The sequence below is a fragment of the Phocoena phocoena genome, chromosome 11 (assembly GCF_963924675.1).
Source record: "Phocoena phocoena chromosome 11, mPhoPho1.1, whole genome shotgun sequence".
Classification (NCBI taxonomy): Eukaryota; Metazoa; Chordata; class Mammalia; order Artiodactyla; family Phocoenidae; genus Phocoena; species Phocoena phocoena.
Genome location: NC_089229.1, coordinates 92,767,800 through 92,889,897, shown reverse-complemented (window position 1 = coordinate 92,889,897; position 122,098 = coordinate 92,767,800). Strand labels below are relative to the sequence as shown.

The 122,098-nt window shown below is 43.1% G+C and overlaps 4 protein-coding genes across 4 annotated transcripts; 3 read left to right on the top strand and 1 right to left on the bottom strand.

Moving 5' to 3' along the window:
• Positions 1-8,779: 8,779 nt before the first annotated feature.
• Positions 8,780-26,170, bottom strand: GPR19 (G protein-coupled receptor 19). The gene is made up of 2 exons (XM_065887719.1): positions 26,001-26,170; positions 8,780-10,300 (listed from the first exon to the last, which is right to left on the bottom strand). Exon 2 carries the CDS (start codon positions 10,282-10,284, stop codon positions 9,031-9,033), a length of 1,254 nt encoding a protein of 417 aa, XP_065743791.1. The 5' UTR covers positions 10,285-10,300; positions 26,001-26,170; the 3' UTR covers positions 8,780-9,030.
• A 13,471-nt stretch (positions 26,171-39,641) lies between these two features.
• On the top strand, positions 39,642-57,670 carry PANO1 (proapoptotic nucleolar protein 1). The gene is made up of 2 exons (XM_065888211.1): positions 39,642-39,660; positions 57,120-57,670. The coding sequence occupies exons 1-2, from the start codon at positions 39,642-39,644 to the stop codon at positions 57,668-57,670; spliced, it is 570 nt and encodes a 189-aa protein (XP_065744283.1).
• A 49-nt stretch (positions 57,671-57,719) lies between these two features.
• Positions 57,720-62,820, top strand: CDKN1B (cyclin dependent kinase inhibitor 1B). Its single transcript, XM_065887240.1, has 3 exons — positions 57,720-58,658; positions 59,200-59,329; positions 61,467-62,820. Exons 1-2 carry the CDS (start codon positions 58,184-58,186, stop codon positions 59,319-59,321), a joined length of 597 nt encoding a protein of 198 aa, XP_065743312.1. The 5' UTR covers positions 57,720-58,183; the 3' UTR covers positions 59,322-59,329; positions 61,467-62,820.
• A 51,283-nt stretch (positions 62,821-114,103) lies between these two features.
• APOLD1 (apolipoprotein L domain containing 1) lies at positions 114,104-114,844 on the top strand. The gene has a single exon (XM_065888116.1). The coding sequence runs from the start codon at positions 114,104-114,106 to the stop codon at positions 114,842-114,844; it is 741 nt and encodes a 246-aa protein (XP_065744188.1).
• Positions 114,845-122,098: the final 7,254 nt, after the last annotated feature.

The window sequence follows — 122,098 nt, the reverse complement described above, 5'->3', positions numbered from 1 at the left end:
TATCCCTGGAATGGTGTATAGTTGGGGGCTCTTCTTAGCAATAATAGCCTTCTATTAACTAGATTAACTTTAAGAAGTTAATGTTCCACCTGGCAGTAATCGTATCATCTGCATAAAGCAGGTGTTCAGGCCGCTAGGTAACCTGGCTCACTTCTCCCTTATTCCATCCCTTTTACTTAATCACACCGTATCATGAATCGAAGCGGGACTGCTGTGTGAGGTTGTGCTGAATGTGCACTGCACAAAGGCACCCAGTTGAGGAGGCCTAAAATCGACCTCACGTTCCTTTCAACAAGTCACGTGAGGAGGAAAGGGTGCCTGCCATTGCTCACCAGGTCACGCGTGTGGTGCAGGTCTGCCCGGAGAGGAGCCTTTCTTAATCCCTCTACCTGGAGGGTGCCTTTCACAAAACGTGCAAAACGACAGTGTGCTGCAGCTGGTGTATTGCTGGCCCCAGAGGAAAGCCAATCATGTGCATCTATCCCAGCTCCATGCTGAGTGACATCAGATTGGTAGCTTTTAATCAGCAGTGATGGGAATACTGACACCACAGAAATCAGTAAATGCTACCAATCAGGGATTTCCCTCCCCTGCCAGAGAGTTGGTTTCCAGCCGACCACTGTAAAGGCCTGGTGTAGGCCAGCATGGCCCTGACCCGAGCAGCCACATTTGAGGCCCCACGTATCTGACTGGAGGACACATGGAGCTGGAAGGACTCTTTGTAAGTCTCTAGGAAGTTTGGAGGCATCCATGTCATTCAGATTACTTCACAAGACAGATGGTGGTCGTGACTCAGAAACGGTTATGGGTTGCAGAGAACTACCCAGGTGAACTCTAGAAATGACCGGGAGGCAGATCAGCTGAATTCTTAAAGCAAGCCTTGGGGTCAGAGTGGGTACAACTAACTTACCTATTGCCTTGTGACACAGTGCCCCCAACACTCCCGGGCTGGGGGTTGGGCTGCAGTTGGACAGTCAGCTTTGGCTTACAGGCCATTTTGACTCTGCAGTTAGATAAGTATTTGAGCAGGAAAAATCTCCTGAGATCCAACAGAACCCAGTTCAATCCTGCCATGCCTCAGTGCCCCTTTCCTGAGAGGCAAACAGTGCCTGACAAGCCCCGAACTTTACAGCCCCGAACCTGGTCAAGTCAGCAGGCTAGAAATGACGACTCCTGTGCCTCCACTAGGTAGCCTTGGATAACCCAGAACCGGCAGGCCAAAAGCCCACACTGAGTTCTGTGTTTTCCCACTTCAGTGGAATGAACACCATGCTTGCCGATACCACAGGAAAAGAAGGTATAGGGTTAATGACAAAAAGTAAGTAATAATGCCCCTCAAACCTCAGGCCCCTAAGGAAATGAATTCCAACAACAACCACGTGATCCTGGAAGCAGATGCTACCTCCACTGAACCTTCAGATGAGACCCTGACCCTAACCCTGTGATTGCAGCCTTGTGAATCAGAGGACACAGTTAAGCTGTATCCAGATTCCTGCTCACAGAAGTTAATGAGATTTTTTAAAATGTGGGTTATTATAATCTGTCAAATTTGGGGGTAATATGCAATAATAGATAACGAATACAATTGTTCCATTTTTTTTCCATGTGAAATATAGATTTCATATTCAACTTATAAAAAGAAACTAGTTTAAAATATCTTCCAAATAGTAACAAACAAAAAAATAACCATACTCCTTTTTGTCAGATCCCATGTTCACCAAGCAACTTCCAGATTATACTTCCAGATTCCCAATTATTCCAAAATCAGTAAGAATGTGCCCTGAATAAGTCATCTAAGCATTCTGGTCATTGGAAAGGAATATACCCCCTTGAAAATCAATACACTGGCCTCTGGTTAATATACTTCAGTCTCCTGAATAAACGTGAGGGTGACTAGGGAGTGGAGAGTCAACCTTAGTCTGTGGGGTCAGTTCTGGGACAGGTGGAGCCAGGTTGGGATAATACCACTAAGATCACTAGCAGTTTCCTGAGGCCAGGTGATGAATGCCGCTCCACCCAGCCTGCGTGCATCCAGCCTGCGGGTGATCTTAGCTGCCAAAGGGCAAGGTCTCACTTTCACCTTCCACAAGGTGTGACAGCTCATATAAACCAAAAAACGGAAGCAGGTGCTATTGGAGACCTCTACCTAGTCTATGAAATTACATTGAGTTTTAATATGTGGCCTGTTTTAGTTGAGGGTTTCTTTAAACCACAAAACCGATAAATATAGGCAGTGTTTTTCCCCCTTTGTCCTCCAAACAGTATACTCACATATCTTTTCTTAAAAAAACAAAAAAGCCATAAACCATTTAGCTGGTTTAAGTTTTTCTTCAAAATAAACTTAAAAGTTCCTTACAATATTTGTGTTTGTAAGTTTGAGTCTGGATTTTCATTGTTTCTTTGCCCTTTCACTCCAATTATCAAATAGCTTTAAAAAAAACAACAAAAAAAAACCTATCTTGACTTCAGTTTCACTTTTCACTTAGATTTGTTTCGAGTTACAGTACAATTCACTTATGGTTCAACTGAAAATATATAATGGTTACATGTTTTTAGCTACAGAGTTGCCTACAATTAACTATGGCCAAGAGTGACTTAAGTCCCGTTTCACTGGTTTTTCTTATATTTGACTAGAATGGTTAAATTAACAGTTGAAACTGATTTTCCTCCATCAGTTCTTTCTATTGTATATGTGGAAATCGCAACACAAGAATGACGGTAAAAGGCTGCATTCTCAAGTGTTTTCATATCCTGAATTTAGACCATGCCTTCTTAATAGTTCAAAAAAATCCCCTTTGGAGTGAGTGAATAGAAGTAGCTCTGTCACCTACCTCCCATTCAAGTTCCTGTTCCCAGTTGTTCCTTCCCCCTGAGTCTGCAAAATATTAGCAGAACTAAAAAAGAAAGAAAAGAAAAAGAAAAAAAGCTAAAGAAGGAAAACGATGCCACAATTTGAGAATGGTATTAAAAAACTGTTTCTACTAGTTAGCACATAGCAATAGGTGCTGAAGAACTTGAAAGTGGAAAAATCCATTGGGTTAGCAACAACTAAATTTAAATAACAACAATAGAAAACCTTTTTTGAGGGCTTCCCATGTGTTTGGTAATGCACTGAATGAATGATTTACATGGGTCTGGGCTCATTTTATTACAATCCTATACGGTGGTACGATAGTCTTACATGTCAGCTACGGTAGAATACCAAGTTATTTAATCAACACTAACCTAGGTGTTGCAGTGAAGGTATTTTGTAGATGTGCTCAACAGCTACAACCAACTGACTTTAAGATTATCCTTGATAATGCGGTTATCTAATCGGTTAAAGGCCTTAAGAGCAAACAAAAATGAGGTTTCCCTAAGAAGAAATTCTGCCTCAAGACTAGCATCAAATCCTGCCTGCTGGCCTGCCCTAGATTTCAAACTGAAGACTGCAGCAACTACCTGAGTTTCCAGCCTGCCACCCACCCTACAAACTTCAAGCTGGCTGACCCCCTTAATTGCAAGAACCAATTTCTTAAAATACTGCCATCTATCCACCTATCTATCTGTCATCTATGTCCTATTGGTTCTGCTCTTCCTGGAGAACCCTAATACAGGTAGGCATGTTATTTTCCCCATTTTAAAAATAGAGAAGCTGGGGTTTGAGAAGTTGCTGGTTAAACAGGTAGTAAGCAGAACCTGAGCTTCAACGCAGAAGTTGATTCCAGAGCCCTTGAAAACAACCATCATACTTGTGATTAAAGAAAACTTTGTTGGCTGGAGGTGTCACTGGAGTCTTGTGCCCAGTTTTCGCTAATTTTTGAAGGGTCATTCAAGTATATATAGTCCATCTACCTGGAGAATCAGCCCAGAATTTTAATGAGTCTGGACTGATGAATAGAGTATAAATCCATTCTTCTCAGACACTGTGCTCCCCACCCTCTCCACCATAAAACTCTTCACAGATCTTTTGCTGCCCAGGTATCCATGCCATGGTCCGCGTAGCACATTCAGGGTCCTACTAGCAGAATATAGTCTCCTAAAACAGAGCACTCTTTGGAAGGTATTGCAGGGAAGCAGAACAGAGAGGATTCATTCAGAATTCCCTTATAGTTTTCATTCCCCATATCTAGCTGTTGTGGGCAAACAGCTGAAACTGCTATATTGACTGTCTGCCACTGAAAACCAGATGATGTTCTCAAGCTTCCAGACCTGCATCATAACCCTGAAACCAGATACACACACCCAGCATTTCTGGGGGTCATTTTCCTGCAGAGTTAAAATCACACATTCTTCAAATTATAGGTGAATCCTAATTGTATAACTCAATTAGGGTTGATGAGAGTTTTTAAAAAGCAACACTTTTAAAGAGGCTTCTTCTAGTAAGTCAGACAGAAAAAGACAAATATCATATGATATCACCTACATGTGGAATCTAAAAAAATGATACAAATGAACTCATTTACAAAACAGAAACAGACTCACAGACATAGAAAACAAATTTATGCTTACCAAAGGGGAAATGTGGGGAGGGATAAATTAGGAGTTTGGGATTAGCAGATACAAACTACTATGTACAAAATAGATAAACAACAAGGTCCTACTGTATAGCACAGGGAACTCTACTCAGTATTCTGTAATAACCTATATGGGAAAAGAATCTGAAAAAGAGTAGATATTTGTATATGTATAACTGTTTCACTCTGCTGTACAGCAGAAACACAACATTGTAAATCAACTATACTCCAATATAAAATAAAAAAATTAAAAAAAAACAGAAACAGATTAACAGACATAGAAAACAAACTCATGGTTACCAAAGGGGAAAGGAGGGGGAGGGATAAATTAGGACTTTGGAATTAACAGATACACACTACTACATATAAAATAAATAAACAACAAGGACGTACTGTATAGCACAGGGAACTATATTCAACATCCTGTAATAACCTATCCGATAATGGAAAAGAATCTAAAAAAGAATATATACTTTTACCTTCAGGTGTCCAGTTTACACCTGAAACTAACACAACATTATAAATCAACTATGCTTCAATTAAAAAAAATAGTAAGGAGGCTTCTCCTGAGAAAGAAGACAGAGCTTTTGAACAGAAGTGTTCAGTTGAGCAAACAATTCAGAATGGCCCAGATTGTAGGTAGGGGCTCAAAAAATTACAGAGGGTCTGAGGGAAATGAGACGGGCCAAAAATAAATTTAACCTAAAATAAATTTAACTGCCTATCTACCAGGAACACAGGAACATTCACTTTTAGGGAAAGTCTAGATTACACTGCTATGGAATCCATAAATTCTGAGAGTCAAATAATAAAAGGAGAAAAGAGAGAGGCCCTGGTAAGTGTGGGTGGCACAACCGTGTGTTTGGTGAGATGGGGTTTTTCGAAAATGCTACCATTTGTAAAATGGGTTTAAAAGAATATTTTGACTAGTGATTTCATGTCTGTAAAGGGTATTAATTATTTTGGAATTCCCTCCCATGTTGAGATGCTTTGTGTTTTGAACACACTGATTAGTTAATCCGCAGCTGCTGCTCTGGGTGCTCAGCAGTTTTCACTGTCTTGTTGCTACGCAACGAGGACTTTCCCCCAAATCGCCGGTGTGCCGGGCCCTGTGAAGAGCTGGTGGGGTCTGCCTACTGGCCACAGTGCCACCAAGCGGTCGTTCTGCAAAACAGTGGCACCAAGCTGGTTCGTTTCCACGGCTGTCTAATCACGGCCCCCTAAGGTCGTCTCTGCTCCAGATGAATTAGCAGGTTCACTAAGCAATGGGGAATTGTTTATTCTTTTCATATTCTTCCCAACACAGTGAGGATTTTTTCACTCCAGTGAATGCATCATGCCAGCAGCACGGCAAACTTGAAGAATGTTGGACTGGTTGGCAGAAGGCATTTTTGTTTACCCCTACATTGACCTCTCTTGGACATAATTTGCTCTTCTAAACAGTGAGGGGCTTGGGTTAGGTCTCCCAACGTCCCATTCCTTCTACTCTAAAAGTCGAATTCTTTGCTTCTGTTACGTGTGGTTTTTATAAGGAGCATAACCTTGAAGCTGATCCTGGTCCAGCAGCTCCAACAGATCTTGCTTCTGTTGCTTCAAAGCAAGTTTGGCAGGTAGCAGCAAGGCTGGAGGGAGAAGGGAAGCACTGCGCCCACCAGGAGAGCCAAGAGTGCCAACCTTATCTGGCAAATGACCCTGCTCTCCACATGCTTGGTGGAGGTCCCCCTGGATGAAACTGCCCTTGCTGAGAACTCTGGCCCAGGGCATTCACTGGTCCCAGGCACCCTGGGGAAACCTGTGACGGCAGGTCCACAGGGAAGTGTACCTGAGCAGGATGTGCTGATGGACTTTGGGCAGCAGGCTGGTGGCACTAATGATTCCACTGAAGATTAGAAGGAAAGGAGAAATTTGAATTCCACCTCAAAGGATGCGACCCTGCCCCTTCCTCTGATGGTCTGTGGGCACCTGGAGCCAGGGAGGGGAATTGCTCTCCTCAGAACCCTGCTCCCCGTTAGCTTTCCTGAACTCCTGTTTGGAGGCTACATGAATCCACATTTGTGATGCACCTCGTCACGTGCCTGATAAGGAGACTGGAGTCGTTTTCCTATTCCCCCCAACAGCCTGCCTCCCTGTGCTTGGCAGGTAAACGTGAGGTAGGGTGAATGTTGTTCCCGTACTGCTGGGACTTATGCAAATCTTCATCAGTCTGTGCGTTACATCCAGTTTCTTCCAAATTCAGGATCAAGTGAGACAACAGGAATCCTAAATATTAAACTAAAAAAATAAAATAAAATGAATTATCCACATGCTGAGAAAATGTAGCTGAATTATCATGGGTCATGAGACTTCAGAGCTCTCTCCATTGTGATTTGATTAACACTCTTAATTTGTCATTATTTGGGGGGATTTAAAAAAAAAACTAATCTCGATAACAAGAGTTTGTAAGAGGTCGTCTCACTGAATTTCCACCCACTGGGGTAAACTCACAGAACATTAAGGACAGAATGGAGCTTTGTAATCATCTAGTCTTTTCTGGTTTAAACTGAGACCTAAAATACATATATAAATAAAATTAAAGTAAATGAAATTTTACTTGTTACAATCCGACTTTAAAAAATAAATTAAAAAAAAAAAGTACTGCAGGGTCTCTTCTATTTTTTAACAACTCTGAACCACAAAATACCAGGGCCATGGGACATAAACATCTGGCTCATTTTGTCTGCTCAGCCATTGGCTGATAGGATAAGGAAGAGTATGTGGAGGGGAAAGAAAAGGAAGAAAATACAAGACACTTTTTATCTTTTGACTTTGAGTAAAGAAAGCACCTCCACTTAAATGCATCAGCTCTGTAGACGTTTTGTGGATGGAATACTTTATTGTTCTCATTCTTTGCCCCAAATCCCAAGCCTAATCTTGTTTCCCTGTGTCTGAGAGGTGGGATGTACAGCTTCTTTCCCATTTCAGACGTTTAGCACCACCAGCCCAGGAACCTAGCCACAGCCAAGGAAAAGGTGAGGGCCAGCTCACTAAATTTCCAGACTCTCCTGTTAAGAATGCCACGTTCTCCCAGACCTCAAGATTTCCACGCAGGCAGCAGCCATTAGGCCCACAGAGGTCTGGATGGGTTTGGCTACTCATGTATTCCCTAGAGAGAAACCTGTCTTGTCAAGGAAGGAGCAACAGACTTGCAGTTAGGGGGCCTGAGTGTGAAAAACAGCTCGGTCACACTCCGACTTGGGCAAGTCACGTAGAGATGATAATATGAACATCACAGAATACTTGAGAGGATAAAGTGAGATAATACAGGTAAAATCACTGAACAACTGATATTATTATTTGCAATTCTCGTTAACTTGGGTGTGAAAATGCACACCGGTCTTGTCTGTAAACCCGTTATTGTTTGAATAAGTACATCTTTAAAATGTGCTAGTCCTAGATTTGAAATAATGGAGACCTGGCAACCAGAGAAGAAAATCTCGAGTTACCACAGCCAAAGAAGAGTCTGAGCTTGCTGAGGGTATGATGATACATCCTGGAGAGAGATGAGGGGTAGGAAGTGCTGGCTGGAGAAACGGCCTCATGTCTGAGTGTCCAGGAGAAAGAAGAAAGCGCTCCTTGCCCTTGCTGTCCTAGTGTATAGGGGCAGCGCCGGGCAGCCAAAGGTGTCTGCCTGAACTGCAGAGCGCAGGGAGATCCCATCTGCACTTCTCCCTTTGGCATTTTCTGGGCTTGCCCAGGCAGGGTCCCTGCTCATTTTCTTGAGTTTAACTCAGAAGAGACGTAAACATCCTGGACACAGCCTAGATGGGACACAGATGTGAGGAAAACAGCACGGCCACTTCAAATGTTTCAAGGCATCATCAGCTGGTTAGGTTAAGGGAGAACGAAAGAGAGACAGAAAAAGAGACAGAGACCAAAATTAGGCAACTCTGTAAGCTTTCTTTCCCTAAGAATCCTGATTATAATTCGATCACAGAAGACTACCCAGCAAGTTCCAATATATTCCAGTATACGGAGCGCTCTCCAGAACAGATCCGGACAGAAGGTAATGTAGAAACATATACAATATTAAGCCTTTCTAAATGTTGCTTAGTAGAGAAATTCAAGTCTCTGAAATGTGTCACACAGGAGATTTCATTTGGAACAGAAGCCCATAGTTAACAAAATTTCAGTAGGGAGGAGAAAAAGGAAACAGAATAAAACCAGGTTGAATCATTAATCAAAGACTGTGTGTATGGCTTATGCTTTTTGGACCTACTGGTAAATTAAAAAGTAGGAAAGCATTCTTTTTTTTAATGTATGTAACTAATAGAGGAAAGGGACCGTTGACCATAAGCTCAAGGTGAAAGCTTCCTCGAAAACAAAAAGCAACTAAAATAAAAAACGCAGAAACTAAAATCAATAGTGAGTGCATTTTACAAGATCAAACATTTCCCTCAGAAAGTTGACTGAAAAAATATACATAAATAGCTTCTGTTTTTACAGTTAAAGTTTTTAATCTCTGGTGCATAGCAGTAATTGAAAGAATTCTGAGAAATCAGACAAAAGTATTGGGCGGATTTGAATTAATGGGCCAAGCAAGCTTCTTCTCCTTGGCTTCCCTGTCAAATGAACCATAGCTTGAGTCTCTGGCTACAGCTTTGGCCGTGGGGAGGATTTCTGAGACGCCGACATAGTTTTTTTTGGCCATCCGTGAACTGGTTGTGATAGTGTAGGCATTGCTTCGGTAACACTTCATCGAGGACATGCAGAAAGTCTCTTTCATTCCTCTCCTAAAATTGGCATTGTAAATGGAATACAGAGTAGGTTTAGAGGCTGAGGAACTAAAGGATATCCACGTGATAGCTGTAAAAACAAGGGAACTTTTCTTATAGTCTCGTTCATGGGGGTGCCACAGCTGAGCAACATGAAAAGGCAGCCAGGAGAGCAAAAACAGAAGATTTAAAATGAGGAACATCTTGACAGTTTTCACTTTTGTCCTTGGGACGATGTTCGTTGTCCTCCTCACTGTTCGACCATCGGTGCCGATTCTCCAAATGTATTTTATGACCTTCTGGTAAAATAAGATTATGAGGACGGATGGAATCACAAAGCTCACCAAGAAATGGATGACGGTATAGGCAGTTCCTTCCCAAGAGGAGGGGAGGAAATAGTTACAATGACTGTCCCAGTTGGAGCCATAGAAAAAGAACACGGGGGTCACAAAGGCCACCTCAAAGATCCAGGACGCTGCAATCATCTTCTTGGCTTTTTCTCTGGACACCTTGAAGCTCAGAGGGTAGACGATGGTGTAGAACCGGTCTATGCAGATGGAGAGGAGAACGTAGACCTGGACGCCCGGGGTGAGATACTGAAGGTAGCGCACGGCCTTGCACATGGCGCTGCCCAGGGCCCACCGGCCGGTGGCAAACTGCAGCAGGACGAAAGGCATGCTGGCCACGCTGACGAGCAGGTCGGCACACGCCAGGGACACCACAAAGTAGTTGGTGGTGGACTGAGTCCTCCTGCTCCGGTGGATGACCAAACACACCAGGGAATTGCCAAAGACAGAAAACAGCCACAGGGCCCCAAAGAAAATGCTGGCTGTGGCCACTTCCCCGGGGTTTGGTCTGTAGTGCAGGTCTGTTCCGTTGCTCCTCCAGCCGTGCTCCTCGTAAAGCTCCGTCAGGTCTTGGCTCAGCAGAGGGGAGGCCATTTCCGTGCAGCTGTGGTTTTGGAGGGGCACCAGAAGTGTAGGAACAACCAAAGGCGGCTTGCTGTTATCCATTCTGTGAGCAAAAACCATATTCATTTATTCCCTCTTAGTTCTGGATAAGAAAAGAAGAATGAGGCCTCCTGTTAAAACGGTGTTACACGGATTGATTCCTAAGACTAACAATCTTACTCGACGCTTAGATCGGTTGTCATCTGTCAATGAGTAGGGCTTGTGTGTTGGCAGGAAAACATGACTACTAGCCGGAAAGAGCTCTGGCCCCGTTTCTCTTTCATTTTAGGATGCTTTCAGCTGATCCCAGCTCAGGCTTTCCCTGGCCTCCCCATCTCCTGACCCTTAGTCAAATGTGGTGGAACTCATAGCAAGCCCCACTCCTACACTGAACCTTGTTCCCTTCATACGCTGGGGATCACGGAGGGTTAGAGAGCTCAAATCTGGCTCATGGTTAGGGTGTTACCCCCAAATGAAGTGCTGCTGGAATCCCGGTAGGTACGTGAGAAGTTCCCGAATATCGTACCACTAAAGTAACGAGGCTGCAAGGGAGGAAAACTTGGGCAGATGGAAACACACAGGCGTCGGCTATGGAAAAAGCTAACAGAAATCTGTGAATACAGACTGACTGGCCACTGGGAACGACCCTGTCGTTACTTACTTTAGAATTTCCATTACAAAAGCATTATGGGAGCACATGGAGCAAACATAACACTTTCGCATGAGCCAGAAGTAGCGCATTTAATGACACATAAACATAGCCTGTTTTTTTCCAAAAGATGATAGGCCACCTATCAGTGACATATTTTGATGCTATTCTGTCGTTAGTATCTCACCAAATGACCCTGACTGAGGAATATACAAGATGTCCCCTAATGAACGTGTAACCAGGTTACTAGAAACCTTATGGCATTCAGATGATTATAAGCAAGCAACTCTAACTTTACCCAGCCTTTATTTTAACTTTTTTTTCCCTACTATTCAGTGAGGGGGAAAAAAAAAAAGGTATACTTTTTAATAGGGAAAAAACCTGTATCATTGTGGGCCATTCAATTAAAATTGAGGTGACTGGTTGCAGTCTGATCATTAGGGTTTAATTTGGTCTGAATTTATTAAGCAGAAAGAGGAAGCACAGCGATTGAATCCATAATAACCAGAGCGACCCCACCTGGCCGGTGGTGCAGGGGAGGGCACACCAGCAGCAGGCTCAGCAGGGCCTCCCGGCCCTCTCCGGGGCTCCCGTCACTACACCTCACAGAGAAACGTTTCTGGGGTTTAGAGGGGAGATGAAAGAACAGTTCTTAACGACCCATTTTTCCTTGAAGGGTTTTCCCAATGACTTGTGGTAGGGAGAGGGTGTTAATAGATATTGTCCTCACCAAGAAACCACATTCAACAAAAGTCTGGGGCTCAGGGCAATGCACTGAAGGCCAGGTCCAGGTTCCCTTCAAGGCTTTTTTTTGATCCATGAAACAGCCCTACTTGATTTCTCAAAGAGAAATGTAAGGAAATTAGCCATTTTAATAAAAGACCTTTAAGCACGGCTGACTGGTTGATAGTAAATTGTAAGACTAGCTACCATACTTTCCATATAAAAAATTAGGATACACGGTCTGAAGACAGGACATAAGATCTAAAATTAGCACTGTCCTAGAAAATCTGGAATGCATGACTGTTATCCTTACAAAATTGAAATAATCTTTTCACCTTTATATGTGTAAAACCTACAAAATTCCAAAAAAAAAAACCCAAAGCCCAAAAAAAAACCCTACAATTTTTAAAAAAGATTTAAAGTTTAAAAATAAAACAGACGAGCTATTTTCCCAGACAGAAGGAGCTGCTCTAAACTCTTGGGGGATGCCTGTGGCCTAAATACAACAGGAGCTGGGAGCACAGGCACTTTCCCATGGCTCCACACACACTTTGAAACCTGTGAACTTCCTTCTGTTTCTTCCTCTCACAGCAAAAGTCTGCAGGTGAAACTCAAGATCACCACTAACACCAAAGCGCTGCGAGGCCTTCGTCCATCCTTTCCTCCAGCTGCTTTACATCAACTAGTGTGTCCACCAATTTCTCTGACGCCCCGCCCCCGCCCCCGCCCCACACACTCCTGCCTGGAAGCGCGGGATCCCTCTGCTCAGAAATGGAACGAGGCAGCCTGAGGAGTTCTCCAGTCTAGGTCGCCCCTGCTTGATGGCATGACTTTTCGGACTGGACCTAAAAGTGCTGCAGCTCTGTTTACTTATTCAATACACCAAGAAACTATGCTAGGTACTAGGAGAACAACGAAAAGTAAGGCTCATAAAAGGGTAAATGTATAAATGAGCTGTCTGCCATAGTATAACTAAATTCTATAATAAGTATAATTAGTAGATAAGGAGTTAAGTGACAGAGAAAAATAGGGACCCGATTCTTCTTGGGAGAGGGGGAAGGAAAGGAAAGGCTTCACAAAGGAGGTGAGGTGTAAGCCGGGGACCTGGAGGATGAAGGTCCCTTCTTCAGGAACACAAGGGGTTTTTTAAAAAGCCCCAAACATTACAAGGGAGGGAGAAAGCATGTGGAATGATTTGGGGGTCATCCTTCTAGGGCTGATCTTTTGGGGGCCCTTTTCCCCTTAGAGGTATAGTCTTCTGCAGACCATACCTCCCAGACTATACAGTCTCTAAGTGCCCTACAGTCAAACTGACCTACATTTTCCCCATGGCTATAATGAGAGGTTACATTTTCCACATTCATGGGCTGAAATGTGGTCACACAGTGGATAAGAATATACAGAATGGCTGTGGATTCCTTCTTCACAGAGCATGTTGTTACTCCTCTTCCCAGTTTGTTTTGCTTTAGAGCCATGGCTCTCTAGCTTAGCAACACACTGAACTCTCCCAGGGAGCTTTGAAAAAAAATACAGATGCCTGGGTCCTACCCTTAGGGATTCTTTTTTTTTAAATTAATTATTTATTTTTGGCTGTGTTGGGTCTTCGTTTCTGTGCCAGGGCTTTCTCTAGTTGCGGTGAGCGGGGGCCACTCTTCATCGCGGTGCGCGGGCCTCTCACTGTCGCGGCCTCTCTTGTTGCGGAGCACAGGCTCCAGACGCGCAGGCTCAGTAGTTGTGGCACATGGGCCTACTTGCTCCGCGGCACGCGGGATCTTCCCAGATCAGGGCTCGAACCCGTGTCCCCTGCATTGGCAGGCAGATTCTCAACCACTGCGCCACCAGGGAAGCCCCCCTCAGGGATTCTGATTTAATTGCTCTGGAGTGCAGCCTGGGCATCGGGATGTTTCAGAGTTCCCCAGGTGATCCCAACGCACAGCCCAGACTAACAATCACTGCTTTAGAATGGCTTCCATGTTTCTGTCTTCTCTCATTAACTATGGGGTCCTGGGAAAAGGGCATTATTCATTGTCTGTGCTCTACAGCTTCCACTGAAGTTCTTTACATTAATAATCGCTTGTTAGCTATTTACTGAATTGACTCCATAAGTACAGAGAACTGAAATACAGGCCTCCTACTCTAGGTGGCTCTGCTAGGAGAATTAAATGCAGAGACAGAAAATCACCGTGTGTTCTCAGAGAGCCGAAACGCTGGTGACCATGAAGACAGGGGAAAACATGGCTCCAGAGCAGGGCAGGTGAAACTGAAGTCACCCAGGTCAACACTCACTTAAGGGACAGTCAAGGTAGTTTAGGTGACCGCAGACAGCCTCCTGCACCCCCCTCCCAGAAAACATGGTCTGCCATATTATAACTAAATTCTAGGGTCCCAAAGTAAAAGTTCAGAAAGGTCTCCCCTGCTCCATTAATTTGGAAATAAATACATCTTCAAGGGGGTGTTTCTGAAACACAAGGGCTGCGGAATTCATAATTATGTCTGGGTCATCCATATTCAGTAATTATAGCAGCAACAAGAAAGACTTCTTCACCTCTTTCCTGCTCAACCTGTTTGTTCCCAACCAACTCGGAGACTGCCACATGACACACTCCATTGGGTTGATATTGAGGGCCCCTATTTTAAAATATATCTCTATCTATATATTATCTAAGAGAGGAATTATTCATCTATTGGGATCTAAGAGATGGGTTTTAATATATAGGTGGGGAAAATGGTGGATGGGTTGACATGGTGTAGAGCTAGGGACTGGGGGACCTCTGAAATAATGGGACCCTGGAGAGTCCCATCATTACAGAGGTCTGGGTCTATATATAAAATGATATGTCTATCATTTTATACTGTAATTTTTATTTTGAACGTTGTCTCCCCTGTTGCATTATGAGTTCCTTAAGGACAGTGACTGTGTCCTTATATCACTGGGGCATACAGATATTAATAAAGGTTTACTGAATAAAAAAATGGACAGAGGTGTTAAGAAAAATTATCCAATACTTGAAAATAAGGCACAGAGAGCACAGCGTAAGTGTTTTTTTTTTTTGGCTGTACCCTGTCCAGGGATCGAACGCAAGCCCCTGCATTGGAAGCGTGGAGTCTTAACCACTGGACCGTCAGGGAGGTCCCCATAGCATAACATTTTAATGTCATGCTACGACACTGTTAAATGGGCTTCCCCAAGGATTATTTAATTCTCTGGAAGAATGTATCTGTGCTTGATTTTGCTATTACTATATGACTAGCGCCCAGACATTACACGCTAACATGCAAATTTCTGTCTAGTAGATAAAATAACCCCAAAGGTTATAGACTTATTGCCCTGTATGACAGTAACCAGCTCTGTGCCTCCTAGCAATCTTATGCTCACATTATTTAAGGAAACAAACAACAGCAATGACAAAAAAAAACCCTATAAATATCCATTTATTCAAATGCTCTTGGAAGCAACCTGATTATCTGATCAGTTCCTTCAGTAATAAGTTAATAAATCTTTGATATGGTGTTCATTCTATATTTGAATGAGTCATGATGAATGACAGTCATTTTAACTTCTTTTTGAAAATCGTGACAGTCATGATTTTGACTTTTTGAAAATCGTATTTTGATGGATGGCTGAATGTATGAATGATTAGAAACTAACGAAAGGACCACAATAGAGGGGCACAGATGAGAAGCTGTGTTTACTTCACAGTTTGCCGGCGGCTATTCCTGGATAAGCACATCCTTGCTGGTTAGGTTTCTTCTAGACTCAAAAAAACCCTAACAACAGATTTCTTTTTCCCTCCTGAAATTATAAAGATCCACAGATGTTCTCATAATATAGGAAGACCATTTTTTTCTGACATTTGTTTAAAAATTTAATGGCAAATTAGAATTTTATAATGTTGAATATTTATATGGTTTGGTTGGAAAAAAAAAATGAACGGAAACATTTTCTGTAGAATGGAAAGTATCTGCTGCACCTAAGCAGATACATTGGCTGTTTACTAATGAGACTAATTACAACGATGACAGTATTTATAACATTACTACTACCAAGAGTTAGGATTTATTTTGTGCTTACTATGTGTCTGGTACTTCATACGCGTAGCCCTTCGAGGTAGGTAACATGATTAGTCCTGTTTTACAATTGAGAAAAACTGAAGTTCTTCCCCAAGGTCATACTGTTGGAAAGCCACAATGGGCTGGATGTGAATTCAGACAGTCAAACTGGCTGTACACGGACTTCTCAATCAAACATAGGAATATAAAGTTATCCCCCACAGCCTCTTGCTACCCACAGATACATCTGTTCAATATGCTAGCTGAGAAATATGTGACACAGTGAACATTTGGGGGAAAAAAAATCCCTCCCACTATATACTGCACAGAGGCTTAGTATCAAAAGTGCGGTAGAAATGTTGGTCTAGAAATACAGCCTTTCTTCAGAATAAAGAATGTGAGAATATTGGAAATTCATTATCGCAGATGATTAACTTGTTGCCTTTTAAATGCGGAATGAAAGCAGAACTCTAGACTTCAGTTTGATTAAAATGCAGAAAAAGTTTGATCAATAGTATTTCCCTGAGTAGGAAATTCTCTTTTAAATTTTAATTGTTGTAATTTAGGAAATATAATGGTGGTAGATATTTTCCTTAAATCTTTCACTGTTATATAGGCCTGATTTACCTATATATGAAATAAGAATGGAACAGAGGTGGACTGGGACCGGCTTGCATGGGGCTCCTCAGAGACAGCTGTGCACATTCCTTCCCAACTCCAAGTTCAGTGACATCATGTTGGTATCATGAATCAGCCATGGTAGGAATATTCACACCATGAAACTGACAAACATCACAAATAGGTTTTTCCCCTGAAGAGCCAGTTGTTAAACGTTGACCAGCCCGCCGCTTCCAGTCGGGCAGAGTTTGCGGGGCAGCCTATCCCGAAGTCCTGAACTTATACACCTCCCTGAATTTACAAATGGCTAAGGAGGCCCCATACGCTCTTCAGAAGCTTCCTGAGTTCCTATCTTGCTTTTGGCTCTGAGCTATGGCTCTGGTGCGGACACTGAGCTATGTGCTTTACAGAACTACGTTAAGGCTCAGGTAGCCACCAGCATGACTGTGGTGGGGAAGAGGAAAACCAGAGAGACAGAGACATGTTCTCATAATGTGCCACTCAGATAGGGTTGCCAGATAAAATACAGGATGCCCAGTTAAATGTGAATTTCAGATAAATAACACATAATTTTTTAGCATAAGTATGTCCCATGTAATATCTCCTACAATATTTAAATGGTGTCCTGTATTTTTATTAGCTAAATCTGACAAACCTACACACCCAGAACATAATCCTCTGCTGAAAAACATTTATTTTTCATCTCACAATACAGGAATATTGCAAAGTGGTTATGTGTGCATGCTTTGAAGCAGACAGCTGAAGTGTGCGTCCTTCCTCTGTCACTCACTAACTAGTTGTGTGATCCAAAACAAGTTATCTAACCCTCTTGATTCCAGTGTTCTCATCTGTAAAATGGGGACAATTAGTCCCTATCTCATTTGATTATTATGAGGATTAAATGAGATAACAGATGCACAGGAGTTAAATGAGTTATTACAAGTCAATCTGCCTGGTATGAGAAAAACATTCAATCAGTGTTATCCTACTGTAGTTCTAAAACACACCTAGCTTGGTGTCTGGCACATAGCGAGTGCTGAAAAAATTAGCACTCTTACTACTGTCAGCCCATAAAAGTCTTCTAAGCCATGTGACAAGCAAATTTTAGTAACCACATCACATACTATAGCGATAATACTAACATTAGTCACATAATTTAGCACTGTTAAGGATGAATGGCTTTTGTGAAGGGGCCTGGGGACCTAATCATCATTCACAACATTGTTTTTAAGGGGAAAGTCATTGGGGTCCAAATAAATAAACATAACATTTCTCCAAGTTGGGGATGATTTTATAGTGACATGTTAGCCAGATAAAACCTTTTTCTATACCCTAAACCAAAAGATGTAAATATAACTGGATTGACTATGTCTTTCTCAAAAGCATATAGAGTCTATCCTGCTTAAATTATTTCCTTTATATAATTTTGAATAATTGCAAAAGAACCTCATACTTTCAATGAAAACAAAGTTTCTTCTCCACCATCTGAGACCACTAGCATCACGATTTATAAGCCTGGAATTTTCCCTAATGCCCTTTTCCCTTTCCTCCTGTTATATAAGATATATAAATATTCCTCCGTAATATTTCCAGGTCTATGCCTTTCAGTTTGTTTCCAAACTGGGATCAAGCAGTTTCCTGAGACCAGACTTGGCACATTTTCTTTTTGTTTGAATATTGGTTATGCTTTCAAGGAGAACATGATTTTTTGAACAGAGAAGGATTTTCAGAACAGCCTCTTCTAACATCACAAAATAACCCACAACGACATTTCTGGGTGAGAAATTTCTAGATATCTAGATTTAAGGAACTATTCCTCTTCTATCACCTTTACCTTTCTTTGTTCTTTACACGAATTCTAAAATATTAGAAATAAACACAGTCAGCATCCTTGGCGTGATTTCCAGAAACCAGGAAGGCTTCTATCACCATCAGAGCATCATTCTTTTAAAGTCAAAGTCCGATTTTAGTATATGTGCTGCCAAAGTGAGCACCAAAGTTCCATTTAAAATTTAACTACTACTTAAAGAGTAAATTTTTTTACATATTATCAGTAGAGCAGTGACCTCTGAGACTCCGTCTCTCTCTGAGATCTATGATCTCAGAAAGGAGCCCGAGCTTCACCCCATGTGGAGGTTTATGTTGACCACAAGCTGCAATCCTCCCCAAATTCTCTGCAAACCAAGTTGCAGGAGAAAATGTTAGGTCATACTGGCTCCTCTTTGGGGGAATATATAAAGGACACTATCCAGTATTTCCCACCCTAACTGCCACTTAGTAGGGTTCTGTGTGGAATGGTTTAATAACACAGAACTTCCCTCCCTACTGTTCTCACAAAGTCGGTGGTCAGATAAAATGGGAAAAGGAAAAAGAAACACCAAGCAACTTCACCGTAAGAAATGACTAATGTGTTAGGATGGTATATGCAAAGTGGTCCTCAATCACACAAAGTATCCAAATCTTTTCCACTTAGTGTGAGTCAGGATTGTGCTAAATGCTGGAGATACAGAAGTTAACTAGACAGACAAGGTCTCTGCTTTTATGGAGCTTTCCTCTAGTGGGAGAAACAATATTACACAGCTAAATAAGAAAAACAACACAATTAATAAAGAAATGGTTAGTGCTATGGAGAAAAATATAGCAGAATAGGGAACCAAAATGGATGGGAAATGGATGGCAGATGGTTGGTTGGTTACCCAATGGCCATTCCCAACTCCTTCCTTGCCTTCCTCTCTCCAGAGGCTGAAAAGGAAAGATAATCACTTTGGGCCCCCAAAGATGCCCATGCCCCAATCCTGGAACCTGTGAATATGTTACATTATATAGTAAAAGGGACTCGGCATATACAATTAAGGTTATGGAACTTAAAATGGGAAGATTATCCTGGTTTATCCAGGGGGACCCAAACTAATGAGCCCTTACAAAGAGAGAACTTTCTCGGCTAGTAACAGAGAGATGCGGCAGAAGCCAGAGAGAGATTCCAAGCGTGAGAAGGAATCAACGTGCTGTTCTGGCTCTGAGATGCCGGGGCCCACGTGCAAGAACCAGGGAGAGGCCTCTGGGAGTTACTGGTGGCCCCCAACTGAGAGCCATCAAAGAAACGTGACCTTGGTCCTAAAGCACAAGGCACTGGATTCTGCCAACCACCGAAATGAGCTTGGAAGGGGAATCGTCCCTGGAGCCTCTAAAAAGGAGCATGGTCCTGCCAACACCTTGAAGCCTTGTGAGACTCTAAGCAGAGAAACTGGCCAAGCCCACGCAGACTCCTGACCCGCAGAACTGTGATGTAATAAATGGCCATTATTGTAAGCCACTAAGTTTGTGTTAATTTGTGACAGCAGCAATAGAAACTAATTCAATATAGCATTTGTTATATAACTGAGTGTGAAAACTGAAACTCATACCAGCCATTCTATCACTTTCCACTACCCCCCCATCATCCAGAATATTAGAAACCCCCAAAAGCTTAAAGAATGTAGCACTTTCTACTTCACCTTAAATGTTAGACTGGAGACTAAGAAACCTAAGTTATAATTATGACTATAAGCACTGAACAGCAAGTCAAGAGGCCCAGGTCTTATTTTTACATCGGTGTAAGGACCTTAAGTAAATTAATCTCCCTGAATCTCTATTTCCATATCTACAACATGAATGAGTTGGTCTAGATGATTTCTAGGATCATTTTTGCTCTATGAACTACAACTGATAGGTAGACATTGTGACAAGCAACACACTTTCATTTCACTTATAATCCACCACTTTCACCTGGCGGAGAGTGCATCCTGAAAGTGCATTGTGATGGGAGGACCGGGAAGCTGTTTAGGGCTGCTGGGGCCCAGTTCTTGAGCCTTTGCTGTCCAAGATTGGTAGTCTGGGTCTCCAAAGGAGAGATGAATTGTACAGAGGGGCCAGCCAAGCCCTCCCCACTAATTATCCTGGATGTGCCAATAATCTCTTACTGAAGATTCCTTGCAAGAAGCAGTCTGGTCTAAGAAGACCTGCCACCTGTGTTTGCTTCCCATCCCATGTAACACCAAACTTCTCAGCAGGAAGAAACACTTGCTAGAACCCCTGACTGTCCTCGACCAACGTTCCACACCTCTCCTCCTCATAAGGGATCTTCCAAATTTTGAAGAAAACAATTTGGCCCCAGAATTTGCACCTTGCCAAATTCAATTCAATTTATTACAACAAACATTTTTTGAATAGTTGCCGTGTGCTCATTGAGTCCAAGTTTGGGAGGGAAATGGTCAGTTTTATGTCCAATCTCTGATTTCAGTATCAACATCTTTAGTTGTATGACTGAAACAGGAAAGGGGGGGGAGGCAAAGAGCAGACTCATTACACTCAAAGCAAAGAGCTGTACAGTAGATATGATTTATAGCTATTTGAAAAGAAGGTGAAGGATTTGTTAAGAACCGAGTGTAAGCACCAAACAGGAAGTTACTAAGAACTTCCGTTTTTCAGAAGCATTTACATTCTGTCTCACGTCAAGTTCACATCAACACTCTGGGGAAATTTTGATCTGCACCACTGTCTTCAATCAGGGTTTTCCAAGAAAGCAACCTTCAAATTCATGGAGCAGAAGTTAGATTTGAATTTGCAGTAACATGTATTTTTCATGGACAAATTATGCAACTATATATGTGGTCAGATGTGACTGAAAATATGGCTGAACATGTATCTGCATATGTTTCACATGGTTAATATATTTTTTAGTGCCATATATTTTTAGACATTTTATAAGTTAAAATGCTACTGCTATCACTTCTCAGTGCTTCTTATTTTAATCCTCTCTGCATATCAGCAATGATTGACCAAAATCACCAACACCAGCAATTTTCAACCTCTTCTTCGGAGGCAGATGTGACAAATGTGTCCATACATGTGATACACTCTTACGGACACATCCAGAATTACATGTAACACCCGGAGCTCAGCCTACAATCTTCAACCTAGAAGTCATGTTGAAAAGAAAATAATTATGTAGATATCCTTACCTTTATTCTAATTAGTTTTTTAAAAAATGAATCACCAGCAAACTTTGGTATTTTATCAGCTAGAAATTATTTGCAACAGACATTTTTTGTTTGGGACACATTTTGACACTTTGGTTGATAAGCGCTGCCCTGCTATACCATAAGTGTACACCTGAAATCTGAATTCTTGAAGGCTAAGGGTGCCTGACACATAGAACCAGGAAAAGGTAATAAGAGAAAGAAACATGGCTATTCTCCACACTGGGCAACGGTGGGATATGACAAACCTGTTACAAAAGTCTAGCATTTCCCTGGAAATAATTAATTTCCTGCCTATGCTCTTTAAAGCCACTGACATCCCAGGGAGTCTTCATAGCCTGCCTCCAAATTCAAAGGTGTATTCCCTTCTTTAGATGTAGAAGAAAATAACTCTGAACACATTTAAAATGTGAAGAGGCTACGTTATCTCAACCATAATGCATGGTTGACAGCACGGGCTCTTAGACTAGTGGTTCAGAGGTCATTTTGCCTCCCAGGCGACATTTGGCAATATCAGGAGACATTCTTGGTTGTCACAACTCGGGGAGGAAAGTGTTGGCGTCTGGTAGGTGGAGGTCAGGGATGCTGCTAAACATTCCACAACGAAGAGGACAGCTTCCCCCCGACCCCCAACAGAGAATTATCTGATCCAAGAGGCCAACAGTGCGGAGATTGAGAAACCCTGTTCTCAAGCCAACCTGCCTGGGTTTCAAATCACCTGTTACCTATATAAGTTACTAAACATCTATGTGCTTATTGAGTGTCTTCACCAGTAAAATTAGGATAAAAACAGTGTCCACCTTCTTGATTTGTTGTGAGAATAAAATAAGTGACACAGACAGGAGCTAAGAACAATGTCTGGAAAAAAGCTAGTGTTTAACAAATGTTTACTTTCATTACCATTAGATGCATCGAAAAAGACTGAGAAGAAAAACACCAAAATTTTAAAATAAGTTGTTTCTAGGTGGCCAGACCATGACTGATTTTTATTTTCATTACACTTTTATATTTCTTTATATTTTCCAAATTTTCTAGAACTGTATTTGTATTACCCTAATATCCAAAAACACTTTTTTTAAAAGAATGTAGAGGAAAGAACTTTATTTTGTGACATAGTGGAAAGAGCACAGAATCAGAAAGATCTGGATTCAGATCCTGGCTTTATTTGTTGTATGTGACTTTGGGCAGATTAGTTACTCTGAGCTTCAGTTTCCTGATCAGAAACTGGGGCTAATAATGCATATCAGAGAGCTTCCATCAGGATTAAACATGACAGACATCCAGTGTCTTGGAAATATGCTGAATGACAGGCTCCAAGAGATGGGTGCTTTCAAAGTTTGGCCCAGGAAAAGTGACTCTATAAACAGGGAAATATAGTCATGATGGTAACTCCCCTGTTGCTTTTTAAACTGTCCTCTTGGAGAAGCCACCTCCCATCTCAACCCACTGTTCGCCTGGGTTCAGAGGAGAAATTGCATCCACACTTTGGTCCTTCTCTCTATTCTTTCCACCTCCCCACATATACATCCTAGGAAAGGACCTGATAATTCAGCAGGCAGGGCTTACCAGCAGCGGGAAGTTACTAAGAGTGAAAAGCAGAATCCAGGCATCACTTCCACATGCCCACTGAGGGACAAGTCCATTGTCCTTCTTCTTGTTTCTTCTTTCATCCCTAGCCTCCAAGCTGAAAGCACTCTTGGCAAGCCCTCTCCTCCAGAGGAACCGCTCCACTTTCTCTCTATTCTACTTCTCCTGTTCAGCTGGTAGAGAGGACTGCCCCCTTTCAGTTTTGAGAAGGATGAGTAGGAAGCCCAGAGAGGCTTCCAGATCTAAGACTCTTGTGTGCACTAGCCTGGCTCATCTGAGAAGGCCGGCAAGCGTGCGGTGGGCAGGCAGCACTGGCCTGGCTGTACCTTGCTTCCAGCAGGGCTGTTTCTTTTCCACCCCTCATTCACTCCAGGTCACACTAAAGACCAGGAGGATGAGTAGACAGGATTCAAAGACCCAAACGGTAACCACAAACCCCACTCTTAATGCTCTTTAATGACTTAATCAGATGGAAAAAGAACAGAATAGGTTATATGTGTGTATATTATCAGGAGGGGTGACTATTTTAAGCCAGGTTAGACTGCTAACTTAAATTCAAATCCTAAGCAACCTTTCAAGATGCCTGAGACAATCTTTCGTACTCAGGTCCTAATTGCCACGGTGTGGAAAAGGCAGTCTGGCTCAACCCACTCTGACTCTGAAGATCCCATGGTTCTCCAGGGAGGAGTCTTGTAGTCCTACCGGGTGGGCTCTTGGTGAAGTGTTCTAGCAACCAGAAGGCACAGCTGATTAGGGCAGGATTGCCTGGGGCAGGAACTGACCTTCTCACTACATTCACTCTCAACCCAAGGTGAACTATTTCAACACAGGGAGACGGTGCCAGGCAAAACATCAAAGGAAAATGAGACTATTTGGGGTGCCCCCATCTACATGTAAAAAAAAATATCAGGAGAACTTCATTCTAAATATAAATAAAATGTCAGGGGGATTGGTAATAACCAGGAAATCATTTATGGATCCTTCTGGAACTCTAGTCTGCTATTGCTCCAGGGTCTGACTAGCATATGTACATTTCAGACATAATATTGACTGTTGCCAAGTTCTCTCCTACTACACTTTTACCTCCTCACTATCCTCCGCATAAAAGCATGCAAAACAAAATAGGCATGGGCCCCCAGAATGCTGTCAGTCTTGAGTCTTCCCATTCTTCATTCACAAGGGAACACTGAGATGATATCATAAACGGGCTGGGTGCTAAGTGCTAGAAAGCCAGAGATGGAAGGAGATGGTCCCTTCTGTCTAGAAGCTGACTTCGGATGACTATAGTAGCTAGCGTCAAGTGTACTTGTTCCAGGGAAATGCTGATTTCAGCAGGGATCAAATCTAAGAACTAAAGTTCAATAAAGTTTAAGGTGTCAAGGGGACTCCTTCCTCTCAAAGTATTCTCTTCAATTGAAACCGTGAAGGAAACACTTTATATAGTGAGGAATTTCACAAATTTTGGATTCCTACCCCCTTTTCTTCCTCTTTGTATCTCTGACCTAGTAACTTCTCTAAGTTTTCCCACAGCATATAAGAATGAGATCAGTCATCTTTTCTTGTCAAGGGCCAAAAGGGAAACTACACAGACCAAAAGGAGGTAACCCTTCTATTTCAGATATTTCCAGAAGTTAAAAAAAATTCCTCTTTTCCCCTTAAAAACCTAAATTAATTTGCAAAAAGAGAGAAATCTATTCCCTATTTTAAAGTATGATAATACTATTTTAAAGCAATAAATCTACTCAGTTTGATAACATAGTTTGTGTTTATAATTTCAGAAGTTTTTAATCTATTTATTTTATTTTGAAAACCAGGTAAGTACTGTTAATATGCCTAGGCTGGTCTTATTACTAGGTCCTGAGGATGGAAGAATGTTTCTAGGTTTGATTTAAAAAAAAAATGAACCATGATGTAATTTTAGATTTCTTTTTTTCCTTTAGACATCATTTGGTCACCATTGCAATACAGTGTTTTACCACCAGATATCTATACAGCACAAGGGGAAGAGAAGAACAGGTAATTACTTACTGGGTTATCTGGGGGTACAGAATGTGACTACTGGGATAATTCAAGATTACTATAGATTTCACTGGGGGTCTGTTTTAGCCAGGAAAGCTGATTCAATGTTCTAGTAGCATCAGCTGAACAAAATTTGTAGCCAAATCAACTGTTGACATCATTTGAAATAATAGGAGCAGGGAAGCAGCATAGTTAAGTGGTTAAGATCATGGATTCTAGGGTCAAGTTTCTTGGGTCCAAACCCTGTTTCTCCTATTTGCTAGCTGTGTGACCTTGGGAAAATTCCCTAACTCCTCTGTGCCTTAGTTTCTTCGTCTCCAAAATGTGGGTACTAATAATAACTCCCCCAGAGGGTTATATAAGGATTAAATAACTGACTGTGCTTAGAATGATGCTTTACACATAACAAGAACTTTACAAGTATTCGTTAAATAAAGACAAAATAAAATGTAAATCTGCTAGCTCGTCTCTTTGTGCTGGATAGAAATAGTCAAAGATATCAAGATTTGAGTGCATGGCAGATTCTTTTAGCCTGTAACTTTGGAAGATCCCTTTGAGAACTTCCTGGAAGCCTTCTTGGTAGCTATTCTGAAAGATATGGAATTTGGTGACAGTCTGCTGTCCCTAAGAGAGCTGGAAACAATCACAAGCACTCCTGGTATCAGGAACATCAGAAGGAAGACGATCACTCAGCACAAAGAAACAGCACGCCAGCTCACTCAGGCTCCCTAAGCCACTGCCAATAACCTCGGGGAACATGGGCACAGAATAAGCAGCTGAAAAAGGATGAAACAGGATTTTATTGCAGTGACAATGAAATCTGGCTGGTGTCAGTAATATTATCTTTTTCCCTCTTTCCAGGATTCAATGAAAAAAATGCTTTTCAGCAATGAGTGCTTTGTTTTATTAATTATCACTATATACAATTCCCATCTCGTTTTTCTTCAACAGGCAGTGACTGTGGTGAATTGTTCATTTTACAGAACTACCTAGGCATCTTTTCTGGACCTGTGACAAATCTAAAGCCCCAAACCAGCGTCTAAGCCGGGACAAAATCTCGAAATTGTCTGGAAAACAGAAGGTATTATGTCCTTTGAGCCAAATTTCAGCCACAAAACCGCGGGATCTCTAGCACATACCTTCATCCGGACTTTATTTCAGAGACGGTCTCCTTGGGTCTTCTTGGTCAGGAACAGCCCTTGCAGAGGAGTTTGGAGAATGCCATAAACCACCAGGGAAGCTTGGGAACACATCCATATCTGTCCTCTGCCTTCCCCTTGGCTCAGAGCCTGCTTCCTGGTAGGAAGACAAGATGACGCTGTGCAGGGTTGACTGTTAAACCATCTTCCCGCCCCCAGCCCCACTCCCTTGGTGCCCCTCCCTTCTCCTTTCCAGGGCTCTGGAATGTGTCACATGGGAAATGGATCATGTGGCTCCAGGGGAGAATGTGGCCGGCTTCTCTCTCCCTTCCCCCACTTTTCCTTTCAGGAGCATAGCAGCAGAAATCTCCGACCTGATTGGCTCGGACCAAAAATCTCCACACGAAAAGAGGAAGATTCAACCATCCAAACCTCCAGGCTTCTCCGCTTTCTTTTTTGTTTTATTTTTCATCTGAACATTTTTCCTGGGCATTCAGAATTGCTTGGAAGGGAAGGAAAGAATGCTTTCTCCCCAGGCCGTCTCTTTCTTTCTTATCATCAGTACCCTAACATGGCAAGGTGTTCCCTAACCTCCCTCCAGAGCCCCCTTGGCACATCTAAGACAATCAAGTGTTCAGCACCACGGACAGCATTACACCCTCCTTCAGAGCTCCTTAAAGCCATTTGTCTATTTCACTCTCAGGTAAATAAAAATATTTTAAAAATATTTCCCCTGAGGTCTTGTGTCTAAATATACATCAGGCTATATATATGTAAGGCTCCAACCTCCCCTACTATCAACTTACTGTAACCTTATAAACACAAATATAATTTGTACATACCATTAAACCTAAAAAGACTATCCCATGTCTACCTCCCCGGCCCCATCCCACCACCCATCCCCACCCTTTAAACATGCTCCATGTTTTTTGGGGGGAGGGGAAATTCTCATTACACAGTTTAGCATATGCCCATATATCTACGCTCACAGGCACAATGACAGGCAAACGTAAGATTTCTTGAATGTGCACGTCCAGATGTCTTTAGTCCCATCCCTAGGCCTCAGGCAGGGCCGAGCTCTCCAACTCAGAGAGGGAGCCCGGCAGGAGCAGTTTTGTGCAGGGTCTTTCCTGCTTCACTGACATCCCGGTTGCCATGGTAACTGTTGAAGGGGATGATTTCGTTCAGAACCAGTCACCATGGGACCCTGCTGACTAAAGAAAGGAAGAGGGAACAGGACTGAACTGCAGAGGAGGACTTTCAATTAGCATTTGCAGAGCCAAATTTACCTAATGGGCCCTTTCTTTACTGAATTGTTGTTGACCCTAAATCTTGAAAGGCTTCTAGGAATTAGTATGGACACTGCAATGGTAACTCCCCCCATCCTCCACTGCTGCTTTCCTTAAAAATCTATTTAGGTGCCACTAAATGAAAATGCCACCTTCACAGAACAACTGTGGCATATGCCACCACAGAGCACAGGGAAGAACACAGGAAACGTATTTCTTCTCAGGCTGAGGCTTCTGGCTTTCATGAGGCCATTTATCTAAGTCTAACAGTCTTAATTTTAGGGAGATGCTTTAGAACCACACCTGAACCAGGAACAATTTGTGAATGCTTTACAATTTTATAGCAGAAAAGATAAATATGGTTTAACGTGCCTTGCTGGATTATTTTGAATAAAAATAAATTTGAATAATAAGGTCAATCCCTTGGATAGCATTTGGACTATCCCAAGTCAGGAACTTAAGCTAGCTATGCACTTGTCTCTTTAGGCATGCATGTAGCTGATGGTTTCTAACTCAGAATCCTAAGCATGGCAATTCTGAATATTTATTTTGAGGGATAGAAATGCTGACTTTCAATGTGCAATAATGCAAACTCTATAAGAAAAGAGGTAGCATACAGGAGCTGGAGTATAATTTCAGGAAACTGAAGCGCCTTCCTGGTCCAACATCCACAGCTTAAGACATGTTTACATCTTTTATTTTAGGATAAGAATCAAGCTAATTCTAGTTTTTCTATGTAAGACTCACAGAGAAATTCAACTCTGTTAATTCTAATATTTGCCACTTTCAGAAAATTCATTTATCAGGAAAGCTGGATATGTGTCTGAAGAAAGTTTTAGAGAGCCAGCCAGACAGTTACTTAAGATATCACCTCTCTTCTTTTAGTGAATGATAACAGCAACAACAAAACCAGCTAATATTTATCATGCACCAGGTGTTCAGTACATGATGTCATTTAATCCTATCAAACCATGAAACAGGTACTATTATTAACATTCCTGTTTTACAGACGAGGAAACTTACAGAAGATAAGTAACGTGCCCAAAACCACACCACCAGTTAGTGTGGGAGCTAGGATTGAGGAGTATTTAGTATGACTCCAGAGCAGGCATATTATATGATACGAATCAAAATAACTTGTCAGTTTAATGTGACTGATGTGATTCATTACTACGGGCCTCTGACAGAAGAAATCAAAAAGATTTCTTTGGGCTTCCCTGGTGGCGCAGTGGTTGAGAGTCTGCCTGCCGATGCAGGGGACACGGGTTCATGCCCTGGTCCGGGAAGATCCCACATGCCGCGGAGCGGCTGGGCCCGTGAGCCATGGCTGCTGAGCCTGCGCGTCTGGAGCCTGTGCTCCGCAACGGGAGAGGCCACGACAGTGAGAGGCCCGCGTACCGCAAAAAAAACAAAAACACAAAAGATTTCTTTAAATCATTTGAGATGCAAAAAAAAAAAAGACGAAATTATTCATTCTTTTTAGGATGATTGCATGTGTACATCACAGCTTAGTGATAAAATAATAAAAACGATTTTATAAGGAATCATAATCTGAAATATTATTAAGGATGGCTATAAAACATGTTATGTAATATACTAATTCTGTTAAAAATATTAAATTTATAATCACCAAACTTATTCCCAGCCATTGGGAAGAAAATAGACAGCTGTCTTCTATTCAAACCCATAAAAATCCCATAATACTGTGTAGCTACGGTAATATTTTGAAAATAATTTATGTGATTCTTTTCCCCTCTGCCTGCCTGGGGAATCGATTTGCCTTGGGGATAGGGAATGTGGCACTGTTCAGAAATTATAAAAGTAATGGAAAGAAAGAAGGAAATAATATTCAGCTTCTGAAATTCAAAATAGGAGTGTACAGCAAGACAATAGGCTTGAAATCCAAGCTACCGTTTTGAAAGCCATTCTCAAAATTCCTTTATTTGTCATCAACCAAATATAGAAGACTTTGCTCAGACTGTTTGGTACCATAGAGCAGGCCTTCACACTGGGGCAGGCAAAAACTTTCCAAGGGGTTCCAGAGCCTGCAGGCAGTTCTATCGGAATTTCTAGATTCTCAACTTCCACAAGCTGACTTTCCTGAGAACTGGTGCAGTCAAGATGCCATGCTCGTTCTTGGTTCCCATCTAGTAGTTTTTCTTCCCTTTTACCATAGATTGGTGAACCTCTCACCCACCTCTACCTCAAATCCTACAATGGTGAACTGCCTGGATTTTAAAAAGCCCTGGGAAACAAGCAAAGAAACAACTGGAAATATTGAGGATGCTATTGAGATATTAGTGAACTCAATAATTGAGTTAACGCATCCTTTTAAGAAACAAGAGCTTTCCAATTGCTTTAAACAAAACTGAAAGCAAACCACTATCCAGTTGTCCACTGAGAGAGTCATTACAACAGTTCTCTTAAAAGAAAGCTCTTTTTACAAAAGAATGACAGCTAATAAAGGCAGAATATAATAGTTAGAACACCATTTCTACAGGCCGCAGTGAAATAACTGATTCAGGCAAGGACCACAGCAGGTATTCAAACTATGAGAGGAAAAGTTGTTGGGAACAGGTTGTTTGTACGTTACTTACAAACTGCAAAGGGAAATGTGTACTTTTTCAAGGGTGAGACTGGCAGGGGCTCACCATCTTAACCAAGTGACCAAATTTAGCATCACTAACCTAACAGTGGGACAACCTGAAATTAGTGCCTAACATAAAGCAAGGTGACCTACCCAACATTACTAATGAAATAGTCTTTCTAAAAGCATTTAACCTGAATCTAATCAAACCTCTAGACAGAGTGCCCAGTTTGGGGGGAGAAAAAAAAAAAGGCAGGGGTTGGAGAAACAGATTAAAGACATCATGAGAAAATAATTGACCAAAATGAGAAAACAAAATATTCTACAAGAGAACTAGTCTGGACTTATCAGAAAGTCAATGTTGTGAAATAATAAGGGTGAGCTATTAAAGAGACTAAAGAAAACCAATTGCAAAGCATGTAATTTGATGAGATGCTGACTGGGGAGGGAGGGAGAGTTGGTATAAAAAAGCTCTAAAATATTTTGTGGAAATTAGGGAAATTTGTCTTGTGAACTGGATATTAGATGGTGTCATGGAATTATTATTTCTATTAGGTGTGAGAAATGAATTGTGGTTAATAAGTGGATTTCCTTATTCTTAGGAGATGCTGAAGTATTAAGGATAAAGGGTCGAGACGAATGCAAGTTACCCACAAATGGTTCAACAACAACAAAAAATATGTACGCACATAATCAGAAAGGGAAAGTAAATATGGCAAAACGTTAACTGGCGAAATCTGGGTGAAGAGTGTATGGGTGTTTACTGTACTTACTTTCAATTTGTTGTCTGAATGAAAATAAAAAAGTAATAAATTCTGCTCTGTGGTGAACAAGGACATGCCACATGGAAAGTAAGAGTCTCTCCCTCGGGCTTCCCTGGTGGCGCAGTGGTTGAGAGTCCGCCTGCCGACGCAGGGGACACGGGTTCGTGCCCCGGTCCAGGAAGATCCCACATGCCGCGGAGAGGCTGGGTCTGTGAGCCATGGCCGCTGAGCCTGCGCGTCCGGAGCCTGTGCTCCGCAACGGGAGAGGCCACAACAGTGAGAGGCTGGCGTACCGCAAAAACAAAACAAAACAAAAAGTCTCTCCCTCTAGGTCTCAGGTTCAGAGAGAAATAGAAGAGAATAAAGCAGCCAGTCACTGGGCCTGACCTCTTTCTAGACCAAAGGCGGATATGAGTGCATTCATTTTCTCTTGTAGTTGTTTCAAATTACCACAAACAGTAGCTTAAAACAACACAAATCTATTATCTTACAGTACTATAGGTCAGAAATCTAACATGGGTCTTACTGGGCTAAGATTATGGTGACAGCAGGGCTGTGTTCTTTTCTGAAGGCTACACAGGGAGAATCTGTTTCCTTACCACCCACATTCCTTGGCTCGTAGCCCCCTAACTCCTAACTTCAAAACCAACAACCTTGTATCTCTCTAACCATTATTCCACAGTCACATCTCCCTTTGTCTGACCTCAGACTGGGAAGTCACTTGATTGGGCCCACCCAGATAATCCAGGATAATCTCCCCTCTCAAGGCCCTTAACTTAGTCCCATCTACAAAGTCCCATTTGCCCTGTAAGGTAACACAGTCACAGGTTCCGGGTGTTAGGGTGAATATCTTCAGGGGTCCTTACTCTGCGTACCACAGTAAGTTACCTCCATGCCGAGAGGGGCGCCCAGGGCAAGAGCTCTCTGCCTTTGCTCCCCTCTGGGGACCACTGCCTAGGCCCCTCATACCTCATCCTCTGCACTCTGCATGGCCGTTCGGGCCAATGGCAAGTTTCTCACAGTGTACGTAGGCATACAGAACAGTCAACTGTCCCAAGTGTTTCCGGTTCCCTTGAAGCATGGATGTTCAACTAACAGCCAGGGGGCCTGCCGTGGTCAGGTGAGGTGACTCCACAGCCGGGGCCAAGGGGAAAAGAGTCCCCAAGGGGAGGAGGCCGATTCTCCCTGTGGAGATTTGCCTGAAGCCAAAAATGGGCCATGAATTTCACCAGCTGCAGGCTTCAGCATCGCAGGTCAGCAGGTTCCCCAGCGCTCAGGCCAGCGAGGGGCATCATGCCGGAGCCCTGCCAGTGCACACTCTAGGTCCAGAATGAAGTCGGGGATACCCCCCTTCAGCAATTCCACAAGGATGTGTATGTTACCCCTCCCCACCCTCCATTCAAATGGATGTTATCTTCAGAGAGGATGACAGGACCTCCTTGGGAGGCATTATGAAAAAGAAAACATTTTTACCCAAAGGAGACTTATACTATTTAAAGAAACCACTTAAGAAATGAAATTGAACTATACCTGAGACTGAATTGGACACTTTGCCTGGTTTTTTTTCTCTCTAACCTAACAGTTGTGATGGTTTTAAAATATGTCCACAAATTTTTGATATGCCTCCCTTCAAATGGTGACATCTAATACTACTTCCCTTGAACATGGGCCAGACTAATAACCTGCTTCCAGTGAAGACAATGTGGCAGGAGTGGTTCTCTGTAATGTCCGAGGCAATATTATCACAAGGACAGTTTCTGCCTGGCTCTCTGCCTCTTGGATTGCTCAGCCCCCGTGTCGTAGGGACACTAAAGCTGTCTTGTGAAGAGGCCCACGCAGGGAAAACTGAGGCCTCTCACCAACCAGCACCAACTAGCAACAGGGCAGTGAGCCACCTGGCAACAGATCCTCCGGCCCTATCAAGCGTCTGCAGTCCAGACATCTTGACCTCTACTTTGTGAGGCCCCAGGCCAGAACTGCCCAGCTAAGCTGCTCCCAAATTCCTGACCCACAGAAATTAGGAGATAATGTTTATTATTAAGTTCCTAAGTTTGGGGGGATTTTGTTATGCAGGTAACTTATAGATAACTTATACACAGGTGAAAACTACAGAAAACAATGACGAGAACTACCTTTTCTTGGCACATTCGAGCTGCAGTGAGTTACATGTGTCCATGCCGTGTATTTGTGTTCCTCTTGTGGAAAGCATGTGGTTTTATTAGGCCAAGAACAGGAGGAGGGGGAGAGCGCAACTAGCCACATTAGAGTGCTGTCTAAGGGGAAAAAAGAAAGCCACTGAGGTGGAGGTGGATTTATTATAAAGACTCAGAAGAAGTGCAGGGAACTCAAGAACAGGAAGTGGCAGTTAGACCACAGATGGGACTGAAGGAAGGGACAGAAAGCTGTCAGAGCCAAGAGACACTGACTCCATCTCTTTCTCTCAGGCTACGGGACCGATTGTCCCCTATTTTCTCTCTCTTAATTAGCTGCATTCACCTGCTTCTCTTTTGCAATCAGCTGGTTCTGATTACTGGCCCCCAAATGGTGACCTCGGCTCTGAAAGTTACATGACCTTACAAGTTCAATGCTCCAATTTAAATGGCCCAGTCTCAATTAAAAATAGAACCACCGTATGATCTAGCAATCTAACCTCTGGGTATATACCTAAAGGAAATAAAATCACTGTCTTGAAGAGATATCTGCATTCCCATGTTCATCGAAGCATCATTCACAATAGCCAAGATACGGAAACAATCTAAGTGTCTGTCGACAGATGAACAAATAAAGACAATGTGATATACAAATACACTTCACACGCACGCACACACATAATGGAGTATTATTCAGCCTTAAAAAAGAAGGAAATCCTGCCATTTGTGACAGGGTGGATGAACCTGGAGGACATTATATTAAGTGAAATAAGCCAGACACAGAGAGACAGATACTGCATGGTCTCACTTATATGTGGAATCTAAAAAAGTTGAATTCACAGTAACAGTGAGTAGAATGGTGGTTACCAGGGCTGGGGGATTGCGGGAAATGGGGAGATACTGGTGAAAGGGTACAAACTTTCAATGATAAGGTAAATACGTTTTGGAGACCTAATATACATACAGCATGGTGACTATAGTTAATAATAGTTGTATACTCAATATTTACTGAGAGATTTCAAGTGTTCTCACCACACATACAAAAATGTTAACTATGTGAGATGGGGTGTTAGCTTGATTGTGGTCATTTCACAATGTGTATGTATATCAAAACATCATATACTTTAAATATACACAATTTTTATTTGTCAATCATATTTCAGTAAAGCTGGGGAGAAAACATATGACCCAGGCTCTCAATGTTCTGATCTAAATTCTTAGGAGGCAGAGTCTGTTTGACTCAGCTTAAGTCGGATACAGAGCGGATCCAACCAGCTGCAGGCACTGGGATGGAGCGGAGTTCCTGGGCTACCCCTCAACACTCTCTAACAAATTTGGCAAGTTTTATAAAGGGGAAGGACAAGGAGAGGGAGGAAGGGACCGATGGAGGAAATGACTGGCATCTTAGTATGTGTATGTGTGTTTTTAAAATTCCATGACCTCTCCACTGGTGAGCCTGCCAAGGCACAACACCTCTGGTCTCCATGTCACCTCCGTTTGAATCACCCACCTGAATACGCATACCCTTCACACCGCCTGGGTTTTCCCACATGGACACCATGCTGTGTCACACATGGTTAGACCTGAGGCAGTTTCCTCTGCTGTGTCCACCTGCAGAACACCTATTCCCATCTCAAACCCTGCTGCCTTTCATCTTCTCTGAGGTTCTAGGTCCCTCTTAGCCCCACCCCCTACAAAATAAGTTACTCACACCTTCTTTCTTACTATAGTACTTCTTTAATTTTCACATATATTACTTCTTTTATTGTATACATTATACTGCATTGTGTTCGTAGATTCCTATAGGGAGCAATGTCATTTAATTCATCTTTAGACCTCTAGGATATCAAGAACAAAGTAGGTTCTCAACAACAGTGTTCCAGCACACTCAACAAGCATGATTTCAGGGACTAACTTAAAGCAACTTTATTTTTATTTCCCACTGTCCCAGTGAAAACACTCTGTAGTGCCTGGTACTCCCATCCCTGAATGAAAACCTGAGCTGCCCCATTCCTTTTTATGGTCACTTTTAGGTAAGAAAAGTTAGTAATTAAAATTTCCAGTCCAGTATCATCGTCGAAATTTGCCCCCTGACTTACAGGAAAGGCTTTCCCCTTCCCACCAGTTTGCAGCCGCTGTACCCGGGAAAGCTGACGTTCAGGCAAAGAGTGGAGCCACGTCCCTCTCTCCCTGCTTTGCCTGTCTACCGGCACTCCAACAACTCCACTCAAGTATCCTCTGCAGAAGCCTTTCCCAGTCTTCCTCGTGACTCCTTTATGCCCCTGACATGGGTGAGAGTTTAAGAGCAGTTGAATCAGTTCTCAGCCTCCTACATCTTGCAGAGTCCTACAGAGCAGTCTGTCTCTGGTATTTGTCACAGGGTCTCGGGAAGCACTCCTGTTCTGACATACTTTTATAACCGTTTAACTAAACCGTCAGCACTTGGGATTTTTCTACTTCGAACTTTCAATAGGTCTCCCTCCTCACCCCAAGTCTCCTATCCTTCTACCCCATTCCACTCCTCACTTCTGCATCCACCCACTTCCATAACCTCTAGTTATTGACCCCTGCAGAGTCTCTGAATCCTGTCTTCTTACCTAGGCAACAATGTCTGGCCATTTCACCAACGCTCTTGCTAGGGATTAAACTCATGTGCTTCTCAAGAAAAGGGACCGAGTGAAAGACAGATTACCCCCTCCCCTTTTGGCAGAAGATACTCCTGGCCATTACTGCTACGTTTGGGTCTTGGCATCAGTGACTGAAGTAGTATGGTGGTTTCAACTTCTAAATTACTTGTATCTCTAGAAACCAGAGTCGTCCTAAAGGAAAGTACCTTGTCTCTTAGAACCTCACATTCTTGACCCAGACACGCCGTCCCTCCTATTCTAACTGATTCTCTACTCACTGAAAGTTCACCTGTTAGTACTGACAGGACCACTTGTGTAGTCAGAGCAGCCACATCAACCCTATGAGGCTCCGGGAAGAGGCTTCCTCATCAATGGCCTCTCCGCTGGAGAACACCCCCGTACATACATGTCAACGATGACTCGATGTCCCTCCCCAACCAGTGGAGCAACTGTAAAAGGTCCCCGCACCCCACTACTGCAGTCCGCCATGCTCATGGCCCAAGATCCACAACGCGGTAAAGCAATAAAGACATCCCCGTCTGTCACCGCTGTTAAATCAGCACCACGCTCTAACCCACTGAGCTAACCAGCCAGAATTGTGTCACCTGTGCTAATCAAAGGCCCAACTTAGGAGGCCAAAGTCCTCCATCTCTGCAGTAAATCCTGTGTATTCCTGGGGCCTGTATTAACGACCTCATCACTGACCTTTCCCAAATCACGATGCTTACCACCTTCTTATCATAGTGCCCTCTCTCCTGAATAGAGCTCACTATGCCCTACTCATCGGCCCATCTCAAGCTCTAGCCCTTATACCTCTAGAAAATTTTCAAATATATAGCTATCCAGACAAGTGGTCTTAAACCACAGGCCTAACTTCTTTTCTCCTCCTGCTTAAAGCAGTGGTTCTCAACTTTAGCAGCAAAATGAAGAGCTTTAAAAAATACTGATGCCCAGTTTCCACTCCCAGAGATTCTGATTGAATTGGTCTAGGGTGAAGCCTGGGCATTAGGACTTTCTAAAGCTCCCCAGCTGAGTCTACTGTGGCGGCAAGGTGAAGAATCTGTCTTAAGGCTCTCTGAATACGGATGCATCCATGCTACACAGAACATCCACATTTTGGTGAGGAGATGGCACGCGAAAACGTGGTGGGAGGCTCAAGGCAGAAACTATTTGTTGATCATACACTACATATCAAGTTCTACGCTAGTAACTCATGCAGTCTTTTCAACTGTACCTCATTTCCTCTTTACAGTCATCCTATGAGGTAGGCACTATTGTCCTTATTTGACATACAGGGAAACCGAGGCCCAGAGAGGGCACACAGACTGACTGGTATGCTCAAGGGTCAAACCCTTTCTGTGACACCATCCTGAAGAGGTCACGCCTCTTACAGCTGGATGACCCTGTAACGGAGCGCCGCAGGGCGCAGCCCTTAGCCCTCCGCCGTTGCTGCCCACCCTCACCCTGCACCCCGTTACCAGGCAACGGTTACCGGGAGATCATTAACGCCGGGGGATGGAGCCTCAGCGAGAGGTCTTGCTCAGCCATTGGTCGGCACCACGGACGGCCCCATTCAGCCATTGGTCGGCGCTGCCGTGGGCCCCGCCCCCAAGCGAGCAACTGTCAAGGAGCCACCGTTTGAGGGGCGTTTTGGAGCCCACGGTCGGCGGAGCGGTGGTCGTCCACTTGGAGAGTGAGGTAAGAGGCCGATCCCAGCCCTCTCCCCGGGGCCCTCCAGCTCACCCGGCCTCGGGCTGGCAGACGAGCTGGGGGGCCCAGGGAACAGGCTGGGGGTGTGCCCTGCAGGGCTCCAGAGCCTCGCCAGGACCGCGCACGGGCCGGGCCCAGGCCCTGAGGCTGCGGTGACCCTCTCCCCCATCCCCGCCTCTGCGACCGAATGGCAGCGGCAGTCTGCATGGGACACAGTCCAAGGAACCTGGCCCCCACTGTTTACGCGGCCTGAGGAGCCTGAGGGCCAGCTGGGCCCTGGGCGCCTGGCTGCCTCAGCCATGACAGCTGGGCAGGGTCTGGGGACCTGGCCCGGAGGGAGCCACCGTCTGAGATCTGCCTCTTCAGCCTGGGCACTGGTGGGAGGAGCCAGACTGGGTGCTGGACTGACGCTCCGAGGTTAGGGTGACTGCCCCCCTTCTCTCCACCAGGCCTGGACCTCGGAGGGCGAAAGTCGTGCCTTGGGACCTTCCCCTTTTCTTGTCAGAACAGAGAGTAACATTTGTTTTGGTGGAGATTTACAGGAACATCGTGACCTGACCATGACCTGACCACAAGGACAAAGGCTCTGACACCAAGAAGTGTGCACCAACTAACCACACCCCTCCCTCGCCTTTCCTATAAAAGGGCTTTGCTGATTGCTTTCAGGGAGTTTGGGGTTTTTTAAGGCGTAAGCCACCCATCTCCTTGCATGGCCCTGCAATAAACCTTTCAGTGTTCCAGACTCCAGCATTTTGGTATCGTGTGGCCTCACTGTGCGTCGGGCACACAGGATTTGCGTTTCGGTAACAAGCCCACTCCCCCCAAAAACAGGCGCCAGCGCAGAAACCCTAGTCTATTGCATCCATGGATCTTTTTTTTTTTTTTCCTGGAACATTCTCCCATGAACTCCACACATACAGCCCAGTTACTAGGCTATACTTTAGGCTGCCAAAATGAGGCGAAGTGCTCCAGGCAGAACTTCTTGATAGGGGACTACTAGGTCTGGGCCTTTATTAAAGTACTTCCACTCTATTGACCGATGCCTGGATCCTTCTCCCTCACTGCTAACTTAAACCCTGCGGCTTTCTATACTGAGTTTTTCTTACAGATGAAGCTATACTGCTTACCTACAAGCCATTCCTTTGCTGGTCTACTAAAACCATGTATTCCACCGTTCCTCTGCCTTGTACTACAGACAGGACACAGAGCATCCAAATATACTGGCTAAGCTGCATACGACTGCTGCTAACATCAAGATGGGGCTCTCGGGGCTTCCCTGGTGGCGCAGTGGTTGAGAGTCCTCCTGCCGATGCAGGGGACACGGGTTCGTGCCCCGGTCCGGGAAGATCCCACATGCCGCGGAGCGACTGGGCCCGTGAGCCACGGCCGCTGAGCCTGCGCGTCCGGAGCCTGTGCTCCGCAACGGAAGAGGCCAGAACAGCGAGAGGCCCGCGTACCGCCAAAAAAAAAAAAAAAAAAAAAAAAAGGTGGGGCTCTCTTACCTAGTGACCTGGGAGGCTAGCGGCGACAAGTCGGTACTTTTGTTGCGCGCCAGTGTCTTGGTAGCTCAATTCCACCACTTCACTCCATGCAATCCACATTGCATTCCGCCTGAGGTATGCTTCGAGGGGCCAGGGGACCCACTGGGAGAGGACACTGTGGGTGGTACCTTTCAGGCGCTGCAGGGCAAACTCCAGTGCTTGCGCAGGTGTCCCACATACCCTGAGAGAGAAAGAGGTCAGATGGGTCAGTTCTCTCAAAACACTTGCAGAATTCTTGACTCCCGTTACCTTAACTGTCCTTCCTCATCCCAACCTCAGCCCAACCTCAGCCCCCGCTCACGACTCTGGCTTTTAGAATCCTCCTTGTCCCACTCACTTAGGGACTCCCCTATTTCCACCTCACCCACGAGGAACTAGATGTGGAGCATTTCTGCCTTTCTGTTTACAAACACGCACTATTTGAAGGAAGACGTGCTCTACTGCCCAGAGTTCTGTTTTCCTAGTTCCCGCTCTCCACTGTGCTGCATGGCTACTGCCTTCATGCACCGCTTCAATTTTCCCACCTTCTCCCTCCCACTGCACTACCTTATTTACATTCACATCTTCTCTTGGTCTCCAGAAAAAAAAATACAAAGAAAACGTAAGGTTTTCTTTCTTGGCCCCTCAGATTTGTTCCTCTATGTCGCTCCCAGGGTTATCTTTCCAAACACAGAAAGCTCACCACTCTGGTTTAAAGCCTGGACGGCTCTCCCACGCCCACGCCTTTACTACTCGATTCGCTGAAACCTCCTCACAGAGTTCACGGCCGAAACAGAGCAACGGAAAGGAGTGACGACCGTATAAGCATGTGGAGTTGTGACTGCAAAATCTCGAAGAATGTAGTGTTGTGTGCTCGAATCCATCGCGTCCACGTGAATTAACCTCCGACCTTTCTCGAGGGTCAAATTTGGTTGACTATTACCAGCCAAAACGTTTCTAAATGTTTTCGCGCTAAAAATGATCGGTCAAGCGCATGAGCAAACGCCCGGAGGGTGAGGGGGCGTCCGCTGTTCGCGCAGGCAGATCTCGCGATGTTTGAGCCAGCCCGGGGAGTAGTAATGTTTTCGGGGTGCTTTGAGGCCTATTTACGACACCCCCCTCCTCCAGCCCCGATGGATTAATGCTGTCGTCAAATAAAAAAAATCAAGACTCCGCGGCGAGAAGAAACGAGGCTAGAAGTAGGCGACACGCCAGCGGCAGGTCTCCGGGGCCGAGGAAGGGCTTTTCTCTACGAGGCCCCGAAGGCCGCACAAGTTCTTCAGAAACAAAAGCCAGAAGTCTGTAAAAAATGGAAAAAAGCCAACCAGTTTATCACCTTAGAATGCGGTGTGGGGATTTTTGTTGTTGTTTTTCCACTTTTCACTGTAGGAAAAATCCCATTGGCTGACAACACACCAAGTTTCCCCCTTCTGCTGCTACTGCGCCTGCGCGGGGCTTTGTTTACTACCTCGGGCGGCCGCTGGGTACCCACTTCAGAGTCCGGAGTCTAAAGTCTTGGTGTGTAGTTCATGATGAAAGTCGCGTTTTCAGCCGGGAACACGGGTGGGAGGTTAATAACAGGACAGGTTAAGTGTAAACCTGAAACCAGTGAAAATACGAGCCGTAATGAAAACACGAGCCGTAATGAAAACCAATCTTGATCACTTAGAAATCGTTGCCTTTTCAGATCTGTCATGGAAGAGCTTCATTGTGAACGTAATGAAGGTGATAGCACAACTCTAACCATAACTAAGAAGTGGTAAGCAGCAACAGTACTAAACCCAAAAGCGAAGGTCGTATTCAGGTACCTGTTAAAAATATGGACTCCTGTAATGGAAAATATGCAAATAACACTAACCCTAAGCCCATCTTGCTCAAATTTCGAGCAATACCTGCATCATTAAGAATGACTATTGAAAAAAAAAAAAAAAGACTCGAAGCAGAGTCAAAAAGGGAGCCATGCAAATTTTGAAACTAAAAACAGAGATGATGACTCTAGAAGCAATAGCCAGAAAAAGCACAAACCAACAAGCAAATTTTCGAAAATGGTTTTAAGTTCCCTTCAGAATCAGTTTCAGGTGGCTTAGAAGACTATGATACTTACAAAATGAGAAGATCTGGTGAAACTTTGTGTTATAGATATGACTGGATCTGTTTGAAAACAAAGAAAACGCAGGCAAGCTGATTTTTTAAAACTATCCTTATGGAAGAATTTCCAGTGATGCGTTTTAATGTGCTCAAAACAGCCTTAAGTAACTGGTAGATTCAGCTAAACCTAGATGTTTATCTTAGAGTTGGATAATAGCATAGATGTTAACAATTGGGAAATTTTGTTGGACTCTGTTAGGTTTTAAATGATGGATTTGAAGACTTTAATTTGTAATAGAAGAAACTTTCTACAAAAGGAAGGTGAAATTTTTAGGTAGCATGAAATTAAGTAGAGGAAAAGTATGGACATGTGTGCAGATGGGGCCAGATTTTGAAGGCTCTGGACACCTCCAGCATGGTTCACAGAGCCTTCACCTTAAAAAATCAGCCTCTGGGTTTTTCTTATTACGTTCGATATGATAGTAAAATTTAGTAAATGTAGCAATTTGGATACTTACCCTTTAAGGCAACAATTTGTACCAAAGTCACAAGGAACTTTAAAATCCTGCTCCGTTATCTAGAGGTACACTCATTTGGTTGAAGTAAGGTGATAGCCAGTTTTCTAAGCCAGGACTGAATTGACATTTTCTTCCTGAAGGAAAAGAAACGTAGATAAGCTGAATTGATTCTTTGTTCGCCTATTAAGGTGATTAAGACTGACTCATAAACACTGCTTACTTTGTCAAGGCAATCAACAACTGTAAAAGAAACTGAATGCTTTTATTGCACATGATGAGATGGTTCTAATGGAAATAGAGAAAGGGAACTGGATGAAGAGTTGATATGGAACTATGAATCCTTTGAGACTACTGGTTCATTTACATGTGATGAAAATGTTAGTGTAAGACTGGTAAGTGGTCAAATAAAACTTCGTCTTTGTTCACTGGAAAAAAAAATCCTTTGATGAGTAAAAGAAACTCACTACTGAATTGGTTATCCATTCAGTCTGTCATACGACTCAGGAAATAGACCTCCAGAATTTCCACAATCAGTAATTACCCTGACGTTGTAAAGCAGTGAAAAAAACTGCTACCATATGTGTCCACATATTTATGTAAACCTGGGTTCTTGAATTATTGTGACCCCAAGATAAGAAATTGCTGATCAGTGAATCTTGTATGCATTCCCAATTACCCAAAATTGGTTGAATCAACACAATATAATCTTACTTATTAACTGAGTGATAGGACTTTTTTCAAGATAGATAATTTTAAACATTTTTTGAAGTATTAAACATGTGATAGCCAAATTGCAGTGTTTGTGCATGAATCCTTAAAGATAAACAAGGGACTTCAAGAAAACTGTGCTCCTGCTTCTAGCTCTGCTCTCTTGCAAGTGTTGGGAGTAATTCCAGCACTCTTGTCACACCTGAAGAAAGAATGTTCCAGTCAGTTAGAAGGGAATCATTAGCAAGGGGGTGGGGGCATATGGGAGAAGAAAGGGTGACTTTGATTGTGAATATTAAGCAATGCCCATTAAGGACATATCTGCTGAAGCACTCTTCCTACTGTTAGGGAACTCCTCTCCCGCCTCCCTCCTACCCCCATCTTTGCCTGGCTGGCTTCTTCATTGCATTTACATCTCTGTAAGGAAAGATGCCTTTCTGTTCTGCCATCTTCAACATACCAGAGTCTTCTGTCATAGTCACAGAATGGCTGCCACAGCACCAAAAATCATGTTCTCATGTGAAATGTTCAAACAGAAAGGCAGGGATAGAGGGAGAAGAAAAAGAAAAATGCTTTCTCTTTGTGGCCTCCCTTCTTATCAGGGTGAAAAATCTTTCCCATATGATTTAACAGACTTCCCTTCACATTTCATTGCTCAGAACCTTGTCACATGACTACCTCTAGCTGGGAGGAAGGGTAGGAAAATACGTACAGAAGAAACAAGTAGTTTTTTAAAAGTGGTGCACTAAAAATAATAGGACTTATAGAAAATAGAAGCTTAGGAGCAGAACACTGAAAGCCTATGCAGTTTTGTTACCCTAGGACCATAAAAGTTACTAGGCTAATAAAAAAATACTAACACAATTAAACCTCCACTGGCATTTGTACTCAACATTACAGTCATCTTTTAGAGCTATGCTGTCCAATATGGTAGCCACTAGCCAAGTGTGGCTCTTGAGCATTTCAATGTACCAATCCAAATTGAGATGTGATGTAAATGTAAAATACACAGCAGATTTCAAAGACTTAGTATGAAAAAAAATGGAAATATCTCATTAATAGTTTTTATATTGAAATATTTCACCTGTTTCTTTTTACTTTTTAAAAATATAGCTATTAGAAAGCTTAAAATTGCATGTTTCTTGTATTTCTTTTCCCAGACCGGGGCACGAACCCGTGTCCCCTGCATCGGCAGGCGGACTCTCAACCACTGCGCCACCAGGGAAGCCCTGTTTCTCATATTTCTATCAGACAGTGCTGCTTTAGAACCTTTAAACCTGGGACATGTGCTTTCTCCTTGGACATATAGGTCCTTGAGGGCATTTGATTCCAATTGAAAGCAGTTTTGTCAAAATTAAAAATCTGATCTAGTATCTCGTGCCCTTGGATTGAAAGAATTAATATTGTTAGAATGGCCATACTACCTAAAGCCATCTACAGATTTAATGTGATCCCTATCAAGTTACCCATGACATTGTTCACAGAACTAGAACAAATAATCCTAAAACTTACATGGAACCATAAAAGATGCAGAATTGCTAAAGCAATCCTGAGGAAAAAGAAAAAATCTTGAAGCATAACCCTCCCAGATTTCAGGCACTACTACAAAGCTACAGTAATCAAAAAGTATAGTATTGGCACAAAAACAGACATACAGATCAATGAAACAGAATACAGAGGCCAGAAATAAACCCACACACCTATGGTCAATTAATCTTTGCCAAGGAGGCAAGAATATACAAAGGAGAAAAGACAGTCTCTTCAGCAAGTGGTGCTGGGAAAGCTGGACAGCCACATGTAAATCAGTGAAGTTAGAACACACCCTCACACCATACACAAAAATAAACTCAAAATGACTTAAAGACTTAAATATAAGACATGATACCATAAAACTCCTAGAAGAGAACATAGGCAAAACATTCTCTGACATAAATTGTACTAATGTTTTCTTAGGTCAGTCTTCCAAGGCAATAGAAATAAAAGCAAAAATAAACAAATGGAACCTATTCAAACTTACAAGCTTTTGCACAGCAAAGGAAACCATAACAAAACGGAAAGACAACCTACGGACTGGGAGAAAATATTTGCAAATGATGCTACCGACGAGGGCTTAATTTCCAAAATATAGAAACAGTTCATACAACTCAATAACAAAAAACCAAACAGCCCAATCAAGAAATGGGCAGAAGACCTAAATAGACATTTCACCAAAGAAGACATAAAGATGGCCAATAGGCACATGAAAAGATGTTCAACATCGCTAAATATTAGAGAAATGCAAATCAAAACTACAATGAGGTACCACCTCACAGCAGTTCAGAATGGCCCTCATTAAAAAGTCTACAAATAACACATGTTGGAGAGGGTGTGGAGAAAAGGGAACTATCTTACACTGTTGCTGGAAATGTAAATTGGTGCAGCCACTGTGGAAAACAGTATGGAGGTTCCTTAAAAAACTAAAAATAGAGTTGCTATATGATTCAGCAATCCCACTCCTGGGCATATACCCAGACAAAGCTATAATTCAAAAAGATACATGCACCCAAATGTTCAGAGCAGCACTATTCACAATAACCAAGACATGGAAACAACCTAAATGTCCATCGACAGATGAATGGATAAAGAAGATGTGGTATGTATATATATATATATATATATATATATATATATATATATAATGGAATATTACTCAGCCATAAAAAAGAATGAAATAATGACATTTTCAGCAACATGGATGGACCTAGAGATTATCACACTAAGTGAAGTAAATCAGAAAGAGAAAGACAAGTACCATATGATATCACTTATATGTGGAATCTAAAATATGACAAAAATTAACTTATTTGCAAAACAGAAACAGACAGACATAGAAAATAAACTTATGATTACCAAAGGGGAAAGGGGGTGGGGGAGGGATAAAGTAGGAGTTTGGGATTAGCAGATACAAGCTACTGTATATAAAATAGATAAACAAGGGCCTACTGTATGACACAGGGAACTATATTCAATATCCTGTAATAAACCATAATGGAAAAGAATATGTATATCTATCTACAACTGAATCACTTTGCTGTACACCAGAAACTAACACTTCGTTGTAAATCAACTATACTTCAATTTTTAAAAAATCCACTAGAATTACCATAATGACAGTCTCTCTTTAAAAACAAAAAACTAAGCTAATGAAAAAGAAGAGTCTGATCCAGTATTTAGCCTTATTGATCAATCAGTCCCCCAACCCCCAACCCCACACACAGGACAAAACAGTTTCGCACCTTCGTTTACACTGTGTAGCTTTACCACATAACAATGTAATAAAAATCTTAAAGGTTTTTTTTTTTTTTTTGCAGTACGCGGGCCTCTCACTGTCGCGGCCTCTCCCATTGCGGAGCACAGGCTCCGGACGCGCAGGCTCAGTGGCCATGGCTCACGGGCGCAGCCGCTCCGCGGCATGCGGGATCCTCTCGGACCGGGGCACGAACCCGTGTCCCCTGCATCGGCAGGCGGACCCTCAACCACTGCACCTCCAGGGAAGCCCTCTTAAAGGTTTTTGAAGCCACAAATAAGCCTCTATTTGTACTAAAGGAAGGCATTCCTGAAGAATTTCCTGTTTTTTTCTTAAAGTGTTTATATTGCTAAGGTTTTATATTTAATTGTAAGAAGACCTGCCCCTGATCACTTCAAAATGTAAGTGTGCTGGGAAAAATAATGAAAGAACCAATGTGATTTCTGAATTATGTTGACATTATTTCCCCTTGTATCAATTGCATATGAGCTAAAAATGACTCTATCTGGCATACAGAGCTCGTATTGTGGGAGATAGGACTGCCAGTAGGCAAAAGGGAGAGAGAATTCCAATCCTATATTTTCAGAGGGATGGTATACATTTATGAGCTATCTCGGACAGTGTCAGTGAACAATAACAGGGAAATAAGATGATTCTTCTCATTACCAAGTTTATATTTAGTAAAATTTCCCATTTAATTAATGCAGTTCTCTGCCTCTCTCAACTTAACTCCACTGAATTCTCAAGACCCTTTCAAAAGCAACCTCTGAAGCCTTCCCTCTAGAAACTTCAGAGCACTTTGCTTGTACCGTCTTTTTAAAGCACATATATTTGGCCATACATTAATGTTATTGTCTCTTTGTTTAACTTTTATATCTAGAATAAAGCTCCTGCCATGGAAGAAGGTAATTGTATCTTACTTTTCAAATTTTCTCTAGTGATTGGTCTTATGGTTCATACAAATGAGACACACTTAAGTATTTGTCGAATTTAATTGTACTGTATCTATCCTAAAATGACTTATTTAATACATCTATTTTTAATTTAATAGAATATTTCTAAAATTTAAAGTATGAGTTGGTATTTGACTTACATCTCTAGTGCTTAAAAAAACTACAAGAGAACCCTCTGCATATTAGAAAATCAAACCAAACATATTAGAGTATGTACTGGTGGATTTTTTTTTTAATATTTTAAGTGATTAAGACTGAATCCACAGTTAACATAGACCTATGATAAATCTGGATCCACATATTGATGACATGTCTTAAAAGATTGGTATTTTAGAGCTTCCCGGGTGGCGCAGTGGTTGAGAGTCCGCCTGCCGATGCAGGCGGACGTGGGTTCGTGCCCAGGTCCAGGAGGATCCCACGTGCCGCGGAGCGGCTGCGCCCGTGGGCCATGGCCGCTGGGCCTGCGCGTCCGGAGCCTGTTGCTTCGCGGCGTGAGAGGCCCGCATGCTGCAAAAAAAAAAAAAAAAAAAAAAAGATTGGTATTTTAGATCTCCCTCCTTCTCCCTTTTCTCAGGGCCTTTCCCCTTTTCTCTTCTACTTTAAACTCCTTATGTTTTATTTAATTATTTGTCTTGATAATCGCTCAAATCAAGAAATTAGTAAGTAATGTCTAACTTTTAAGTCTAAAACATCATAACCACATTTAAAGTCCTGAGAAGCCAGCATGAAGCAATGGTCAAGATGAATGTGGTAATTATTAACCCTGTCCATCTAATTACACCATTGTACATCCCAGTCATCAGGGCACTCAAGAATGGTGATATGATTCTGTTCTCATCTTTTCACTTGGGTATACAGTATACTGACACAAATCTCATGTTGACTGATAAACTGGACTTGACTAGAAGGGCTCTTTTAGAATGAATTACCAGCAAAAAAGGATCTACCATTTACGCAATCAGTATACAGTTTCCCTAAATTTTCTCACTTTGTTTCCATTCTTGTATGATGCCTTTCCCACTGAGGTGGGAACCCCTCAAATACAGAGACCTTGTCTTATTTGTCTCTTGCTTATTTGTATCTATAACTCCAGCTCTCACCTAATGCCTGACACATAGGTAATCAATAGATACATAATGAGTGAATGAAGTACAGCTTTGATCAAACAATCATATGTTCCATGTGAGCTTGGTTGTGATTAAATATTGCTTATTTTGGTTATGGAGCATTATCTATGGGTGGCGGTTGGCTAAGTTCTTTTGGTTGTAAGGAACAGTCTCATTTGTTCCCTTGAGTAGTGTGTGAATGTGTGTTCACATGTGTGACGGGAATCTTAGCCATACTGCCAAATCCTTAGAACATGAAAACCCAAACTACAGGGCCTTGAAAGAGTCACATGTAAACAGGAATTATAAGTTCATTTGGAATGTTGAGAGCTCTAGACATCTTTGCCATGGAAGTCCATGGCCTATGAGTCCAGCACATAGTGACTCTATGTCCCTACATGTCTTCTCTCTGCATCAGTCTATGCTCTTTTCACTGTGACCTTCTGGTTTTTACTATACTTCCCAGTTCTAATTCTTGAGTGAGAGTATAAGATTTGAGTAGCTAATAACCATCTTCCTTTTGGGCAGAGGTGTCTGTGCCAGGCCCCATCATAAAACACAGTTTTTGGTCAGGAGCCCATGCCGTGGCCCGTGCTAGGGGTGGGGCATTTGCTCTTCGAAGGAGCTGTAGATTTGATGGATTCCATGACTGCCATATCGAGGATCTAACAGAATTCACTAGGGGATATCTCTTTGAGCTTCACTGCAACTGTGTATATTTGCCAGTAATATCTATTAGGTGCTACCTACTCTGTATTTATGTTGTTTAGAGGATGGAAATTGGCCTCACTGGAGGATACAGAAAAGGTTAAAGACTGTAGATTTATGGTGACCATAGGCAAATCACCTTTTATCTTTATTTCTACTTCCTCACTTGTTAAGGGTTATAACAGCTACCTCGACTGCACAGACAATTATTAAAACACTCTGCTACAGTAAAATACATAAATGTTAAATTCAGATTATTATGTGAATAATGTACGAAAATGATCTGAAAATGTTTAATAGGTAGCGTCTATGCAGATTTAAAGTTCAGTGAAATTTGGTGGGGATTAAAACTCTTGTGTATGCATTCAGAAAAGTAGACCATAAGTATGGTTGTGGTTTGGAATATTTGCCGGATTGGGGCCAACAGTTCTGGCCTTGTGCTGCCCTCCTGTGCTGTTTAAACAGCTCAGCAGGTCGATTACATTCTTGCTTCATGAATGCTCCGCGGGGGAATTCTATCTTATTACTTACCCTCTTCTGTCCTCATGTGGCCACAGAGGGCCTAACTATTCTGGATGTTTCTGTTTCTTCAGTAAAGGAAGAGATGGAAAAACTACTCTGAAACATTCTAGGTCAGAAAATCAAATCCCAAGTTAAGGCAAAAGGCAACAAATTTCAAATTGCATTAGACACGTTGTATAATTGGTCTGCTGATACAGGAAGATCTTAAGCAGATTATTGAGGTTCGGAGAAGAATACCATTATGACAACGTCAGGAAAGGCTTTTTGTCAAGAATAAATAGAAATGCTACTCAATGTCCTTTTATTATGCTAAGAATTTACGATAAAGCCTTACACTCTTGATTTTCTATTTCTTAGCTGCGTGAAGTATGAGACTCACAAGCAAAGCTCATTCTGTGCTAACTCTCTTAGCATCGTCTCCAAAAGGGATTCCTTTCAAAGAGCTTTAAGGTAATTTGTCAACATGACAATTCTTAGGAAAGTTAAGAAAAGATATTGAAGGAACCATAGAATGTGACAGCATACAATGAAACAAGTTAAGGTAGTGAATGGGTGGCACCTTCTTCCCGTGCTTACTTCCTCATCTGCCAGTACACAGACCCCACCCCAGGCCTGCTTCCAGACTGGCTCCCTGATATTAGAACCTAGCCACCCTCCGCGTAGACAAGGTTTATGTGTGCATATTTTGTTCATGTGGGTTTACAGCATGTATGTACATGACTTTCCTTTTAGTCCACTCCAGTCAGGCTTTCATATCCTCTACTTGGCCAATACTACTCTTATCAAGATCACCCATGACCTTCATGGCCAAATCCAATGGTCAGTTTTCAGTCCTCATCTTACTTGACTTAGCAGCAGCATTTGAACCATCTGATCTCTTCTTGTCCTTGAAATATTTTCTCTTACTTGGCCTCTGAGTCACCTCTCCTTGGCTCTCCTCTACTCCATCAGCGGCGCCTTTGTCTAGAGCCTTTCCATCTTTTGGTTTCTGAAAGTTGTAATACTCATGCCTCTTCCCTGTCTAAACTCATTCCCTTTGTGATCTTATCTAGTCCCATGGCTTTAATATCATCTAAATGCTGAAAATTTACAAATTTGTATCTCCAGCACAAGCCTCTCTCCCCTAAGAGAGACTCATGTATACAACTGCTCACTCAGCAACTCCACTTGGATGTCCATGGATGTCTCAAACTTAACACATTCAAAGCAAAATTTGTTCCTCCCTCAGTCAGCCCCATTTCAGTAAATGGCTAAACCTTCTTCAGTCGCTTAGGTGAAAAAGCCTTGGAATCACTACGGACTCCTCTCTCCCATACACACGTTCCATTTCCAATCCTTCAGCAAATCTATGAATAACTCTACTCCTTTTTCTACGTACATTGCTACCACCCTGGTCTGAACCAGTATGACCTCTTTCTGGATTACTGCAGTGGTCTGCTAACTGGTCTCCCTACTTCTCTCTTGCTTTTCTGAAGTACCTCCCACTCTGGAAAGTGACCAAAGTTAGCTGATCAAAACTCTCTGCTCAAAGGCGGCTTACCTCATTTGGAATAAAATCAAACGTCTTTATCATGTCTTATATAGTATACATGATCCGGGCCTCTACTTTCTCTCTGATCTCATCTCCTACTCCCAGTCCCTACGCACTGTGTCTGGCTTACTAGTTCCCTTATTACTCTTTAGCCACCCTAGGCACATTCCTCAGGGCTCTTGGATTTGCTATTCCCTCTGCCTGGAACACAGAAAATGACATAGTCCAATGCCCTCATTTCATTCAGGTCTCTATTCAAATGTCAGTTAATCAAAGAGTCCTTCCTTGTTAATACAGCATCTGCCTTCATTACTCTCATAAGCCTCAACTACACTAGTTTTTTTTCTTTTAGCACCAATAACAACATGACATACTATGCTTATTTATTTGTGTCTTGTCTGCCTTCCACACTTGAGTGTAAACCCCATTCCATAAAGCAGGACTTTGACTATCTTTTTTTCCCGCTGTGTCCCCAGAGTGTCTGGCATCTGCTAAGAGCTCATTAAAAATTTAGTGAATGAAGGAATGAACAAATATTCATGTGAACAGTTATTCAGAGAGTGGTCAGCAGCAATAAATGAGCACTTTCCAGTTATTTTTTTTTTTAGGTATAAGTTTGCATAAACTGAAGACAGATAATTGAGGGAGGTTTTCTCCTTTGTATCTTCTCAATGACTGTAGTTGAAAATGGTGAGTTGGTGAGTTGGAAAAATATGTTTTTTTGTTCCAAATTCCATATTCTACTCACAGAGGTGTCCACTTATGTTTCAGTCACGGAAATTAAAGTCATGGATCCAGGGTTTGCCATTTATTTCACATTCTTATGAAACCAGCAATACTGTATTTGCTTACTACATTTTACTTGAAAATGAAGATTTTTCTCTAATTAAAATTGCCTGATGCATTTTTTCTTTAAAGTCTGACCCCACTGGATCAGTTTCAAACCCTTTCTGAGTCCAGGTTCTTTCGAAGATGCTATTTTTCTTTTTAGGAACTTGAATCTCATTTTCCCCAGAACCTTCTTTTGATGAATAGTGCACTATAGGTAATTTAAGCCAATGAGCCTCAGTGATAAAATTTACAAACCCACCAAGTCATTACATCTTCAAGAGTCATCACAGTGGACTCTGGACTCAGCTTCGGAAGAGCAGGCATACTGGTCCTAGCTTTGGAGCACTCAGCCTTCCCTATCTCAGGACCTCATCTGCAAGAGGGGATAATAGCGTTCGTCTCGAAACGGTGGTCTTATGAGGGTCCAATGTGATGACACCAGAGAAGCTGCTTTCAAGTATGTAAAGTATTGTGTTAATCAGGGATGTCTTGTGTTCTAATAGAAACCAGTAACAAACTAGCTTGGAGCAAAATGAGAGGAGTTGTTTTACAAACACAGGCTGTCCCACAGAACTGAAATCCAGGGAGTTGGACCTCCTGAGCTGCAGGATCCAGAAACTGGGGAGTTTGGGGGTGCTAAGTGTTATCTGTCTTTCTAAAACCCGTGGTCTCTCTTCTCTGCCCCTCTTTGAATGTCCCTTTCTTTCTTCTGACGCTGCAGGCGATCTTAATCTGCACCTCCATCACACATGTGCCAAAGACAGCTTTCTTAAAACTGCTCTTTGAATTCCAAATCTACATTACCTTATTAATCTCTAATTTACAGTTTACTAATTGAAGTTTCTGAGACTTGGTTTCAAATTTTCAGGAGAGAGAATTTGGTTGGCCAAATTCGGGTCAGATAGATACAGCCTCTCCCCTCCTCTGGTCACCTTCAGAAAGAGAATCGGGGGAGTTCCCTGGTGGCCTAGTGGTTAGGATTCTGGGTTTTCACTGCCGTGGCCCGGGTTCAATCCCTGGTCTGAGAACTGAGATCCTGCAAGCCACGTGGCTTGGCAAAAAAAAAAAAATCTAGAGAATGGGAACAATGGGATATAATCTCTCAGCAGAAGAGCCTAAGGGAGCAGACTTTCTGAGAAGGGAGGATGGGACAATGAAGAAACAATGAGTGTTACACAGCTCAAATGTGATGAAGAATATTGAGGACACCACACACATCCTTATTTCCACACTTTTGAAAGCTTTAATCTACTCAGGATCTGCTCTGGCCATATGATTACTGGCACATTTGTAAATATGGACAGGTCTCAGAGAGCCCCGCCAACCATAGCATCCTTTCACATTATGTGTCAGATTCATGTCTCCAATATTGTCTCAGTTGCCCTCTTAAGGAACATAACCTCTTATACTTTTTTCCCACAGGGATCCAGTTAATTTCAATGCACATACTGTCTGCATCAAATCAAATTCTTAATCTTCCCTATTCCCTATCTCCCAAACGTTTCCCTCTGTATTAGCTCGGATTGACTATAAAATGTTATAACAAATGGACCTCCAAAATATCACAGTTTAACAAAATAGAAATTCATTTTTTCTCTTGGGTCAGATCAGGGACTCAGGTTGATGGTGGCCCTATCACCTTCAACATGTGGCTTCCAAGGTTACAGCAATATTCACCTTTACAGCCCATGGGAGGGGGAAGAGAGAAGCAGAAGGGAAGGAGTCATGTGATAGGTTTTATGCACTAGGCCTGAAAGACACATATCACTTTGGCTTACATTCTGTTGGAAAACACCTAGCACCAGGCCACATCCAACAGTAAAGGAGGCTGGGAAATTTAGAGTAGCTGCGCAGCTGTATGCCCAGTTACAATTCCGATACTGAGGAAGAAGGTGAGGATGGAATTTGGTGGACAACTAACATTCTCTATTACATCATCTCTCTGTGTTACTTCGCTTAATTAATGGCATTATTCTCTCAAATACCCAAGCGTGAGTCCTTAAAGCCATCCTCCATTTCTTCATCTTTCTCCAGCCCCTGTATCTGTTCTGACTACCTAAGCAAGCACACATTCATTCCTAGTTTTCCATTCCCTCCTCTGCAGTACAGCTTAAGGCCATTGTATCTCTTGCTCGAGCAACTGCAATCAGCCTGCAAAGTCACCTGCCTGTGTCAGCCCCTCCAGGCTCATCACACCCATCCTCTACTCTGCTGTCAGATGCCACTACTGAACACAAACATCTGATTGTCCAAGACGGCGTGGGCTTCTTAACGGTTGCCTCCGCTTCCCGTCAAGGCTGTGCGCACCACATACAAAGCACCTGCAGCTGTGCCTTCGTAGCTCAGTAGCTCACACAAGACAGCCTCCTATTCTCTGTTCCAAACCCTCTTATTGTGGTCTCGTGGCTCATGCTTCTACCCTCTTGCCTCACACCCATACTCTGTCCAACAACCAGCTCCCTTTGGGTTAAGACCATAATGGGACGGTCCACCCAGCTTTCATTCAGCTGTGTCCCTAGACACTGTCTCTCAGGGCCCAGGCTTGCTCCGGGTCAGGAGACAAGTTTGGACAGTGATCACGATATTCTTTTCACCAAATGCTCCATTGCTTACTGAATAAAACATTTTTTTTTTAGCATGTCATCCATACAGCTGCCACCGTCTGATCCCATCCGCCAATTAACACCCCTGCCAATACATCTTTGTAATCTTCTTGACATTTTCCTCATTCTTCAAGACCTGACTCATATCACCTCCTTGAAGGCTTCCTCTTTCTCCCTCCTCTGTACTCTGTCTTTGGACTGCATTCTTCCAGGTTTTGCTTTCTGTCTCTGGAGTTTTTGTGCACATGGTGGTCTCCCCATCTAGGAGGTATACTCCCTAAAGGCAGGGACTGTGACTTCTCATCCTTGGGCTGCTGAGAATACCGCCTAGGGGAATACCTTACACATGGTAAGAGCGCATCATTCCACTGCTTAGAACCTCCTAATGCTTCAGTGGCTTCCCCTATCACTCAGTCATTGATAAAAACCCTCCAGAGGCCTGCATGGCCTCATATGAGCAGATGTTCCGGCTGCTACTCTCCCCTTGCTCCTCCATGTTCCTTGAACACATCACACAAGACCACACTTCAGAGCTTTTGTGTTTGCTGTTCCCTTTATCGGGACACTCTCCCCAGATATCTGCATGGCTGCTCTCTCTTGAGTCCTCGGGGCATCTCTCCAAGGCCACTTCCTCAATGAAGCCTTCCCCGACCATTCTAGTCCCACTGGGACCTCACGACACTCTCCTTCTCCCTCCCTTGCTTGTTTTTTCTCCACAGCATGTATCACCTCCTTATACAGTGTATATATTTCGCTCATGTATTGCTGTGTATCATCTGTCTCCTCTCCCCCTACTAGAGTGTAAATTTCATCCTAGTTTAAATCTGTTTGTTTACTTCTGTATCCCCAGGGCCTCGGATATCAAAGGCACTCAACAAATCTTTGTTGAAATAAAGAATAAGCAAATTAATAGAAGATGCTCAATAAATATTTATTACATTGAATGAAAAGTGTCAGAAACAGACGACTGTCAAATTGCCAAACTCTAAAAATATGTCGGTTTAGAAGACTAGTGAAATTGAGTGAACGTTGCCTCACCATAAACACCCTGGAGGAAGGATTAAAATTGTGTGCTTGTGGTGGGAGGGGCAACAGAGCAAGGAAACCTGCGCCTTCGCAGAAATTTGGGGCTGCCTGACTTCCCCCCTGCGAGGACCACGGACCACACCTGGGAGGCGAGCTTGCCCTGCCGCCCCGCCGGGACGCTTGGCTACCACACAGGTGTTTTCTTTTAAGTTATTTTGGGCTTCCTCTCTCTCCTCAGCTGGTGAAGGACACGCAATCTTGGGTGGCTTATGGGACGCCTCTCAGCTCTAAGGAGAAAACTACCAGGAGTGAAAATGACAGCAAAAACATCACCCAGGACTAGATTCTGGGTCTTGGGCCAGCAGAGCCCTTTTTAGAGCAGTGCCAGTGGAACTTTCTGTCTTCTCCCCAGGCTCCGCCTTTACGCTGTTTATTGGAAATTCTTCTCCCCAGCTCAGTCTTTTAAAGCCGCCGCCTACTTTCCGCAGGAGGATGGCGCTCTGAGCTCCCAGTTCCCTCTTCCCCCGGGGACTCCATAGTATTTTTTCACGCTTCGTCGCTACTACAGCAGACGCCTGCCTTCTCATTATTTGCTGTGCAGATCTCCGGTGCCTTGACTGTAAACAAAACACTTTAGATCATAGCAAGGTCGGAGTAAGCACAGCCTTTCTGCTGGCAGCCAGACGTCTTAAGGTGGCGTGACTGTGACTCGTTTACTTTTCAAGATTAACAAAGCGACAAAATGGTGGTCCTGCATATTAGTTGAAGAAATATTCAGGGTGTGGAGGGGATAGAAGTATTCATTTTTAACTTTTCTGTAAGATATTAATTCCACGAATAAAATCAAACATCTGTGGCAAGGTGCAATACTCTAGACTATCTCCATTTACATATATGTGGTAGTTTGTGTATTTATGCATCTGCATTGATGCTTATATATAATATAGAATTCCGGTGTAGTCTAGCAATTGTGTAAAAATTTCAACAACAATGATCTAATTTCAGGAATAGGGTATAAATTATGGTATTGAGACCTACCCTAATTTTACTGTCCCTCTCCCCCTCTTCTCCAACTCAGCAAACTAAGTGGGGCGTTCAACGTAAAAAAATAAAGAAGATGAGACCTTTTACTTTGATCCCAGGTGAAATGTTTTCTGTCGGTCAGGTAGGAAGTCCCGACCTTGAAACAAATTTTGGGCACTGCCTCCCTCACTGCTCTCTGGGTCTCACCCTGCCCTTTTGGCATCTGCATTTTAGTCAAATTAGTGCCAAGGTCATACCAAAGGCCAGTGACAGCTGTATTAAAATATCAGGGACCACAGGCCACGTCAAGGAAACATCTGCAGGCAGCCCAGGTCACGAGAAGGAGCCATTTTGAATCATTTGTAGGAGAGGGACATAGGCGAATCCAGACGAAATCCCAGACCAGTTGGGGTCATCAGGAGGGAAAGGAACAGAAAATGAACCAGCTTTAGAGTCAGGAGACCTGCCTCTAGTCTGCTACCAACTGGTTATGTGTCCCTGGACAGGAATCCTCTCGGTCTCTATTTCCTCAGTGGTTAAAAAAAAGAGAGGGTTGAACCACAGGGTTCCCAAGGTCCCTCCCAGCTCTTACATTCTGGAGTGTATGAAGCAAGGCAGGGACACAAAGTGGACGAATAATACGTGGTTAAGAAAACAAGTTAAAAGTCAAACTCATTTGTAGCATAGACGCCCAAGAAAACTGTTGTGTACAATTGCCGTTGTGTACTGTTAGAACTGGAGATTAGTTTTCAGTAAAATGTGTAACTTTGACCCAGACCAAGATCATACACGGGGTTGGGGGGAGGCAGTTAAAGACTGGGCTCTGTTTCAGATATGACAGCCCTGTCCATCCTGTTTTAACGTCCATCACCTTGCTCAAGATCATATTGCTTAGGTAAATTTCAAGTTGCAAAGGGGAGCAGAGAAATGCCCAAGTAATCATCAGACGTGAGAACACGGTGGTGGTGGTTTTATACATCACTTCACAATCCGGACTTCCCGGTTACTTTCACTCTTCGACGACCTGCAGCCCTCTAAAGGCGTCACTTGCATCTGAATGGTGTTCTGGGTGGGTTCCGAGAAGTGAGTCTGGTGGGAGAGAAAGGTGGAGGAAGGAAGGAACTGTTGTATTTGGCGGCGGGGAAACTGCTACAACCCGGCAAAGAATTGAAAAATACAAAGAAGAGACGAGTTCCCACACGCAGCCCGTGTCAGTGGCCTTAACTGTGACTGGGAAGCAAGAACCTGGGCCAGGGGTGTAATCTCTCTTTTTTTAAACTAAATGTGTCTGAGGCAGTTACAAAGCTTGTTGGGGACTTGGGAGACCAGTCGACTTTTTGATCTGGAAATCCTTTCTTATTTTTTACTGAGGGAGAGCTTGGGCTCAGAATACATTATAAGTGCTGCGTCTCTTCCAGGCTAATTTATAGAAAGCCGTTCGCCGTGGCTTCTCCCCTAAGACCCCTGCCCCCCCAGACTAGCACAGACTTCTAGGTTAAGGGTGAGCTAACCACTGCTCACCCCCACCTAAGTAAGTCACCCAGGCCGAAGGGCTCCCCGCCTCCCCAGCCGTGCGTGCGGCTGGGACCCCGGGGGAGAGCTCAGCTGGGGGCCGAGCTCCCACCGTCCGCCTCCGCCCCCCAGCTGCCCGCCCCCGCCCCCATCCCCCGCTGGGCGAGTGCGGGGAAAACAAGATCGCCGGCGAGGCGCACAACCAGCTGCCGGCAACCTTCGAGCTCCCCAGCTTTCCCGGGCGAGGAGCGGGAGGTCGGGGCTCCGGAGCAGCCGCGCGCCGGCCCGCGCAGCGCCGGGACCAGAACCCGCCGCCCCGCCGGCCCCGCTGCACAGGCCCCTCCCCGGCTCCCCGGCCGTTTGGCGAGCTTGTTTGTCTTATTTTTAATTTCTCCGAGGCCAGCCGGAGCAGGTTTGCTGGCAGCCGTGCGCCTCCAGCAGTCACGCGACCAGCCCATCTCCCGGCCGCGCGCTCGGCGAGGGCGCGCTCGGGAGGCGGGGAGGCGGGGAGGCGCCGCGGCCGCCCCGGGGCCACCTTAAGGCCGCGCTCGCCAGCCTCGGCGGGGCGGCTCCCGGCGCCGCGACCAATGATCTCCTCCTCTGTTTAAATAGACTTGCGGTGTCAATCATCTTCTTCTTCGTCAGCCTCCCTTCCACCGCCATATTGGGCAACTAAAAAAAGGGGGCTCGTCTTTTCGGGGTGTTTTTCTCCCCCTCCCCTGTCCCCACTCTCTCGCCGCTCCGCGACTCCGACGCCGGCAAGGTTTGGAGAGCCGCTCGGTCGGCGGGACCCGCGGGCTCGCAGCTGCCCAGACTTGGACTGGCTCTGCCCCCTCCTCTCTCCGCTGCGCTCCTCTCCCCTCCCCTCCCCGCCTCCCGCTCGCCAGTCCACTTGATCGGCGGGGACTCGGGGCTGCCTGGCCGGGGCTGCCCCTCGCCCCCTCCCCCAGCCCCGCGCGCTCCTGACGCTCGGGCACTTACTCGTCCGTGTTTGTTTCTCTTGGCTCGGAGGGCAGTCGCAGGGCTTATAAGAGGGGCTCGGGCTGGGTCGGGGCGTCTTGTTTTGTTCGTTTTGTTTTGCGAGAGCGCAAGAGAGGCGGTCGCCGAGCCCGGGGAGGAAGATGTCAAACGTGCGAGTGTCTAATGGGAGCCCGAGCTTGGAGCGGATGGACGCCAGACAGGCGGAGTACCCCAAGCCCTCGGCCTGCAGAAACCTCTTCGGCCCGGTCAATCACGAAGAGTTAACCCGGGACTTGGAGAAGCACTGTAGAGACATGGAAGAGGCCAGCCAGCGCAAGTGGAATTTTGATTTTCAGAATCACAAGCCCTTGGAGGGCAAATACGAGTGGCAAGAGGTGGAAAAGGGCAACTTGCCCGAGTTCTACTACAGACCCCCGCGGCCACCCAAAGGCGCCTGCAAGGTGCCGGCGCAGGAGGGCCAGGATGTCAGCGGGACCCGCCAGGCGGTGCCTTTAATTGGGTCTCAGGCAAACTCAGAGGACACGCATTTGGTAGACCAGAAGACTGACGCACCGGACAGCCAGACGGGGTTAGCGGAGCAGTGCACTGGGATAAGGAAGCGACCTGCCACAGACGGTAATGACCCTTTCAAATGAGTGAAATGTCTTTCTGTGTGTCTGTGTTAGCGGCACTGCCTTGCCTGCCTGAGGGTCTTTAACCTCAACTTTGTTTTCAGCGCATTCTGATTTAGCTCTGGGGGAGCGCACTTTCTTAATCTTAGGTTTTAAATGCTATTTATTTAGCTGACTGCTTGTCTGTTTATGACTTTTAAGTCAGAAGCCTGAGACTGTGTTATCTGGTAATTTTTCTAACTGAAAACATCGCGGCTCCTCCCCGCTCGCCAGCGGTAGGTATGTGACAACGTTGGGATGTTTATCAACGGCCTCCCTTTTCGCTTTGGAGAGAGAGCTTTGGGGGCGTAGAATATACTTTCTGTTATGTGAAAACAACCTCATTTTGTGCCCTTAAAGGCCACTGGGAATGACGGATCCAGGATTGTGGGTGTAGGTGGTGGGTTTTTCGTCCCCTGGTTCTTGGGTCCATTTCTGTCACCCATTGTTTTTTCTAATAAAGATTGTTTGTGTGTGTTCTTTTTAAAATTCCCTCCTGCCCTTAGATTCCTCTACTCAAAACAAAAGAGCAAACAGAACAGAAGAAAATGTTTCAGACGGTTCCGCGAACGCGGGTTCAGTGGAGCAGACGCCCAAGAAGCCGGGCCTCAGAAGGCGTCAAACGTAAAGTACTCGGTGGGTTGATTACTACGAGCAAAGAAGTGACCCCCGAATTGGGCTGCAGGAACTCGTGGGCTTTCCAGCCCCAGGATAACCCGATCTCAGTGGTGGCTGGCAGATTAGAGCTTGTGGGGATTTTGTTTGGTTTATATTTTGGAGGTCAAAAAAAGTAGGAATGGGGAAGACTGAGAATTAGTGTGGAGGTGCTGTAATTCTTCCCAGTTTCTATGTCCTGAGATCATTTTCCTTTGAAGTACCAAATGATTAGAGCAAGGGTCCCAGGCAAGTACTTGTAACCAAGGCCCTGTGGGGAGGAAGGTCAGTTCTCTGAGAGTCCCATCAAAACATGTTGGGAACAATAGGTTCTTTTTCCATCTGAACAAGAGCGGGGGTCTGCCTCCATCCCACTTCATGAGAATTCATCTCCCAGAAGACCAGGTTGACTCAGATTTTGAGCCATACATGGAAAAATGATTTAATTCAAATAAATGATTTAATTCAAACTTTGAGGGAAGAGTGAGGCACAAATGGCTCATAGCTGGTTGTTCAGATGGTTAGAAACGTGACAAGAGAGGTATGTGGCTTCCTTTGGTTTTTATCATTTTCACAAACTCTCACTTTCCCTGTCTTCTGATAAGTTTGGGGGATGGAGAAGGAACGTGTGTATTTAAAAAAACCAAAATGGAAGGCTCAAAAATCCTAAGGTTCTGACGGAATTTCTGATAACACTGAAGTTGCAAAGCAAAAGTTAAAGTAACTGCCAGGGTAAGCAGTCCAGGAACACGTCAGCATGTGTATGCCAGTCGTGCTATAACAGGGGAATTTAGATACTTGTAGGGGAAATGGGTAGTAGATATCAGGGCTGACGGGGTAGGTGTACCCCAAACAAGGGAAGTGGAGATTTTTGCCATCTACTAAAATATGATCAACATGAAAAGCTAATTTGAATAATTCAGCCCCCAGCTTTACGTGGATTGGTCTCCATAATGATCAGGCTACACGTATTAATAGTTTGTAAACGTCTTACAGACAACGACCGTGTCCTCTTTTTTTTTTCCAAAACACCCTCATAGCCTAGCATATAAAGAGATCCTAAGAGATGTTGATATTAACTTTTAAAATCCTCATCTATAAAAATTAAAAATTAAAAAAAAGAGATGAAGGTGGGGTTCAAGTTTGTTGTATTTTTAAATCAGTGTCATATATAGGATTTCATTACATACATATTTTTCAGAGCTTATACAAAACGGCGCTATTGAACTTCTCCATCACAGCTTATATATGAAGTGGGTAAATTGGTTGAAAAAATTTTCTGAAGCAACCTTACCACCTGCAGCTCTTGTTGGTTTGTGACTTGTGGCCTAGCTCATCAGATGAGCCACAGCAAATCAGACCTACTGGATTTTGATCTGGCCCCATTCTGACATACAGAGAAGCATTTGTTAGTAAATATTGCCAGTTCAGAGAATACAGGAAATAGTAGTAAGGACCTATTCGTAAGCATTTGTGTGTATATTCTACATATGACTAAGACTAAAATATTTTGAGGAAAAAAAAAGTGAATAGAATTTTCTTTGGATAGTCTTTTTAAGTGTGATTTCCAGTTATTTTTCAAACTTAGAAAATTTTGCTACTCTTATGTGTTACACTTTCTGAATTTTCCTGTGTCTGTCCTTTCTCACTATCTTTGACCCCCGATTCTCTAGACCAGGGTTTCTCAACCTCTGTACTGTTGACATTTGGGGCCGAATAATTCTTTGTCGTGGGAGGCGGTCCTGCGCATTGTAGAATGTTTTGGCAGCATCCCTGACCTCTCCCAGCAGATGCCAGTAGCACCCCCTCCCCACCCAGTGTGACAACCAAAAATGTCTCCAAACATTGCCAAATGTCCCCCGGGGGTGGAGGGGGAGGCAGAATTACCCACTGTTGAGAACCACTGCTCTAGACAAAAGTCCCACAGTGCAGGGGAGAGTAAAAATCCAGTGAGGGAAATGTTGGATGGAGGTGACTCTGAGCACCAACTTTTAGCACGTTCTTTCTTTGCTATTGCTCAGGTATTTCCCAACAAAGACAGTAACAAAATAATTCCCGTAATATATTGGCAATGTTGTTCTCGTGCTTTTCTCCTAATACTTTCTTGTTTCTTTTGCAGAATTGAGAGTATGTTTCCTTGTTTATCCGATACATCACTGCTTGATGAAGCAAGGAAGATATAAATTAAACATTTTGAATACATATCGCTGACTCCACGGAGTGGACATCCCTTATAAGCACTGAACAGCAACAACCCAATAACACTAAAGTTTTAGGCACTCTTAAATCATCTGCCTCTAAAAGCATTGGATGTAGCATTGTGCAATTAGGTTTTTCCTTATTTGCTTCATTGTACTACCTGTGTATATAGTTTTTACTTTTTATATAGCACATAAACTTTGGGGAAGGGAGGGCAGGGTGGGGCTGAGGAATTGGCATGGGGGGTATGAAGAGCTTGCTTCGATTTAGAGCAAGGAGAAAAATATTTGACTTGCACTAAGAGAAGCAGTCAGGGGGGAAGGTTTTGTTTTCTTTAAAGATGTAATGTCCCTTTCAGTGAGAACTGATACTTCGTTTAAAAAATCATCCGAATTTGAACACTGGCTGCAGATAATTGATACTTATTTTTACATGAAGCTTTTTCTCATTTAGGAGCTCAGATGATTCCGTTATGTAGCAGCAAATGGCTTTTTTTTTTTTTTTTAAACAAAACTCTACTCAGTGCTCCCCGGCTTCTCCAGTCTCCCTTAAAATTGGAATTTGCCAGTTAAAGTATTCAGCTGTTTGGTAATCACTCCAGGTACCCCTGGGCAAAAATCTGGCATGTATGGGGGGAGTTCTGAATGCTCAGAATTGACCATTTAATTTTTATCAGATTTGTTGAGAAAATTTCTTAATTTTCTTTTCACTTCAGGGTGTGTAGACACAGTCAAAATCATTCTAAATCCTTGGATATTTTTAAAGATCTGTAAGTAACTTGACATAAAAAATAATGAAATAATGTTTAATTTACAGCTTCTCATTCTATTTGTTAATTTGCCCAAAGGAAAGTGGTGTTTTTAAAGGAAAGTGCGTATAGAGAAAAGCACCCGTGGATAGGTGAAATGTGAAATGGATACTACATCTTTAAACAGTATTTTTACACTGCCTGTGTATGTGTATGAAACAAAACCATTTGAAGTGTACCTGTGTACATAACTCTGTAAAGACACTGAAAATTATACTAACTTATTTATGTTAAAAAGAGATTTTTTTTTTTTTTAATCTAGACAATATACAAGCCAAAGCGGCATGTTTTGTGCATTTGTAAATGCTGTATTGGGTAGACTAGGTTTTCCCCCTTCTTCTTTTAAATAATATGGCTGTGCTTAAAAGGTTGCATACTGAGCCAGGTATAATTTTTTGTAATGTGTGAAAAAGACGCCAATTATTGTTACACATCAAGTAGCCAATAAAGAAAACTTCCATAGCTATTTGTTGACTTGAACTGTATGTAATGTACCTTATTAGTAAGCTTGAGGTATTTGACCTAGCTTTGTAGTCATGTTTCCACAAATATAATATGAAGTGGCAAACACCTAGATAATTCAGGCCCACCACTCAGATGATGTTTATGTAGGTCCGAATGTAGTAATTCTTTTCCACTTAGTTCTGTATGGGTGGACAAAGCTTTAGAAGTGGAAAGTAGGCAGGCCACATTTTCATATTAATAAGATGGTCAAAGTCTCCATTAGTTCAAATATTTACGTCTCTAGGATATGAATGTGTCAGAACCAAAAATTGTTACATAAGCATAGACCGATCACACGTTTGCAGGATTGAAAATGAAACTAACATGGTGATTTCTCTAAATTCTGTATTTACACATGCAGTGTTGTGAGGAATTAGAGCCATTTTTCAGACCATCTAATCTACACCTCTCATCCAAAATATTCAGATATATAGGTCCTTGAGAAATGGGTGTGCATTCCACACTAATTTAGGTAGAACAGGTATGCTTCAAATTGAACTGGTCATCATACACGAACTCCTCAATTTCTAAATTTCCTGGTTATAATCTACACAACCTAAAACTGGTTAATCTGAATACCGGATCTGAGAGTTTGAGGATCCCATATACACAGAGCAAAGATATTTTTTATTTAAATAAAAAAAAATTAAACACGGCATTTTAAAGTCAGATTTATTAGGATAATCCCTGCAATTTGAAATTCTCATAAAATGTGGCTAAGGTGTAAGATTAAATTATTTTTTCTAGGAATCTGCAAATGGTTAAATGCAAAAATCTGGATTTGGGTTCAATTGTTTCTCTCAAATACTTGCATTTAATTTGTTGCACCCCAAAAGGGGCTCTAAACAAGATAATTTCAGCTTATTTTGACCTGAAATTGCTTATCAAAAAAACAAAAAAACCAAAAAAACCCCCAGGGTTGAGTCTCTTCGACTGCCAGGAAGGGAAAAGTAGGTCCTTTGGTGGCTGGGCCACATCTTCCAAGTTGGTATTATTTTAATTAAAGACTAAAGGTGTTTTTGTGATTCTATTCAAAACACGAAGGCAGGGTGTTTTTCAGGAAGAGACTGAGAAAGCAAGAAAAACAATTCAAAATGGGGAGGAAGGAGTGGAGAGTCAGGAAATAATGAAATAAATTCTCACTGAGCCAAAAAGGATACTTTAAAAAGTGTCTCTAACAGATAGGGGGGAAAGTCCTCTTCTAATTGCTGCTTATAACCCCTGTTTCTTTCCCAAAGAGCCATCTTTAATGTGAATTTTTAGAGATTGCGTTTTAGGAGTGCTGGGCCAGGAAGAAGTGGATGCTCGCCGCGCCAGGCACGTTCACAGGAACGCAGTCCCTAAAGTCACCGTGTCGGTCCTTCACGCGTTCTATGTCAAGTCTCCAAACGTGTTCCCGGGATTCGGAGCGTCCTCTCCCCGACCCCGGACTGCAGGGTCCGCCGCGGGCGTCCCTCCGAGGGGATGCGGCCGCCGGCGCCAGCCACCCCCTACCCCGCTACCCCGGCCACTGCGCCGTCGTCTCTCCACCCTGCCCCGCAGCCCCGCGCCGGCCCGCCGCGGCAGTTGCGGGGTCAGGCTGGCTGGAGCCTCGGGACGAAAAGGCTATCAAGTCTAGCTCCTCGTCTGCAACTGGCGGCTCCCGCACCGCCCGGATCACTGCGCGCAGTTCCCGCGCCCCGGGCGCCCGCAGGCCATGGAGGGCGGCTGCGCCTCGGCCCCCGCAGCTGGGCTGGGCGGTTTCTCCGAAACTTGCCTCCCTCATCATTTCTCCTCTGGGCTAAGAAAGAAGCGAAAACCCCCATTCCTCTCCACAGTCAGACCCTGCACATCAGTACCCCACCAACTCCAGGGCGCTGGGGAGATTTGAGCGGAGAGAAGAACCTTTCCGAATTCGTGGACCCTCCAGGGCAGCAGCCCGCTCCCACCCCCACCCCAGGCTCCAATGATCCGCAGCCCCGCGCATTTCGAAAGGCTTCTCGGCTCGCCGGCGGCCCAGGAGGGCCGCAGCCGTGCGCAGGAGGGGCCGCGCGCCACAGCCGCTCGCGGGGGTCGCTTCCTGCCTTACACCCGCTCTGTTAAGTCCCCCGGTTGCATCCCCGCTGCCCAGTGCGGGGGACCAGGGCAGGGAAGAACTAGGAAACTGGGGGTCCAGAGGCATAACTGGGGACGGAGGGGACAGTGGAAATCAACAGGAGGGGAGCGGGGCGGGCGGCCTTTCAGGCCACGGTGTGCCCACCGGCCGCGCGCCGAGACCTTTCCGGGCTGCCGAGGAACGCTGCCTTCGCCATTTCATCTTAACCCTCGTTAGCGTAGACACTTGCTCTTCCGAAGCTTTTCTGAATTGAAAGAAAGGTGTTTTAGAAGCTCGTCTAGGATCTGCGATCTGTTTTTCAGAGTACGAATTTCTTTTTTTTTTTTTCAAGTTTGCCATCTCTTTCACCTGGGCCACACCCTACGTTCGCTCCCCTCCCTCCCGGACAAAATTAAGGTAAAAATCCTGCGAGCAGAGCTGGGCGGGGGGCTGGGTCAGAGGGTCCACGGTCACGCTAGACCCTCTCCTCCCCCGGGGAGGTGGGGGTTGGTGGCACCCCCTGGATCTCGGCTCGCGGGGTGGTAGGGCGGGGTGGGTCAGCGCCAGCCAGACCCCGCAGAACCGAAAGTGTAGCATTTACACGTACACTCAAGTCCCCGTGCGGCCATCCGCGTCCCGGGCCTGTCTCGCGTGGGGACACACACAGAGGAGGCAGGAATCCCCGAGTGAAAAATACAGAAAGGAATCGAGGCGTGCTGGGAGCCAAACGTCGACGCGCCTCAAAACGAACGTGAAGAAAAGGCAGGGAGAAGGGCGCGCAGCCGGGACGCGGGGCCGGGGGATTGCATCATTGCAGCTCCCCCTCCAGAAAATGGGCTCCGAACCGCGGCCACCATCATGGCGCTCGGGCCGGGCCGCGCTTCCCGTGCGCCTTTCCCGAGCGCTCTGGCCACGGGCACTGAGCCTCGAGCGAGAGTTCTGCAAACACGTCCCCCTTCTCTCTCGAACGCCTGTCCCCCACCCCCTCCTTCCTTTTGTGTGCTTGTGGACGTGTGTGTATGCGTGCGTCCGTGTGTGTGCGCGGACCAGAGAACTTGAAGATTTTTTTTTTTCCTTTTTTCCCCTCCCGTGCTGGTGGTTGTAAACTTGATTGGCATTGGCTGCACCCACTGACCCCTGCGCCGAGTCCACTGAAGATTTAAGGTGGATCCGAGAAGCTGCAGCTTCAGGCGGAGTCTCGAGCTTTAGCTAGTTTTGGAGGAAAAAAAAAAAAAAAAAAACCCCAAACCGTGCGCCCGCCGCGTTTTTACGAATCCCCTGCGGTACCAGCCCCCGCGCCCGCCCCGCCCGTCGCGCGCTGGCTCCGCCCCCTCCCGCTTCTTCCCCATTGGCCCGCGAGAGCAGTTTGAATTTTTTTTTTTTTTCCTTTGGATGCTTGTTTTCTCGTAAAAAAAGACGGTGCCCCAGCTCGTGTGGCGAAACCTACTTCGGCGGCCCGAGGTGCGGTGTTGTAGCTGGTTTTGTGAAGGCAGGAGGGAGGAGGGTGGGCGGGGCTTCCGTTCCCAAATTTTATCCCGAAGAGCGGTAGACAGTGTGCGGGCGTGTGGGGGGGCCTGGGGCCTCGGTGTACAATCTGGAGAAGCTGCGGCGGGGGCAGAGTGTAGTATAAAACGTTACTGGACGTCCAGGGCGCGTCGCTTCACCGGCTGCTGGCCAGAGGTACTAGGAGGCGCTGGCAGGAGCCCTGGCGAGGATGCACCTTTCCCCTGCCTTGGAAAGGTAGAACTGGGCAGGGCGGGAGGGTGAAGGTAGCCCGGAAAAGAACACTTTCTCATTTCCAAGGGAAAAAAGCAACAGAAGAAATACAATTATAGCAAAAATGTATTACTTCAAAGGTCACCCAGTCAGAATCCTTCAAAATTCAGGCAGTCAGTATCATTTTTACTGAATTAAAAAAAAAAAAAGGTTTTCTGTCTTTGATTTCCAGGGTGTTTTTGAGTAAGGAGCATGTTAAAATAAAATCGAGATAGGGATTAAGACTTTGAAAGTGCCTCTGATTACTGGGTCTGAAATTAATTCTTTTGATAAAGTACTTTACCATTTAGGATAATGTTATTTGTAATACAGGTCTTATACAAGTGATAGCCTTCCTTAATTTATAACCCGGTTATGTTTTACTTTACTGTGACATTTTTTAAAGTTTATGATAATTCGAATTATTCTCCAAATCACTGAATCTCCAGATGAGTGAGGTTAGCATATGTACAGTTTTTTGGGGGGTCCGCTACTCTTGTTGCAGTGTGGATGACGATTTTAACCGGATGTCCAGACCCTGCCTTCAGTCTAACGGCTCGTATCCTGTCCAACCTACAGTCAATTTTTTTAGTACTAAACTCTCCCAATACTTCCTAACCCAACTAACCCCTTAAGCTTAGCCCAGACCAACCAGCCTCCTCAGACCACCATAAACCAACCTGCTTGTGCCCTTAGCAAGGACTTTTGGGAGTTAAGATTGTCCCCCAATGGACTGGGTAGCTTCAGGAAGCAGTGATCTCCTCATTCCTGGAAATACCAGTCAAACACTAGTCTGGATGACCCCTTAATAGGGACATTGTAGAAAAGATTCAAATATCAAGTGAATATTAGGACTAGTGATTTTGAAAGTCTGTTCCAGACCACTGAGATACTGTATTTCCAAACTTGGAGTTCCTGGATATCTACTAAACCAAGCCATTTGCCTTGCTCATTACCATTTTCTAGAGTTGTGCTCTCCAATATGGTAGCCAGAAGCCATTTGTGGCTGTCGAGCACTTGAATGTGACTGGTCCAAACTGAGATGTGCTATGTGTGAAATATACTCAGGGTTTCCGAGAATTAGTATGAAAAAGTGTTAAATATCTCATTAATAATTTTTATATTGATTACGTGTTGAAATAATCGTATTTTTGGTTATTGGGTTAAAAATATTAAATTTTATTTCATCTGTTTCTTTTTAAACTTTTTTTTAGTGTGGTTACTAGACAATTAAAAAAAAAACTCAAACATGATTTTATTTTTTTAATTTTTTGGCCCTGCCTTCCGGCATGTGGGATCTTAGTTCCCCAACCAGGGATTGAACCCATGCCCCCTGCAGTGGAAGCTCAAGAGTCTTAACCACTGAACCTCCAGGGAAGTCCCTAGACAGTTTTAATTTATAGATGTGACTCGCATTATATATTTCTGTTTGGACGTTGCTGTTCTAGACCAACACCCGTGGTAACTCGAAGCCCCATCTTTGAGATTGGTGGCTGATAATATTGAGGAGTAGCTGATAACTTCTAGTTGCCATCCTAAGTTCTCAAGTTAAGTCAAGGCCCAAACCCAGCCTCAGGAACCCTTAAAGAATTCCACCAACACCTAACACCTACGGTTTAATCTATAACACATAGTACTTGTTTTGAGCCCAGCCCATGGAAATATGGTACAGCTCTGTCTGATTAAATCAGACTTGATCACAGCTTTCCACATTTATGTAGAGAAGCTGGGAGAGCCAATATGTTAGGAATGACTCTGGAAAAAAAATTTAGATCCCAAACAAAGTCTCCATGAGTAACTTTTCAGTGGCACTTGTCAGTAGAGAGGAAGGTGGGAGGGAGATGGAGCAGTGTTCTCATTCCATGATTGCACCTCTATCAGAAGATTGGAACAAATGAAAAGGTGTGCCATGTTTTTGGATAGGCATATGCAAAATGATAAAGATGGCAATAAATTTATACCTTTTAAGTTAAATTTGTACCTTTGCACTAAATTCTAAGTCTGATCATCCTATTTCGTTCCATTGTTCAGTTTAAACACTGAGGACCATTTATTTTAATTACTGTAATTTTAGAATAGTTACAATTACTCATAGCACTAATCCTCCACACCCCAACCAGTACCTTTACTCTTCTCTTTTTCAGAATTTTCCTGGATTCTTTGCTTGCCTCCCCTCACCCCTCCCCCCCCACCCCGATGGATTTAAAATGAATTTTGTCTAGTTGCAAATTCCTGTTGTGTTAAAATAAATAAATAAAGTGGGATCCTTATCTCCCACTTCATACCAGATAAATTCCTCAAGAATTAAAGAGTGAAATTAAAAAAAAAAAAAGGCATAGACATACGAGAAGAGATCTCAGAGAACTTTTTTTTTGTTTATAAATTTATTTATTTATTTATTTAGGCTGTGTTGGGTCTTCGTTTCTGTGCGAGGTATTTCTCTAGTTGCAGCAAGCGGGGGCCACTCTTCATCGCGGTGCGCGGGCCTCTCACTGTTGCGGCCTCTCTTGTTGTGGAGCACAGGCTCCAGACGCGCAGGCTCAGCAGCTGTGGCTCACGGGCCCATTTGCTCCGCGGCATGTACGATCTTCCCAGACCAGGGCTTGAACCCGTGTGCCCTGCATTGGCAGGCAGATTTCTCAACCACTGCGCCACCAGGGAAGCCCTCAGAGAAGTTTTAAAGATATAATCTCAGAGTGAGGAAGGTCTTTCTAAGTATGACACAACACATAAAATCCATAATCTGAGTCTCTCCAAAATCATTACCTTATTCTGGCTTTCCCTTCATATTCATAAATTCAATGACATAAAAATATTCTGCATGGAAAACCCTCCACAGAAAGTCAAAAGTCAGTGACATGGTGGTGAGAGTCGTACAACAATGTGAATGTACTTAATGACACTGAACTGGACATTTACAAACGGTTAAAACGGGAAATTTTACGTTATGTTGTAATTAACTATAATAGTACATAAATAAATATGCAGCTACAGTGGTCCCCCCTTACAGTGGATGTCTGAAACCGAGGGTAATACCGAAACCTACATATACCGTGTTTTTTCCTAAACTAAGGAGCAGGTAGCATATACAGGATGGATATGCTGGACGAAGCGATGCTTTTTGTCCTGGGCGGGAAGGAGCCAGACTATTGAGAGATTTCATCATGCTACTCAGAAGGTCCTGCAATTTAAAACCTATGAATTGTTTATTTCTGGAATTTTCCTTGTAATATATCTGGATGCCGGTTAACCACGGGTAACTGCAACTGAGAAAATCGAAAACTCGGATAAAGAGAAGCTACTGTACTGGAAGAATTTTAAAGTTCATCCATGTTCCACCTAAAAGAATCTCACAGGAGTCTGGATCCCATCCTTTTTGAGGCTCTGGAATGAGACTGCTTGGGGTAGAGTCCTATTTACCTAACTTATTGCCTGTGAGACCCTTTTGCAAGTTACTTCACCTTTTATAGTCTCTATTTCTTTAGCTATATAGTGAGGATGCTTATAGCTCTCTCAGAGGGCTATTAATACTGTTTGGTGGGATAATGTGTGTGCAGTACTTAGCACAGTACCTGGTATATAATAAATAATAACCATTATACACATAATTAATAGGGACATCCAGGGGTTTTTTTTTGGCCATGCCACGCAGCATGCGGGATCTTAGTTACCTGACCAAGGATCAACCCTGTGCCCCCTGCAGTGGAAGCTCGGAGCCCTAAGCACTGGACCTCCAGGGAATTCCCCGAGACATCCATTTTTTTTTTTTTTTTTTTTTTTTTTTTTTTATTTTGGATTCTCAAGTAACCACAACCGGCAGTATACTAACCTTGTAAACATATTTTCTCATTTTTAATTACTGCTATTGCTACCCTTAAGAGGAACAAGTAATTTTGGAGGGGGGTGGTAATTTAAACAGAACGAATATACTGCGGAAACTGGTTGAAACGGTAAGTTTAATGTATATTTTACCACAATTTTTAAAAAAAGTTTAAAAAATAAGGCATTTGGGCTTCCCTGGTGGCGCAGTGGTTGAGAGTCCGCCTGCCGAGGCAGGCGACACGGGTTCATGCCCCGGTCCGGGAAGATCCCACATGCCGCGGAGCGGCTGGGCCCGTGAGCCATGGCTGCTGAGCCTGCGCGTCCGGAGCCCGTGCTCTGCAACGGGAGAGGCCGCAGCAGTGAGAGGCCCGCGTACTGCAAAAAAAAAAATAAATAAATAAGGCATTTGTGGGAGTTCCCTGGTGGCCTAGTGGTTAGAACTCCAGGCTTTCACTGCTAGCTTCAGTGATGACCAGAGAAGCAAGGAGTTTGCATGTGTGGAAGCCATGACCACCTTTCAAGTTCAGTGTGAAATCCCTCTCATCCAAACTGTCTAATTTTTGGCTTATTGGCATCACCTTACTTTGTCCATAGAAACCCCCAGAGTCAGCCTCTTAAAACAAGTACAACGACCTTTCTCAATACATCTCGTCCATTCCTGCTTTTAATGCCTGTATATCGTTGGATAACCTGAGTTTCGACAAAATCGTTGCCTTATTCTGGCTTTCCCTTCAGATTCTCTATTCTTTTAAAAGTCTTCAAGCAGAATTTATTATATGATACACATGAAATTTCAAATCAGTAGAGAGACAATATTATGGAATAATTGGTGTTAGGTTATAGCTTATCATGTGGGAAAAATGTTAAATCCCTCCCACACACACATATACACACATTGTATTTTATGTTATGTACTGTGGGTTTAGTCTTTCATTTAGCAGTTCTACAAATTTAGGAAAATAATCACATGTATGACTAAATATATATTTACCAAAATGATCGCTGTTTGTTTAAAAGGAAACAAACAAGTAAATGACCAAACAACCTCCCCTTTGCTATAGGATTACAGGATTGATTATTTGATTGAACCAACTGTAGAATATACAAGAATGACACAGATTGCAGCTATTAAAACACCCCAGGTAGCTTTATATGTATGAATAGGAAAAGTTCATAATATTAAGCCAGGCATAGAACAATATTTATGGTATGATCCCATTTTTGTAAAAAAAAAATTTTTAATTCATATATATGCATGGTCCCGGCCTGAAAGGTTACCTCTCCAATTTCTGAGAGGGGGAGTATGAAGAGACTTTAACTTTATACATTTCATTATTGGTTGTATTTTTTTTAATATCTATTTTTTAAAATTTATTTTATTTTTTTTCTTTAATTTTTTGGCTGCATCGGGTCTTAGTTGTGGCACGCGGGCTCTCATTGCGGTGCATGGGCTTCTCTAGTTGTGGTGTGCGGGTTTTTTTTCTCTCTCTAGTTGTGGTGCGTGGGCTCCAGGGTGCGTGGGCTCTGTAGTTTGCAGCTCGCGGGCTCTCTAGTTGAGGCACGCGAGCTCAGTAGTTGTGGCGCACGGGCTTAGTTTCCCTGCGGCATGAGGAGTCTTAGTTCCATGACCAGGGATGGAACCCGCATCCCCTGCATTGGAAGGCAGATTCTTTACCACTGGACCACCAGGGAAGTCCCTGTTGTATTTTTTATAATGGATTTTAACAAGAAATAAAGCATAAAGATTTTTCAAATTTGAAACATAATTATCCTGATAACTCTTGAACACAGAGTAAGTTTCTCTTTGTGTCTCATACAGTCTCTTTTCAGACATTAGCAAAGAACAAGGCATTTCTAGAATTCACTTCCTCTCCATTTTTCTATTTAGTTTCAGATATCGTTAAATGCATATATGAGTTCGGAGGAGTGTGTGTGTTTGGGTATACGGTTTTGCTTCCGGGGCACATAAGAGGTGTAAATATCATCCCCACTAACTCAGGGATATCTTAACAAACCATGGAAAATGGAGCCTGTTCCATCTTTTTTGCCACATGGGATCCCATTGGTAATATTATCCCGAACCTCACATTCCTTGATCTTTGGCATTTGGCATCAACTCCCTGCCATAGTTTAGTTACTTAGGACCTAGTGCTGGGGAGATCGTTTTAAATTTCAAGTTAGTAGGCCAGTCTTGAGCTGTCACGCTCCATGGGACTGACCTGGGGCAAAACTTAGAAACCTCACAATACCCGGAATGGGAGATCACTGCATCCAGTCTTCATTCGACAGGTGAGAAAATTCGAATCCATGATTTCCTGTAACGTGGATAAGTTAAATAAGATGATTCATAGGTTCCTTCTGCCTTACAATTCTGGGATTCCTGTTTCCTAGTCCAGATCACACATTCCATCCCTGTGGATCAGGTTATTTTCCAGGGAAGCTAGATTCCTGATTTTTGGCCACAAACCACATATTCACAGGAGTCGAAGGAAGATGATAGTACAAGAGTCTAGGCTGAACCGTTAACATGTATTATCTTACCAGAAAAAGGCATGTGAAGGTATAACTTCGTGGTTGCTCAGCGGTGCCAAACACTGCTTCACTGTTGCCTGAGTATCATGGAGCCCCTTCTAAGGGCCAAGCTCTGTGTCTTCAACGTGGCAGACAGGAGCACTGCCCTCATGAAGCCACAGGCCATTGGAGGAGATGGACAAGGAATCGTAGCTAATGAGTGTTCTGAACCATGAGTGCTATGAAGGAACCTCGGAGCTTCTGCTTTGGGCTCCAACAGTTTGGGCCTTACACAAAGGTGTCCAGCTGAAGTATCAGGCAGGGGCGGAAGTCCAAACACCAACCCCAGGCCAGCCTGTGTTCACCAAAAAGAAACAAGCCTTTAAAAATCCATCCCTCTGGCTTCCCTGGTGGCGCAGTGGTTGAGAGTCCGCCTGCCGATGCAGGGGACGCGGGTTCGTGCCCCGGTCTGGGAAGATCCCACATGCCGCGGAGCGGCTGGGCCTGTGAGCCGTGGCCGCTGAGCCTGCGGGTCCAGAGCCTGTGCTCTGCAACGGGAGAGGTCACAACAGTGAGAGGCCCGTGTACCGCAAAAACAAACAAAAAGTTAAAAATCCATCCCTCTCTGTGGTGCCTTCTGCAGTCCCCCATGTTGTAGTGGGTGCCCTGCAGTCCCCCATGTTGTAGTGGGTGCCCTGCAGGATGCATTTGGAACACAGGGTCTCACCTAGTGGTGGGGACCAGTTGGAAGAAGAGTGATCCAGGCAGAGCCCTGCCCAAGGCGCCAAGTCTGGGAAGGCCTTTGAGGAAGGGAAAGAAGGTGCTTGTGGCTGGGATGCTGCAAACGCGGCTAAGCAGGGCTGATCAGGGCTCCGACTAGAGCGGCAAGTCCATACGACGATGGGCTTTTTTTTTTTTTTTTTTGCGGTACGCGGGCCTCTCACCGCTGCGGCCTCTCCCGTTGCGGAGTACAGGCTCCGGACGCGCAGGCTCAGCGGCCATGGCTCGCGGGCCCAAACACTCCGCGGCACGTGAGATCCGCCCGGACCTAGGGCACGAACCCGTGTCTCCTGCATCGGCAGGCAGACTCTCAACCACTACGCCACCAGGGAAGCCCTACAACGATGGGCTTTTAAAACCACGTTAGGAATGTTGGACTTGACATCAAGGTGCAATGGGAAACCATTGGGTAACTGAAGAGAGTGACTTCAATTAAGCTTAAATGAAACTCTCTCATTTCCTCCTTTTGTCTAATTCTTTTCAAAACCCTTAGTCTCATGTTGGGATCATTCCAATAGGGTGTGGGAAAGAAAGTCCAGGCTCACACCTTTGAGATGCTCTCAACATACACAATATAAAAAACATTTTAAAACTCTGGCCTCAGTGAGTGAAGGAGACGTGAGGTCCTTGGACCATCAGAGCAGATGCCAGTCACAGCTGAGTTATTTCAGGTTTTGAAGGAGGACCCAAGCAAGTCCCACGGCCTGGTGTTGGTCTGCTGCATCGGCCAACTGATTCACTTCCGCTCCTCCTGCTACGGATTCAGCTTGCATTCTCTTCATTGTCACGATGAGCTGGCTGCTTGTGTCATTTTACGGACCGGTCCACGTTTTGTCCTTTGCCGGTACGGTTGGTGTGAAGCTTCTAAGCTAGTGAACAGCTTTAGGGGTGAATGTGGAATCGTTTTCTTCAAAACATCTCAGCATTTTAGTCTTTCATCTTGACTGAGCAAGTGGATTCAGTGTTCACGAATACTTTGGGCAAATGATTCATTGTTTACATGTTTGGTTTTGGAAAGTGACTTCAAAAGAGGAATAATAAAAATGCACAACCCTCGGGGATTTTTGTTGCTGTTTGGTTTTTTTTCAGTTGAAGATTAGTAAAAGAGAGACCTCTGCTGGTTAAACTGTTATAGTGACCTAGCATTGGTCCATGGCCGTTAAGCTTTTACAGGTGGTGTTGGCAAATGGCTTGCTCACAGTTTGTTCATTATCTCTGCTATCAACTCAGCTTCTTTTGGAGCTGGTCTAAGTGACCTGTAATTCCCAGCTCCAGTCACAGTTGTTTCTGCTTCAGTCTTTGGTGTTAGGCTTTCAAATTTCTCAAAAATAATAGCCCTACCTGTCCTCCGCAGCCAAAACCCAGGCCTGAAATACCTCCTGTATCTTATCTTCTCTGTTCCCTTTCACTCTTCTTCCCTCCATCTCCCTTCCTCCTCTCTTGCCAGTAAAATAAAATAAAACAAGTCTTCACTCAAAAGAGAGAACTGCTGATGGAAAGTGAGAAGGAGGGAACAAAACCCTTATCTCTAGCATATCCTCACCTGGCTCTGGAGGCCTGGGGCCCAGGGTTGGAGTTATATACCTGAGAAGAGCTGTGAATCCCATTAGCATCTTCTGATGGATTTGTGTGACCGTGGGAATGTGAGATTTGGTGAATGGGAGACCGAGGACACTGCAGAATGTAGAGGGTGGTTACTATGCGAGGAGAAAGGGGAATGTCTTCATGAGTCCTTTTGTTTGTCAACAATAGAGACAATGATCTGGGGCTTCCCTGGTCGTGCAGTGGTTAAGAATCCACCTGCCAATGCAGGGAACACGGGTTCGAGCCCTGGTCCGGGAAGATCCCCCATGCCGCGGAGCAACTAAGCCCGTGCACCACAAGTGCTGAGCCTGTGCTCCAGAGCCCGTGAGCCACAACTACTGGGCCTGCGCTCTAGAGCCCGTGCTCTGCAACAAGAGAAGCCACCGCAATGAGAAGCCCGCCCACCGCAATGAAGAGTAGCCCCCGCTCACCGCAACTAGAGAAAAGCCCACGGGCAGCAACAAAGACCCAATGCAGCCAAAAATAAATGAATAAATTTATATTAAAAAAAGATACTATTAAAAAACAAAAGATCTGTGCCTACTGTGTGCCAGGCCCTGAGCCAAGCCTGTGACGTACCTTAATTCTGTTTCTTGCTTTTCCTCTCTATTGACAATCTTAAGAACACTTTTCTTAAAAAAAGTATATGGGGAGAACTTAGAACAAGGCCTGCATAGAAATAATAATTATGTGTGTATTTGCTATTTTATCATTATATTTTTACTCTGGAATATACCACCACCCCTGCACGCGAGAAGTGGCCTTTCTGCACTGCTAGAGTAGGTCCTAAGCTCACGGCTAGAATAGCATCTCGGGCCCTCTGGAGCAGAGCAGCAGAGATGCCTCTGGTTTGGCACGTTGCTTCCACACAATGGCCTGCATTTCCTGTCTTCCCAGACCTAACCCACTCTCACCCCTTTATTTATTCTCATACATTTTTTTTGGCCACGCAGCCTGGCATCCATGGGGCATCTTAGTTCCCCGACCAGGGATCTAACCCGTGCCCCCTGCAGCGCAAGCACCCGAGTCTAACCACTGGACGACCAGGGAAGTCCCCTCATTCTCATACTTTCAACAACCTCTTCCGGATTGACTGACACATGAGGGTCAGTATCAAGTTATATTATTATCATGTTATATAACAATGTTAATGTATCAAGTGATAATCGTTTTAATGCTCATTAACGCTAAGCTCATCTCGCCCAACCACTCCTCTGAGAAAACTGAGGTCCAGAGAGGTTGTCAGTGGCTCAAGGTGACCCAACCAGCGGGTGGCTGAGGCAGGGCTGGAACCCAGATCTCCCGGATTCGGCCTTCCCTGTATGACACCTGCACTCTCCTTGTTCCGCATTGGGCAAGAGACGCTTTTTACTTGTACCTTCTGCTCATCTCAGGTTGCCTATCATCCCGTTTTCTAAGGCCCTCACTCCTCCCTGCTGCATACAGGGAACCCGGGTCTGTCAGCACAGCCACTAGGCAGCTTCTCTGACCAGCCCGGGACAGCCCTTCCTCCTTCTCCTCAACTTATTTATTCTGTTCCGGTCTTGGCAGGGCACTGACGAATCACTTGACTCACACATTTACCAAAAGATGTTTGTAGACGTTTATCCTTCTCTGAAACGCCTCCTGATCTTGGCGTTTCTATGCTGCTTGATAGTATGGGGTATTTTTTTTGTGTGGATGCTATAATTTTCCATATGTTAGAAGTTGCCTTATACGTATGTGAACCCTCCCTGCTCCCTCAGCATATTTCCTTTTACTGCAAATATAGTCTCTTAACAGAATAACGCTCTATAAATCAGGTGTTTGGGATTAACATATACACGCTACTATATACAAAGATAGGTAAACAACAAGGACCTACTGTTTAGCCAAAGGCATTGTATTCAATACCTTGTAATAACCTATAAGAGAAAAGTATCTGAAAAAGTACATATATGTATTTATATATATATATCTGAATCATTTTGCTCTACACTTGGAGCTAACACAACATTGTACATTAACTATACTTCAAATAAAAAAATAAAGAAAACAGCCCAGAATAAATCTCTTAACTCTGGGAATTTCAGGTACTGTGGCAAGCGAATTACAGAGATATTTTAAAGCAGGGTGTCAGTTTAAGAGTCACAATTTACACCTTATAGTTTCTAATACGATGCCCTGGGTGTACTGTTAAAAGCTGCTAAAGTTTTGTAAATGATAAGTCGCCCTGCTTCAGTACTGCTGCCAAATTAATTCATTTGTGGCTCTAGCAGTTATTTAAAGAGGGTTCATGAAGTATGCTGGACTGTGTTAAGCCCCGAAGGCGTTTGAAACGAAGTTCGACATCTGCCTGTCTGTCTCCTTCTGGCTGCCTAGAAGGTGGATAAGATGGATGCAACTTGAGGAGGCATCCTTTGTTCCTGAGCATAGAAGGTGCGTTGTGGAGCAGAAAGATACAGGAACTCTAGGCGATGCCGTACCAGCTCTGCATTGCTTACCTCCAGAATTCCTTTAAAAGAAAAGAAAAATAAACTTTTATCTTGTTTAAGCCACTATTATTTCTGGGCTCTGTTACTAGTTGCCAAATGCGAACCTTAACTGATACAGAAGTCCTTGAGGATTTTTGAGCAAGGGACTATTCTGATTGGTAGCTATGCAAGAGACGGATTCGGGGAGGGGGGTGTTCCAGGGCATACAAAGAGATAAAGTTGGCTTGGCAGGCGGGACAGATAGTGGGGGGAGACTTTGAATGAGGAGAATACACATCTTGCACAGGGTCATTGATTTTGTTTTTCTTTTCCCCAGAACACCTCCGCTCAACTCCAGTTATACGGTGGTTACTTAAATATGTAGTTATTGAGTACTTTGCATTCTGTTCTTGTCCAGTGGCCTGAAAGCTCTGGAGACTGAGAAGATGGGTACTCTTTGTATCTTAAAAAGAAGCAGGCAAAAGCTGGGACAGGAAAAGAGTATCAGTGTTACAGTAAAGTGAAGTTATTATGTTTTCAGAACTCCTGCAGGCATTTTCAAGGAAAGGAACTTTTGTTACATGTGATTGTCTAATCAAGATACATTTGAAATGTATCCACTAGTGGATAGCAACTGTAAATAATATTTAAAAAATATATCTTGGAGTACCTTTCAGAGTAAAGATAACTTTATGTGCTAAAACTTTCTAAAAGGGGAAAATTTTATTTTATTAACTTACTCTAGGACTTCCCTCGCGGTCCAGTGGTTAACATGCTGAGCTTCCAGTGCAGGGGGCACGGGTTCGAACCCTGGTGGGGGAACTAAGATCTCACATGGCGCGTAGCCAAAAAAAAAAAAAAAAAAACCTTACTCTAAGCTTCGTGTAATCACGCTGAGTAGCAGCTGTCTCTTCATAGTAAACTTTTCATCTTGAGGTTGGGCAGGTAATTTCATACCTCTTAGATTAGAAGACATTTTACTATTATTTAAATGGCTTATAAAACCATGATAATGTAGCTATAATATAACATAACTTCCCTCTGAACTAGATGTACTAACTTAGTATCGCAATCTCTGTTTCCTTAAAAATGGGTTGGCAGTTCCACAGTTCCTTCTAAATCTGGCTTGAACAGGGAATTAGAAGTCTTAATGCAACTACAAATGTCCAGGTCCCTCAAGGCAGTGGCCTTCAGCCTTTCTCCCCACTCCTCACGTGGAAGGGCAGATGTGCCCAGTATTACCTGGAAATTCTTGCTTGTTAATTATGTCCTACCACCATTTCCCCTCATTTGGAAAAAATACAACTAGAATGCAAGTAACTGAATAGATATTTGGTTGTAGCCTGGACCATCTGTTGCAAACTTCTATACTTTTTCTACCAACTCAATTTTAATAGTCACATAGGATTATTTCCAGTTTATAGTGAGAAGAAATACAAAAAATGATTCCAAATGTTAGGTTTTGAGTTACACCTCCCTGAAGTGCCTGGGTTGCATTTTGCTACAGTCTGCACACAGGAAAAAAAAACCCAATAGTCTGATAAGCAGATGTTTTCTCTCTACAGTTAAATAAATTATAACAGTGGCCAACATTTATGGAACACACAGTGTGTGCTGAGGCATTTATCTACATTATTTCTTTTAATCCTGATGAAATTCTGAGAAGTAGCTGTATCGATGAGGAAACGGAGCCTGGGAGCTATTGCTCGAGGTCACATTAAGCCGCTGAAAAAGGGCTCAAATTTAGGGCCTGCTGACTCTCAGGCCGCCTTTAGAGACTGTCCTGTTATTCTTGTAAGTAATCTCAGTGAGAACACAGCCAACTGGCTCAGGGCGACACGCGATCCCCAATCATTCTCTTTCACTTTCTGCCAGATTGGAAGACGGTCTTGTGATTAAATATTTCTGGCCAGCAATGTCTTGCCGTCTACGGAAAACTGATATTCCCAAATCTTTAATAATTGTTTCATTAGACACAAAAACAAAGCTCCTCGGAATGACTACAGGAATACCTCTGTATTTCTCTGTTACCTGTCTTTCCTCAGGCAAGATGGAAAGAACAGTATCAGTTTCCAAAGTTGCTCTGGGAAGAAGACAAACAGGGGATACTACTTAGTTATGATTCGTAGACACTTTTGGGGGGAGGCTACACCAACCACTGGACATTGTAAGGTTTGGAAGCCCCTTCTTAAGGGATGAAGGCCATCTTATGGCAGGAGAACCAGAGAAGGCCCAAGGAAGGCGATGGGTTGCCTGCTTGATTGATTGATAGACTGACTTGAGATAGGAAGTCCTTTTACTGTGAACCGGCCTCTGAACCTCTTTTGCTTTTTAGCTCCAAATAGATTCAGGTGTTTCTCAAAGGCCACCTTCTTCTAAAGTAGGTAAGGAGCTGATCAAAAGCTTTATCTTTGCTGAACTCGTTTGGGTAGGTTTCTTCCCTCCTGCTTCAGTTGCCTGGGAGGGGGTGTCCAGCTTCCTCTGGGGGAGGTGTCGGTAGATAACAGTAGCCAAGTGGCATTTGCTAATTTGTTTATTTAGTGAGGGGTCTCATTAAAAAGTCATTTCCTTTGGGTGATTAAAGAGCTCCTAGGGAAATTTTCTCATCATCTGCTTTTCAGTTCCTGTTTTGGAGGGGATTCTATAAAGAATAATTAAGCCCTAGGTCTTCATTTCAGCCTGTCATTTGGGCCCCCAGGGTTTAAGCCCTGGAAAGCCCAATTGCTTTTCAGATGGGATATACCCAGAGCAGGGCATGGGCAGTGGGGGCCGGTTGGAGGTGGATCTGATTAGTTGGCAGGCTTCCTCAGTGGCATGACCAACCTGTAAGTTGGGTCATTATTTTTGTGTAGGATGCCTAGCCTAACGTCTCTAAGCTTATGAGGGAAGCTAATAACTTCTCTTCATGCGGTTGTCGTCATGATCAACTGAAATAATATATCTGAAAGTGCTTTTAAAATCTCTTATTATAATGTGTGAAAATGGTGGCTAATGGGTGTGCTACGAAATGTCAGCCAAAGTTACCAGGAATGCAAGTTAATATTATGCCTATAAGGTTCTGGGACCAACTTGGATGTGCTGTGCGGGGCAGTGGTTCCCACACCTCCGAGTGGTCTGTGTGTCCTAGAGTTCTACTCAGTTCTGACTCTGTCTACCTGGAGACAGCATCAGATTCCACGGCTTAAGGGCTCCATCCCACAAGACTGCTCCCCACCCCCCCATCCTAACTTCAGACGCCAGTCACACTGTTATTACCTGTGCTTCTAACCGACTGGCTACAGATTGGAGGTTCCAGTGACCCCATCTTGGGTTCTACTGATTTGCTAGAGTGGCTCACAGAACTCAGGGAAACATTTTACTTACTAGATTGACTGTTTATTATAAAAAGATATAACTCAGGTACAGCCAGATGGAAGAGATGCAGAGGGCAAGGTCTGAGGAAAGGGGGCGGAGCTTCCATGCCCTCTCCCACTGTGCTAATCTCCCCGAATCTCCAGAGGTTCACCAACCTGGAAGCTCTTTGAACCCCATCCTTTTGGCTTTCTATGGAGACTTCATTACCTGGGCATGATTGATTAAATCATTGGCCATTGGTGATTGATTCCGCCTGGGGTTGGGGGGGGCGTGAATAGAAGGGAGAGGAGAGGCTCTCCCACAGGACAGGGGGTGGGACTGAAAGTTCCAACTCTCTAATCACAGGGTTGGTTCCTCTGGCAACCAACCCCGCCCCTTAGATGCTTTCCAAGAGTCACCTCATTAACATAAAACAAGACACCTTGATCACTCATCATCTAGGAGATTTTAAGGGTTTTAAGAGTTCTGTGCCAGAAAAGGAGATGAAGACCAAATATGTATTTCTTATGATATATCACAATATCACACACCTAATGGGAGGAAGCTGATTTATTCACACATGTGGCACCTTTTCAAAATACATCCTTCCCTTACCTGTTCACTGATATTCCTCAGCATCTATTCCCATCACTCCTTGCTGTCTCTGTTTCCATAGTATATTCATAGAAGTCCATTCTTCCATTCAGTTTTAGCATCTGGAGCATTGTATCTGTTTTCCTTGGTTGTTCTGTTCTGAGTGGAGACTACACATTATTCTTTACTCGGGGAACACTGAGAACAATTCAAAACTAAGGGCATGTTGTAATGCTACTTAATAATCTGATGTAACATGGCCCATGCTTGGGATAATAAGCATGTTTTCTTCATGGCTGGTGTGCTAGACCTGCTTCCTAGGGCCAGTGCCTCATTCCTCAGCACGATATATCTTAATTAACCACATGAGAACCAGTCCATGCTGGTATGATGTAACTGCATTAGTGCTTGGCATAATCTATTCTGTGGTCATCTGGCCGAGTCATTAAAAGAGCTAAGATAACGTATGCCCGTGGCGCTCATACGCACTGCGAGGAGGCCCATTTGCACAAAGTTCAGGCAAATATCTATCAGGGAAGGAATTTGTATCAATCAGTTTTCTTTTTTCCTTTCCTTTTTCCTCCCAATAAAAATGTATTGAGCACCTACTGTATGCTAAGCATTAGGTATAAAAAACATTATTCAAGCCCTCAAGCCCTCCAGGAGCTCCGAGGGGTGTGTGTGTGTGTGTGTGTGTGTGTGTGTGTGTGTGTGTGAAGTCATAGTATAATGAGTTAGAAACAATAAAATAGATTTGAACAAACTGCTGGGAGGGTACACATGGACAAAGGCAACTCTGGGAAAGTTTTGCTGAGGAAATGGGATTTTAAGTATTGAAGGATTGGTAGGAATTTGCCTACCGATCAAAAATCAACAAACAAAAAAGTAGAACTGTCCATGAGGCTGAACATAATCTATGAAATCATGTAGGAACATGACTGGGAAATATGACGTATAGGCTGGTGTTACTATGCTTGGGGTATACATTCTAAAGTGAGTAAGAAGAGTTGTTCCGTAAAAGAAGGAGATGCCGATCCTGGAAGAAAGGAGTAGAGCTGGACAAACAAAACAGGCAACATCCACCACAATCCCACCCCCCCATTCCTTGTCTAGTCAGTTCCTATAATGGCTCTTTCACAGAGGTCCTATGAATGTCCTCTTTTTACAGCTGAGAAAACTGAAGTTAAGAGAAGTTATGTAACTTGCTCAAGGTGAAATATTTTGAGTGATGGAGATTTTTGGATTAAAAAAATAGATTTACCTATTCACCAAAGCTATAGTTATCAAGACAGTGGTGTTTGTTGAAAGGATAGATACAAAGATCAATGGGACAGTATACAGAGTTCAGAAATAGATCCACCCATGTATTGTCAGTCTGTTTTCGACAAAAAAACAAAACCAATTTAATGTAGGAAGGATAGTCTTTGCAATAAATGGTGTTGAACAAATAACAACCATATGCGAAAAAAAGAAAAGAAAAGAAAACAAAGCAGAGGAAGGGGAAAGAGGAAGAGGAGGAAGAGGAAAAGAATCTCAACCCATACCTTTTATCTTATGCAAAAATCACCTCAAAATGGATCATATATCTAAATGCAAAATGTAAAACTATAAAGCTTCTAGAAGAAAACACAGGAGAAAATCATGACATTGGATGAGGGAAAGGATTCTTAAATACGACGCTGAAAGCATGATCCATGAAAGAAAAAAATTTGTAAATTGGACTTCATCAAAATTGAAAACTTTTGATGTGTGAAATACACCGTTAAGAGAAAGAAGAGGCAAGTCACAGACTAGGAGAAATATTTTAAGATCACATACCTGACCAAAGACTTACATGCAGAATATATGAGAACTTTCAAAACTTACCAGTAAGAGAAAAAACAACCCAATTAACATTGGCAAAAGATTTTGAACAGATACTTCATGAATGGTGAGTAAGCACATGCAAATATGCTCCACATCATTAGTAATTAGGGAAATTAAAACCACAGTGAGATAGTACCACACATATTAGAATGGATAAAAACCCAACCCAAACCAAACCAAACTGAAACAAAACAAAAAACTGACAATACTAAATGCTGGCAAGGACGTAGAGCAACTGGAACTCTCATACATTCCTGGTAGGAGTGCAAAATGGTACAGCCACTTTGGGAAAGAGCTTTGCAGTTTCTTATAAAGATAAACATACATTTACCACATGACCCAGTAATCCTAGGTGTTTACCCAAGAGAAATGAACACTTAAGTTCACACTAAAAAACTGTACATGAATGTTTATTGCAGCTTTATTCATAATCACCCAAACTGGAAACCCACATGTCCATCTACAACTGAATGGATAAACAAACTGTGGCACATCCATACAATGGAATGCTACTCAGCAATAAGAATGGAAGAACTATTGGTACATACAACAACATGGGTGAATATCAAATGCATTTTGCTCAGTGAAAGGAGCCAGACCCAAAAGACTGCAGATCATATGATTCCATTTATGTAGCATTCTCAGAAACGCAAAAGCAAAGAGATGGAGACTGGATCAGTGATTGCTGTGGGCTTGGGGTGAGAAGAAGTGCTGGTTACACAGAGGCAGCACCAGGGGATTATTTGAGCTGATGTAACTCTTTTGTACCTTGGTGGTGATGGAGGCATCATGCTGCTGCTTCACTTCTGAGTCAAGAGAAAATACGCACACATTTTTCCAGTCTAGGGAGCTAACAGTGAGAAATCTTAATTTCTGCTTTTTGACTAAATTGAAATATCATACCTACCAGTTGAATTCTCTCCAAGGGCTTTTGACCTTTTTGACTACAAGTTGGAAATTCAGTCATCAACAAGCCTAGATGCCTAGAAAATTCCATCATAGGTTAAGATGTGGCATGTAGAATAATGGTTCCCCAAATATGTCTACATCCTAATCCCTGGAACCTGTGAATATGTTACCTTAAGTGACAAAAGGGTCTTAATGTTTAATGATTAATGTTAAGGACCTTGAGATGGGGAGAAGATCTCGGATTATCCAGGTTGGCTCAATCTAATCAAATGAATCCTTAAGGGCTTCCCTGGTGGCGCAGTGGTTGAGAGTCCGCCTGCCGATGCAGGGGACACGGGTTCGTGCCCTGGTCCGGGAAGACCCCACATGCCGCGGAGCGGCTGGGCCCGTGAGCCATGGCCGCTGAGCCTGCGCATGCGGAGCCTGTGCTCCGCAACGGGAGAGGCCACAGCAGTGAGAGGCCCGCGTACCGCAAAAAAACAAAACAAAACAAAAATAAAACAGAGAACCTTTCCAGCTGTGGTCAGAGGGCAGCACGACTATGGAAGAGTGGTCCCTCCCTCTTTCCCATCCTTGCTCTGTTTTTTCTCCACAGTACTTATCACCATGTCGTAGGTAGAATAATGGCTCCCCAAAGATGCACACATCCTAATCCCCAGATTCTGTGCTTACGTTTTATCACATGGCAAAGGGGAGTTCAGGTTGCAGATGGAATTAAGTTTGATAATTTGCTGACCTTCGAGTAGGAAGATTATTTTGTGTAATGCAAGTGGACCCAATGTAATCACATGGATCCTGAAAAGTGGAAGAGGAAGGCAGAAGACGTCAGAGTGAAGTGATGAGAGGACTCGATTTGCCCTCCTTGGCTGTGCAGATGATGGAAGGGGCCACGAGCCAAGGAATGCGGCAGCCTCTGGAAGCTGGAAAAGGCAGGGAAAAGGATTCTCCCCTGTCAACGCCTGGATGTCAGCCCAGTGAGACATGTGTTAGACTCCTAGCCCACAGCACTGCAAGAGACTTTGTGTTGTTTCAAGCCACCAAGTTTGTGGTGATTTTTTTTTAAAGATTTCTTTTTTAAAAAATGTGGACCATTTTTAAAGTCTTTATTGAATTTGTTACAATCTTGCTTCTGTTTTATGTTTTGGCCTCTTAGCCGTGAGGCGTGTGGTATCTTAGCTCCCCAACCAGGGATCGAACCCGCACCCCCTGCACTGGAAGGCGATGTCCTAGCCATTGGACCGCCAGGGAAGTCCCTGTGATAATTTGTTAACAGCATCAATAGAAAATGTGTTATTCTTAAGCATGAGGGGAAAATATTAAGAGTAGGGAACGACTTGGTTTCCTGGTCCCTCAACCCTCAACTCTAGGCAGGAGATCTATTTGTCCACTTTCAGAATCAGTCTCATTGCCACGGGAATCAGTTCTGATGCTGGCGGCAAACTTATGGGACGTTTATTGAGTATAAGGTTTACTGAGTATTAAACTGAACTGTGCCTGTTCCCAGTATGACTGAAAATCCTTTCCCAGCTCCTGGCCTCCCCTTCACAGGTGATGTGGCCTCATTTGAACCCAGTTTTAGGTCATGTCTGCCCCTGCCTCAAGATTCACGTTCCTGATCTGGAACTTTCCCTCCACCAGACATCACTAAAAACTTGTACCTACCTAGACCCATGCTTGCTTCATCCTGACATAACTTTTTCTTCCCTCCACTTCTTGCCAGCTTGGAATTTTGCTTTATGCCTGTGTGACACGGGGAACACATATTAAAAGCATGTCCTGGCAATACCTCCCTTCTTGTCTACAAGGAAGAATGAATGCTTTGTGCGTTCGGCTCACTAGAGGGCCTTTGTTGAAATAAGCAGGGTGATTGGCAGTGAGGAAAATTAAAATGCTGAGAGGAGACAGAATTATTCTACCCACCACAGAATGGGGAAGAAAATTTTATTACAATCTTGAAGAGAAGAGGAAGTAGAGTTGGGTGAGCTCTAAGCTGCGGAACTTTTGAGGAAAGAAACTCAAAGATATTTCAAAGGAAGGTTTCCTGTGTAATATGTAAAGCCATCTTCTCTTTGCTTCCCTAAGAAATACTCAGTAAGCGCTGGATTTGTGGCAGACAGGATGCATGAAGCCCTGAGTTTGGCTTTTGGGCAGAGGCAAGATGACCCTAAGTAGCCCGAGTGGTTTCAGGTGGTAAGAGTGAGGCAAAAGGGAAGAGAGGATGCAAAGTAGTCTTTGAATAGCAGGTCTTTCATTAGGTGTATTTGCTCAGGACTCAGGAATCCTTCAGAAAGGTTTCAGGAAGAAGCTACACCTCAGAGGAGTCCAAGAAAAACGGCAAGAAGAGGGCATCTATCTGCCTGCTTCCTCCTGCTTCCCTTTCCCTTGGCCACAGTTCACCCTGCGCGGAGCTAAGTCCTCTGAACTCCCAGGTGGCCATCATCTGGCCACTCTGTGACCATTTGGGAAATTAATTTCACACCTTGTGGTGTGGCGATTTCATTCAAGTCTGGAAGTGAGGAGTGAGTCGCATGGTGGGGATGAAAAGAGAGAACAGAAGGGGTAATGGAAGGAAGCTGAGAAGGCTAAAAACATTTGTCTCTGTAATTGAGCCAAACTTGTATTTAGATCTTGCTGCAAACTGTAAATGTTTTTAAGTACATGTCCAATAAATGTATGAACTAAAGTGTTTTCATAAAGACATATGGAAAACTATTTGAAAGAGTGGGAAATCATTTCCTAATGCTAATGGATAATGCCAGAGAAATCTAAGCTTCAGACTTTCGGATTATAACCTTGGCACCTCAGTCCCACCAGGTAGCGGCTTCTACCAGCAGCTTTTTTTTTTTTAAATCAAGTTATTCCATTGTATACAGAGTGAAGTAAGTCAGAAAAAGAAAAACAAATATCGTATATTTGCAAAGCAGAAATAGAGACATAGATGTAGAGAATAAATGTATGGACACCAAGGGGGGAAGGGAGGGGTGGGATGAACTGAGAGATTGGGAGTGACATATATACACTATGTCATTGATACTATGTATAAAATAGATAACTAGTGAGAACCTAGCGTATAGCACAGGGAACTCTACTCAGTGCTCTGTGGTGACCTAAATGGGAAGGATATCCAAAAATGAGGGGATACATGTATACGTATAGCTGATTCACTTTGCTGTACAGCTGAAACTAACACAACATTGTGAAGCAACTATACTCCAATAAAATTTTTTTAAAAATTAAGTTATTTAATTATCCAAGTCATACATACGTATATTTTACTAGTAAAAGAAACTCAAACACTGCCTTTCAGGGGAAGGGAGTTGCATTAGTGTGACACCTGGCTTTTTTTGGCCCTTTCTTAACTCTGCCCTGAACTGAAGGAGGGCATGATTTAATTGGCAAATTTGGGGGAAGTAAAGTGGACTTGCGTAACTCATTCCTGCCCACTTTCCTCTTTAGCACCCAGCTAGCATGAGGTCCGCTGTAGGAGCAGCTGACGCTCCCACCCTCAGTGAGGCAAGTCTACCTTGGATCAGAGTTACTGCATCTTATTCTGGGGCCTCGTGTCAGGAAGCTCTTCTCTCATAGTAAACCGAATCCTGCAACCCAGCTTTATTAGGAATTAAGTAATCATTTGGTTTTCTTTTTCCATTCTGTTATCTTATTTCTTAGTTTGTTTTGAACTCAGAAAAGGAGGAAGGGTGCTTTCGATTGGATACCCCTTCAGTGTTCCCACTTTTGATGCATTGGCCAGAAAATTGGTATATGACAAAGAAGGAGGTCAGGGAGAAGCAAACGAGTACATGTAGAGTGATCGAGGCTTCTAGAGTGGCAAAGGATTGGCATTGGCCCTGGGGTCTTGTTCTTGAGTGTGTGTGCAGGACATTTTGATCCATTTTTTTTTAATTGAAGTATAGTTGATTTACAGTGTTGTGTTAATTACTGCTGTACAGTGAAGTGATTCAGTTATACATACATATACCTTCTTTTGTGAAATATTCATTATGGTTTATTACAGGATGTTGAATATAGTTCCCTGTGCTATACACTGGGATCTTGTTGTTTATCCATTCTATATATAAAAGCTTACATCTACTAACCTCAGCCTCCCACTCCATCCCTTCCCCAGCCCTCTCCCTCTTGGCAACCACTAGTCTGTTCTCCAAGGACATTTTGATCTTGGCAGTTTGTATAGGCTTATATTGGACCAGGTAGTTTTCTATGATGGTGCAGTTGGCTCTTAAGAGATGTGGCTGGGGAAAAAGACCTTGGAAAAGCCACTCAGAGGTTGTAAGAGGGCCTTGGCATGAGCACAGAGACCAGGAGAGGAACGTAGCAGGGGCCAGCGGGCTGAAGAGGCCTTAATAAGCAGTTACAGCTGGGGCAAGGATTCAATTATAAGGAGAAAGAAACAGTCTTTTCATATACCGTCCTTTTAGATATTAAAGGAGCAAGAAAATATTTGCTGTTTTTAAACCATGGGGCAGCTGGGTTCTCTCTGGACCACAGAGCATTAGTGAGAGATTAATTTTCAATGTGCTAGTAGTGCTAAGCCTAGGTAGGTAATATAAACAAACAGCCCGACTTTAAATTCCGCTTTTATGTTGTTTTGAACCATCTTCAAGGGCAAAAGAGGGCGGAGTAGATGGACTAAGTTTGAATTCATGTGGCTCAGGAATTACTCCCTCTATTTTTGTCCTCAAGGCTGCTAGAAACCGGTTATTTAGATATGAGGGAGAAATCATCCCCAGGTGATGGTTTTCTTAAGCCTAAGGAATTCCACAGAAGGAGGCAGTGGAAAGAGCCATTGCAGCACAGGAAGAAAAATGTTTACTGGTTATTGTGGGAGTTCTGTTAGAATTCACCTTCATGACAACACTGCAGTGCCGGCACCTCAAGTTCAAAAAGGATGGGAAAATGAAAAGGTTTTTTTTTTTTTTTTTTTTTTTTTTGCTGTATGCGGGCCTCTCACTGTTGTGGCCTCTCCCGTTGCAGAGCACAGGCTCCGGACACGCAGGCTCAGCGGCCATGGCTCACGGGTCCAGCCACTCCGCAGCATGTGGGATCTTCCTGGACCGGGGCACGAACCCGTGTCCCCTGCATCGCCAGGTGGACTCTCAACCACTGTGCCACCAGGGAAGCCCTACCACATGTAGTTACAAAATTTTTTCTTGGGATGAGAACTTTTAAGATCTATTCTCTTAGCAACTTTCAAATATACAATACAGTATTATTAACTATAGTCACCATATTGTACATACATCCCTGAGACTTATTTATTTTATAAGTGGAATTTTGTACCTTTGACCACCTTCACCCATTTCACCACACCACCACCCCTGCCTTTGGCAACTACCAATCTGTTCTCTGTGTCTACGAATTCATTTTTTTAAAATTCCACATATAAGTGAGATCGTATGGTATTTGACTTATTTCACTTAGTATAGTATATAATCTATCTATCTCACATTTTCTTTATTCTTTCATCCATTGATAGGCATTTAGGTTGCTTCCATGTCTTGGCTATTGGAAATAATGTTGCAGTGAACATGAAGTGCATATATCTTTTCAGGTTAGTGTTTCGTTTCCTTCAGATAAATACCCAGGAATGAAATTACTGTATCATATGGTAGTTATATTTTTAATTTTTGGGGGAACCTCCATACTGTTTCCCATAGTGGTTGTACCAGTTTACATTCCCACCAACAGTGCACAAGGGTTCCCTTTCTTCTGCATCCTCACCAATGCTTGTTATTTCTTGTCTTCTTGATAATAGATATCCTAACAGGTGTGAAGTGGTATTTCACTGTGGTTTTGATTTGCATTTCCCTGATGATTATTTCCAGGTTTCTTTGTGCATATTATTATCAGACTAGTGTAATTTTGTCATTTAATCTCATTGCTGATCCTCTGATATGCTACATGGACTATACGGATAGGAATAATAAAAAAGTTATAGAAAAATGAATGAAATTTTAGCCTTGGATACAGAATGGCATTGAACTATTTAATTAATGCATACTAGGGAACTCTTTTGGAACTTTTCATGAGCAAAATCTCTCTTTCCTACTAGTGTCCCTGGGAGGGTACAAAGTTGGTTGACACAAGAGGGAAAGGTAGCCTCAAGAAAATGGGGCAGGACTGTTCTGATAGGCTGCCAAGATTCTCTCCTGAAGATGTGAGACACACTTCTGGTTGACATAGGCTTAATGGCTAAACCAATGGTTTAAGGGAACAAGAATCAAGGGAATATCAGTGGGGAATCATTCTTAACCAGCTATTGATACTACCTCTGTCCTAGGCTGAATAATGTTTCCCCAAACTTGTCCACATCCTAATCCCCAGAACCTGTGAATATGTTACCTTGTACAGCAAAAAGGACTTTGCAGACATGCTTAAGTTAAGGATCCTGAGGTTGTCCCAATGTAACAGAACGGACTTGGTTGGTATTATTTTCTAATCGGGAGGCCCTGTAGGAACTGCCCCCATTCTAGTGAGATGTAGCTTAATTTGCTAAAAGATCCTGGATAACCTGGTTGTCCCAATGTAACGGAACAGACTTGGTTGGTATTATTTTCTAATTGGGAGGCCCTGTAGGAACTGCCCCCATTCTAGTGAGATGTAGCTTAATTTGCTAAAAGATCCTGGATAACCTGGTTGTCCCAATGTAACGGAACAGACTTGGTTGGTATTATTTTCTAATTGGGAGGCCCTGTAGGAACTGCCCCTATTCTAGTGAGATGTAGCTTAATTTGCTAAAAGATCCTGGATAACCTGGTTGTCCCAATGTAATCACAAGGGTCCTTATAAGAGGAACACAGGAGGAGCAAGAGTCGGAGAAGAGGGTGATGTGATGACAGAAGCAGAGATGGGAGCGATGAGCTTTGGAGATGGAAGAAGGAGCCACGAGTCAAGAAATACAGGTGGGCATAGAACCTAAAAAAGGCAAGAAAGCAGATTTTCCCCTTAGGGTCTCCAGAAGGAACCATCCCTACCAACACCTTGACTTTAGCTCAGTGAAATGGATTTTGGACTTCTGACTCCCAGAGCTATAAGAGAATAAATTTGTGTTGTTTCAAGCAACTGTGTTTGTGGTAATTTGTTACAGTGGCAATAGTACATGAATACATCTTCCATGGGACAAAGTTTAGTACATCTGTGTTTTTGGAGAGGGTGACTTAATCTGATGGGTGAATTCTGGAGTAATAAACAGAGCACAGTTAGCTTCATTCTCCTTCCTCTTTGGGAGCCAGTCAGGCAGAGAAAGCACAGTTCTATTTCTTGCAGGACAGAATGCCATCCATATGATGAGACCTGCTCCAGTCGGTGCTGCTGGGCCAGGCTGGTTAAGTTTATATAATTCTGTGGCTCAGTGTTAGTAAGCTCACCTGGCTTTCAGGCTAAGCTACATTCCCCAGTAGCTGTATCAGAATAAGGGGATATTTTGGCCTCCACAGACCACTTCTTTGTCTTATTTCTCTCGTTATACATACCTTAAGTGTGGTGAAAAAGTGAATTTGAAGATAATGGACCGAAAAAAATGATACAATCTTCTCTTCAGCTCCAAATTTCTATAAGTAATGGAAAAGATAAATGAAGAAAATCACAGCTGCATGGGAAATAAGAGAGGAAATTTCTAGGGACCAGACACTGTGACATATCCCTGCATGACACAGAATCCTGGAGATAAACCAGAGCTAAAACGAGAACAGTGGGACTTCCCTGGTGGCGCAGTGGTTAAGAATCTGCTTGCCAACGCAGGGGACACAGGTTCAAGCCTTGGTCCAGGAAGATCCCACATGCCGTGGAGCAGCTAAGCCCGTGCACCACAACTACTGGGCCTGTGCGACACAACTACTGAAGCCTGCGCCCCTAGAGCCCATGTTTTGCAACAAGAGAAGCTGCCGCAACGAGAAGCCTGCACACCACAATGAAAAGTAGCCCCCACTCGCCTCAACTAGAGAATGCCCACGTGCAGTAACAAAGACACAGTATAGCCAAAAAAAAAAAAAAAAACAAAACAAAACTAGAACAGTGGCTATTGATGCAAAATGTAGTAGGGACACCACGAATGTTCCTTGCCCTAAAGTGATGGATGCTAGCAGCAGGAAGAAGTTCAAAGATAACCAATAATCGATCAATTCAGGTACTGCAGCAGGACTATCTAGATACTTTGATTGCTGCTCACCACTACTTTTCTATCCCTTCAGTCAAACAACAGTGATGGTGGTTTCTATCTTCAGTGAAGAAAAATGGGTAGGAGGGTGGCAGCAAGAAAGATAAGGCAGTGCCCCACCCCCAGTGTCTGGCAATACCTGGAGGAGTGGGGAACACCCATATCAGAACATCAGCCTTCAAGGTATACCCAGTGGTAAATTCTGTGCTTCTTTAGAAAAGGCTAAGAAAACAGATGCAACATAGATCTAACGGGAAATGTCCATTAAAGAGATGAGTGAAAAATCAAGAATGGCCAAAAGAATGCCACCATGAAAGAGAGATAAGAAACCCAACAGATGATAAAACTTCTATCTGACAAAATAGAGTTAATAGGGCAAGAAGATTAAGGCTTTGAAATAGTGTGATTTGTGTCATCAAATGGGAAAACTTAATACACATATAAATAAGAATAAACAAGGATTGTGGAAGTCGATTGTTGAGATAATTTAATAGAAAGGCCAAATTAATTTACTGAGGAACAAATTAATGAACTGGAAGACAGAGCTATAAAGTTCTCCCAGAACATAGACCAAATAGGAAAAAGATAAAATGTATGAAAGAAAAATCAAGAGATGTGGAAGGTAGACCCAGAATTCTAACTTTCATTTAATAAGAATTCTAGAAAGAAAGAATATGGAGTAGGGAAGGGAAGCAGAACATTTAAATAAGAGAATTCTGTCCTCAGATCGAAAGGTCCCTACAAAATCCCTACAAATAGTGTGAGATTTGTGATAGAAAAGATAAAAAGATAAATCTTAAAATCTTCCAGAAAAAAAAACAAAACAGATAGACTGCCTACAAAGGAAGGAGCATCAAATTGACATCAGACTTCTCATCAGAAACACTGAATTAAAAAATAAAAGTGCAATATTATCTTCACAGTTTTAAGAGACAGTAACTTTTAATTTAGGATTCTATTAGACCCAATCAAACAGAAGAAAGAGATGGAGAAACTTTTCCTACCAGACTTCCACCTTTAATATGAAGCTATGGTTATTAAAACAGTGTGATATTAGTGCATGAATGGACAATTGGACAATTAGGAACAGAGCAGACCCATCTATCTATGAAAACATGACTTATATAAAACTGACACTCTGGATCTATAGGGAAAAGATGAACTATTATATCCGAGATGCTGGGATAACCGATTATACAAAATTATATCTCTAGCTCAGATCATACACCCAACATGAATTTCAGTTAAGAACCCAAAGTGTAAAGCAACTTTTAGAAGAAAAAACTAGAGAATATTTTTATGGTCTTGCCTTTCAAGGTGAAAGAAAGCCAAAATCACAAAGGAAGAGGTTGATAATTTCAACTACATTAAAATTTTAAAAAAAGTTGTTTATTAAAAGACATCATAAAAATTGATTGTTACAAAAACTTACAATCTGAAAGAAGATATTTGTAACATATATAATGTTACACAAGGATTAGTATCCAGATTACATAAAGAACTCCTACAAATCAATAAAATACAAGTAACCCACTGGGAAAAAAGAGACAAAAATTTAAAAATTCACGGAAAAGAAAAACCAAATCACAAATCATAGGATGATGAACCTTACTAGGAATTATAAAAATGAAATTAAAAACCAAGTTCAATTTTTAGCCAGTTTGGCAAAAATAAATATAAATGTGAAGATGCCGATTGCTGGTGAGAGTATGGAGCCATAGGACCTATTATGCACCCCTGGAAGGAATATAAATTGGTATGTCCACTTTGGAGAACAATTTGGTAATGTCTAGAAGAGTTATTAATGCACGTAATCTAGGGCCTAGGATTCCACTCTGAGGCATGCACTCTAGAGAAACTCTTGCCACAGTAAGTCAGTAAGACTTGGACAAGAATGTTCAGAGCAGCATAGTAAAAGTAAAAAAAAAAAAAGAAACATATATTAGGAATATACATCAATAGGAAAATGAATAGTTAAATTGGATTCATTAATAAAGATTACTACAAAAGAACCTGATTAGATTATGATTAAACTTGAGCTACACATTCATTATAGGGATGGCTTTTGCCTATATTGAATGAAAAAAGCAAATTGCTAAAAAAGATATTCAGTAAGGTACTGTTTATATAAAATTTAAAACAGGCAATTGAATACTATATACTGATTCACATTAAATACGTAGTACTTAAAGCATAATAAAATGCATGGAGTGATAAGCACCAAATGCAGGATCGTGTTTACCGCTAGCGGTAAAAGAGGAGGATGTGATCACCAAGAAAACAGATCAAAAGAAGTAACTATAGAGGATTTGATCAGACCATTGAAATCTTAAACATATATGCAAACATATACATATATATGTACGTATCAGCAAGAAGAGAAACAGCGTTCTTTTCAAATACACATAAAACATTCACAAAAACTGAGCACGTTTTTCAAGTTGTATACCATGGGTGACTGAATGGGATCCAGAATGGGCCAGAGGCTTTTGGGGACTGTGACCTGACTCCCACTGGCATTTTTTTTTTGGCCACACCATGGGACATGCGAGATCTTAGTTCCCTGACCAGGGATTGAACCCCTGCCCCCTGCAGTGGAAGCGTGGATTCTTAACCACTGGACTGTCAGGGAAGTCCCTCACTAGCATTCTTATCTGGGACTCTCAATTCCTTTTGGTTTACCCCAATTAGATGCACAAATATGGTTTTCCACATGTGTCACAATACCAAAAAATTTGGGAAGCAGGTACTTGACCAGAAAGAAAATCTTGACAGACTTCAGGCCACATGCAATGATTACAATGTAATAAAATCAGAAACTGAGGATAAAAAGAACCATCCCCAAAGCTATATACACACTTAACAATTAAAAATCAAAAGAGACATCTAAATAAATCTTGGATTAAAGAGAAAGTAATGATAGAAGTTACAAATTATTTAGAATTGAACAAAAACCCGTGGAATGGGATGAAAGAAGAAAATGAGAAAGACTGAAATTAAATGCCTAGGCTTTTAACCCAAGAAGCTAGGAAAAACAAAACAAACAAACAAAAAAAAAAAAAACAAAGAAAGGAAAAGAAAAAAAAGATAAAATGGGAAACTAATGAGGGCACATACTTATATTCTATATTTTTATTAGCTAAATCTGGCAACCCTAAATGAATAAAAATGAAGAACCGGTTTTTTGAGAAGAAAAAGCAATTAGATAAATTTTGTGAAGTTTAATCAACAGAAAGGAAAAAATAAAATTAATGCTGGGATTAAAAAAGAGACATAATACTGATATAGAGGAGATTTTAAAGAATGTTATCTATAACGTATAACAATATATTTTAAAAAGCGAACAATTATTGAAGACTACCTAAATTTTAAAAACTGAATCCGCAAGAAGTGGAAACCTGACCAGGCCAATAACCACAGAAGAAATGGAATGGTTGTCTAAGAAATACCCACCAAAAAGGCATATGGAACAAAGGTTTTACAACGAGTTTTCCCAAGTAGTCAAGGGACAGATAATCCCCATCCTCTCCAAGTCTTTCCAGAGCACAGAATGAAATGGAAAGCTATGTGATTCATTTTAGAAGCCCGACTTAACTCTGATACCAGCAAGGACAAAGACAGCATAAGAAAAGAAACAGGCCCAATCACGTATGGAACACAGAAGAATCAATCAGTCAAGAACTAGATTTAATTTAGATGTATTCTGAATGAATAATGCATCGTGACTGATTAGAATTTATCTTAGAATGCAAGAAGAGTCTAAATGAAAATGTGACTAATTCACTATGTTAACAGATTCATTCAACAGATGCTTACTGAGCTCCTATTACCTGCAAGGCACAGTGCTGGGAGCTGGGAAAGCAGCAGTAAACCAACAACCTTTTTTTTTTTTTTTTTTTTTAATTTAAATCAACTTTGTTTACAAAAACACTACTGCAAGAATCACAATTCTATAGCTTTTCCATTTGGGTAAAAATATAATCACTTAAGTAACAGCAATTTCCTAAATTAAAAATGAGCCACAGTTCAAAATTAATTTTGAAAAGAGATTTTTTTAAAAAGTCTCTGGTTCAGAAGGAGGTTTGATTGAAAGCTGCATCAGCCCGGAAGAGCACCCTCTCTGTCAGGATAAAGAGATAGTGCAGTGATACAGTACATGGGGTAGTAAAAGGAGGCAAACATTTGGTGGATGGGTATGTCTCATTGCTGCTAAAAGATATGGTAGGCCAGGAAAAAGTCCTTTGGTGGGAAGGATTCTGGAGTGGTCTGTACATGATTTCTGGAGAAGCAGGAGGAAGAAGAGGTCCCTTGGACCTGCTGGCAACAAGGGACCACAAATTAGAGAATGAGGCATGTGATGGTTAGTTTTATGGGTCAACCTGACTAGTCTCTGGTGCCCAGTTGTTTGGTCAAATACCAGTCTAGATGTTGCTATGAAGGTATGTTTTAGATGTGATTTACATTTAAATCGATAGACTGAGTAGAGCAGATTACTCTCCATAATGTGGGTGGCCTCATCCAATCAGTTGAAGGCCTAAAAAGCAAAGAATGAAGTTTTCCAAAGAAGAGGCAAATCTGCCTCAAGATTGCAGTGTCTACCCCTGTCTGAGTTTCCTGCTGGCACATTTCACACTCAAAATTGCAACATCAATTCTTCTCTGAATTTCTAGCCTGCCAGCCTCTTCTACAAATTTCAGACTTGCCAGCACCTGGAATCCTGTGAGCCAATTCCTTAACTCTTTCCCTCTCTATATATCCTACTGGTTCTGTTTCTCTGGAGAATCGAAACACAAGGCAGAAGAACGAACTCTGAGAGCAAAGGGGAGACTCTGAATGGAAAGGCATGAAAATATCTGCTCTCAGATGAAGCTGACCCGGTGGTGAAGATCTATATTGAAGGACACTCTCTGGGAGACTGAAACAGCACAAGCTTTATTCAATGACCATAGAATGGGGCTTCCCTGGTGGCGCAGTGGTTGAGAGTCCGCCTGCCGATGCAGGGGACATGGGCTCGTGCCCCAGTCTGGGAAGATCCCACATGCCGCGGAGCGGCTGGGTCCGTGAGCCATGGCCGCGGAGCCTGCACGTCTAAAGCCTGTGCTCCGCAACAGGAGAGGCCACAACAGTGAGAGGCCCGAGTACTGCAAAAAAAACAACAACAACACACAAAAACAAAAACAATGACCATAGAATGAAGGACTGGGAACTTAGTTTGCAAATCAACTTCTCATCAGGGGTGATCAAAGCAAGATTTTTAAAGGTAGGGTTAATGAGGGGGAAGCATAAGCATTGGTTTTTTGGGAATAGGTGGGGTTCTTCCTGGAACTGAGGTGCCACCTCTTTTTCTACTTTCTATGGTCCACTACTTCCTGTCATGGCGGCAGGTGGGTATGTCATTCAGCATGCTAATGTATGCTAATGGGGCTCAAGGCCTATTGGAGATCAGGTCTTCCACCATCTTGGGTTTAGCGTGTTCTAACCAGTTCTGGTGGCCTCCTGTTTTTCTCTTCTGATGGTTTCCTGTGAGACAAAGATAATACTTCCCCACAGCTTACATTCCCTCAGGGAAGCGGGGGTTAGAATCTGAGGCTAACATGCATGGTAACATTTCTACTAGGAACAGTTTCCCAAAATTTATTTTGACTATCATTCCTCACTCACTGAGCCTTATTGAAGTGTGTTGAGATGGACTGACCTCATCTTCAGCTCCGTTGCTGCCTGGATTAACTTAAGCCAATCAGCATATCCAGTCACCCAGCCCACAGTGACTAGTTTAGAAATCAGCATGACCAGAGTCCATAAAAGACAAGAAGAAATTCACTCACTGCGGCTTCTGGGAAAGATGTCAGGATAATTAACCTTCCTTTGGGAAGGAGATATTAAATTTCTACTTCTTACTATTCACAAATATTAATTAAGGTCGTATTAAGAACCTAGAAGAGTCTATTATTATTAGAAGATACAGAAAGGCAAAAGCCATACTGATACGTTGATAATTTGATTACATGTTGTCAGGGCTACAAAACATCATGAGTAAAATTAAAAGACAAGCAACTTAGGGACCTCCCTGGTGGTGCAGTGGTTAAGAATCCACCTGCCAACGAAGGGGACACGAGTTCGATTCCTGGTCTGGAAGGATCCCACATGCCGCAGAGCAACTAAGTCCATGAGCCACAACTACTGAGCCTGCACTCTAGAGCCCGCGAGCCACAACTATGGAAGCCCGTGCGCCTAGAGACCACGCTCTGCAACAAGAGAAGCCACCGCAATGAGAAGCCTGCGCACCGCAACGAAGAGTAGCCCCAGCTTACCACAACTAGAGAAAGACTGCGCACAGCAACAAAGACCAACACAGCCAAAAATAAATTAATTAAAAATAAATTAATTAAAAGAAAAAGACAAGCAACTTAATGGGAGTAAATATTTGCTACATATATAACAAGAATTAGTATCCATGTCATAATAAACCTTCTATATATAGATAAGAAAAAAAGGCAACCCAATAGAAATATAGGCAAAGGAGATAATGAACAGATAATCCATATAGAAGGATATGGGGTGGGGGGGAAAGACAAAACAAAGACTACCCTAAGGGATATAACCCTTGATCTGTGATTTCCATTATTGCTCTTTCACACTATCATTTGTGTTTTGACTTCATTTCTGGTGTCTTTTGTCATATTAACTTATATTTATTTTTCTATGATGAATTACATTTGTCTTTTCCTTTAGGCTCTTAAGTTTTCTATCTTGTTTTCTGCCATGTTTCCTGTTTTCTTTAATATTTCTTTTTAAAATTTTGGTCCATCTGGAATTTGATACACGTTGTGAGGAAGGGATCTAACTTTGTTTTCTTCCACACAGATTGCCAATTAGGACAGCATCTTTATTAAATAAACTTGGACTGGGTTTTTATTTTAAATGTAAAAAAGGACATACATTACTGGAAAATTTTAAATTTTGATGCAATTGCTGTTTTTCTCCATAGGAGAATTACTGGCTGATAGATCTAGGTGCTTCTTGAAACTTATTCTACTTACAAAATAAAATTATGTCACAGGCTTAAATGATGATAATTATCTTTAAGCTTATTATAATCTAAGATACTTAAAGACAGAAATCATACTTTATTCATTCTATATCCTACTACAATTCATGGATTACTTTTCATATATTACGTATTCAATAATACTTATTTAAGTTAACAGTATGGAAGTAGAGCATGTATCTAACTTATCCAAGAGAATTGAAACTATTTTGAAAAGAAGCTCAAACACAACTGTATATGTTCCCATAGAAGACTCATTTTGCATGTGTGATAACATGCCTTACAGTTACTTACAGTTGAACACATTGTAACTGCTATACACCATGCAGTGAATAAGAGCACAGATTTTGAATCAAATCCTAGCTTTACCACGTATTACATTTTATATTGTGATTGAAATAAACTTCTATCTAGTTTCTTCTAACTGGTTTTGTTCTACGTAAATAAAACTAATCCCAGCTGAGCCTGTTAATCAATGAAACAGATAATTACAAGCAAAAAGAAGGATGCATAGATATATTAAACGTTGTATACTTGTTTAGAAATAGAATTGTACAATTTTTCACCAATCTGTGAAATGAGGATCAAAGGACTTTCCTTTGATTATGGAATCACTTACTGGAATTCACACCAATATTGTGTGTGACCATATAATTCATCATCCAAACTAGGACTCTTGAGAGTGAAAGAGGTCACTAAAGTAATTAAAGTTGTATAATTTTTGGAATATTTACTTACTGACAAATAGCTTTTTAAAAAAATTTTATTTCTTTCTAAAAAATAATGTATGTATACAAATATTTAAAAATCTTCATATTAATTATCTGAATATTTAAAAATACAATAAGCAGAATAATTCAGTAGTCTCGATATGCATTCACATGCTTTAATCAGTTTCTTAGCCATATCTTCTAATATTGGGTCACTGGTATTTTTCTAACTGATGTAATTTTTCTAGTATGCTTTTACTGATTTGTTTGTTTTCTTGTTTTTCTTTCCCCCACAAAATTGCCTACAATCATCTTCAAAATTGCATTTTATAGTCAATAAACTTTAAAATATTCACTTTCAATGAAAAAGAAAACCCACCCTAAGTATATGAAAGATGCTCAAATTTGCTCATAATCAAGGGAGTGCATTTTAAAACTGCAGCATAAAATTCCATAGTATGGATGTACTGAAATTTAACCATTTCCAGACTGGTGGAAATTTAGATTATTTTTAATTTATTACATACAATGCTCAATGAATGTCTCTGTCTTGGCTTCTTTTTTTTTTTTTTTTTTGGCTTCTTTTTATTTTCTATTTATTTTTGGTTGCATTGGGTCTTCGTTGCTGCACGTGGGTTTCTCTAGTTGCAGCGAGCGGAGGCTGCTCTTTGTTTCCGTGTACGGACTTCTCATTGCGGCGGCCTCTGCTGTTGTGGAGCACGAGCTCTAGGCACACGGGCTTCAGTAGTTTTGGCACGCGGGCTCAGTAGTTGTGGCTCGCGGGCTTAGTTGCTCCACGGCATGTGGGATCTTCCCGGACCAGGGATGGAACCCATTTCCCCTGCATTGACAGGCTGATTCTTAACCACTGTACCACCAGGGAAGCCCCTGTCTTAGATTCTTGAATCTATCTCTGCTTTTGAGATATTAAATCTTGTAAACTTAAACCTAGAATGTAGCAGCAAACGTCTTGGTATCTGGGCCCCAAATGGAAGCTGCATATTATGTGAATGTACTCTGAAACTTACCATCAGAATGTTCTTTGGATTTTATTCTTAATCATGGGCTTAATCTAATACACTTAGGGACTACAGGAACTTTTTCTGGTCAGATTAGTTCAAACAGTCAGAAATTGTTCTCTTTCCTTGAAATAAAGCTGATTGAAGGATTACATTGTCTGAATAGCTGTAGGATTCAGAAACTCCTTTACAAAGACTTACTTTATTTTTAGGTTTTAAAATATCCATGATTTCTTTTGGATTAATGGTCTAAACATGCATGTTTTACCAGAGCCTTACTTTTTCATTCATCATAGCCATAGCTTGTTTGTTGCTCATTAAATGTAAGTATGTTTCAGGGAGAGGAAACTGTTGACTCTCTGCCCAGCGGGGAGAGAAAATATTTATCAAATTTAAAATTAGTATGTTTTTGTTTCAGCAATTCCAGTTTTAGGAATCTCTCCTACAAAAATAGTCACCAAGAGTTTGCACACACATACACATACCCACACACAAGGATGGTGGCTGAACCATTGTTCGTAATAAGCAATGCAATTGAAAATATGATAAACGTCCATCAATAAAAGAATGGTTAAATAAATCACGACCTGTCCATAGGATGAGCGACAGCTACGTGTATCACCTTAGAAAAATGTTTGTATAAGAGAGGGTCCCAGGAGGAAACAGAACTCACGCCCAGACGGGTCAAAGGAAGAAATTTTAAGGAACGGTTTACTTACAAAGGTTGAGCAGTGTTAAGCAAACGAAGAAGGGGTGAGGACGTACCTACAGACTAGCAATAGTGGAAAGCTATTACCATTCTAGGACTTAAGAGAGGCCTTAAGGTACATAAGAGAGGACATAAATACCAGAAACAGATTCACAGACATAGAGAACAGACTTGTGGTTGCCAAGGGGGAGGGGGGAGAGGGAGGGAAGGACTGGGAGTTTGGGATTAGCAGATGTAAACTATTTTATATAGGATGGATAACCAACAAGGTCCTACTGTATAGCACAGGGAACTATATTCAGTATCCTGTGATAAACCATCATGGAAAAGAATATAAAAAAAAGAATGTCTAGGGCTTCCCTGGTGGTGCAGTAGTTAAGAATCTGCCTGCCAATGCAGGGGACATGGGTTCGAGCCCTGGTCCAGGAAGATCCCACATGCCGTGGAGGAGCAACTCAGCCCGTGTGCCACAACTACTGAGCCTGTGCTCTAGAGCCCATGAGCCACAACTACCGAGCCCTCGTGCCACAACTACTGAGCCCGCATGCCTAGAGCCCCTGCTCCGCAACAAGGGAAGCCACCGCAGTGAGAAGCCCGCACACTGCAACGAAGAGGAGCTCCTGCTCGCCGCAACTAGAGAAAAGCCCGCGCACAGCACTGAAGACCCAATGCAGCCAAAAATAAATAAATTAAAAAAAAAAGAATGTCTCTATGTGTATAACTGAGTCACTTTGCTGTACAGCAGAGATTGCCACAACGTTGTAAATCAACTCTACTTCAATTTTAAAAAAATTAAAAAATAATAGAAGTACAGTGAAATTTGGAACATAGGGGCAGGGCCACCCAGTGGAACTATAGCCAACGCGGGATTCAGCTACAGTCATCCCTCAGTATCCGTGGGAAATTGGTTTCAGGACCCCCTATGGATACCAAAATCTGTGGATGCTCTAGTCCCTTTCAGTTGGTCCTCTGTATTCACAGGAATACATGTGGAACCTGAGGGTATGGAGGGCCGACTGTATTGCAAAAGACAGAGCTGAAGCAAGGGAAAGCAGGGAAGGAATACTCTGACTTCTTTCCTCTTAGGCTCTGATCTTTTGCTGGTATGTCCCATGGGCTGGACCCAATCAGAAGTGTCTGGCAGTGGAAGCTGAGTGAGGCAGTACACAGGAGACAGGCTGCCGGGGCACAGAGCAGGCAGAGGGAAAGGGCAAAAAATAATCTGTGGAGATAGAGAATGACTCTGTTTAGGTCATATTTAGGCACAATATTTAGGTCATATTTTCTCAGTGGAAACAATTTGCCCAGCAATCCATAAACACTGTGCTATTTTGTAAAGGAAAATCACAGCCACATATTTGTATAATTGTAGACATTGTGAGGAACACATAGCAAACTACAAACCTTCATATTACTTCCAGAGGGTGAAAACAGATGGAGGGGGAAAGACTTCTAACTTTTCGACATTTTTATACTATATGAATTTGTTACAAGAACTATTTATATTGTGGTTAGGAAAATAAACTACATTTTCCATGAAAAAAAAGCACTGTTATGCCTAATATGAAGACAAAGGTACGAGAGACCCCTAAATGGTTGTTAAACAGTTAATTCACTTAAGGGCACTGCATAAACACCCCCCAAAATCTGTTATTATTACTATTATTATTTTTTGCAGTATGCGGGCTTCTCACCATTGTGGCCTCTCCCGTTGCGGAGCACAGGCTCCGGACGCTCAGGCTCAGCGGCCATGGCTCACGGGCTCAGCCGCTCCGTGGCACGTGGGATCTTCCCGGACCGGGGCACGAACCCGTGTCCCCTGCATCAGCAGGCGGATTCTCAACCACTGCACCACCAGGGAAACCCTATTATTTTTTATTGTTAAAGTAAAAGAGTCGATCTTAACCGCTCTGGTGTTGGTTATAGTTCTCTGTTGCAAAGGTCAGAAAGCAGGGCTTCACAACTACTGAAGACCGTGCTCCTAGAGCCCATGTTCTGCAACAAGAGAAGCCACCGCAATGAGAAGCCCACGCACAGCAACGAAGACCCAACGCAGCCAAAATAAATAAATAAATAAATAAAATTAAAAGTAAATAAATAAAAGGCTACAAGGTCATCAGAAATCACAAATAGTCACTGGTTTGGGAAAACGTACCAATAACTTATATTTGCACCCAAATTTCTAGATCTCAAAAGGATTCCACATTCAATTTCTAATTTAATCATGAAAACTCTGTAAAGGCAATTGAGGCTCAGGGAGGTTAAGTGATTTGCCTAAAGTCACACAGGAACCACAGACTCAGGATTCAAGCCCTGTGTTTTCACTGTATACATAGAGGTCTACCTTATAGGAATCTGCTTTCCCTCATTTTCAAAGGTGGTTTAAACTTTTTTTTTTTAGCATAGAAAGTAAAGGCAGAAATAAGTTTTAAAGTGCTAAATTTTTAGGAGAAAAGTAGATTACAAAAAGTTATTTTCTCATCTAACTCAAAAGCAAATAGAGTCAAAAACCCACTATAGTAACCATTTATTTTTAAAAAAGCAAAAACTAGAACATGAACAATCAACTTTCAGGGTGTTGGAATATACACCCTTGCTTCACTATAATATTTAATGTGGAATGACTGAATTCTTCTTATTAAAAATAGGCTTTAGGGCTTCCCTGGTGGCGCAGTGGTTGAGAGTCCGCCTGCCAATGCAGGGGACACGGGTTCGTGCCCTGGTCCGGGAAGATCCCACATGCCGCGGAGCGGCTAGGCCTGTGAGCCATGGCCGCTGAGCCTGCGTGTTTGGAGCCTGTGCTCCACAATGGGAGAGGCCACAACAGAGAGAGGCCCGCATACCGCAAAAAAAAAAAAAAAAAAAAAAAAAAAAAATAGGCTTTAAACAAAGTTAAAAAAGAAAACCAGTATCTAACATTCTCTTGTCTACAAGAGGCATGCTAAAAATGGAACTATTCAGATATCTGAGATTTGAGGGAGCACTTAAGATTTATTATGCTTCTCTACATACAGAACAAGCAGGTGTTATAATCCAGGTTGCAATGATTGTTGCATATGTCTAACTTGGGAGAAAATGAGTAAGCCTGGGAGAGGAAGAGACAAAGGTAATTGTTTCCTGGTGTCCTGGGAGATAAGAGAATCTTTACGGCTATCGAAGGGATGTGAACTCAGCTGCAGTCTTTCTGGCACCAGAGGAAAAGGCATGTGGTAAAGATGTTACTATAATAGGGCCCATGGGGCCAACGCATCTGTATTAATGATGTAATGTATGTTTCACCCACATAATCCCAGGTATTCTGTGCAGGTGTGCACACCTGTGGAAGAGAAAGTGGAACAAACTTAAACTGGCTTCAGTTTATCACGTTAGGGAGGCTGGGGAAATTGAAGAGCTCCCAGTGTCAGATTTGTGCAGAATAAGCAAGATTTTCCAGGAAGAGGCAATTATGATAGATTCTCTCTTTAAAAATAAAAATCATATTATCAAGCCGTGATTTTCAAAATTATATTATATTGAATTAAAAACAGGTAAACTGATCAGTAAAATAGAATAGAGTTTCTAGAAGTAGATGTAAACAACAGTAACAAATCAATAAAAGACAAAGACAGTAATAACACATCTATAGAAAAGCATATTACTATTTTATAAAAGTGATCATTCTGGGCAAGAATAGCTTAACTCCCACCATGTACTATAATAAACTCCAGGTGGGTCAAATTAGATAAAAAACAAAGATGTTTTCTTTTTCGTTTTTTCCTCCAAGCATCAGTTTCCCTTTCCCTAATATACCACCCCAACCATAATTTCCTAGTGTGAATTTTTTTCTGTCTGACTATATGTAGTGTTGGTGGGAGGGTAAAGTTCTGTTACTATTTTCCATTTGGAAGCTGAAGGTGATTTACCCTTTCTCTAACCACCCAGTACAGCCAGGGGATGGGCCCTTGACCTAAGCTCAGCCAATCCAGTGGTCACTCCTAGAACTTTGATTGTGATGCAAGGACAAGAAAGAACAGTGGGCCTTCCCTGGTGGCACAGTGGTTAAGAGTTCGCCTGCTGATGCAGGGGACGCGGGTTCGTGCCCCGGTCCAGGAAGATCCCACATGCCGCGGAGCAGCTGGGCCTGTGAGCCACGGCCGCTGAGCCCGCGCGTCCAGAGCCTGTGCTCTGCGACGGGAGAGGCCACAGCAGTGAGAGGCCCGCATACCGCCAAAAAAAAAAAAAAAAAGAACAGTGGTTGGTCAGTGACACCCTAACAGGTCATTCCAACTACAGACCAGCTGCTGTTCTTCCAGCTCTGGTACTACAGAGCTCCTTGGTCCTTTCCCAATCTCAAGCATGTTTCCTCAGACTCACAGCAATAGTTTGTTTATACTGGCCAGGGTGAGATTCTTTCCATACCCATGTGGAGACTGCAATTCCAAAGAAATAACTGATGAAAGAAAAGACAACATGAAATGGTTGGTGGTGTCACAGCTCATCTCGGCCTATCTCCTTTACAAGGAAAGCACTCTGCTGGATGGTCTGATGGTTTGCATTTCTTCCTCTTGCCTCCTAATACGGGAGAGGTATACTTCTCTAACCCATTGACCTTGTCTTGGCCCTGTGACTTGACTGACCAACAGAAGTGGATATGATGGGTATCACGTCTGAGCAGAAGCTTTAAGAACGATTTGCCAAATTTTGCTTCCAAAATATATATTTTACATTATCCATTCCATTCTGCTACCAACACTGTCCAAACCCATGCTGATCTTGTTCATCTACTTCAACAGCCTTCTAACTATCTCCTGGCTTTTAGCTGTGTGCCTCTGAAATCCACCCCTCACACATCTGTCAGTGATGGCAAATCTAACCTTAGCCACAGATTCAAAGCCTTCGATAGTTTCCTCTCCTCGACATGGCATTTGAGAGCCATCATGACTTGCCTCCTACCTATCCCTTCAGCCTTATCCCTGGACATCCCCAGCTTCCCACTTTATGCTGAGCAATAGGAAACTGCTTAAAGCATCCCGAACGCTGCACCATGCCTTTGTCCATTCTGTTCTCTTAGCTCGTCCTCTTCTTCCTCCTAATTTTTGTCCAAATAATCACTTCTGTTCAACTCTCAAGGTTCAGCTCAATATCAGTGCTTCTAGAAGGTTGTACCCAGTGCTCTGTAGGCATGCACTTTCCCTTGGTGCATTCATCCCTGGCACTTCCCACATGGTATTGAAATTATTTGTTCTGTATCCTTCTTTCCAATGAATTGCCTCCATTCTGGACGGCAGACACTGTATCTTATTCAGCTCTTTATCCTCAGAATCTAGCATGATGTCTGGCACATGTAGGTATTCAATACATGTTTGTGGAGCTGAAATAAACCAAAAATCTTAACCATGAGTATAAGAAAACTGTGAGTAGTGTCACAGCAGCTGGGATTCTTACAAAGCTAAAAACATTATAAATTGGTTCTTCTGGAAAGCAGTATGACAACATACAACAAAAACCAGGAAAATGTTCATTCCCCTTCACTTGATATTTTCCTGTTTGTGAATACTCCCCAAAGAAATAATCCAAACAGGGAAAATTTACGCAGATGTTCCCGGCAACTCTAGTTAAAATAGTGAAAAAAACTGGAAGCAATCCAAGTGTCTAATAGGGAAATGACTAAGCAAACAATGGGATTATAACATAGATATTAAAAATGACAGGGGTGGGCTTCCCTGGTGGCGCAGTGGTTGAGAGTCCGCCTGCCGATGCAGGGGACGCGGGTTCGTGCCCCGGTCCAGGAAGATCCCACATGCCGCGGAGCGGCTGGGCCCGTGAGCCATGGCCCCCGAGCCTGTGCGTCCGGAGCCTGGGCTCCACAACGGGAGAGGCCACGACAGTGAGAGGCCCGCATACCGCAAAAAAAAAAAAAAAAAAAAAGACAGGGGTGAGGACTCTGTCATCATGGAGAAGTGTGTATCTGGAGGAATGTTAAATGGAAAAAAGAACACAGACCAGTGTTTAAACACTAGTGGTTAAGGATGTGTGGGTACGTTAATGAGGATCAGAGGCCAATTTGGAGAAATGAAAATGCATGGTGTTCAATATTCACTGGATCTTTTCTTTCCTGTGCAGCTCCATGAGTTTATGACAATAATAGTTGAGATCTCATGCAACATAGATATCTTGCAGAATAAGGGCTCTAGGGACTTCCCTGGTGGCACAGTGGTTAAGAATCCGCCTGCCAGTGCAGGGGATGTGGGCTCAAGCCCTGGTCCAGGAAGATCCCACATGCCATGGAGCAACTAAGCCCGTGAGCCACAACTACTGAGCCTGCGTGCCATAACTACTGAAGCCCGTGTGCCCAGAGCCCGCGCTCTGCAACAAGAGAAGCCACTGCAATAAGCCCGTGCACCGCAATGAAGAGCAGCCCCCGCTCCAGCAAAGACCCAACGCAGCCAAAAATAAATAAATAAATATTTTAAAAAAGAATAAGAGCTCTATATTTCCTACCAGGTTCATCAAATTATTATGAAAATAATGACACTTCTTCAAGGGATCAAAATACTTTAATTCAACAAGCAAATCTGAGTTTAACTATGTGCTAGAGCACTTACATGCTCATGAAATTTACAAAAAACATGGGCAAAGATCCTCAGGTGGATGTGTGTTATTATTTTAACTTATTTTTGTTTATTTGGGGCTGTACACATTAGGACCCAGTACAAAAGAAAGTCTGATGAAAGATCTTTGGCCTAAATCTCACATTCACAAATTGTCTCAATTTTACACTTTTGATATTGTCTCCAAAAAGGGTTTTATGTACAGTCGCTGAGATATACTGAGAAAGGTTAAAAGGAAAAAGCCATCATCACATCACTTTAAACTTGTGTCACACTGCCAATGTAGTGCACTGTTTTATAAATCTGTGATTATCTTGTGAATAGCAAAATATTGACATTGTAAGATATAATACATTGCAATTAAATGAAATAAACCACAAATTTTTATATCTTGCTTTAAAATTTCTTCTTTTTTATTTTTTATTGAAGTATAGTTGATTTACAATGTTGTGTTAATTTCTGCTGTAGCGACCAGGATGGATTGTCATACTAAGTAAGTCAGACAGAGAAACACAAATACCGTATGATCTCGCTTATATGTGGAATCTTAAAAAATGGTACAAATGAACTTATTTACAAAACAGAAATAGAGGCTTAAGAGGGAAGGGATATGGGGATATATGTATACATATAACAGATTCACTTTGTTGTACAGCAGAAACTAACAACATTGTAAAGCAGATATACTCCAGTAAAGATGTGAATAAAACCCCCACAGAAATAGTCATAGGTGTAGAAAACAAATTTATGGTTACCAAGTGGGAAGCGGGGGAGGGATAAATTGGGAGATTGGGATTGACATATATACACTACTACATATAAAATAGATAACTAATAAGAGCCTACTGTATAGCACAGGGAACTCTACTCAATACTCTGTAATGACCTACATGGGAAAAGAATCTAAAAAAGAGTGGATACATGTATATGTATAACTGATTCACTTTGCTGTACACCTGAAACTAACACAACATTGTAAATCAACTATACTCCAATAAAAATTAATTTAAAAAATTTCTGCTAGGGCTTCCCTGGTGGCGCAGTGGTTGAGAGTCCGCCTGCCGATGCAGGGGACGCGGGTTCGTGCCCCGGTCCGGGAGGATCCCACGTGCCGCGGAGCACCTGGGCCCGTGAGCCATGGCCGCTGAGCCTGCGCTCTGCAGCAGGAGGGGTTACAGCAGTGAGAGGCCCGCGTACCATAAAAAAAAAAAAAAAAAAAAAAAAAATTTCTGCTGTACAGCAAAGTGATTCAGTTATACATATATACATTCTTTTCTTTAATAGTCTTTTCCATTATGGTTTATCATGGGATACTGAATATAGTTCTCTGTCCTATACAGTAGGACCTTGTTGTTTATAAAATTTCTTCTTTTTTTAAAAAATTCACTGAGACCCTTAAAAAATGGAGGTGGCCCAGGCCTCTCTAGATCTCTGGGAGGCCCAGAATGTAATTATCACTTTATCTTTACAATGTGATAGTTTTAACTAGGGGCCCCAAACTAATGGGTTATTAATAACTTAGCTATGTAAAACCTAACTTACAAACTGCTCTCTACTAGCTGTATGGACTGTTTCTGCTGCCATGTAACCAGTGGTCAGAAAAGTCACAGCTTTTACAGAGGTGGTTCACAGCCCTGGTGGCAGTTCAGAATCACCTATGTTTTTTCAGACCCCACTCCAGGACCTAGGTTCTCCAGGGCTGAAGTCTAGAGATTCCTATGCTTTGTTCCTGTTTTCTTTCCTGCACTGCACTGTATTTTCTTACAGTTCCAGGACTCAGATTTCAAGCTAGTACTGTTAATTGTATGGTTTAGCTGCATCATAGGTTTAACAGATCTGAAGGTTAATCTGAAGGTCAGTCACCATTTTCAATAGAACCTCTCCAGGGTGATGTGTTATAAGGGCCCAAAAAACAATTTAGAAAAGAAGTTTGAGGATGCAGTCCACAGAGTTTGGGAGGAACTGCCTATATAACACTTTTAATCAAAATACCTTCAGTTATTCCTCAAATTTCTTATTGTGCTTAAATATAAGAAAGTAAATAAATACTGAATCTAAGTGTTATGTTCAAGTGTCCATTCTTAGAAATGATGTGAAGGAGCAGGTTTTTATAAGCAGTAAAACCGCAACAAGCCCAAACTGTCAAATGACTGAATCCCTTTTGCTTCATAAAAACACAAACCTGGGGCTTCCCTGGTGGCGCAGTGGTTGAGAGTCCGCCTGCCGATGCAGGCGACGCGGGTTCGTGCCCCGGTCCGGGAAGATCCCACATGCCGCGGAGTGGGTGGGCCCGTGAGCCATGGCCGCTGAGCCTGCACATCCGGAGCCTGTGCTCCGCAACGGGAGAGGCCACAACAGTGAGAGGCCTGCGTAGCGCAAACAACAACAACAACAAAAAAACCCCACAAACCTGAAGAATATGGCTTTATAACATAGAGAAAAACAAATTGCAGGATGTGGGCTGAGGTCAGTACCCGTGCTGTCCATTCTCCTGTACCTTCTCCTCTTCTTCCTAGTTCTGTACTATGGTTACTGATGCTCTGGAGATGATGACCCCCTCTGTGTCCCAGCAACAGTCGCCATCCATGAAATAAAGATTTATTTGTGCTCATCTAAACCCAAAACACACAAGAAAATGTCCAGGGCAAGTTAGAGGAGCATATGGGAACTGAGAATCAGGGTTACATTGTCTCACTTCCTGCCTACCCTACTCCCCGTTCACCCTACCTTACATTCCCATCGGAGTGATTATGTCTATGGGGTCAGAGGAAGACATTTTCCTATTTCTTACCTCAAAAGCACAGACAGACACTGAAGGCATCTGACTAAGGGTTATGTTTATCCTTTGAGGAATTGTTACCAGAATATCTGGACTTGGATCAAATTCAGAAAAATCAAGTTCAAAAGGACCGTGATTGTGAGAGCAGCAAATGGCATGGTATTGATCAATGCAATGTCTAGTTATAATGGTGGTGGATTTAATTGTGTTCCAGAAAGATAAGGCTGTTAAGGTTTTCCAGATGAACCAGAGATCTGAGACAATAATTATTTAAGTTTAAATCCACTTTGGCCTTCCTTATTTGAAGGTAAGAGTGTTAGAAGAAGGATGATATATCTGGGACCCTGTGGTAGGAAGCTTCCAGGCTGAACTGCCACCACCTATGTGATTGCCCCAGAAAGCATCCACAGATGCTATACACGTTTTCCTCTCCCGAATGATCCAGAAAATTGCCCTTCAGCCCGTGCTTCATTACGTGGGGTAGAATGCATTCATATAACTATTGCCTGGGTTACAATTGCTGCTTCAGATGAAAACCCAGGAAGCCGAATCCCTGCTGCTGTTGAAAGTGTATAATTAGCTCCTTGTGCAGCCTGACCCCATTGATTCTTCTGACGCATTTGGCTTGAGGTGTGCCCTTTCTGGGACCTCCAATATCTTCTCCACAGCTGGAGATGCCCCAAACTGCACGCAGCACTTCCTGTGGGCGTGGTTTTGCATTCTGAGGGCTGCGCGCAGAGTGAACCACGTGTTTCAAATGCTCACAGATTCACGGTGCTTCTTTTAAAACACAGGAGTGGGTTGCGAGTGGCTCCGTTAGACACAAGAGAATCCCCTCCTTCCTTTTTCTTTTTAAAAAGTGAATTTGTAATGGTAGCCTCTCAAGAAACACTATAATTGGTCAGCCTGGGGTGCGTTAGATGTCCTACCAGATAACGTCATTAGCTATTCTCAGGAGAGGAGAGGAAAGGCAGGGTATGCCCCCTGGGACAATGACAACACTTGTTTCAAGTTGGGGAAGAGCCTGTGGTTCTTTTCCTGCGTTTGGAGGAAAGCGAACACACAATGTTCATTTCCTAAATACGGGATGTGCTGCGAGGCTGGTGTGTCATTTTCCACCATGTCACATCCTTCTGGATGGAGGCAGCAGGGGCCAGGACAGGAAATGGCAAATTCTCAGAATGAGACAAGGCTTTCCCAGTGCAGTCATTGGCTCTCTGGAACTATAAAGCGTGCTCATCCAGAAACAGCCTCAGATTTTTCTTTCCCGGAGATCGCCCGAAGTGAATGGTAAGTGGGGAGGCCAGAGGGATGCTGTCTGAAAAATAGCCATTGGACTTGTAATACTGGGGTTATATCCTTGGTCTGTTATATATTTTGAGTAACTTTGTCTCATTTTGCTCAGAGGTGTCTTTATCTGTAAATTTGTCAGTGGTGGGTGGAATTATGGAGGCATGCAAGTAAAGTGAAGACTTAAGAGTCAGGAGACCAAGATTCTAGACTGGGCTCTGAAGAACCAGCTGCATCTAGAATGTGTCTGTGTTTCGATTTCCTCATCTTCCAGTTGAGAATGATGATTTCTGCCCTGATATCTCACAGTAGTGAAATCTTCCATTTCTGTGGCTTCTGTGCCTCTTCCAAGAAGTTCCTGATAATAAGGAGTACAGTGGATATGAAGGGAGGGATTTTTGGCAACTAGGAAGGATGTACTTTTACCCAGGATGGACAGTTCTCTCTGTCAGTCATCTTCAATTGGCTTCATTTCAACTTGGTACAGGTAGCCCTCGGTGAGTTGTTAAAAAATTTTTGGCCACTTTTAAAATCGTTCCTCGCTTTTTAAAGGAAGCTTTCATAATAAAGGGACATAGTGGTGCTAATTTAATGTAATTTATTTTTAATTAAGCACACATCAAAGAATGAAATTTCTGAAGACCCGATGAGCTCTAATTAGTGGCGCAAACCACATCTTAGGCTTGATTCTAAGATAAGAGATGGGGGGAAAAAAAACAAGCAGAAGAGTTGCTTCAGGCGCGCATCTAACTTAGAAAGATTAGTTTCCTTACACTTGATAGACGGTGTGATTTTTGAGTTTTTGGTGGCTTGTGTTTTTCACTCATCAGAGAGAAAAAGAAGAAAACAACCCTTTTGCAATAAGAGTATTGCAAAACTCTTAGGATCCCAGTCTTCATGTAAGGAAAGGGCCTTGTAAAGGGGTACAACGTAAGGCTTGCAAAGTGTCACCTTTCAGAGAAGAGGCCTTAATATTGCAGTGGACTTCTAATACCACCACTCCCTTATTTAACAGATAAGGAAATCCATCCTTGGCGTACCCTGGGAGAAAAAGCGGACAAGAGCATTCTTCCTATTGGCTTACTCGGATTTAAGGTCCTGAGAACTGGAGGACTTGTCCCAGATTATAGAACGGGTCTTTCAGAACTTGACACATGACTCACTGGAAAATGACCCGTTTCCCCTTGGGTGGAAGCATCTGTTGTGCTTGACTCCGGGCTAATCGCGTGTCGTGTCCCCGCAGGGCATGGAGGGGCCGGAGGCCCGGGAGCTGCAGGGCGCGGATGCGCTGCGCCGCTTCCAGGGCCTGTTGTTGGACCGCCGCGGCATGCTGCACGGGCAGCTGCTGCGCCTGCGCGAGGTGGCCCGGCGCCTCGAGCGCCTCCGCCGGCGTTCCCTGGCGGCCAACGTGGCGGGCAGCTCGCTGAGCGCGGCGGGCGCGGTCGCAGCCATCGTGGGACTCTCGCTCAGCCCCGTCACCCTGGGGGTCTCTCTGCTGGCGTCGGCCGTGGGGCTGGGGGTGGCCACCGCCGGAGGGGCCGTCACCATCACGTCCGACCTCTCCCTGATCTTCTGCAACTCCCGGGAGCTGCGGCGGGTGCAGGAGATCGCGGCCACCTGCCAGGACCAGATGCGCGAGATGCTGAGCTGCCTCGACTTCTTCCTTCGCGGGCAGGGCCGCGGGGACCGCCAGCTGCTGCAGAGCGGGAGGAACGCGTCCATCGCGCTGTACAACTCGGTCTACTTCATCGTCTTCTTTGGCTCCCGCGGTTTCCTCATCCCCAGGCGGGCCGAGGGTGCCACCAGGATTAGCCAGGCCGTGCTGAAGGCCAAGATCCAGAAACTGGCCGAGAGCCTGGAGTCCTGCACCGGGGCTCTGGACAAGCTCAGCGAGCAACTGGAGTCCAGAGTCCAGCTCTACACGAAGAGCAGCCGTGGCCACGACCTCAAGATCTCTGCTAACCAGTCCGCTGGGCTGTTTTTCTGAGAATATCTTTTCCCCTTAATGACCGGGGCCAGAAACCATCCCCATGGGATGCTCCAGATTTGTAGCTCCCTCAGGAAAACACCAAGTTGGGTTAGGAGCTGAATGCAAAGGATGAGAAAAACTGTTCTTCAACAGTTTGAGAACAGTGGTTTGAGCCGAGGCTGGAGAGGGTTGCAGACATTGCCACCCTTTGGGTCTTCTCCAAGCCCCACTAGGCTTTGAAGTCCTCAAAAAACCTCTAAGAGGAGACACTAGCTTTAAAACCTCTCTGCCAGAGTTTCTGAGTACAAAGAAATCCAGAATCCAGAGCAAATCAGACCCTCTCCGAACTGTGTAGGAGGGTTCAGAACCCAAGAGAGGCACCTCCCGCTAACACGTGTCCCCTCCCCTCTCAGCGTGCCCACTCATAGATCCAGCCTGCAGATGGAGTGGACCTTCCTGGGTGTCTTCATATCCAGACCTCCAAGGTACTCTGAGAGGGGAAACCAGCTAAATGGTCACCTAAGTCCCACCCCCTTGCAGAAGAAACTGAGGCCAAGGAAGAGGAAATGACTAACAGCTTCGTTTACTGACATCATAGCGCAGAGAAGGGAGCAATGGCTTTTGAGTTAGTCCTGGGTTTACTGTCTAAGACTTGGCTTACTGGTCTGTAAAATGGATGCTAAAACCTCACCCTGTTGGGAGGTATTAAGTGAGATAAAGTGCCAAGCACAGTGTCTGGGTCACAAAGTGTGGCCCCCTGGGCTGGCAGCGTCACCTGGGGACTTGCTAGAAAGGCAAATTCTTGGCCTCAACTCTAGACTTGAGTCACAAATTCTGGAGGTGGGGCGCAGCAACCTGTGTTGAAACAAGCTCTTGCGGTGATTTGATGCCGGATAAGGTTTGAAAACCGCTGCAAGGGATGGTGGTTTCTGATCCTCTGATGAGCTTTCACGAAGTCTATAGCCTCTCTGGGTTCCGTGGTCTTCAGAGTCATTCACAAAAGGTCAAGGACAGTGTCCCAGAGGTAAAAGAAAGAAGGTGCGTGGGGACGGCTGTGTCAATGCTTCCTGGGGCAATTTCCTGCCAGGTGAACTAAAGGATGTAACAGTATCAGCCCTTTAGAGGGCAGTGTTGCCCACTCGTTGTAAAAACTGGTACAGAAAGGAATGTGAATTTAATGGAAATCGACTTTTATTTCCTTCTCTGAAAACCTCCAGACCATTTTTTAATTATTTATTTTAAGTTTCTTATTTAATTACCGTTTATTATTAACCTTTAATTTTATTTAACCACAACATTAGAAAATAATAGGAATAGCAAGTTGCTGAATGGGAGACTACTGAGGTTCTTCTCGGGAGATGAAGTTGAGTTTGCCTTTCTAAGGTGGGCCATGAGCTGAAAATAGCATTGCTTTCCTTGAATAAGTCTCTCTCCTTCAGAGGGGAATTTTTCCCCCCAGTGTTTTAAATGAACCTTTTAAGTAAATGTGGGAAGTTCTGAATAGAGAGACCAGGAGCTGAATTTAAGCTTACAAATGGAGGCTTGACTTGTCAATATACAGATGATGCAAGCGTATCTATCCTGAAGGTACAAGACTTTGCCAGCAGATAACACTTGACCTGAAAAGCCTTCCCTATTTCGTTCAGGGGGGAAAAAAACCAATTAGAGGCATATGAAGGAAGCACTTGGAAGCCTGATGTCCTGTGAAGTTGGGTTTTATGGGCGATAGACAAATTAGCTTGTGTTATGACGGTGATGTGTTATATTTTCACTTTGGGAGCTGTAAGAAATCTGTAAACTGTCTCTTAGAAAATACTTCCAATTTCTTCAATTTCCATTCCTACAAATGTACTGTTGAAAAGTCTTTGGGACCACACGCACAATAAAACTTGGCTGTATTATTTAATTATCTAATATGCTTTAAATTTACCCAGTTGACCCCCATGCTTCCCAATGATGGCAGGGTGTCTGAGGAAGTGTAATTTCAGTGCTGGGGAGAGGGGTTGATGTTTCTATATTTTTATTTTTCCTATAAATGGCAATGGGTCTGTATCCTGGTTTATTCTGAAGTTGGTACCAGTTGTGTTTTTTTAAACCGGTGTCATTTCCTAGATTGCCTGGCACAGATGCTAGCATTTTAGATGACCAGAATGTACTTCACAGGGTTGTGTTATGTTATAAAGGTACAATCACTGCCTAACCTCATCTTTTATTAATGCTTAAGTTTAAATTATATTCTTCCAGTGCCTGAGCTGTTCCCCAGAAATAAACTGGGCATTTTTGGAAGCCCCAGCCCCAGCCTCAGCAACAGCAACCATTTCATATTATTAGGGTATTTTGCATGTATCGAAGTCTTAAACTCTTGAAGTTATAATTTCAGTGACCCACTGTACATCTAAGGCAGGGTGTCTACTTTGGAACAATACTTTGCACGTTATAGGAGCTCAGTTAAATGGATCCTAGAGACAAGCATTTTCTTTATTTCTTTTGTGGGAATGTGAATAAGGCTTTTCCTTAAGGCCTTCGTTCTGTAAAACAGATTGAAATGGTATGTTGTAAAGGGAAGAAGAGAAAGGGGTATTTAGATTACAAGTGTACTTGAGAAAAATACCCGAGTTCGAAAAATAAATATGTTCATATTGAAGGTTTAAGTGCTTCTGCTGGTTTCTGGGGTTTACAATCCTGTGGATTGTTTTCTTTCACAATAAAGGAGATTCATTTGGTTCTGCATTTCAAGGGTTCAATAAAGCTACATTCTACTCTATTAAAAAGATAATCCTTAGCAGACATTTCTGATTCTAATCACTTTGATGCATTTGTCCTCAGGCGCCTGTTATTTCCAATGTGGTAAATGTCAAAGTCAAAAGTATTTACTGGGAGAAAAAAGAGAGAGAAGAGTGGTGTAGAAGGCACTGTAGATCAGATATGTCAAACAATTTGTCAACTTGATATATTTCTCACTCAAAGCCTTGGCGTGAAAAGAAAGTAGAAGGAATGGAGATGTTGAGAGAAAGACATTGTGCAGAGATAAATGGGGATACCATTAAATGCAGCAAAGTTTGAATTCCACATTTTTTTTCCCCATTGTAGCAAAATCAGTCCTTCCCTTTATTGAAATAAATTGCCCAGTCCTCAAACATCTTTTTTTTTTGGCCGTGCTATGCTGGCTTGTGAGATCTTATTTCCCCAACCAGCGATCAAACCTGGGCCCAGCAGTGAAAGCACGGAGTCCTAACCCCTGGACCGCCAGGGAATTCCCAACTTCTTTTTTTTTTTTTTCGGTACGTGGGCCTCTCACTGCCGTGGCCTCTCCCGTTGCGGAGCACAGGCTCCGGACGCGCAGGCTCAGTGGCCATGGCTCACGGGCCCAGCCGCTCCGCGGCATGTGGGATCCTCCCGGACCGGGGCACGAACCCGCGTCCTCTGCATCGGCAGGTGGACTCTCAACCACTGCACCACCAGGGAAGCCCTAGATCAATTTTTAAAGAGTTATCAACTCATGTATAGGAATTCTCTTATTATCTAGAAATCAGACTTCCAGCAGTTTCAAACCTTTGAACATAATTATAACCTGAGAAGTAATTGAAAAGAATCCCAGAATCAGCCAAATTAGGCTTCACAAAACCCAAACACTAGAGAGAGGCAGAGAGGGAAGGCAAGGGCCAGCATCTATATTAGGAAGGCAAAACTTTCCCAGGCGTCTCCACGGGACTTCACCTGGCAAGTCACTGATCTTAACCATGCAAAGCAAGCTGGGAAATGTAGTACTTTTAGCTAAGAACTAGCTGTTCCCAAAACACCTAGGATTCGGTTTGTAAGGACAAAAAGTAGGATGGACATTGGGTCGAGGGGCCAGCAGTCCAAACAAAGAGCCTACAGTGGTTGCTGCAGTGAGTTGAGAACTTTTGCTGAAGGTAACCTGGAGGTAATCTCGTTATCTGAGTCCCAGCCTGAGTCCGCATCTTGGAAACATCCCTGGATGTTGCACTGTTAATGACTGTGCAACCGAAAAAAGAAAAAAAAAGGCTGTGCTGGCAGGATCCTGGCTGTTTGCAAAGGCCAGCCACAAGCTGGGACCATATCTTTGGTAAAGCATATGGTATTCCTGTCATAAGAAGTAACCTTTTAGTTAATTGCAATAAATCTCTCCTCCTTGAGTTGACAGGAGTTTGGAAAATTGTTACTTTTTGCTCCTGGCAAACTCATAAGAGGAAAGTAAACCCTGCTGTGGTCTGGACTAGGACAAAGAGTGAGCCCTAAGATCTGGAAAGAATCCCTTAGCAACCAGAGAGCTGTTTAGAAGAGGGGAAATTGTGCTGTTGAAGCGAGAGCCCTAAGGGGCAGGAATGAACCTTAGGGACCCTCAGCATCCCCCAGTTCTGACTGGCATTAGCACTGGGTTGTGGAGAGAAGCCCCTCCAACGTGGTCTTGCCTGTACAGATAAAGCTCGTCCATACGAAGCTACGCCTGCAGAGAATGACGTTTAATCCCATTCTGTGTTTCCAGTGTAACCCCAGGGATGGGAGTGCCGGCAGGTCTGCAACCTGATTTGCCCCAGAACTTTAGCAATGAGTCATGGCCAAGGCCTCTGACTCTCAAGAGCACAGGGCAGCCACAGCAGGACTTGTTCCAGCATTTGTGCGCATCCAGTTGCTAAATTAATAAAACAGTTGTAATTGGGAGAAGCTTTTTGTGTAAAGGGAGTTGGAGAAGGGCAGTGATATCTAAAGTCTTTCTTTTAGGCTCCAAATTTCTTGTGCCCGTTTCCCTGGTTGACATGGGGACATTTATTAAAACTGATCTTGTTACTCAAACTGCACTGAACTTATTTACAAAACAGAAACAGACTTACAGATATCAAAAACAAACTTATGGTTACCAAAGGGGAAACGTGGGTGGTGGGGGAGGGATGAATCAGGAGATTGGCATGAACACACACACACACTATATATAAGACAGATAACCAACGAGGACCTACTGTGTAGCACAGGGAACTCTACTCAATATTCTGGGATAACCTATATGAGAAAAGAATCTAAAAAAGAATGAATATATGTATATGTATAACTGAATCACTATGCTGTACACTTGAAACTAACACAACATTGTAAATCAACTATCCTCCAATAAAATTAAAATTTTAAAAACTGCACCGTCGGGGCTTCCCTGGTGGCGCAGTGGTTGAGAGTCCGCCCGCTGATGCGGGGGACACGGGGTCGTGCCCCGGTCCGCAAGGATCCCACATGCCACGGAGCGGCTGAGCCCATGAGCCATGGCCTCTGGGTCTGCGTGTCCAGAGCCTGTGCTCCACAACGGCAGAGGCCACAACAGTACCGCAAAAAAAACAAACAAAAAACCACACTGTCAAAATTTCATTACAGAACAATACTTTTCTAAATGCTTAAATAAAATGACATTTAGATAATAAAGTTAGAAAATAAATGTGGATATTTAAAGATGATAATGATAGTTAACATTTATGGAAAACTTACTAGGTATTGTTCTAAGTACAATTTGACATGTGTTATCACACTTACAAACATCTTATGAGGTAGACACTGTAATTACTGCATATTATTAGATAAAGAAGGTAAAGAACTGAAAGGTTGTACAGCTAGCAAGAGCTGCCCCAGGATTTGAATCCTGGTAGCCTGACTCCAGAGTTATGCCCTTAGTTCTTCTGAGACCAAGTATATTCCTAATGTAAAATAATGGCCCACAAGAGTGACAACGTTAATAACAAGGCTGACAGATTCATTCATCCAGAAAACATTTCTTGAGTACTCACCTTGCATCACCTACTGTCATTTGTGAGCAATGCAGACAGGGTTCTGGATCTTATGGCCCCAACAATCTAGTCATTCAGGTAGGGTATACTCTGATACCAGTAGGTTAATTGATAAGGAATTAGAATGCAGTTTTGCAAATGGCTAGGATGTGCAAACAGCAATATAGGGGCAACTTGAGAATGATGAAACTTCAGTTTGGATTGTAAAAACTTGTGCATAGGTATTTTGTAATGCTGCCCCAGACGTCCCAGACATGGCAACATTCTTGTGAACAAAACACGTGAAACGGAAGGATGTGATTAATAAGAGAGTTTTGCTAACTGTTGATGTGTTGGGATGAAGGTATGGAAAAAGCCCACACAGACATGAATAAAGGAATTACTGGTTCAACAGGCCTTTCCAGATCTTGCATAAAAACCTCTGAAAATGAAACTACTTGGGGTCATTCCATCGAAACTACCACTGAACCTGCTTGTCAGTTTTCTTCCTGTTAGGGATGTGTATTCAATTTCAGTATGGTAGCTATGAACTAAATCTGCTGGACACTTGTGGGTGAGTAGACAGGTGTGAATAGGAATAAGACTCTAATAATCATAAAATTATTCAAAATAATAATGCTTTGTCTCTGGATGATTTGTTTTTAACATTGCTCCCTGAGCTTTTGCATGGCCAACACTATTAAATGTTGGACTTTCTTTCTTTTTTTTTTAACCATCAACAAGTTATTAATTTTCAAGACCTCAAGGAAAGCATTTCTGTTGATTTCTCTGTTACTCAAAGGACCTTTCTTTGATGTTTGAGCACCTCTGGCAATTCACACTCTACCATCATCTAATTATCACTGGAGGGAATTCCCTGGCAGTCCCGTGGTTAGGACTCCACTGCCTGGTGGCGCAATGGTTGGGGGTCCGCCTGCTGATGCAGGGGACGCGGGTTCGTGCCCCGGTCCGCGAAGATCCCACATGCCGTGGAGCGGCTGGGCCCATGAGACACGGCCGCTGAGCCAGCACGTCCGGAGCCTGTGCTCCGCAACGGGAGAGGCCACAGCAGTGAGAGGCCCTCGTACCGCAAAAAAAAAAAAAAAAAAAAAGGCAACATCGGTATCCCAGCTGCCTACCTTGAAATCTCATTCTCATCTCCCAGTCTTTCCCTCCCTTATTACTCTGATATACCTTTGCCAAGGTGTATCCTTCCCCTTAAATGTCTCTCTAGTGCTTTCTGATCCATTCCACCGCTACCCTAACCCATGTAGGCTTTTACCTCCTAACGCTTCCAACAACCTTCAAACTGGTTTTCCCGATTCCAGGTTCTTTCTGCTCAAATTCATGCTATACTCCAATCCTTGATTCATTGACGTAAATCATGGATTTCCTCATATTACAATCTAATGGAGCATCACCTTACCTAAAACTTGACTCTTAATTTGAATACACACCCCAGAGAGGGTTCCTGCGATGTTTGTTATATTTTAACCGTGGATTC

Bases quoted from the DNA above. Each gene is read 5' to 3' on its own strand.
- APOLD1 (XM_065888116.1), top strand. From the start codon at position 114,104: ATGGAGGGGCCGGAGGCCCGGGAGCTGCAGGGCGCGGATGCGCTGCGC.
- GPR19 (XM_065887719.1), bottom strand. From the start codon at position 10,284: ATGAATATGGTTTTTGCTCACAGAATGGATAACAGCAAGCCGCCTTTG.
- CDKN1B (XM_065887240.1), top strand. From the start codon at position 58,184: ATGTCAAACGTGCGAGTGTCTAATGGGAGCCCGAGCTTGGAGCGGATG. The intron at 58,659-59,199 runs GTAATGACCCTT...TCCTGCCCTTAG, and splicing joins GAAGCGACCTGCCACAGACG to ATTCCTCTACTCAAAACAAA.